General features: G+C 47.3%; 21 protein-coding genes across 22 annotated transcripts; 13 read left to right on the top strand and 8 right to left on the bottom strand.

Moving 5' to 3' along the window:
• The first annotated feature begins 15058 nt into the window (after nucleotides 1-15058).
• On the top strand, nucleotides 15059-16577 carry LOC128725327 (protein fuzzy homolog). Its single transcript, XM_053819060.1, has 3 exons — nucleotides 15059-15136; nucleotides 15206-16281; nucleotides 16520-16577. Exons 1-3 carry the CDS (start codon nucleotides 15059-15061, stop codon nucleotides 16575-16577), a joined length of 1212 nt encoding a protein of 403 aa, XP_053675035.1.
• A 1397-nt stretch (nucleotides 16578-17974) lies between these two features.
• Nucleotides 17975-24478, bottom strand: LOC128722990 (proton-coupled amino acid transporter-like protein CG1139). Its single transcript, XM_053816692.1, has 4 exons — nucleotides 24446-24478; nucleotides 18985-19741; nucleotides 18604-18913; nucleotides 17975-18531 (listed from the first exon to the last, which is right to left on the bottom strand). The coding sequence occupies exons 1-4, from the start codon at nucleotides 24476-24478 to the stop codon at nucleotides 18114-18116; spliced, it is 1518 nt and encodes a 505-aa protein (XP_053672667.1). The 3' UTR covers nucleotides 17975-18113.
• Nucleotides 24479-25694: 1216 nt separating this feature from the next.
• Nucleotides 25695-26440, top strand: LOC128725159 (dolichyl-diphosphooligosaccharide--protein glycosyltransferase subunit DAD1). The gene is made up of 2 exons (XM_053818883.1): nucleotides 25695-25970; nucleotides 26051-26440. The coding sequence occupies exons 1-2, from the start codon at nucleotides 25763-25765 to the stop codon at nucleotides 26179-26181; spliced, it is 339 nt and encodes a 112-aa protein (XP_053674858.1). The 5' UTR covers nucleotides 25695-25762; the 3' UTR covers nucleotides 26182-26440.
• Nucleotides 26441-26444: 4 nt separating this feature from the next.
• Nucleotides 26445-28385, bottom strand: LOC128725158 (uncharacterized). Its single transcript, XM_053818882.1, has 2 exons — nucleotides 26697-28385; nucleotides 26445-26633 (listed from the first exon to the last, which is right to left on the bottom strand). Exons 1-2 carry the CDS (start codon nucleotides 28383-28385, stop codon nucleotides 26529-26531), a joined length of 1794 nt encoding a protein of 597 aa, XP_053674857.1. The 3' UTR covers nucleotides 26445-26528.
• A 2263-nt stretch (nucleotides 28386-30648) lies between these two features.
• On the bottom strand, nucleotides 30649-31543 carry LOC128725960 (palmitoyltransferase ZDHHC3-A). Its single transcript, XM_053819733.1, has 2 exons — nucleotides 31428-31543; nucleotides 30649-31342 (listed from the first exon to the last, which is right to left on the bottom strand). Exons 1-2 carry the CDS (start codon nucleotides 31541-31543, stop codon nucleotides 30649-30651), a joined length of 810 nt encoding a protein of 269 aa, XP_053675708.1.
• A 1417-nt stretch (nucleotides 31544-32960) lies between these two features.
• LOC128723094 (signal transducing adapter molecule 1) lies at nucleotides 32961-37639 on the top strand. The gene is made up of 6 exons (XM_053816805.1): nucleotides 32961-33003; nucleotides 34387-34547; nucleotides 34617-34733; nucleotides 34809-35081; nucleotides 35148-35210; nucleotides 35290-37639. The coding sequence occupies exons 1-6, from the start codon at nucleotides 32961-32963 to the stop codon at nucleotides 36889-36891; spliced, it is 2259 nt and encodes a 752-aa protein (XP_053672780.1). The 3' UTR covers nucleotides 36892-37639.
• Nucleotides 37640-37867: 228 nt separating this feature from the next.
• LOC128726760 (transcription termination factor 4, mitochondrial) lies at nucleotides 37868-38799 on the top strand. The gene is made up of 2 exons (XM_053820586.1): nucleotides 37868-37930; nucleotides 37993-38799. Exons 1-2 carry the CDS (start codon nucleotides 37868-37870, stop codon nucleotides 38797-38799), a joined length of 870 nt encoding a protein of 289 aa, XP_053676561.1.
• A 148-nt stretch (nucleotides 38800-38947) lies between these two features.
• LOC128725218 (bis(5'-nucleosyl)-tetraphosphatase [asymmetrical]) lies at nucleotides 38948-39849 on the bottom strand. Its single transcript, XM_053818943.1, has 2 exons — nucleotides 39499-39849; nucleotides 38948-39389 (listed from the first exon to the last, which is right to left on the bottom strand). The coding sequence occupies exons 1-2, from the start codon at nucleotides 39669-39671 to the stop codon at nucleotides 39137-39139; spliced, it is 426 nt and encodes a 141-aa protein (XP_053674918.1). The 5' UTR covers nucleotides 39672-39849; the 3' UTR covers nucleotides 38948-39136.
• A 400-nt stretch (nucleotides 39850-40249) lies between these two features.
• LOC128726058 (mediator of RNA polymerase II transcription subunit 30) lies at nucleotides 40250-41308 on the top strand. The gene is made up of 2 exons (XM_053819839.1): nucleotides 40250-40370; nucleotides 40436-41308. The coding sequence occupies exons 1-2, from the start codon at nucleotides 40250-40252 to the stop codon at nucleotides 41236-41238; spliced, it is 924 nt and encodes a 307-aa protein (XP_053675814.1). The 3' UTR covers nucleotides 41239-41308.
• A 384-nt stretch (nucleotides 41309-41692) lies between these two features.
• LOC128722956 (cysteine protease ATG4B) lies at nucleotides 41693-43894 on the top strand. Its single transcript, XM_053816651.1, has 6 exons — nucleotides 41693-41826; nucleotides 41955-42146; nucleotides 42227-42572; nucleotides 42631-42710; nucleotides 42811-43371; nucleotides 43439-43894. The coding sequence occupies exons 2-6, from the start codon at nucleotides 42035-42037 to the stop codon at nucleotides 43501-43503; spliced, it is 1164 nt and encodes a 387-aa protein (XP_053672626.1). The 5' UTR covers nucleotides 41693-41826; nucleotides 41955-42034; the 3' UTR covers nucleotides 43504-43894.
• Nucleotides 43895-44021: 127 nt separating this feature from the next.
• Nucleotides 44022-45209, bottom strand: LOC128726393 (PCI domain-containing protein 2 homolog). Its single transcript, XM_053820199.1, has one exon. It carries the CDS (start codon nucleotides 45207-45209, stop codon nucleotides 44022-44024), a length of 1188 nt encoding a protein of 395 aa, XP_053676174.1.
• Nucleotides 45210-45663: 454 nt separating this feature from the next.
• LOC128723833 (protein asteroid) lies at nucleotides 45664-48294 on the top strand. The gene has a single exon (XM_053817599.1). The coding sequence runs from the start codon at nucleotides 45664-45666 to the stop codon at nucleotides 48292-48294; it is 2631 nt and encodes an 876-aa protein (XP_053673574.1).
• Nucleotides 48295-48622: 328 nt separating this feature from the next.
• Nucleotides 48623-49185, top strand: LOC128723832 (uncharacterized). The gene has a single exon (XM_053817598.1). The coding sequence runs from the start codon at nucleotides 48623-48625 to the stop codon at nucleotides 49160-49162; it is 540 nt and encodes a 179-aa protein (XP_053673573.1). The 3' UTR covers nucleotides 49163-49185.
• Nucleotides 49186-49626: 441 nt separating this feature from the next.
• Nucleotides 49627-50206, top strand: LOC128725923 (uncharacterized). The gene has a single exon (XM_053819697.1). The coding sequence runs from the start codon at nucleotides 49633-49635 to the stop codon at nucleotides 50137-50139; it is 507 nt and encodes a 168-aa protein (XP_053675672.1). The 5' UTR covers nucleotides 49627-49632; the 3' UTR covers nucleotides 50140-50206.
• A 44-nt stretch (nucleotides 50207-50250) lies between these two features.
• On the bottom strand, nucleotides 50251-51039 carry LOC128723831 (uncharacterized). The gene is made up of 2 exons (XM_053817597.1): nucleotides 51027-51039; nucleotides 50251-50954 (listed from the first exon to the last, which is right to left on the bottom strand). Exons 1-2 carry the CDS (start codon nucleotides 51037-51039, stop codon nucleotides 50389-50391), a joined length of 579 nt encoding a protein of 192 aa, XP_053673572.1. The 3' UTR covers nucleotides 50251-50388.
• An 864-nt stretch (nucleotides 51040-51903) lies between these two features.
• On the bottom strand, nucleotides 51904-55938 carry LOC128726926 (uncharacterized). Of its 2 annotated transcripts, none has more exons than XM_053820775.1 (3): nucleotides 55810-55938; nucleotides 52871-53145; nucleotides 51904-52796 (listed from the first exon to the last, which is right to left on the bottom strand). In XM_053820775.1, exons 1-3 carry the CDS (start codon nucleotides 55820-55822, stop codon nucleotides 52191-52193), a joined length of 894 nt encoding a protein of 297 aa, XP_053676750.1. In that variant the 5' UTR covers nucleotides 55823-55938; the 3' UTR covers nucleotides 51904-52190. The 2 variants fall into 2 exon arrangements, with proteins under 2 accessions (XP_053676750.1, XP_053676751.1); XM_053820776.1 differs by lacking the exon at nucleotides 55810-55938 and adding an exon at nucleotides 53499-53597.
• Nucleotides 55939-56807: 869 nt separating this feature from the next.
• LOC128722985 (mitochondrial uncoupling protein 4) lies at nucleotides 56808-59753 on the bottom strand. Its single transcript, XM_053816687.1, has 5 exons — nucleotides 59650-59753; nucleotides 59285-59550; nucleotides 58725-58834; nucleotides 58158-58643; nucleotides 56808-58089 (listed from the first exon to the last, which is right to left on the bottom strand). Exons 2-5 carry the CDS (start codon nucleotides 59483-59485, stop codon nucleotides 57915-57917), a joined length of 972 nt encoding a protein of 323 aa, XP_053672662.1. The 5' UTR covers nucleotides 59486-59550; nucleotides 59650-59753; the 3' UTR covers nucleotides 56808-57914.
• A 4741-nt stretch (nucleotides 59754-64494) lies between these two features.
• LOC128725173 (uncharacterized) lies at nucleotides 64495-65339 on the top strand. Its single transcript, XM_053818895.1, has 3 exons — nucleotides 64495-64804; nucleotides 64893-64994; nucleotides 65130-65339. The coding sequence occupies exons 1-3, from the start codon at nucleotides 64556-64558 to the stop codon at nucleotides 65268-65270; spliced, it is 492 nt and encodes a 163-aa protein (XP_053674870.1). The 5' UTR covers nucleotides 64495-64555; the 3' UTR covers nucleotides 65271-65339.
• A 1235-nt stretch (nucleotides 65340-66574) lies between these two features.
• Nucleotides 66575-74133, top strand: LOC128727860 (zinc finger protein swm). The gene is made up of 2 exons (XM_053821810.1): nucleotides 66575-67329; nucleotides 69362-74133. The coding sequence occupies exons 1-2, from the start codon at nucleotides 66575-66577 to the stop codon at nucleotides 72450-72452; spliced, it is 3846 nt and encodes a 1281-aa protein (XP_053677785.1). The 3' UTR covers nucleotides 72453-74133.
• Nucleotides 74134-75088: 955 nt separating this feature from the next.
• On the top strand, nucleotides 75089-78378 carry LOC128727521 (exosome RNA helicase MTR4). Its single transcript, XM_053821440.1, has 3 exons — nucleotides 75089-75234; nucleotides 75304-75408; nucleotides 75476-78378. Exons 1-3 carry the CDS (start codon nucleotides 75089-75091, stop codon nucleotides 78336-78338), a joined length of 3114 nt encoding a protein of 1037 aa, XP_053677415.1. The 3' UTR covers nucleotides 78339-78378.
• Nucleotides 78379-83085: 4707 nt separating this feature from the next.
• LOC128727520 (voltage-dependent calcium channel subunit alpha-2/delta-4) lies at nucleotides 83086-128898 on the top strand. Its single transcript, XM_053821439.1, has 19 exons — nucleotides 83086-83237; nucleotides 87862-87943; nucleotides 96455-96565; nucleotides 122580-123050; nucleotides 123122-123286; nucleotides 123370-123486; nucleotides 123569-123761; nucleotides 123942-124465; nucleotides 124533-124630; nucleotides 124702-124817; nucleotides 124888-125093; nucleotides 125194-125399; nucleotides 125716-125748; nucleotides 127142-127249; nucleotides 127323-127436; nucleotides 127513-127660; nucleotides 127747-128367; nucleotides 128485-128641; nucleotides 128714-128898. The coding sequence occupies exons 1-19, from the start codon at nucleotides 83086-83088 to the stop codon at nucleotides 128896-128898; spliced, it is 3807 nt and encodes a 1268-aa protein (XP_053677414.1).
• The last annotated feature ends 4497 nt before the right edge of the window (nucleotides 128899-133395 follow it).

Here is a 133395-nt window from a genome sequence, read left to right as displayed (position 1 = left end):
GGCATTCCGTCACTGGAGTAGGGCGGATCGGTTGGTTTGCATTACACCATTATCGTCAGCATCAGCACCGTCAGAGCATCGAGCTATCGAAACCTAACAAAGCGATGAAACAAAGAAAAGCGGCTAGTATGCGCGAAAATAGAGCGCCGCAGTAAAGCACGTTATTGATGGGTTTTGGTAGCTAAATGTCATGAAGAAACATAAGCCGCTTTTGCGATGTTGAGTTTGACGTTTTTAATGCTGATTTTTTTTTTTTCATGCCATCAATAGGATGCCATCAGTTTCGTCAACACCTAAGATCAAATTAAGCCCAACAGGCAAACACAATATTTATTCAAGCGATCGAGCGAGCGACCTAAATAAGCATTTAATCCGATTTTGTACGCTTGTAGCATAATATACGTGAGATTTTTTTTTATTATTCCAGAGAATACACATTTAGCAGAACCAAACATAAATTCGTCCCATTCCAAGACAAACGTATCCATTTGCTAACTTTTCGAATACGTTTGTTAATCCCTTTGGCTTGAAAATCATTTGGACGTGGTCCACAGCACCACCCGAACCATTATTGACATCATCTGGGCACATAACGTCGCGCAAAGGGACGATTTTATCGAACATCGCTCAATGCCCTTTCTGTAGCTTTTCTCAAACGGGCAACTACGAACAGCTGCTAGCCAGTCGAGATCCGTCGAAAAAACCTAACCTCACGTTGTCCCGAGGGCAAATGCAAACAAATACGGGAAGCCTCGGGAAGGCAGACACACAACAGATAAAAGCCCAAAAAGCTGCCCTGCCAGGGACTCGCACCACATTATCGTCGGCTGTCAAAGAGTTAACCTCCTAACCAAACACCACATACCGAGGAAGGGTAAAATTGAAAGTAAATAAAAATGGTACAAATAAATCGGCACTGATAAAGTCGTACCAGGAAGGGCGAACAGGAAATGCATTTTTGCAGAATGCTTCCGGTCGCATGTTGAACCGGGAGCAGCAAGAATGCCGCATGCACATTCATGGGACTGTGTTATCGCTTTTTTTTCTCAGTAGTTTTGGCATTGGCTCTTGAACGAGCAGCCAAAGAGGACAGAAACGTACTCCGCTACTGTTGTTCCGATAAGGAAGGAAGGTTTCGGTTTGAGCAAAAAAATGCAAAAGTTGGATAGAAAAACAAGCTCCACATTCACAGCGGTCACTCTCGGTGGCTAATTGCCGTAAGGCCTAATCGGGGCGCGTCACTAGACGACCGCCTAATCGAGCTGCTGTAATCGGGTGTCTATTGCACGCACTTTAAGCGGTTCAGACCATATCTTGGCTATGCTGCCCACCCAGTAGCGACCCTGCCGTTCGATTACAACGCTTCGAACCGAAACTACGCAGCGAATTGGAGGCCAACGATGGCTCGCGAGAGGCAGGCAGTCTGATGATGAATTGGACCCTTCCCATGGGGGAAATTATGGCCCACCCGCCAGCCATGAGCGCGTTTTATCGCACACCGGTGGACTGGAAGGCTCCATAACGAGAGACGGCTGAGAAGAGACGCCATACCATCGAAGGAAACGCCATTACGAATGCATCTGAGTCGATGGATCGGTGGGCAATCAATTTGCAATTCAACACGAGGCAGATTATTGGCGAATTATCCTTTTGCGTCGATCGAGGTGGCGTCCTTGATCGAGGAAGTTGGTCACGTGAGAGACAGCTCCAACCGATTCTTTCATCTCCACCCAATTGCATCAACGTATTATAGCTTTATTTAAGCCCAAAATTCATCAGATAAAGCGCACAACTCTCCTCGACATCCTCCGTATATATCATGTTTGTAATGACAAGAGACGTTGTATTTATTTGCCAAATAGCACAACAACACCCTAAGCCACCCCCAGGGCAAGCTGTTTATACCCCTCATGGCTGATTAGGTTCTCCCCCGACATTCGAAGGGTGTGCGTGAAAATTATGTTTACTTTTGTGTGCCGTTCTGCATCGTGCAGTTCCATTATTTGCTTCATCAACGATAGCAAAAACATGGCAGATAGCAGAGGATTTGCACCATTTCCGGTTGGCCGCAGGACTCGCCAGAATGAGCGCGGCACGTGCAAGTCTCGTTTCGGCGACCAAGATTTATGGGCGGTAAATTAAACATAGTCCAAAAGTCAATTCCCATCACCATCAAGAAAAAGAGGGACGCACCACACACATCCTGGCTAAATAATTTCATTTGCAACCAATTTTAATACCCACGCCTTCAGTGGCCCTGGAAATTATGCCCCGAGACCATTTAACGACATTCGACGTATTTATCCTTGATTACCCAGCCTCTCCATTTAGGGGGGAGAGAGAGAGAGAAGTCGTTTCCTTGAGCAGTAAACACAAATACGCATCTGGCGTGTCGTGCAATGAACGGAAAACGCATTTTCCGCCCAATTTCCCGATGAAATTCCCACCCACAGAGATTGCGAACAACTTCTCTCTCGAGTTCGTTCCACGTGTAGAAAGGTCTTCTCCCCTTTTTTTCCTTTATCGAAACTTACGCTTACGCATTTTGAGCAACGCATTTGGAGATTTATGGCCCTGAAGGGGAACCTCTGGTACTGCTCCATACACACTCCCTTTATATTGCCCTCACGTCACAAGGCGGAGGTCTTTTTGGATGCAACCTTTAGACGAAAGCGCAACCTTTGCACGATCACCCTTCCTTCTTGACCACTCGTTTTCCGTCTCACCCTCTGGCCCTAACCAAAAATGGCAGATGTTTTCTCTCTTTCATTACCGCGGCGCGCACCTGGCCCGATTAAATGTTTCTTTTCTTCACCAAAGGTGAAAGGAACCGCGGAACTGGAAGACACGCTTTGCCGGGCACGCGGCACTCGAAAAACGTGCGAGAAAATTAACCGACCAAACCCAAAACAAAGCCATAAACCACCACCACCACACGCATATGCCTGTTCGCCGCTCTCGGTGGTTGGCGGAAAACGTTCAATTTTGGGGAAATAAAACCCCGCGAAGGTCGTTCGGAAATTCGGTAAGAAAAACCCATCCCCGGGAAACGGAAAACAACACACGCCTCGGTCCCTGAACCTGCAAGGCAAACAAAACCGAGGCGGGGAGATGCAGCGTGTTTAAAAGTGTGCTTCTTTTTAGCCATCGAACCACAAAAGAAAACACCAAAAATTAAACCCCAAGCCCCAAGTTGGGCGATGCGACCCGAAAAGCAACAGGTTTCGTTTTGGCACAAGCCTGCTTCCAAGACTCTTTCTCCCGTGCAAGGCGCGGTTACTTTCTACTTTTATTTCGACAAGCACCCAAAAGAGAGAGAGAGAAAGAGACACACACAAAGGCAGAAGCACCTTTCCACCGTCTCTTATCATACAACGCCACCGTTCGCGAGCTGCAACTGTGCCCTCCTTGGAAAGGGCTTGTAAGGCGTTGACCATGTTGCTTTTTATTCGCCCGAGGATATTTCATAAACGCTCCCCCGGCGCTTTCGGACCATTCCATATGCTGCTGTGTGTGCACAATTCAAAAGAATGTCAATGTCAGGTGCGAGATTGGGCACACGGCGCCACATTCGTGGAGGGTTCGTCGCTTGTTCCACCGGTTCCGAGTGACTTGACGTGGTGGAGATTTCGACGAGCGCGGATATGCGCGATGTGATACCCCATCGAAAATGGAGAAGAAAACAATACACCCCTAACATAAAAGCCTGCCTTTTTTTGGATGAAAGCGGGTGATTCACAGGGCGTTCATTCGAACGTTCTGCCACACATGACCAAGCACGTGAAAGCGGATTGCAAAACGCACCCAACCAAAAAAATCGAGAGGCTGCGAAATGATAAAAATGTACCATCCACAAAAGGCAGACAGGACCGCGGGTGAGCTTGTCCTGTCGCACGTTACCCTGCGTTGAAATGGTTCCTCTTACTTCATTCACGTGCTTGAGAGCGTACGGCGAATTGGTAAAGAGCGAATGGCGTATCCTTGGTTTTGTGTGAATATTACACAATGCCACGAGCTAACGGGCTCCCGGGTGGAATGTGACGCACAAGGAATCGAATTTCGGGCGCAACGGTTCATTGTACGAAAAAAAAGGCCAGTTTGAAGGGAAAAATAAAGGACCATCCGGTCCTGCGATAGGACGCGCTCTCGAAAAGGGCACTTCTTTCATTCAATCGTTCCCCTGGTTTCATTTGTTCACCTTTCCCGGGGTTAATCGGTGACGGTCTAAATTCCGATTTTAAAAGAAAGAAAAACGTTACAGCGTCTTGCCAGGTAAGAGGCCATCGTCCCGAGCAGGGCACATCTGACGGAACACATTTCAACAATTAAAAGCTTCAACGGTGCGGTGATGATAGAAAACGAACGTCGTTCCGCTTCGGAATAATGGGGTGCAATTTTAAAATTGAAAAAAAAATCTTCCCTCATGCCATCACACATTCGAATTCCGGCTAAGAAATTAGAAATCCCTAAGCGCAAACATCGCACGCGAGCACTCTCCCGATTACCATCTAGAGTTTCTCTAATGTTTTTTTTTTTTCAATTTCCTCTAATGGGAGGACGCGATTTTCATCTCGAAAAGGACACTCTCCATTCTCGTCCTCTACGCCGCCAGGGTTCACCCAATCGAGACCCCAAATTTTATGGGCACCATTCGTCTCGTTTACGACACCCCAACAAAGCATTATGCGCCACTATTCGCACCACATCGCCCCGTCCGGTCCAGTGACGGTGATAGGGTAGTAAAACGAGCTCGGAAAAATGGATGCGACAACGAAGGAACCCAGGACCGATGGCTACGGAAATACGCATTTCAGCCACATTGCATTTCTCAACCGCACGGACGATGCTGCTTTCGAGCATGCCGACATCTGCTAGCAATCGAACCGATAGCCTTCAGTGGAGGGAAGATTTCTACCTAAAAAGGGTTTGCCAAGAGCAAAACGGTTCCCTTGCTGGAAAGAAAACTTGCCGACAGCCGGGCTTGTGCAGAATGATAATGCCACTCTCCTGGTCGACAGTGACACATGTTTCCTTCCATCTCATCCTGTCCCGAAACTGCATGAAAATGATATGACATACCGAGCACAAAACCCCCTGTGCTTGCAATGCTGGCGGACTCTCGGATGGATGCAAAATACTCTCGGAAAGGGCTGGCAAAAGTTAGCAACCGCCTCAAATTGGAACCAGCTGTCGGTCGGATTGAGATGATGACGATTCCGGCGGCAAAACTTCGTCTGTTTCGGGGCCGAATACCACATAAACAGACCCATAAATATTCGCCAACCGTGCCGCCCGGGAGGCTCCCAGACGACGTGACGAGAACGTGACGAGCAGAAAAAAGCCCACCATCCGGTGGCTGCGCATGCTTTTGCCACACAAGTTTACCGACCGTTGCGCTAATCTCGAGAGGAAGAGTAGAAGTAAGAAGCGAGAAAAGATAGCTCTAGCCTTCAGAAAAAGAAATTCCAAATCAACGCCCCACGAAACGTGAAGTTATGGACCCTGAGGCGTACAACGGAAGCTCACCGATTGGAGCTGAACCAAAGCGCGTCGGTTCCGCGCCGGCACAAGCTAAACCAGAGCCTATCGCATGTGTGGCATGTGACACTCATGCGCACGAAAATCACATCACGTATGCGCACGAGGTCCATGTGCGGCATTAATAATCAACAGTGATGTTGTTTCGCTTTTTTTTTGGTAGCTTGGGTTACAACACATATTTTGGGCGTGCTAATATATTTATTTGCGCGTTCCTGCATAATGTATTACTTCATTTTTATACCTCGGTGAAATATTTAATATTTAAGGGCTTAAATAACCCACTACCATCGCATGAAAAATATCGTAGAAGTTTGCTGCAGATAGCAACGACCATAATCCGACCCCAGCCCTTAATCGTACGCAAACAATAAATGCCATAACGGCTGCCGTCGACTGAAGCAAGGCCCAACGAGAAGGGGATAGTGCATTCCCATGACGAGTGCGCACAACTGTTAAATAATCATACGCAAGAAAGCTCCCCGGCTCGGCCTCGGGGGGTTGCACTTTTTCGTCTGGCCGTTTTTCTATGCTGCCGTAGTTGTGTGCGAGCGCAAACATTAACTGAAGCCCTACAGAACGAGTGATTCTCTCTCTCTCTGTCTTGCTCTCTGTTATAACCATTTTTCCATGCCTTCTCTTCAACATATTGTGCTCTGATCGTCGCACGTACACACACACACACCCCAATGGGGGGGTTCGTTATGGCTCACACCGAGACCTCCACTTCCGAGGGAGACTGACTGATTGGAGTACCTCGCTTATGCAAATATCCAGAAATAACCCCAATGGACCCAAGAGGCCCCAAAGATTGCGCACGCCAAAGGAAACGGCACTCGCGCATACCGACGCGCAATGATCTGACCAGCTTTTCCGGTTTCAGTTCGTTCGTGACCTCCTCCCTCCTGTCCAGTTGCTTCAAGGAGATCGATTTGATATCGCGTATAGCCGCGTGGCACGATTGACAATTCTGGTGACGATCGTGGCGTAGATGGAAGGGCTCGCTCAATCTCGTTTAGCATGCGCGCGCAGCGCAGTACTACGCAGACCTTAAGCTAAGGGGGGGCCTATGAAGGCACTGTAAACAGCACCAATACATGGAACGCATGGAGAGACCCACAGCGAGAACGCTCGCGCTTCTTGGGGCTCCATCATTCCATGTAGCACTCCCTGCTATTTGACGTATCGAAGCCATGTTTTTTTTTCTTTCATGGCCATCACAACATGAATTAATGCGTCTCATAGCACGGGGAATACATGTTTTGGTTTTTTTTGTACATCTTAGACGCATAGACGTGTTAAGTTAAAAAACTTAAAACAAACATTGAGATCTGGTTTTTTTTAGATCGTAAAAATCACAACGAATTCATTGTAAATGATATAGTCATTTTTTTTTCTTCCATTTGTTGATTTAACGTTAATATCGTTCCTTGCTGTTAAGCTAACCATTGTAGAGCTTTGCGCTAGTTGTAGATGCAATTATTTCAACCCCTGGGGCAATGCTGATCCTAAAGAACCAGTAAAAAAACCCTCATACAAATTATTTTGCTGAGTTTCCCTTGTTGCCTATATTCCTCTATTAATCAATTCAGGTCCGAGCGTAATCGGTTGAAATTTAATTCACATACCATGGCATTCAATTTCCGCACAGGGGACCTCCTATCGGTACCCTATCCCTGGCAACGCCGCAGTTCATGTTGCGGAATTAGAACCGTATTCCGTTAGTGCGCCCTCTCCCAACTCAAGCCAAGAGAAACGCGAAAAAGGGCATACAAATGCGTTACGCTACCGGGCACCCTACCGATCAGAGAAAAACGTAGCAGAACGCAAACACACACTCACACACACCCTAGCGCCTTTTGCGGCTAATTATGCATCACATATTCGCGCACGAGTTTGTCCCACTCGCTCCTTCACACCCTTTCAGTCGTTCTTGCGTGGTTTGGCCCATGGGCAAAACGTGTAGCGGCTAAAATGAATTCATGTGCATAAATGTGACCCCCGGTCGGTTGGTTCGCTGGGAGGCGCGTGCAATGAAAGGAAATGAAGGGAAAATCGTCTCGTGTGGTGCCGTTCTCGCTGGTAGGTGGGCTGTGGACAATTATTTGCTGCTGTATGGAAATTTCGCTTCTAATCGACGGCTCCCCATATGCATGTGTGGTGTGCACAAGGGCGCGAAGCATATTAACCATAACCCAGTGGCCACATCTGGGAAACACAGCTGTTGGAAATGGTGGAACGCTGGCTAAGAAACATGTACAACAACAACAAAGTCATAAACAATACAACACATACACGTGCAATGGAAAATGGAAAATAATTTCATTACCTTACAAACAAACTAAAAACTATTTACAAGCACAACCCTTTCGACACATTTTGGACGAGCTAAGGCGTACCAGAAACGCAATGGCGATAAGTTTAGGTGCAACAAAACATGAATGAAAACATTAACCAAATCTATTCGTTTTCCACAGGGTCTGTAGGAGCAAAAAGAAAACATAAATCCGTCAAACGCAATGTTTTCGTGGAAACCAAATGTCATAATTAACACACGCACCAACAACAACACCACCCATCGGTGCAAGTGAACAACGTGCAGGATTTCGCATTGCAACATCCGCGGGCTCATCATCAAAAAACAACCACCAACGTGGGTAACGTGCCGATTGCCAAACGTTCGCCCGCCTGCCCTTAAATGCACCATTGTTTTCCTTGAGTGATGCACCACGTGAGGGAACACGTGCTGCAGGAAACACCAGCAAAGCTTTGGCCAATTTTATCACGTTACCACGGCGGAACTGAATAAATCCTTCCGCTTGTGCACGACACCCCGCACAATCGCGATCGATTGCCCGATCCGGACACGTGACTTCTTTAGCGAAAGGAATAAACACATATCACTCACTGTGCGCATGTCCTAAAGCCTTTCGAAAGAGATCCACCGCAAACACCGCGGGCGATAACAATGCCCCATAGAGCAATGAAGCGAGCCTGTAGTTTTCCCAAAGTCAAACCCACGACACACAGCGAGGTGACCCGAGGTTTGCAAACGCCCTGCCGAAAGCAGGTCATTTGCGGAGGTTTGCGTTTCTTTAGTTTTTGCCTACTCGAAGGAAAAACAATCATCCATACAAAGAACATGCCCCCGTGCGCGTTCGTGTGCTCACATCGGTGTGTGCGCTCGGCTCCAGTGACCAATTAGCGTTACATGGTGGCAGCAGGTTGTGGAGTTTTCCGACCCGTGGCTCAACAAATGGCAGCAAATGGTGCGAACGAAGCTGAAGCCACCAGCAATGAGACGGAGAGCCGACGAAAACTGATTGTTCAGAAGGGCCCAAAACAGTTGGAAAACCTTTTGCCGTTTGGAAGTATTTTCCGCTAAGTTATGTCCTTATTTTCGCACAGGAAAATGACACCGTCATCCATATATTGAGTAACGAAACGCACACATGTCATCTGGGTGCTGGGAGATGATTTCAGTATTTAGGTTCTTTTTTTCTGGAACCGTTTACACAAAAGCGTCACTTGCACCGACATGTAATGGGGCAAACGATGGAAATTGTGAAAAGAAAAACCACTTTTCACACTCACCCAGCTGAACAACTTGTGTGGTTATGTTAAACGCATAACTAGGCTGCTAACATCTCAGTTACGTAATCTACACATATATGAAACGGCTCGAAGTCAGAAAATTTCATTCTCTGAACCGTTCAAACACATTCCACGCAACCCCCAAAGCCTACAAAACATTCTAACGGAGCATCCAAATGCATCCTAACGCCAAAACAAAAAAAAAGCTCAACGCGCTGTCAACAAAAATCCATAGTTGGCATAATTTCTACCCACCCAGAACACACTCTAGTGGAGGCAAGTGTGTTGCAAGCGCCCTACCCGTAGAGAGGCTTGGAATGTGAATTCGGAATTGGGTGTTTTCGACGCAACTCGCCCTAAAAAACACCATATACCTACCAAACCCAACCAGACACACGCCAGACGGGCCAAACATGGCAGGGAAAACGAAGCCGAGTGGCACAATTTTGTACCCCAAGCGGGCACAATTGTAAGGGGGGCTTGAAATTCCACACGCAAACCGCTCGATCCGATGGGTGGGCTCCAAAAATGAACGGAACAGGCTCGTTCGAATTTGTTTCGCCCCATCGGAACCGTGGATGATGAGCTCAAAAGCTGCCTCGGATTTGGTATTCGGAACGCTCGATCAAGGGGCTTTTTTCACGCCACGATAAAAACCATCCAAAACCCAACGGCTTATCAAACGCTCTGCACAAGCACACACAATCAGGTCGTGGCGGGAAGGAACATAAAATGGGACGATAAAAAGAAAGGAGCTGAATGAAGTGAGAGTCACCGCGTGTGTTGAAACAATCGGCTGAACAAAAAATCGGTCACCAATCATAAACCGGCAGCCGTCAGCTGATTGTGTGTTTCGCGCGTCTCGTCCCATAAAACGAACGAACAACGCTCAGAAACACTCGCCCTGATACGAGGCTTTATTATATAGTGCACTTTAGTGTCCCGCTGGTCCCTCACGGAATGCAGTTTCTCCTTCGGTGCCTACGGAAGGAAGTAAAATTCCCACTTTCGATCGGCACTTCCCGGCGACATGTGAACGAAAGTTTTTAATGCCCGGAAGAGGAGGGCAGATGTTCGCGCGCATGTCAGTACTGGTCGGAGGTATTCCACGATGCATCTTTGGCGTCACGAGACGTACGGTTCCGACGCATAAATGTCAAAACCGTCGACCGGTAATTGACTGATGAAGTGTCCACCCGTCGCTTGGCTGAGGGTGCGGACAGTTTGTTCACTTTCTCCGACCGAGATGTCGTTCGCTTTGGTGGGCCATAGCCTCAAGTAGACATCTCCGCTGACGTGCAAGTTGCTGGTCATGTCGTGTAGTGCGTGATAGTGAACGATATAAGGGCTAATGGCAGCAATCGGTAGAAAGTTGCGGTCTCATCTCCTCTCGAGGTACTGAGATGTTCCATCGACAAGCTGACTGGCAGGATTGCTTCTAGCAACCGCACGAGAACTCGCGTGACTCCCCAAAGAAGCGCTGATGTAGACAAATTCCCACTGTCTCTAGAGCCCAGTGACACTGGGCAATGTGGGTCCATTTTCGCGGAAAAATCCCCCCATCACACCCATCCACTGTTGGCTTTTCCGCGTTTCGACTATGTCCATCAACCGCACCTTGATTGGGGTTTACTAGGGGGCCACCTTAATGAGCCAAATCCCGAGCGAGCACCAGCGTGTAATGAAGCCATTCCAGTTTGTGACTTCCGCATCCCGTGGCTTTTAATCTTTATTTGCGCCGGGTTCGCGTATTCGCCCGTCTCCGTCCATCATCCAATAAAGCAAGCGATGGATCAGCTGTCCGGGGAAGGGAGTCGTCTTTTTTCCTTTTCTCAATTGAATGATGATGAATTACACCACCAACGCCACGAGAGAGCTATCATCCAGACAACCCTCTCTCTCTCTCTCTAAGAGGAAGAAGGTCCAAAATATAAAACCCTCCCGAAGTTCCCGATGACCCCGTTTCTAATCCGCCGGATGTCAGCACAGCTCGCACGACACAATGCTATCGGGACGGAAATCTTTTTCTTAAAGGCGCTACAACTCCACCACCGTTGCCCTATCCCTTTCCTGAGGCTCAACCCCTCACAGCCCGATATGAAATGACGCGGAGCGCGATAGAGGTTGACAGTTTTAGTTCCCTTTGAGCATTGGATTGCATTGTGCCTGGGGAGGGCGCTTGCACAACCGGATTGCACAAGCAGATGTACCACCACCAACACTGACAAAGCGTCTTGCATACACGCACAAGGGCTGACTTTGGGTCAGTAATTTTCCGTGGCCGTTTCGCTCGGTTAACCGCAGCCTGCCCGGTTGGGTGGTTTGGGTGGCGCGTTAGGGGAAACACATTAATCAAAACTCGCCCGTTTTGTCGTCTGGCCAGAGATCAATTGCCTTGTGACGGATGAGGACGACGGAATAGTGTGATGAAGACGTGAGGCGGAGTTTGTGGTTTATGTTTGTCTTCGAGTCGTCTTTTGTTCACAAAAAGAACGAAAGGGGCTTTCCAATGTTTTTTTTTCTTTCATGATCGTTCATTCACTTTAAATTAAGTGACGGTTAAAGGGAATAATATTGAGAAAAACACGCTTTGAAATTATACGCACCTCACCCTCTTCTAACCCCATCCTGCCCATTACCAACCTTCGCAAGATCGTCCTTTTGTTACGTGTCCGCGCCCGTGAAATCGAAAGCAATAATTCGATCCATTTCACAAAAAACGCATTTATTTTCATTCTTCCATCGCTTAAAACCGACAATCGAATCGGTTTGGGTGTGGAAATCTTCGTCGATCCGGCGATAATCGAGCGTACCGAATTGTGCCGAAAAGACGCCGTTTGGGAGGGAAAAACGCATGAGGCGGTGTGAGTGAAAGCGGAGTGCACCTTCAGAATGGAAAAACCATTTCCCAAACTATGAAATCTGAAATGCACGAATGAAAATTATGATCCAATGAATTTCTACCGGGCTATTCCCAGCATCCAGCCTTGGGGCTCAAGATCCGTGACTAACGTACCAGTATATAAAGAACACAGCAAACGAAGCGAAGGAGTTCTGCGACCCATGTGCGTTCTTATTATCCAAAATTCGGTGCGCCGAAATAGAAAAATGTGCGCCCGTTCGGAATGGGTGGTTCATCATTTTCTTCGAGTAAAATACCGGCATCGTCGTTATGCGTGGAGGTTGCGAAAATAGAGCGAAAATCACCATTACATGGCGAGAGCTACAATAATTACGCACAAATACACAAGCCACCCGGACGAGATAGGGACTAAATCGATCGAGAGGAGGCCTCAAATTAGCGGATGATGAGCAGTACACGCTTCCCCTGCCTCCGGGTGGAGCCGAGTTAAGGAAGAAGTCTAAAAAATATGGTCCCCCCCGAACGGCTCGAAGGCTCTCGCAGGTCTGGGGTTCATTATGCCGCCCCAATGAAGACTATATTCCAACTATTCGGCGGCAAAACCTTCACCATACCACTGTGGGGCCGCCGTTCATTTTCGGCCGCATCGAAATGATGGCGCGATCGCGTCTGCTACCGACTGAATTATGGCTCCATCGGTGCTAATTAATGTGTGACGGCGGCGGATGATGAGGAAAGACGGCGGGAGAGAAAAAAAACAACCGCCAAAGAAACATCCCCGACCCGGTGGTGGTGGCACGTGCGCAAGCGACTCTCTGCTTTACATTTAATGTCCTTCCGCATATTTAGTTCGTCCGGTGCTAAAAGAGAGACCCCATTTTCGTGGCCCATATTTAGGGGGAGCATGTTAATAAAAAGCACGAACATCGACGCCTCCTACACCCTTAGCGAGGAGCTGCGATGATGATGCGATCGCCAGGTGGAATTCCGGCATCACCTCGTACGTCACCGAGTGGCGATTGGCAAAAAAAACATGCAAAGCCCGACGACGACGACGATGATCTCATGGACCAATCATTCGCGATAGCGTTACGATCGCGTCACGGAATTTTTTCAAATTTGCATTCCGCTCCCAATGGGTAAGGGGGGACGATCTTCAAGTCACTGGAACACTGGAAAGCACGTGGCACCCGAGAAACCGATTTCGTGACATTGAATCCACCACAGCAACCTCGATTCGAAAGCAAAAACCTACCGAAGGACGGAAAGGTGCCTCATTAGCGCCTGCTTCGATCGCATATATTATTTTTCATGGTTCATACAGGGCGTGTTCATCGCGGGAAAGTGCACTTTTTTAAGTCGAATGCAACATGCACATTACATTCCCTACTGCAATGGGTTGGCATACTCACATTCACAACATCCGAAGAATCCGACGCTAGCCGTTGCTTGACCGGAACGCAGAACAGAGCCAGATTTGCTGTCCTCTTCTACCTCGCGCACAGAAGCTGACGCCGTTTCCGATTGTAGCGGGGTTTAGGTTTAAGGGCGAATACCTTTTTCCGCTTGCACGTTCACCCACAGCACTCGCAAATCTAATTAAGATCCTGATATGTTTGCACGACGCACCACCTTTGACACGATTTTTCTTCCTTGCTAGCACCACGGTGGCGTAGGCGTTGCTTTTCGCGCTGCACCCGATTTACTGCACTACACACCAATGACTGCTCGCTAGAATCGTCGAGTCGTGTCGTCGTTTGATAGTTGCAAACGGAAGTGAACTCTACGCCAGCGTTCTACTTCACAGTGCCACAATTTTTTCTAGCTTTTACTCTTGCAGGCTGCGCTGCGCAGCGTGCGTGAAACACTTACTCTTCTTGCAGAACCACCTTCACAAAGCGTGTGCGAAAAGGGCGAAAAAGATCGTGTTAATCACCACGCACTCGGAACGGAATTCCACTGTATTTTGTGCGCGCTGCCGAGAACCGCGGGTTCACTTCACTGAATTAACAATCATTCACCATCCGGCAGAACACTGCCACTCGTATTCGTTTGGAAATCGTTTTCCAACAAGCCACCTTCTTTCAGGGTGACAGAAACGTGCTTTCTTCGTTTCGGCACTTTTCTTTCCCGCACAACTTGTTGATTCTTTTTGTTGAAGCCAACAGAAAACCGTCTGCTGCTATTTCCCCAGTGGGTGCGTGTATTTGGATGGTTTACCGAGCACAAAATCACGAATAGCGCCAAATATGGGTTCCTACATTGAATGCCACACACTAAAGAAAACTGTTTTACTGTTCAGCCGCCTCCAAAAGGGACGCTAGCACGATCCGAAACAAAAACCAAGCGCGACAGCGACGCACGTCCGTTCTTCTCAACGCTTTCAACTCGACTTTTTGAGAGTACGAGAATTCGCTTAGAGCCGCCGTTTTGCTTGACAGTACCCCATAACCTGCCCAACGAATTCGAGCAGATACTTTTTGACATTTGATCGAGTTGTGGGAATTTTTATTTACATGCAAGTACGGCTATTATGTGCCTTTTTCGTAATATTTTACATTTACTAACTTTGCTACAAAATTGTGCTTGTTTCCCGTGCATTAAATTTGATCTAATTTTAAAATGGTTCTATCATCGATGAAAGCTGTAACGCTAATGACCTAGGCCTTACAGCAACCCTGTTACTCCCCGCTACATTTGAAGTAACTATGGTACACATAGTGGTTAACATTTCGGAGCAGCATAGCAAAATTATTAAAAAATTTAAATTCACCCAAATTCATTTAAACAACATTTTTACCTACTGTACTACCTGTTTTAAATGGTATTAAGGAATCAAATTAAATTACATGTCGACAGGAAGAACGGGAAAGAATAATGACATTTATACTTTGTTTCTACAGTCTTCTTGTCAAATTGTTCAAAAAGATCGCACCTCTATACATTGATCATCTTCTCCACTGATCATGCGTTTTGTTTGTCAATAAAACAACAAAGAGCTGATGCCCTCACACGAAAACAAACGAACGGTACGAAATTTTACAAAAGTTCACATAAAACAGAATGTCTATTCATCTAATGTGCCTTACCTCTGACGGTGGAGTGCCAATCTATTCGAAGAAGAGAGGCGACAGCGAAAACGTAAGCCAAACGATCGCCACAATGATCGACGATCTCCTCTAAATTAGGTTACTATGATTTGTTCCGTAGCTACCCTTCTCCACGATAGCATCTCTAAATGGCGTTCACATGTTTTGTAAGTCGCAAGGTGTCGATCTTCCTGTCACCTATCTCGAGGATAGCATGATCATGTGGAAGGAGTTCGAGGGTACAATCGTTATGATTGGTATAGCACGAGACATAACAGAGAAAACGCTCCGACAACTGTTGGATTACTGCTACCAGGCGATGGTGTTCTGTGTGGGCATACAATCCATCAAGAAAATCAAGAACATCGATCGCTTCAAACGTGAGCTGAAGAACTATTATCCATTGATCGATCAGTTGCTTGATGTCGTGGAAAGCGATCTGCTTCGATACGTCGATTGCGTTCTCTGTTCCGAAAGCATGGGTATGTTGACCAAGTTGAACGAGTTTAGTGTTCAGATAGGCTCGCCCTTCTGCGCGATACTAGTTCGCCAGCGCATTGCCTGCGGTACAGAGGGTTGGTGGGATTTGGACGTGATCGATCGAAAGCTGCTCATGCTTCTACTGAACGCCTCGAGCACCATCCAGCAGGACGTGCCCGTTTATTTGCCCAAAAAGTCTCCCAGTATTGCGTACCGATTCATAAGCATTCCACTGACACAGGGAGTAAGCATCTGTGCGCTGTGCGGCGCCGAACCCAAGTACGACGTCCTGCAAGGGCTTAGTCAACAATTCTGGATGAGCGAACTCGACATGCTGATCTCAGCCGAACAAAAGTATCCGAAAAACTTCCCCCCAAGCATTGAGCTGGACTCGCATATATTGGGATTTCTATTGCTTAACCGCGAACACGCGAAGTACGTCATATCACGAGGCGTACAACCGTTAAATACCGTGCCAAGCGGAAAATCTCGAACAGGCGCAATTTCTACTGGTGGAAACGCACATCGGTTAGACATTCTTCGGTCATTTTTCCACCAATCAGTCGACGTTATGGAGGATACCCTCCGGGAGGGCGATCGAGTGATAAATCTGGAGCAGTACTGGTGTTCCGATTATCACAAATGCCACGCTCTCATCGAAGGAAGTAATGTTCTCTGCGTGCTGTACACTTCAGCCATTCCAACGCACATTATGAGGTAGGTTTTAACCTAAAATATAAATCAAATTTTTATCAAAACTATGCTGCTAAATATTAAAATAGTTAATTAAAAATGTATACTTTATTATCATCGGTTACACGTTTGCTTGCTAATGTAGTGTCTTTTTTCAGTTGACCATAGTTCGTAAAGATACGAACGCATACGCACGATTTGGTACAATGCATCATTCATACATTCTTTTTTTCCTCTCTCTCGTTCCTTTGGCTAAATATAGGATAGTAACACAAAAAACACTGAACACGTTGATATCGGATAAGGATGTGTGCTGGTAGCTGAATCGTTCGATCAGTGTCTAGTGACTGTGCCGGGTATAATTCGACAGCAGCCTCCAAACTTATCTACGTATTATTTATATTCCACTTTCGCCCACTTGCCTGACTGATTAGACGGATACAAATATGAGGGATATGCGCGAAATGAGCGTATGCATAGTAAGAACAATAAATGTCCTCCTAATGATGATAAGAGAACTGCACAATAATAAGCAATGGTGGTTAATGTGTTTTTGTTTTACTAAATCATATCTACCGTAACTACTCATATTGAATTGGTTTAGGATACGCCGAAGGGAATCTATGAAAGGCAACAAAAAATCTAGCAGAAAGCGTCAACAAGAAAAATGAAAAAAGGACTATTTTGCTCACCGTGGTAGAAGGTTAGTTATTGTCTAGAATAATTGATTTAATCCACAGTAAGAAGGAAGATAAATTGGAAGAAACTAATTAAACCTAGATCATTCAATTCCACTCATCAAGTTGTCGTTGCTAAATTCGTTCTTGTTCCCTTATCAGGATATCCATCTCTCCTATCTTCCAAAATAAACTAATTTCCTACGAACGTAACGACTTTCAAAAATAACAATTCACGTAGAATAGAGCATAGTCAACAACAAAAGTTTAGATAGACTTTCCTTCCCTCCAATGACCACCACACTCCACTGTTAAATATGTTCATCTTATCGTACCTATTTTATGCGCATATTAAATTAGTAATACAGCGCACGTGCGGTCCGGCTACGAACCGTCTATATGTCTTAAGGAAAGAAATCGAACGAGAACAGCCTTTTCGGAGAGTACTATTACTAGTTGCTAACGGCTAAAGAGGAAAAAATTTGAGCCTTTTTTCTGTAGGTGCATTTAGCGACCTAAACGAAATTTCACCTATATGCTAAATGCTACATTATCCGAGAGCCATTGTGTTTTTAGTATAATCATTACTGTACTAATATTTTTTACATTATTATCACCATCGTTTGATGTTTTTTTTTTGCGTTCCACCAACTGCATGAAACATTGAATTATTATTGTTAGTTCCTTTACTTCCACGCACTCTGCAGGGTAAATATTATTGTCATGCGCTAATATTCCATAGTATTTATCGTAATTAAATTCAGCGTTTTTAGATTTGCATGTGCTCTCTATGTTGCGCTTATTATTCATATTCATTGATCAGTTCAGCCTCAATTGCATAGTGGCTGCATGATGGTGTAAACATTGCAAAAAGATACTATCATTTGGCTCTGCTTTGAAGAAAACGAAATAACGCTTCCTTAAAACATTTAACACATACATGGTATTAGGTTTGCTCTCCGGAAAATATATGCAAATCTGCATCCGAATTCATTCGGATCATACACAAAATGCCATCATAACTGGAACACATCACAATTAAATATTGATACGAAGCAGAACAAAAAACATTACAAAAAAACACTAACGAACGCTTACAGTACAATATACCTTAATGTACAATTTCACGTACACGTTGGACCATTGCCCAACGCACCGACGTAACCGACTGCTGTCCGTTTAGACCAGGTCTGGGTTTAGTATTTGTGCAACGCTCGTGTACGTGCCGAAGATGAAACCAAGAATGCCAAACACCATAATTGCAACATCCTTCCACAGGATCCAATAATGCCGGCCGAGTTTATCCGGCCAGAAGGTGACGATTTCGATCAGTGGTGGAAAGATGAGTGCCAACGTCGAGCTGCTGACGGCACCGACAAGTGAAATAACCGCACCCAGATTCGGTACCATGGCAGCCAGGATAAACGTGAAGATGACCAGCGAGACGCGCGTCAGATATTCACCGATCAGCCGGGATTGCTCCGTGTGCAGCCTTCGGCGGATGTGTACGCTCAGTATCGACATCGGTACGAAGAATTGCAGCGAATAAGAGAAGAATATGGCCAGCGCCATCATGATGCGCACGAGCTGGGCGGTTCTATAATGAGAATGAGATGGAAAAGAGCAAGTATTAGCAAGAGTTTATCAACATGCCACGCTGGTTACTTACAACTCTTCCCCGGGCAGGTTCAACGTGATGCTGCCCTTAACGGAATCACCGTACTTCAGATAACCAAAAAACCCGACGGCCGTGTAGAGACAGGCAACGATCACCATGCCGGTGTTAAGTACGCCTGACCATCCGCCAAAGTCTTCCGGCGTTGCCATGTTGTTCTCGAGTGGCAGGACCATCCCGATGCCTTCGAACGCGTAGATTGCAGTACCGAAATAGAGCGGTAGCTGGGCCCACGTCGAGTACGGCTTGACGGTGTGCGTATTTGGAAGGTCTTGCAGCATGTAATAGAAGGTACAGGAGAGTCCTACAAGACAGAAAAGTAAGCGACGATCAACTATGCTTTCTGCTTTCACATCACCAGCTTCCGGTACCCACCTGACACCGTAAGGATCGCGGCAGTCAGCGATATCGGTGTGAGATACTTCAAATTCTTCACCAAATTTAGCAGCACCATCGGAATGAGCAACAGCAACAGGTAGATGCGCGTGGGCAGATCGAAGAAGTAGTGTGCGACGACCTCCCGCAGATTGGCCGCTACAAAGACGAAATACACGCAACAGAAACCAAGCTGCGTGATCACAAGGAACATGTTGATCAGGTTCGTGGCCAGCTTCGAGTAGCGGCGTAACCCAATCGGACCGGATTCAAACGCCCGCTGGCACACGTCGGCGAAGCTCAGCGAGGGCACCTGCAACCGGCGGCACAGTTCGTGCGAACAGTTCACCAGCATGTGCATACAGTGCGTGCAAACTGCACCCATGAAGAGTGTTCCGAACAGGCCAACGTACAGGCCAGCATGCTTGAACGCGTCCGGCATCGCCAGGATACCGGTACCAATATTTCCCTTCAACAGGTGGATCATCGTGTCGAGATTTGTCGTCGGATGTTCGAGTGTCCTGTGCATTGAAGGTTCGTACGGTTCGGTGGAACCGGATGCCCCGTATGTGGACTCCTCCTTCGCCATAAGGCTATCCGTGTCGTTCGGGGCATCCACGATCATGTTCTCCGGTGAGCTGCGGAGATCGGGCCTTGCCAGCAACCGCTGGTGGTCGGCAGCGTCGAGTCCTGACCCATTACTGCCGGTGTCGTGCCCGAGCAGGGGCTCCCGTTCATTTTTCATCTTGCGGGCGCCCTACGTTCAAAAACAAAAGCACAAGAACATGGTTTAGTGACTGTTAAAGCAATCGAATACGGGCACGTTCTCAAGCGGGGATGGAAGGGATCGTTAGTTTTCCCCTTTCGGAATGCCCTTTACTCATTACGGTGGTGACGTAGCAGAACTTGTGTTAGTAGAGGAACGCTCTAATTGGAACGGGTGTTGTGAAGACCCAAAGCAAATGTGCGCACGTGGTTTGAACAAATATCCGACCAACATTGATGCAGTGTGGTGCAGAAGGGATGCAGGAATAATGCAACGAGTGCAGAATTTAATTTATAATTTTCCATTTTCACGTACGTTGATTGCCATATTAATACTTATGTGCATTATTACTAGATCACGATTTAAAGAGACGATTGTATTACAGAGACTTCCGTTCGCATCGAGCCACAGCGGAATACAAAACCCCGTGGCCAGTTTCCACGCAGTTAGCTTTCATGTTTCATTCCCCTGTGACACGCGGTCACTCAAACTCACTTTTCTCGGCCAGTTTATTGATATCGGTGATATCGCTGTCCCTCTTTACCCCCGAAGGAACCATTGTTATCACGAGGGACACAACATCAACCTAACGGCAGTGAAATTACATCCCAAACAAATGACGTTTATCATCCTCCCGCATGGGTCAAGGAATCGCTCCCTATCTACCGGGGTGAACGTTTCCTCTCGCGACATTACATCCACCCACCCGCAGGGGTGGAAAATTTCCACACAGATTGGGCGGTTTGGTCATACATCTCCACCACGCGGGTGTGCGTGGGTGAGAAGCACGAATCGAGCCTTTTTCCTTTATTCGATGCTGCCGCAGCAACCGATTTCCAGCGCGGTGCGGTTCTATTTACCCTACATAAACACCACCCCACGCAGGGCGCAATGCGTCGAACGCACGCACATGTTGCGGAGTGCGATAACACGTTGCGATAGAGGGCTTAGGATGAAGTGAGAGACGAGAAGGAGAGATTTTTCCCCCTTTTCCCTATTGGAGGAATCGCAGCAGCACCCGTAAGCTGCACGACTGATAAGAGGATTTCAGGACAAGGTGCACGAGGTAAACAGTGGCGAAAATGCCATCATAAAATGAGTAAACTCATTTGGAATCATATTTGAATTATTTAAAAAAAAGGATCAAATCTTAAAAATTCTACTCTCAATGCATCTTCACGAATCATCACACAAAGTGAAAGAAAATAAATATTTAAAGAAGTGCTTCATTTTAACGGCTACAAAATCGAGCGCTCTTTAAGTATTAAAGCCAGAGGAATCGGAGGGTGTTTTCCATCCGAAAGGCTTTTTTTCCGACGAGAAGAAGAAAAAAGAAAACCGTTGAGTATGAATGATAAAATTCATTCTACGGCTTCTCCATACCATCCCACAGTAGGCGAGTCCGTGGTTCAGAGAAGGGAAAAATTTCATACAAATTCCTATGCCATCCGTCGGTTGCGAATGCCGGACAGCCCAGAGCAACGGTTGGTTGTCTTGGGAACCGCCTCTTCTTGCAAGGTACACGTTTGTTTGTCGTATTTTTGTAAGTTCACGTAAGTTGTTACGTTTGTAATGCAAAGCAAACTCCTATTAATGAAAACAGGAAAGCCCAAAAACTTTTACAACGAGCTAGTACGGAAAATGCACCATTTTTATTCCATTATCAGTATACGGCGATGGACAGTGGCGTGGCGACCAAATGAAAACCTCTAACCCATGTCATCGCCTGGCTTCGTTTTATGTGCTGCCACTCACCATCATCCCTTGAAAGCCTCTTAGTTTGCAGAAGTTGACATGCTCGCTCGCCCCATTCGGTCTCATCTCGCACGCCTGCAGGCACAGTAACGTCCGATTCACCACCCTCACGTGGCGGTTGCCATGCCGGAAAAGCCGCCTCCTTTGCTAGCTCGTCGGTAACCGATATGCTTGCACTCTACCAGCACACTAGGAGCTTGTGGTGTACATGGTTTGACAGCAAAATGAGCCACTTCATAATTTTTCATCTGCAAATGGGTGACCGGAAGAGCAGCCATCGTGGTCGGTGCTATCAGAAGGTGTTTTCAAGGGTGGAATTTGCGGAGGACACTAAAAACGTGCCTTTTCCGTTCGGAAAGCAATCGGAAGAATTTTCACAATAAGATGAGCCACAGAAGAAAAAAAGAAAAATCATGCTTCTTCAACGGTGCGAATTGGAAGAAAAATTTCACATTCCCTCTATGGAATTGGATCTTTGGTATTTATGGGCCTGAATCATCACCAGCTTCCGTTTTTGGGTAGCAGAAACGTTGCTAATTGCTCACGAAGCGAAGTTTGATTCAATTCTTCATTCGTTTTTCAACTAGCAACAGGAAAAATGTACACAAGGCTACGGAATCGGTACAGTTGATGTTTAAAGGTTCAATTACCACCATTTGCCGTTATCGCCAACGATAGTACACATCAGAAATAAGCAACGCCGAATCGTCTTGAACATGGTGGGCATGCCTTCAATCGTGGTGAGTAATTTATGTTTTTTTTCCTTTCATTATTTGGGACGTTTTTTGCCTCCCAAAAAGGTTCCGGTTTTGGCAGAATTAAGCGCGTGATTAAAGGGCATTATACGCCCTCTTGCGAAGCTGATAAGCGATTTCAGTTTTCTTCTGATGAGCTGCTTTTATTCGGCGCAATGTTTAAATTGTGCCTATTTTTTACTAATATGTTTTTTAATAAATGTAGCGACTGAATCACACTGAGAAACGTTGCAAGCTTACCTATTGAAAGGTAAGCTCTGGAAAACAATAACTAACCTGAACATAAATTTAACACGAATGACTCAACGATGCAAAACAACCCACTTAAAAACATGAATCTGCCCACATTTACTGCTAAACCACCATTTTCTATCCCACACCTAACGAGCAGGATCAAATTACTTCGCAAGTAACGGCACGAGGAAACATCAAATTAGTACGGTTGGTTTGCAAGCAACGCGTTTAGTCTATTCATCACAGCGGCCTCTTCATGCTGCTCATTTGTATTCAAGGCTCGTGACCGTACAACTATGAGAAGGGTTCTCCTTTCATCAAGCTCGACACCCTTAAGAAGGTCCTTTTGCGATAATGCTCTACACTTCCAGCAAAACGCTAGGAGTGCATTACACACTGTTTATATCAGAGCAGAGAAAAAAAATATAGCAAAGGAGTTTAAAGTTCCAGGCGAATTCATTAAACGTTCTCTTTCATTTACGCACCATACTTGATAGAGAAAGAAAATATTTTCAACTATGCCTGCACGCGAATGTTGAACGGAATTCAATCAATACTTTTCAACTTTATCTTTTTTCGAATTAATTCTCGCTGAGGGCAAAGATTTAAACAAATTTCCGCAACGTTCAGTATGTGCCAACAAATGTGCGATGACTTTACTGTTGTGATTATGGCGCCTGGTATAACTAGCTTTACGAAGGCTCTATTAATGGTCTATTATTTTTCAATTTGATGTTCAGTCGAAAAAAATCCCTTATCGCGAGTATATAGCAGTCTCTATCGATAACACAACTGGGAGAACTTCTTACTGGGTACTGGATGCGGGTTGCTGAGCGTAGAAATGAGGGAGCTTACAATAATTTCCGTATGCATGTGCAAGTAAACCCACATCAGCAAGCAACACATCAATATAGTCAATCTATTTCGGTGCTTTAATAATTAAATTAATGTTAATGTGTTTTAGTAGGAGTAACAGGCTTTGGGAGAGATCAAATACACATATCGTGTGAAACAGGATCTAAAATTTTGCTCTCGTTAAAGGGATTTTGCATCGAAAAAAGGAAATCAAATATTACAAGGAAAAGGAACACAATAGAAAGTAAACTGATGCAAGAAATAAAAATAGAACAACATAACTTACAAACAATCAATCCGTCCCTTCCACGGTATTAGGATTAAATGGATTTGTTTTTTTAGTTTTTCTTCCTTTTCTGCCGTGGCGTTTTAGTTTCTTCCGGTGTATGCCGCGTTGCAATTGCACTGGAAATTCTTTGTTTTATCACGCTCCTCCGGTGCCCTTGTGCTGGAGGCTGTCGGGAGATTTTTCTCCCCTTCGTTCTTCCCGTACCACAGCTCGTATGACTCAACAGGCGGCTTTTTGCCGTTTTTATCGTTGAAGAGAGACTAGTAGGGTGGGCGCAAATTATCTGCAATTTTATACTGCACGACGCTCCTATGTTTTTTGTCCTTTTGAATCCACCCACCGTACTGTTTGACGCCAACGACGACGTGTATCACATTGATTTTTTTTCTTGTTTTACTAAATGATCAAAATTCATTGCAAGGAAGGAAATAAAAGAAAAAAAAGGTTTGAAACAATGACGAAAACATAGTCGTCGTTCGTAAGGTTTGCATGCATATTCTGGGAGCGAAACTATACGTGGAAAATATAGCGAGCATATTATATAATGTTGTACGGCTTTTCCCGGTTTTCTTGTTGCTTTCCGTTTTGCTACCGGTTTCGCGTACCTGCGAACGGAAGGGCGATGCCCTTTGGGAGGACTTAGTGAGTTTTATCGGCCACCGGTAGCCGTCGCCGATGGAAAACTGAAAGACCTATAAGAGACAGAAGTATTCGATGTTCTTCAAAGGCGGTGACCCGCCAAAGAAAACGACGTATGGGTATGGTAGATCGCCTATATGAACTGATGAGTTTAAGAGCGTATCCTACCTGTAGATTGATCAGCGGTGTGAAGTCTTCCATCGTTAAATACCACAGGTAGTGAACACCAACTAGCAGCCACACTTTTCACACTACGCTTTACGATAGGCGAAGGTCGCCGTTTATTGGGCAAAAAAACTTTCACAAAAAAACTAGACACCTCGAAACACAGTGAGAGAGAAAGAACAAAAATTACAAGATAACAACACAGCGTAAATTTGATCAAAAACAAAAAACAACACTAGATATTCTGATAAATCAACAAATCACTGCTACGGCACTGAAGTGGTGCGATTGTAGACGAATCGTAAGCAACAGATAACCTGCAACGGGTTTTAACAAAGCGAACGCAGCCCAGATACTGGACAGCTCATTGTACACATGCTTTAACGATGAATTCCAAGCTAGCATACGATGGTCAACCACACGTTATGCCCACTTCATGTAACTGTGGTGGAAAAACTACTTCGCCACTGGAAAACACTCTTGCCCGGGAAAACGTATCGTGTGTTATCTGGCCCGCGTGCTAGTTTACACATACGGGGAACACTCCGCGCGCTCTCAAAGTGAACTAAAGAACTGTTCCGCGGAAAAACAGCACGAGACCCGTTGAATCCCCAGCAACAACGCGCGAATAGGAAATGGAAACAATCACAATCTATGCACTATCGCGAATTTCCACGAGCTCAAAGCAATCGACAAACGTCACATCAAGCGACAACAGTTCAACCATTAAAATTTCGCGGTGTATTAATGTTGTACGTTGATCTTTGATGCCTTTAGTTTCCTTTTTTGTATACAAACGAAATACACTACACTAGAAAGTCTGCAGGACAGAATTAAGTTGAGAAATCCCAAAAATTCTTCATAATCATACCACCCAAAACAATGGCACCCACTCACAAACAACAAATGTGACAGATCCGACTGGTTTTCAAATTTCGAACATCTCACATCGGTGGCCGTATTCAATTCAGTTCTAAGTTTTGAGGCGAACGTACGTCCTAGCAATATTTGATGTGAGTAACTCTTGTTTGCTTTATAATAGCAAAAAACACATAAAGATGTATGATTTATGGTAATCAATTTTATGATACTGCATTAGCCGCCTATTTGCGTGACCTCTAGAACAGCCCTATTCGAAATTCACGATAAACAACACGTGAATTGGCATCTATAATGTCAAGTACCATGTACGGCCTATTGACAATTACACGTCATAGCACGAAAATATTAAATTCTTGTCGATTGTGCTCTCGATTCAGTGAAGATTGTAATCTCATTTTTCTTGAAGTACTAGCATCGTTCCATCATTTCTAATCCACCATGAAGAACCTTACGGAAGTGTTGTGCAAATTCTACGACGAGTACACGCTCAAAACTCCCAAGAAACTGAAAATCGTCGACGCGTACTTGCTGTACATTTTGCTGACCGGCATCACACAGTTTGTTTACTGTTGCCTCGTTGGAACATTCCCATTTAATTCATTTCTGGCTGGCTTTATCAGCACGGTTAGCTGTTTCGTGCTGGGAGGTATGTAATAATTTTCAAGATAATAAATATATATCTGTATTGCTTACTAATTTGTCGGGTGTTTCGGAATGTACTTCTAGTCTGTCTTCGCCTCCAGTCGAACCCTCAGAACAAGGAACAATTTCTGGGTATCTCTCCCGAGCGTGGATTCGCGGACTTCGTGTTTGCTCACATAATTTTGCATTTAGTTGTAATCAATTTCATTGGTTGAAGTGTTCTGCATAAAGCAGAGATAGGTGTTTTAAGATGTAAAAATACGCACGTATGGCTTGGAAATACAACGCGAACGAGCAAGAATGAACAACCTCTAAACAGCGGCTTTTCTATGCGTTTCATCCTACAGCATGCAAATATTCATAAAAGGCACAACTTCATGTTATAAAATTGTCTAACGCTACAGCCGTTTAGCGTTCTAGGTCTATAACACCAAAAGCCCCCAATCATTAATCTTGCATGCACGGTTAGGATAGATGAACAATATTTATTAAATTTGGTTCGCCTGAGTTATTAAAACAACCCAGAAGTTAATCGCTAAGGCCAGGACTTAGCGAACTAGATTTAACTACTTATGCTTAAATTTATCTCCTGTTTTGCCGGTTTCGATAATATTCGTTTCAATTCCAACAACATATCATCCGTCGTGTTCATCTTGGAAATGTTAATCTAAAAAAAGAAATTACTTTTTAAAGGATTCCATCTGCAGTGTACATATTCTTCAATACTTACATATTCTGTGTCTACGGCCTTGTCATTAAGTATTCGTGTTTTGAGCTTCATAAGCCCAACGGGAGTATCCCCATCGGTTAGACAATGTTTATCATCTAGCACGTCCAAATTTTTCATATCCCCGTTGTCCATTTTCACAAGTATGCCAGCAATATTCAGATGCTTTACAGGGAGATTAAAGCTTAGCGATGCAATTGGAATTTCGTCGGCTTTCTTCAGTTTGTGTAAGCATTCGACAATCGTTTTTAAAGCAGGCCTTGTGAGAAATTCCGGAGCCCGTCTTTCTAATACGAATGCATCACCTGGTTTCCTGAGCGATTTCATCATATCGGAAGCTTCTGGCAGATCTATTTCCGCACAACAAAGCAAGAGGTCTTTCCTAGACTCTAATTTTGTACGATTTTTGTTCAAATTTTTCACCAACGCTCGATCCTTAAACAACAGTTGAAACAGTCCGAGAGATTTGCGATCGCAAATCCATAACGAAAGAATGGTATCGACAAGCACGTCCGGTGTGTATTGATATGCTCCCGCTTCCACCTTCAACCGTATCGCTTTTTCAAGCATATTACAATTGACCCCGGTTGCGCTTTCTAATGGGACTCCGAGGGTGGCACAGCTCCAAAGAAACGTTGCGATGTCTTTGGGTCGGCAGACTTGTGAATGCGTTTCGAATCCATTTATTCGAATTTCTCTTTCAAACCTGGTCCAGCAGGCCTCGATCAACAGCTGAGTCAGAGCATCGTCCTTCACTCGATTGTCGGCTACGAAAGCAAACATGTGCGAAAGCCCTCGAAAATCTAGTTCCTGCCGCATAGCATTAGATTGAGTGAATAAGCGAACTTTTTCCAAAATCTTGTTCGACGAAAGTCTATTCATACGAGCGCATTTGAGTAGCGTCACTAGAAGAGCTGGATCATTCTGATTGTCGAAGGTGCTGATTTCTTCTATTAGCCTTTCCTTGAAAGGTTCGGATTCATTCGATATTCGAATGCTTGTTTTATAAGTTGCGTTTGCTAAAATGGCAAAATCCATCGGGGACAGTTCCGGCTTTAGGTACCGATCCAGATATTGGTGCAAGAACTCTTTCATCAGCATTGTTCCTGTTTGGTTCCGTTTCCACATGCCTAGGAAAAATACTATCGAAAGAAAGTCCCTTTCGTTTTCTGACTTGGAAAATAGCTCAATCAGTTTTGACATGACCACCTGGTACGTTCTCAGCTGTGCTATTTTGTTCGGCAACAGGTACATAAATCCGTGTAACATTTCGAGCAATTCATATAGCGATGAATTCGACACACGCCGAGCGCATTCCTCGTCCAGTGCATTTACGACGTCCGTGTACGATCGGAAGTCCGTTTTGCTGCGAAAGTCCGTGGTGAAGGTAATCAACTTGGCTAGGTCTGTGGTGGTGAGGCTCTTTATCTGTTGGCCGTACGTTGTTACATCCGGCAAGGGATAGAAATTGGATACTTTGAATCCATATTTCGTTTTGTCGGTGAAATCACGCTTAGTTAGGGACACGTGCCGGGAGAACCGGTGGATCAGTGTGCCGTTTTCACCGTCGGACGTTTCATATTGAAATTCACGAGGCACAAACGTGCCGTACCAAGCAGAAACGGGGGACAGGTTTGTCCATTTCCTTAGTATTCCACTAGAACTGCCCAATTTGTTCAATATCTGCAGCATTACACAATTAAATAATTTTTTTCGTTTTGCTATACCTTTCTTATTCGCAACACGCTTCGCGGTAAACAATCATGGTATGTGACAGTTGCTGTCAAACAACAATAACTCCAACCCAGGTGGCATAGTAACCAATAACAAAATTTTAAAAAAAACACGTGAGTTTATATTTAAATATTCAAATTATCTACAAATCTATTCATTTTATTTTCGGATAAAAAAGACATTCTGTAACGAGACGTTCTGATTGCACATCATCTGGAACATTTATTTGCAGATCACAAAAATATAATGTTGATGCAAAGTTGTGCTATTCTTGTCTGGCCAAGGCGGTCTAGTTTCATTATGATCATATTTCGTGCACCGTTTTTTTTCTAAAACACAAGGTGTGTTCTTTCATTTAGTTTAAATTGATCGTTTGTTGCCCTCAAATGCCTGTCACGAATGCACATTTTTTGTTTGCTTACATGTTTTTTCGCACAGTAGCTCTGTAAAATAGGTTTGATTGTTTTGTAAAACAAAAATCGTGTTTTACTGTTTTGTTCGTTTGTAAAAAAGCTACACTGACACGTACAAGTTTAGTCTTAGAAGGATGATCTATGTACAGAAACAGGGCGAGCTCTTCTTCAAGCTATGATGATGATTCTACGATATTGATGCTATTGCTCTTCTACGCTACAAACTACGTTTAGGATTTGAAAAAGATCTTGCAACGCGAACAAAGTTATCGACATTCAATGGTTTCGAGACAAATGTAATAAAATATTATCTATAAAGCAAAATACGACCCACACTCCCAATTATCTTACGATGAAGCGTTCAACTCATTTACTTATTGTAATACTTTGAAACTCAATCGAAATCATTTCAATACACGCAAATTAGCTTCTATATGTACACGTTCTACATCCATAAGGAAGGTGTTGGATGAATTGACTACACTTTACTTAAGCAACTAACAAAACAAACATAATATATGAAACAATCAACAAATGTGGGGTGCTTAAGCTCGTTTGGATCGACAGAGCGGGATCGAGACAAGAAAATCTTGTTTGGTATATCAATTGCAAACAGTTTCTTGCATGCTTCGTTTGATCGTTAGACGTATTGCAGTGTATTCAAAATTGGCTGGAAATTCGTCGGATGGATGTTCGTGCGGACATCTCAGACGAAATCTATTGCCGTCACCAAATGCATAGTGTTTTACGTAAATGATTGTGATTAACATGAGGTAAAAGGTTACGTTTGGAAACCACCATCTGGACACTTGTTCGTTATCAATCGCCAAACCCGTAATAAAAACTAGTATCGAAACATAGTAGCATCTACCACAAAAATACGAATCTAAATACTCCAACTTTTGAAAAGAAGTAGCAGCTTGTTGCTTTGAAATGTAATACTACTTGAAAACAGGCCCTCACGTCGTTTCAGAAAAGAAGTCACAGCAAAACATTCCGATACGCTATCTACCCATAATATCAGCTTCACGTGTTCATTGAAGATGGAAATATACTCGTCCTTTCAACTCCTTTAGTAGCCGATTTTACAACCAATCTTAAACAAACCGCTTTCTTTGATAATTTTACCGTCAGAATGTGTTTGTTCATTTTTTGCAGGATCATTTGTTTGATTTGTTCTCGCTCCTGAACTCATGCCAATGTTTCTGCTTAAATTTGTACATGTGGCTTGGAAACCTCCGCACGAAGCCCCAAAACTGATAATGACCCCTTGCTTATTTTAAAACACGTACAGGGACAACGGAAATCATATGAATATGAAAATTCATTAGTAAATAATTTTGAACAAAAAAAAAACGTTTACAAACAAGTTCTAAGGCGGCAATAGTCTTGCTTATAGCCCTCACGTGCACCCTTATCCATTTTTCCAACCCTGTTTTCCCGATTCTTTGGTCACGCGAAGGAATTTACACCATGGGAAAATTGCAGTGTACGGCGCCTTGCACAGACAGACAATGCATTCCCGGGGTAATGAAATAATAATTAGCCAAGGAACAAACGTAAATGCACGATAATGCAAATGAGTGCCAAACAACTTCCGCCAGCACCAACACCTGCTTGGCCCTGGTAGTGAGCCATGGACAAGTATTTGCCTTTCAAGCATGTTCTTGAAACACCCTCCCTGCGTCAATTCCGTTCATCACGACGTTCGTCTCTAAAACTACTGTTATCAGCCTTAATGCAGGAGGTCGTAAGACATAATCAAAATGCGATTTTCAAGTCCCATTGCGCCAAGAAAACAGGAAACCTTACACATCGTGGCTCAGCAAGGGCACATCGTGATGCTTCCGGTTGAGACTCGTGCAGGGAAGCATCCACATCATTGGATGACCCCGGCCACACACCTCCGCCAACAAAGCCATCTTCGGACGATGAATCCGGTACGGGCCCTTTTGCTGCACGGCCTCTACGGCAGTTTCGTCGTAAAGGATGGCGTGCATTTGATCGACCATTATCGCTATCACGAATAACCCAAAGAGAGCTGACTCTAACAGCAGCAAAACGCTGTGCATCATGCGGCTCTGAGCCTGTGAAACGTCTACGTGACAATCTTCGCACGGGTATACCCACGAGATGACGATCAGGAAGACCGAGTACACGGCGAGCGCACATACGTACAGCAGAAACTGCAGGAAATATTTCTGATTCCGCTCACCGACACAGTTGTTGATCCACGGACAGTGGTGGTCCATGCGTCGGATACAGCGCTTGCAGATACGGCAGTGGTGTGCTCGCGGGGGTCTGTACGTTTCGCACCTCGTGCACATGGTCCACTCTTCCCGCTCGTGCTGGTAGTTTTTCTCCGAATGCAGATCGGAAAAGTCGATGCGAATCTGCGGCAGTGGAACCGTACCCGGATCGAGTAGAACCGCTTTCAAGTGGGCCATCGCCAGCAGGAACACGATGGTATTAAACGCCACCACATGGAAAGGAGCCCAAAGGCTGGCGGGGATGTTGCGTGCGGAATGAGCAGATAAGATTAGTTTGTCAATTTTTGGTGAACGTAATCGCAACAATCAGGACATACCTATTGGGCATTGTCTGCAGTATTATCCAATGCGTTACCACATAGTCCGCGTATAGTACGGCCATGTAGGTGACCAGCACGCAGACGATGCCGCAGGGATCTTTGACGAAAGCCATCACGGTTGCAAAGGACCCTACGGGAAGGAATGGTGCGAGGTGGTTGTTGTTGAACGATTGCACCGACGGTATTGATAAACTTTACACAAGCGCTGACTCAAGCGGGCCGACGCTTCACACGATTCACTTTCACAATCACCAAAAACCACAAACTATGCTTCCTCTACGACCTCGTTCTCTACTTTTTACCGTAAACTACACAACAAAACACAACCGCCAGAGACATCTGAAACGGATCACGCATGGCGCTTGTTACTTGGTACCAAGTGACCTGCCAAGGAACGGATTGTATGTCCATAAATCCATGGTTTTAATTGATTCCGACGGACAAATTGAACCCTTTTCACGAACTAATTTTTGACAACTCTTTCAAAGCCGACAAAACAGACCCCCGCTCGGTGCGCAAGAGCACTTCGACTTTTTTCCGATGGATTGCTCCAACACATTAACGCATGTCGTACGTGCATATCAGCTGAACGACAGCTATGCGGGAGAGAGAGAGAGATAATGCTTCATGTGTAAACGAGATGGAGCAAACTGTCAAACAAGACGTACACTGCGAATGAGTTCTGTAAAATTATCACATCTATCCGCCCATTAGAAATTGATTTCTTTCGGAGCAAATTGTATTTAAATAGCAAGAACTGTAGCTCATTAATTAATGACTTATTTTTGAAGGTTTTTTTTCCATAACAATGCTTTTCATAGTCGAATTCTGATTAACAATCGTGCTGTTTTGCATTGTTTACAGTGTAGTCACGGTTTTGTATTATGACAGCTCGTCGCAAAGATTAACAACACTGCCAAGAGGAGTAAAAACGGCAAGAAGCACTTGTCTCGTTCTTCGATTTGATTCATCATCGCGAGAAAAAACGGAGCAATCGTTAACTTTTTGTGGAAGCAAAATCAGGAAGTAGGAGTTTGTTCCCTCAAAATATGCAACTTGCAGCGTTGCGCTTCTAAATCACATTTTTCGCGGTCATATCTCACGAATCACGAAGCGTAGTGTGAAGTTTTCTGTTTCCCAAATCAACAAAATCACTCCGTGTACAATACGTTGAAAACGTCAATCGCAGGAACAAAAGAGGTCGTCAAAAGTAATCTCCAACATCGCTGGCTGCTGTGACGACGAGGTGCTTGTGCATTTTGCGTACGGTGTGCATCGCTGCGGCGAAAGTGGTCCGTGAGTGAGAGTGTTAGTGATTGCAAGGAAAGCTAAACGGGTTTCCTTTCACCCTAGTCCGTCGCCTCGGTCGAGAACGGAACGGGGGCGGTGCCAATAGATACCCCCGGACAGAAGCATTGGGCGGTACGTGGCGCTATTAGGAGTTCGGTGAGCGCTGCGCAGGATTCCTTCGTCGGACAAACCTTTTAAGCGACCCCGGGCCATTGTCGTAATTCTCAACAAGCTAACAAAATGAGTCTATTCGGAACATCAGCATCTCTTAACCAGGATATAGGTACGTATCGCAAACGCCCCGATAAACACACACTATTTATATCAGATGAAACAAGGTAGGGTGCCAAACATTCTCCAAGGACATCAACTTTACGGTGATGTCCCATGTGACGATTGGGGTAAGGCTTTGATCAGTCAACACTTAAAAAATGCTTTCCCAAAACGCTCCAGTTCGCCACGCATTCATGCAATTGATGTTTATTAATTAAATTAGAATGCAGTAAGGTCCAAATGTCCCCGGCAAATGGATTCATGGTAAGCGACAGAAATGCTGTCCTGCTCGTCGGTGGTTACGGAGAAAAGCGGGAGGTCAACCGTGTTAGGTAAAGTGTGACGTGATACACTTGATAACACAACCACACTCAGCATACGATGAGGAGGTTACTTTGTTAACCACTGGAAAATCAATACGCAATGGTTGTTTCAGCGTGAAGACAATAATTTGGAGTAATCAACTAGGGTCTTTCTATCGGAAGCAAACGAAGATTGCAAGTGGAAGGAATATCCGTTCCTGCACGTCCTATTCAGCCGCGGTTCAATGTCCGCCCTTGTTCCGGTTCCAGAACTTCTTTATGCATGCCCTAGAATTGTCCATGCCCAGCAGAAGCTGCACCTTTGTCAGCGTGTTGATCTCATTCGCATGTTTGATGTTTATTTACGCATTGTTGTGCTGCTTCCCTTTGATCCCGCTGTGCCACTTGAGCTGCGGCGAAGGTTAACGTATTTAACCACAGATTATGGAAGTGGTAGGAGTTGAAATTACCAACCAGAGGATCGCCAATAACCCGAATTGCTGACTAATGTGTCAGGGACATATGACTATGCGTGGTCGCTTATCTCTGGCTGATTGTAGCTGCTTTTGAGTATGAACGGAGGAAACCTTACAAGTTCTAATCTAAATTCGTCAGCCATTCCGAACATTCTGACCATATTTTAGTGGATCCCGTTGAAGCACGATGACGCAATACAATTATACAAAAATGCTTAACTCCATCCATGTTACTGGATTTTCAAACGTTAATTTCTTAAATTTATCATTAGAACTAACAATTCAAAATAAAAACATGATTCTCGCGCAACACGTATTGCAAATTCGTATTGCTGAGTTTACCTGGCGTGAGTCATTCATTTGTACGGATTCGTTATGCCACTGCGGTTTGTCGAATGATTCGTCATTACGTTATATTTTGATGATTACGGAGATGATGAACGACATGGACGGTGCACATGTTCGTTCTGAAACTAGATCCTGCAATGCATGAGCCAGTACACTTGCACGTACTCTCAGAATTGTTATTCACGGCAAGATGCTAGTTACTTGCGTCAGTTATTTTCAGTAACTTTTTGTTTGTTTAATCATGATTAATATTTTTTTATTTTTTAGAGAAAACAACAAGCGAAAATAACACATCCGATAACTGGGCTCTAATATTAGACATATGTGATCGTGTTAACACCGGAACCGCCACGCCGAAGGAATGCCTTAAATGCATCATGAAAAGGCTAAATTCGCCCAACCCTCATATTGTAATGAAATCCATCACGGTATGTCGAGACTGTTTATCAAAATGTTCCGAATGAATTTAATAAATGTTTCTTTTTCGTGTATTTTAGCTGCTCGATGCATGTGTTAATAATTGTGGCAAAATGTTTCATCTAGAGGTTGCGTCCCGTGAATTTGAAACGGAATTTAAGAAACTTTTACAGAAAAGTCTACCAAAAGTGACGACGGTATGTCCAGCAGTTGTTTGCACACTTTAAATTGAAACGTTTGTAATATGTGTTTTTCGTTTTCATTCGACGTAGAAATTAAAACTAACACTTAAACGCTGGGCAGAAGAGGTGTTCAAGTCTGATCCGCAGCTCGATCTGATACCTTCGCTGTACAAAAAGCTGCGAGATGAAGGCCACGACTTCAGCGACCCGTCGGCGACTCCAAAGCGCGAAACGACGCTCAGCAAAGACCCAAACGTTGTGTCTAGTCAGCAGGAAGAAGATGACATTGCGAAAGCCATAGAGCTTTCGCTAAAGGAAGTCAAAAACTCGCAATCTCCCAAGATGGTGTCATCGTCAGGAGCAGTAAGGCGGAAGAAAACGTAGGAAGACTGGTCTGGGAAGACTATTAACGCACTTTTTTCGTTTTAGGTTTCCTCATCGTTGTATCCTTCAACTTCATTATCGTCTGCCCCCGTACCTGAACCGAGGAAGGTAAGAAACTATCTGCCATGAACAGTTATGATTAAAAAGGAACATGTGTGCAAGCGAATAATTTGGTTTTTTGTATTAGGTGCGCGCACTGTATGACTTCGAGGCAGCGGAAGATAATGAGCTCACGTTTCAAGCTGGCGAAATCATTATGGTTCTGGACGATTCCGATCCGAATTGGTGGAAGGGACAGAATCAACGTGGCGAGGGACTTTTCCCGTCCAACTTCGTCACTGCAGATCTTTCTGTCGAACCAGAAGCGCTTAATGCAACGAGCCAGTCTGGAAAGAGCGGTACGAAGAAAAGCGTCCAGTTTTCGGATGAACAAAAATTGGATGAGGATAAAGATGCGCAGCAAAAAATGCTCCAATCGGCCACAGTGGAAATTAATGAGGAAAAGATCGATCGTTTACTGCACCTGATACACGAGGCAGACCCGGAAGATCCATCTCAGGATACGGAGGAGATGCTTCAGCTAGAGCAACTGGTCAACCAGATGGGTCCAATGATCGATGCGGAGTTGGAACGGGTAGATCGAAAGCATGCACAGTTGACGCAGCTGAGCAGTGACCTGGTGGATGCTATTAATCTGTACCACAATCTGATGCGGGAACCAGATCGATCGGGGATGATGTCCATGTCGATGGGAACGGCTGCTGGTTATGGCGTTCCTGGAGGTTTCCCTGGTGGTCCAATGCAACCGATGTACGGAATGCCGGCGTTGTACCAGAGCCTTCCAGGCGTAGGAATGTATCCGATGGGGTCTTCCGGTCCATCGCAACCATCGTCGATGAGTGGCCCTGCAATGCCGGGATACAGTATGGCCAATCTTAGGCACGATATGTCCCAGATGAACGTCGGTACGATGCCACAGTTTCCTGCTCCGGCCCAGGTGGCCCAGCAAACAGCGATGTCGCTTCACCATCCGGCGCAAGGTTCCATTCCCATGGTGTCTCAAAACGGACCAACCTCTAACGGAATGATCCAGCAAACTACGACGGCCACATCGATGGCGGGAGTAAGCAGCCATCAGGCACCGCAACCCACCCCGCCGACGGCCACGCCACATACGATGCCAAATATGACTATTCCCCAAATGGTTAGCGGTATGCCGGCGCCACTTGGAACGATACCGCAGGGATACGCTGGGGTTAATCCTACTTCGCCCCCACCGACTGGTCTTTCCGGCCCCACGTCGCATCCACAGTTGCAGCAAGCACCGACGAATCCAAATCAACAGGCGCTTCCCCAGATGCGACCGCCGGGGCATCCTGCAGGCAGTTACCCTGGCTACGTACCTCAGCAAACGCAGCCTCAATCCCAACCAGCAGTGCCGCAGTCTGTACAGCAGCTCCCTCAAGGAGGCGGACCGCTTCCGCACCATCAACAGCACGCGCCCATGCCAGTTGGGGCACCATCTTCGACGGTTCCAACGTCGCAACCGAATATGAGCCAACATCTACCAATGGGGATGCCGTCAGCCCATTTTCCACCCGTATCCGGGACTCCAAACCAACAACATCAACAACAACCACCATTTGTGCCGCAAATGGGACACATGGGCAATTTTGCTCCGATGGGAGGTCCGATGAGCATGTACCCCCCCGGACCTGGTGGGCCATTGTCGATCAATACGAACCATCAGGGACCGCAAAACATTCCCATATACCAACAGCAACGGTAAGCTAGAGTTCGGTTGCTTACAGATTATCCCTCGACCAGCGTTCCACCTGTTTTGTTTTGATTCACTCTGGTCACATAAGAAGAAACCACGTGAGCGCCGGATGGAAACTACAGCCTAATGTTTAAGACACGCTTTAGATCGATGTCATTCTTTAGGGAGGTGGAGGATTGATTGCAGTAACTCGTAGAAACTATCGCGCTGTTTGACTAACTCCATTTCGATGACGGAAGTTGAACCGGTCATACGTTCTTTAAGTTCAATGAGGCTGTTGATGGAAAGGTCGAATTTGATTGGTTCAATGTGGGATTTTTGCTCTATCACTCTATCACGAACGCGCGTTGGCTTATTGATGAACAGAAAAGGCAAAGTTTTTGCTAGCAATAATATAACTATGTATTATGTTTTAGATGGGAAACGAGAAGATTGTAGCCTTGTATGTGGCGGAATGTTTAGCATGCAAAACGATATTTTGGTGGACTTCAGTGGTTGCGGCAAAAACATGCCAGGGCTTATTTTGAACATTCGCAGAATCTACAAATGGCTAGGATGTAGCGTAAAATGGTTATAAGATATGTATTTATACCGTACCATGTTGGTCATGCGGCGGCCTGATCGGCATACTAAAGATAGTAATAAAGAGTTTCATTTCCTGTAAAAGAACCATCGCAAAAAGTACCCTAATCGGAACATACGGATTGTCTTGGACCGAACAACGCTGTATGATAGTTTAGCCACGAATATATTGCATACCTTCGATGAAAAATAAATCATATTACTAAATAAAATTCTGTTTTTGCATACCATGCTGTCCTGAGCAAAATTTTACATTGGTTTCCAGTCACAAGGGTTGATTGTTTTGAGGGTTAATCGTTCTGCAGAACGTGTCTGTCAAAGTATATTTATGTACCGAGATTTTTGTTTTGGCTCGTCTTCTTTATTGAAAGTATCGTTTAGGAAACAACAGCATCGCGATACAATGTTTACTAGAGCTGCTAGGTTTATACGGAGTTTCAGCTCGTCAAATAATGTGAACAAATTGGTAATTATACATCTGCAAATAACAAGACGTAAGTAAGCATAGTTATTTTCTCGCAATTGTAGGCAGAAAACATAGCGACGTCCATCGAAGGCGTGGATAAAAAAGGCATCAGCGTACTGCTGAGTGCTGTTCCCGAGCTAACAAAATACTCGCCGCAACAGTGGCATCAGGTTACCAAATTACTCGCCACAGAAGGAATGGAAACGGAAAAAATACTCGCAATCATCGGAGGACATCCGACTATACTGACGCGCCCCTCGGAAAAGATTGTGGAAAGTTTGCACTGCTGGCGATCGTGCCAGTTCGGTGACGGCAACATGCAGGTGCTCCTGTCAGCGCATCCGTGCTTTCTCGAATACACGAACCACCGGCAACTTGCTCAGCGTGTGGCCTTTCTGCATTCCCATTTCGAGACGCGTAAAAATGTGTATAAACTGTTCTTGAACGCACCGAACTTGCTGGTCGAAGAACAGCACGTGACACAGGAAAAGATCACGTACCTTATGCAGACCATGCGCCATGAGGTGTTGGACGTGGTGAAATCCTACGCCTTTTCGTATGACCTTGAACACCTGCGGTGCCGACACACGTTCCTGGAGCGATTGGGTTTGTTTAAACCGCGATCGCTGAAGGCGGCGAAGACCATACCGACCGGTAACCCGACGCTGTACCAAATATTGGACACCAGCGACAAGAGATTCGCGGTGAAAGTGGCATATGTCACGCTGGAGGAGTATGAAGTGTTTCAAGAGCTGTTCCGTCGAGAAATTGAGCAACGCGATGACTACGAGACGGAAATTGATATATATGATTCAGATGAGACTGAAATCGAACCTAGCCGAGAATCTTATCGAAAGAAGCATAGGTAAGCGAGGCGTGGTTAGCTTATTTGTTATTAGGTTACGCACTTGTGTTGAGCGCTATAAAGTTAGAGCAATAAACAAGTAAGAGACATAGTTGGAAAAAAAATACACGCTTTCGAATTTCATCATAACATGACTCATTTATTGTTTGTTTAAAGTGAACGATTCACTGACATGCATCATACAATCGAGGCTAGTTTCAATAGTAGTAATATAATAATCGATATTTCCTCATTATCCAATTAGAGAAAGCGAATAGGTGGCGTGTGTATATGTAAATCTTTAAAGCGGAAAAACAGTGCAAGGCGATAAATAACTAGTAGGCGAAACACTGTTCCCACTTTCACAGCTCATTGGTCTTAATTTTAGTATCGAACTCGCGTACCATCTTTGCAAAGTCGTCATAGCCTGCAATTTTGATAGCTGCATCACATTCCAACCACTTCATGTCCTGATGTTCATCGGAGAGTTTCACCTCGAGTGACGCATTCCGTAACTCCGCCAGCCAGTAAATAACGACTTTATCATGTCCTTTCACTTTGTACTCAAGCGTGCGGGTCTGATTCCGGTACACATTCAAATCGCCTTCCGTGTAGCTGGAGAGCAGGCAGCAAGCATGAAAAATATAAGCATCGAGTGTTATTAATTGCGGACCAAATCCGTATGTGACCTTGTCAGCAGAAGCAAAGGTTGGTGCATCATTACCCAGCCTCCTCGGTCGTTTCACGCAGGGCCGTGGCGTAATCGTCTTCCCCGGGATCGACGTGACCTTTCGGCGGGGACCAGTGATGCTGACCGTACGATGCCTGTAACATGAGATACTCGATTCGTTCGCACAGTCGACGAAATATGAGAAAGCCGGCCGCCCGTTTTGTCATCTTGCTATCCTTGTGTTCAATGGTTGACGCTTGTTTTAAACCACGAAAAGAAAAGGAACCGATTTGATGCTCGGTTCCCGAATGCAGATGGGTGCAGGGACCGATGCGAGTTGCACTTATTGCTGAACTAAGCGTACTTCCTAGCGCTTAGTGTATGAACTTTGTCCGATGCAACGCGGCGCGTTTGAAAACGAATCGGGAAATAATGCAATGCAGAAAGCAAAACAAAAAGCATCTGACTGTCAACAGGGTGCATCTGCGTTTCTTAACATTCAACCGGTTACAACCGGTTCGGTTTTGTAATGGCTATTGGAAAAAAATGCTTTATTTTAAAATCAAAAGTGCAAAAATGTTTGTCTTTTCAGCTCATAATAATATTTTTCATTGAAAAAAATAAATACCTGGTCGATCAATTTAACAGAAAAATGTAAAATATAGGTTTTTAACTCATTTCAACTAGCTTTTTGACATTTGCTTTGGTTGTTTTGTCTGTCAAAACATCGGCATCAAGCGTTCCGGCGTCGTGAAACGAATTCTGTAAGAAAATAGTTAACTAGCTTTACGTTTGATAAAAAAATATGTCTGGCCAATTTCCCGGAGGGTATCAGAGCCCTAGCGGCCATCGGGGCAATTACAACAGTCCCATGATACAACAGCAACTAAATCAGATGAATGTCCCTAACCAAATGGGGATGATGGGTATGTAGAATGCAGTTCTGGTGTTCCGGTCAAACCATAGCAATGTCTCATCTGTTCCGTGGTAGGGTTCAACCAAAGCAACGTTATGAACAACGCACAAATGCAAGGTCTTCCCGGTCAGGGAAATCAAGAAATGGGTCTCAATCCCAATATGATGCAGCAAAACCAACAACAGCAAGGTGCACAAGGAATGCAATCCAACCCACAGCAACTACCTTCGAACCAACACCAGCAGGGACAAAATCAAATGGTTGGACAAAATCCTGGTCAGGCTGCCACACAAATGGGCATGCAGCAGCCCGGCGGCAACGTGGGCCCCGGAAACGTGATGAACAACCCGCAATCTCAGAGCCAAGCAGTTCCACCAAATCAACCGGGTGGGGTTACCGCTGTTCAGCAGCAACAAAAAGCGGAATTCAACCTGCTTTCGCTGTGCCGAATCGGACAGGAAACCGTGCAGGATATCGTGAGTCGGTTTCAAGAAGTGTTTGGAATATTACGCTCCATACAACCTCCCAACGGCACGAATCAGGGACAGCTATCGAGCAATGACAAAAAAGCAAAGGTTCAGGAGCAATTTCGCACGATTCGATTGCTTTTCAAACGTCTGCGATTGCTGTACGACAAGTGCAACGACAATTGTCAGCAAGGTATGGAATACACGCACGTGGAAAGCTTGATTCCGCTGAAGGGTGAAATCGAACGTACAGAACCGGTGCACACGGAGGAGTACAAGAAAGCACTGCAGGAAAATCGGGAGCTAGTTGCGATGGTTCAGCTGAAGAACAAACAACTGCGCGAAATCATAGACAAAATTCGACTGACCATATGGGAGATTAATACCATGCTCAGCATGAGGCGATGCTAATAGAACTTTTTCATGTATTATAACAATAGTTTAAGATGATACGCTAAATTAATTAACTAAGCAAATATTCCGGTGATTAGTTACTGCAAAAAAAAATAAAACAATTTGTAGCAGGCAAAAGATTGTGGTCTGATTATTAGCCAGGTGCACGAAATAAGATATTTTTGTCATCTCGCATGGTCCGGTTTTTAAAATACATTCTCTTCATAATTACTTGATTCTGTATCTCTTTCCGCGAAGTGCATCTCGCACGATGATGCACTCGCGCTCAGCTGAGCAACAAGCATAAACGCGCATACGTCAAACAGAGGGGATGAAAATAACAACAAACGCGAACAAAAGAAATTTCACTCACTACCCCCTGCGTCGTGGTACGCTTGCTGTTGGTTCGTCTTTGTCATTACGTTTGATTATTACGGAATTTGCTCCGAGATTCAACAAATGTCCCAGCGAACGAACATTTGCTGTTGGTGCATCGTCATGTCCATTTATTCGTAATTGAGTGATATCTACGTATCTTATGCCGTTACCAAGAGTGACGACGTAGTTGGTGTCCTAGATTAAGCCCATCGAAAGTCCCAGGATATGGTAAACAAAAATCACTGACCTTTTTAGCCGTGCGTGTGTAGTTTCCTCTTAAGGCCAGTCTCTATAAGCAGCCATTGTAAATTGCATCCTCTGCGATATCATTCTAAACGGGGCACTTCGTACTGCAGCGCGTCCTGTGCGGAGAGTGCATATTGAATTGGGCAAATGTTATCTCCCCAGAAGGCTCCAAACAAGCGATAACATAAAAATGCTGGACGCATATGTTGGGTACGATCTGAGCAGTGCCTCTGAGCCAGACGATCTCCCGAAGACCAATGAAACCGTGTGGATTCTGGGGAAAGAATATAACGCCACCGATGGTAAGTATATGGGGAACAGTAAAACAATAGCAATTAAATAATATTATTCATTTGTAACACGGCACTCCCTACTTCCATAGATATTGAAACTATACGACAAGATGTGCAATCACGGTTGTGGTGCACCTACCGCAGAGGATTCGTTCCGATCGGGAACACTCAACTAACTACCGACAAAGGATGGGGATGTATGCTACGTTGTGGTCAGATGGTACTGGCCCAAGCCTTGATGCAGCTTCATCTAGGCCGTGACTGGGTGTGGGACTCTGAAACCAGAGACGAGATCTACCTGAACATCGTGAACCGGTTCGAAGACAGCAAACAGGCACCGTTTTCTCTGCACCAGATTGCCCTGATGGGAGATTCTTCGGAGGAGAAACGGATCGGAGAATGGTTCGGACCCAATACCGTCGCCCAAGTGTTGAAGTGAGTGTTACATATGTAGGTAAACACGAATATTATAACAAAAAAAATTATTTGTTAGAAAACTCGTCAAGTTTGATGACTGGTGTAGGCTAGTCATTCATGTAGCCCTGGACAATACTGTAGCAACTGAGGAAATAGGTGAGAAAAGTTGTTACAAACACTACATTCTGCACTATCCATGGCTCAGCCAGGTTTATCTCAGTTTGAACAAAATAATTCACATACTTACAAATTTTAGTGGAATTATGCACTGATAAAAAAGACCCGGATCTGTGGAAACCAGTACTGTTAATTGTACCGCTAAGGCTGGGCTTAAGTGAGGTGAACCCAATATACATCGAGGGACTAAAGAAATGTTTTCAACTGCCCGGTAGCTGTGGCATGATCGGCGGTCGTCCTAATCAAGCCCTCTATTTTATCGGGTACGTCGGTGAGGAAGCACTCTACCTTGATCCTCACACAGTCCAGCGAGTGGGCAGTGTAGGTAACAAGCAAGAACTCACAGAGCAAGAGTTGGATGAGACTTTCCACCAGCGATACGCCAGTCGGATCAACTTCGTCTCGATGGATCCATCTCTAGCCGTCTGCTTTTTGTGCGAGAACCGAGAGCAGTTCGACCAACTGGTTTCAAAGTTCAACGATAGTTTAAACAGTGGCACCACACAGGCATTGTTTGAGGTCACGAAAACTCGCCAGGCTCCATGGACACCTACGACGACTTCATCGGCGTCCTCGCGGAAAAATAGTGGACCAATCGAGGCCTTCAATGTGATATCTGCCGCGGAAATTCCTAACGAAGGTACATGGTCTCGTCTGTTCGTTTAAAATAGAATGTTAAGCAGTTTCGTGTTTATGATTTTTTTCAGAATTCGAAGAAGTGGAAACGCGTACGCTAGATGATTCAGATGATGAGTTTGAAATCATAGCTTAAGAGATGAGATAGAAAAGCGCAGCACGTAAACGCCCATGTGCGTAGGTCTTATTTTGTGGCAATTTGCTTCGAGCTAATGTGTAATGAAATCGCTTGATTGGCTATCCTGCCAACTCTTTTTTATTACACTGTTACCTACGTTAAAACTTTCGCATACGCGGTATTGAGCTTTTCTCCATGCTCCCTTTTTAAAACCTTGTTCTGAGGCAAAAATGATTAAAACAAAATTTTATTGAAAAAAGCAACTATTTTCTACCGTTTGCCGTTTTTTGTCATTTTGTTTTCATGCCGTTTTCTCTCTAAGTGTAACTTGATAAGTGTTAAAAACTATTCGAAACGTTGGAAGTGGTTGGAATGATCAAAAACAAACCCCTTGGGAGAAATTGGAAGAGAACAGTTTAATAAATCTCATAACACTCAAGTCTCGCAATGGAGAAGAATGTGGTCGTTTTATTACGAGCTAAATGCGTTTGGATTTAAAGACAATTTTACACGACAAGATCTGTCGCAGCTTCACATCATGTGGCCACAACATTCGGAAAGGCGTTCTGTTTCGATATAACGAGCTTATTGTGCTGGTAGCTAATATAGCCTTTAATGCGTCCTTCGTAGATCAAATTCGCCACGATGCAGTGTGTCTCGTCCATGGAAACGTCTTCGACGCCGGAAAATTGGAGTGCCGTCTGGAACGCATTCATGTCGATCTGATGTGTTTGTAGCATCTGGTGCACTTTCTTGAACAGATTGCGATAAGTGAGAATTTTCATTTTTTCCACAATCAGGTACACTCCTGCATTGATGAAGAACATCTCATGGCGACGGATGGCCTCATCAAAACGCCGAACGTTGCCCTCCTTTACGGCCGAAGCCAGATCGTGGAACTGAAGGACATTGTACCGCTCAAGCACCTCTTTTCTGGGCATGTATCCGAGCAACATCTTAACTGGGGTGAGGTAGATCAATATCAATCGCTTGTTTTTGGTGAACCGCCTTGGGCAGTTATTGAACGCGAAGCTCAGATACTCCTCGGCGTTTTTAAAGTCTGAATCATACATCGCCTTGCGGCCGGCGAAGTATTTGTAAGTGATACGTTGCGCTAGGCTAAAACTATCCTTAAAATTTGAGCTGTCAATCGCACGGATCAGAGGTTTGCACAGATGCAGCTTATTGATACGGAAGTACACCTTCAGCAGTTGGTTGACCAGATTCAACATTCCGAGCCGCTTGGTATCCTCATCCGATGACCTGGTGTCGCCAGCGCAAACGCGAAAGCAGGACATCAAACTTTCGGCTGCTTTCTCCAGGATTTCCCCACACTTGGAGCTGTTCATCTGCTGCTCGCATTTTGCCGCCAGCAATCGCAAGTCTATCGAAACGACGTACATGATCGGCAGGATCCAGTTTTCTTCCTTCATCTGTTGCAGAAGCTTTACCACGGCCTGTATGCAGCTAGTTTGATGGCGATATGCCTCGGTGTAGTTCGGCGAATCGGATTGCATCAGATGGTACACGGCTTTCAGGTGAGCTGACACAATTTCATCCAAAGGAGCAGGCAACTGCCGGCTAACGGCGCCATCGGGGTTTTCTTTGTACAAATTAGGATCGTTCACGTGAAAGTCCTGAAGCGATAAGAACCGTGCCACAGCTTGCCCCTCGTACGCGTTCCATACACGCATTATTTTGTTTAGATAATCGTGCAGATACATGGTTTTTGTGCAGAATACTGGATATATTTGCCACTAAACGTTCTACTCGTTGTGTATGCGCATCAAACACTGAAGATATTGTGATTTGTCAAAAAGCCGCGTTCTAAACATAAACAAATGTTTGACAGTTCGTATTCTAGTGCGTGATTGTGCGGTAGATGGTTTGTTTTTGGTCCTCTGCGTGGTAATATAGCGTAAGTTTTCGATTTAACTTACTTATTTATCTGGCGCTATATACGCTTAGCCAACTTTGCCGAATGTTTCCATCTCTCTGTCTCATTTCATACCTACCAGGCCTGAAATGCTCTATAGATGCTATGCTGCTCTAAAGAATTATAGCTGCTAGTAAACAAGAGCACGTGCTATGAAGTTTGAAAGTAAACCTTCAGCTAAATAGTTTTCTTTCATCTGTTTTCTAGATTTTGGTTTAAGGTAAGCGATATTTGGCTCCAGAATGGGAGTTCGCGGTCTCACAACGTTTATAGCAGGCAACGCAGAATTGTATTTGAAACCTTACGAGTTGCGTGATACAAATCTCGTCATCGATGGTGATAATCTTTGCTTGCAACTGTACCAAAAATCACAGCTCAAATCAACACCGTTGGGCGGGAACTACGATATTTATTATCGGACCGTGGTAGACTTTTTCGCATTGCTTAAACTAGCGAACGTTGTTCCTTACGTGCTGCTGGATGGTGGGTACGAGCCGCGTAAAATGTCCGTCGTTCGGAATCGTATGTGGAAAAAGATTCAAGTAATTAAGAACTTTAGCACAGCATCAATCATGGTGACGATGCCGCTGATGCTGCGTGAAGTATTCGTTGACGCGTTGCAATCAGAAGGGATTCATTTTATGAGGTGTGCATTCGAGGCAGATGACGAAGTTGCTATCCTAGCGAGGAAACTCAATTGTCCGGTTTTAAGCTATGATTCTGATTTTTACATCTTCGACGTGCAGTACATACCGTACGTAACGTTAACGCACAAGGTCTACCGGAAAGTCACCGATAAAGGTGGAGAAAATTTTAAGATTGGAATTATACAGCGAAACCAATCGAAAAAAACCCAACGTCGCTCTAAGGGAATCAAATTCGTAGCGCAGTGTGGAGACGAGGACATTGTTGAAGGCGCAGAAACTGAAGCTTACTCCTACATAGATTGCTGCATATACACGATCGACAACTTGATTGCACCGTATGATCAGTTAAGCAAGGATATGATTCCTTTATTCGCAGTATTGCTCGGAAATGATTACATTGAGCGATCGGTGCTGGCTCCTTTCTACGAAGTAATTTGTACTGGCCGTGTAAACCGAAAGATTAATCGGTACGAGCGCCGGTTGAAGGTGACGCTTAAATGGCTACAGCATCATACGCTCCAGTCGGCTACGCGAGCGATCATCAAGCACATCAAAGGTGAACATAAGCAGACAGTTTATCGGCGGATCCTGACCGCCATGCGCGGTTATAATTGCGAAAACTGCACATCATTACAATATTTCGGCCTTCAGGATGTCGCCTCGAGTGAAACACTGGAGGATGACGATGTTGAGATTGATTTGCACAATTGCTTGGGAAACGCTGATGGGCCAGACGAGGAGTGTCCCGATTTTAGAGACGTTAGTTTTCTGGATAATGAACAAGCTGTTGGAGATGGAGAGGATGCAACGCAATCCCAGGATGAAGATATCTCTGATGACGGGCTGTCGCAAAAATCTGCCGATTGTTCCGAAAACACGGATGATGATACAGAAGCTCGAAATTCGGAAAAGAATCATTCATCAGGTGAAGAAACCAATGCAGATGATGGAGCGCTGGTTCAGCCAAGTACGTTCAGAAATAAGCACACGGATATGAACTGGCCGACATGGTTCAAGGAGATCTATCGATCAGCGAAAGTTCCCCGGTTTTTAGTTGATTTGCTACATTCGAATTTTTATCTCAACTACCCACAAATAGAGGACATTAACCAGCCGGATAGTAACGCAATTAGCTATCCGATTTTGCGAACTATATTTGCAATCCTCAAAACAAGTTTCAAAACAACGAGGACCGAGTTCACGTACACCACAAGAAGGGTAAAGCGGAGCGGATCGAGAAAGGTTCTGTTTAAAGAAGTACGCTTACCAGAAGGAGTCACTTTCGTGCCAAATGCGGCATCAAACGTTAAGGTGATGCAAAAGCTATTCGAGGAGTGCGGCATCCAGGAATGGCGCGAGCTGTTCCAGTCCGTCGACAAGAATGTCCCGGCCAACTTAAGGCTTTACTTTTTAGCAATAATTTACTGGGTAAAAAACTGTCCCAATGTAAATCTAGCCCATGTGCACGCTGTAATTGTGTGCATGTTGCAGCTGCAAATCATAGACAAGGCATTAAAGAACCAAAACCGAGATGTGCAACTTTTCCGCCAGCAGAACCAGTCATTTCTGGACCAGGAGCGAACAGCGAGTAAAACATCGCTGAAGAAGACTGAAAATCAGCAATCTACAGCAATGTTTGGACGGGCTTTTTACAAACAGCTCAGCTGTAATACCCCACGATCGGAGCTAATGCTCGCCTACGATAGCCTTGTGGAGCATTTTGCTTTGAGCGAGAAAAAGTACGACAAACGAGCGACTTTCGACGTCGCCACCTTGCACACGTTGGCCTGCTTCCAGTCGGTTTGCTACAATCTGTATGCTCTGGTTCCAGTGTTGGGCTATCCGTTCGAAAACCTTCGCATGCATGCGCTGTATAACAGCCTGTTCGCTTACAACGTGTACAACTCGATCAATGCCCGTAAGAATTTGCTCGAGCATGCCCGAACAACCGTCTTCCAATACTCGCCCACGCTTTTCACCGCCCTCCGCGTGATGGTGGAGTTCGTCGAGAAGTATCTACCAGAGCTGGCAAACCGATCACGTGCGCTGAAGACTAGAATCAGGAGCTCGAAGAGCAAATCATCGGAATTTTCCACCCGCTCCGTAAAAAGTGCGCCGGTTCCGTTGGCAAACGACTGGGAAACGAAAGCCGACACGAGCGACAGCGGTGGGGAGGGGTTCATTGACGAGAACAATAAATTTAGTCAACTTTTGTTAGCTATTTGAATAAAAAAAAGGACCGCTACTAAACCAAACGTTCTCTGCCTGATGGATGATTCCGATAATTGCGTTGCTCTGCCAAATTACACACACATAGACGCGCGTGCGTAAATTTTTCGACAACAGTGGGGTTGGGGGGTTGAAATCATAATGAATAGGGGTGAGTAAGAAAAAAAAGCGCGACGTGACGGCACCCCAATCGAGCATTGAGACAGCCTTTTTTCATTCAACAACATTAGTCGGGCGTGCTCGGTGGTTCGTATTCGCGATTAAAGTGTGCCGTTTTCTTTTTACAGAACACGATAAAGCGATCGGCGAGAAATCGATCGGGACAATGTGGAACGGTCAAACGTTCCAGTGGTGCAATCAACAGCCCCAAAAGTACCCCTCGTACGGGTACAACGATTGCTTTCACTGGAGCAATGCCCGGTGGGTGCAGGCGGCCGAGGGTGTCATCCCTCCTGAGGCCGTCGTCGGTGGCTTCGAGGGTGAAACGACGTACATCGGTCGGGCCAAGCATAAGGGTGCGATCATCCCCGGCCGTGTGATACCCTCGCGGAAGGCGTGCGTTATCGGTTACGATTACAACGAGATCGAAAAGCACGACTATCAGGTGCTGTGCGGGTTCGAGGGTAAATTCGAGGTAACCAGCAATGGCTACGTACCGGAGGGTTCCCTGGTCGCCGGAGTGTCCAAGCATGCCAAGCCGCTGTACATCGGACTGGTTCGGATGGGATTGATGCAGATCGTCGGCAGGATACAGCCGGAGGACTTTCGCTGCTACATCACCACCGAGGGATCCGAGAAAACATTCAAAGAGTACGAAATTTTCGTAGGCACTTCAGGACAGAAAGATCCTTTGGATTCGTCCTAACATAGCAAACCGCGTAGTGTGCCTGCACGAGTGGATCCTGTGTAGCTTCATTTTGTTGGACAGTGAAATAAGTTGTTCATGCTTTTGCTATCACAAAAAATGCATCCATGTTTACGCAAAAAAACATAAAATAGCGGGGAAGCATGGCGCATACGAGTGTGCGTTACACAGTGGGGCACATTTTATGAGCGCCCCAAAATTACAGAAAGAACAGAAACAAAAAATACCGGCTGAATTGCCATGTGCGTGTGTGCGTGGAATGAAAACGCGAATTCTTAACACAAAAACCTACCCCTCCTATGCTGGGGGTGAAAAAAAGCATCCATAATCTCGCGACAGAACGGCGACATCGTGTGACTTTGCCTGAAGGGTAGCCGTTGAAGAAAAGATATGTTTTAGATAGGTTCTCAGGAGTAAACAGTGTTCAGGATATAACTTTGCTGCCTTTCGAGTGCTTCGTCGTGTAAGCCATGTATAGCCAACAAGGTTCGGGTGGCGTTACGCATAATTTTCCCTCATACGGATATAAGGAAGAGAATAAGTGGCAAATCGATCGATGGGTGCAAGCAGCCGAAGGTGTAGTACCACATGATGCCGTCATTGGCGGGTATGAAGGCGAAACTACGTTCATCGGACGCGCCAAACACCGGGGATCGATCACGCCCGGCCGGATAGTGCCGTCGAAGAAAGCGTGCCTCGTGGTGTGGGGTGGCGAGGAGCACGAAATCCATGACTACCAAGTGCTGTGCGGGTACGAGGGCAAATTTGTGCCCACCACCAATGGATACATACCCCACGGGGCGCTAAAAGGTGGAGTGAGCGAGAATGGCGCGCCGCTGTACATCGGATTGGTACGGTTCGGGTTATCGACGATCATTGGCAAAGTACAACCTGACCATCGCTGCTGCTACATCTCGATCGATGGAGTGGAGAAATCGTTTAGGGAGTGTGATATTTTAGTTTCCAAATCCGCCTGAAAGCGTGCCTTGAGTGCTTCTTAAAACGCAAAAGTCGAACGAAGAAACTACCTCTTTCTTACTTGAATTACACGACATGTATACTTAAGAAAAATAAGACTGTGTTTGAATTTTATGTATTTTTCTTCAAAAGAAAGAACTTTTACGTTATGTACATTATTTAAGCAACTCCTCGAAAGCTAATCGGGTTCTGTTTTACAGATGCGATTACTTAAGCATATATGTTTAAAAATCAACCCCAACCCAAGCCTAAACTGTTACAGCGCGAGTTAAGTTGTCTGGGAATTTGATGAATATTTCATAATCATTATCAAACTTTTCCTTCCTATCCACCGGTATGTAGCACACTTGGTGCGAACGTTGAACTTTCCCGTACACCAGTTCCGTTTCTTTTTTAACTCTCCCGATGTACAGAGGTTCGCCAAATTCGGAAACCCCTACTGGCGTACCATGCAGCAATATATTCGTAGTAGTACAAGGCACAAACTCGCCCGGTGTGCAAAGGATTTCACATTCCAGCTTTTTATGTGCCAGCCCGCCCCAGGCTATGTAGCATCGTTTTTCGTTTATGCTAAAGAACCCTGGCGTCACAGATCCCGCGTGTCTAGCTCGTGCAATATATATTGCAGCGCCTGCGTTGGTGGAGTACTCAACGGCACGTGTAGGAAGTGCATGGCCTTTTCCAAACGGAATCCATTCCAAGCTATGCAGCCCATCCCATCGCCGTAATTGCCTTTCTCTTGTCCTGGGATGTAACGATTGGCGGTCATAGTCGTCATGCGAATAATACCTTTCATGACGGATTGGGTGGCTTTCTAGAATAGCAAATGGAAAAAAAGTTCGGCATGAATTTGAAAGCGAGATGAGAGAGCAAGCCTTATCCTTACCATAGTTTACCATCTTGATGAATGTTGAAGACCCTACGGGTCCAATTTTTCAAATCTTTTTCGCCTTTGCGAATTGTGCGGAGCAGAATAACTAGCTAAGGACACTTTACATACATAAATAATTGAAAATCGGTAACCTTAACTCATATATCACATTAAACCGAGAGAATCTGTGCCGGTTTCACCAAGCGCTCTTAATCTAAGTAAGGTATGTTGTTACACCTTCAATATTCGTTAGGTTTCGGCGCAATGCAACCGAAACTATGGAGTAGGACTAGCGGCATTGAAACCGCTGTTGCTTGTGCCGGAATGGCAATTTTATATCACAAAATTTAGCTTATCACCAAACGATCATCGTGTTTGAAACAAATGATGGTTACGAAAAGATTATTCACATTTGTTTACGTCTTTTCGAGCACAGTGCAAGGCAGGTAAATCCGTTCAGGCCGATCTACATGGCCGCCATATTGAGTTTTAGTTTGACAGACAAAGAACAAGCTTTTGTCAATTCAAATTATTCACAAAGTATGTTACATTCATTTGGTATTAATTAACAAAAAAACGAACGAATTATGCTGCAAAACACATACTGTCGTTAATTAATAATTAACAAAAACTACTGCAATGCAACAGAAGTTAATGTAACAGATTCTACCTGATTTTTGAATTCTGTAGAGGTCAGCATGTTTCGAGCTCCAACATGTATCCTTGTGAACGTTAAAATGACTGTAATTTTAGCGAATATTACCGGTGCTTACGGTGCTTATTGTTTGTTCTCATTATACGAGTTATTTCTGTATGAAACTTAACACTATGCCCTTAAAAATGTTCTGAAATTGATGTTTTCTGGACAATAAAATACATCGGTTTTTGGTGACGTTATTCGTTAAATACTTTATTTTTCCAACCACATTACAATTATACGGGCTGCTTGATCGCTTTGCTTTGATACTGCATCTTGTTAATATAAATATCTACGGCTACGAGCTTTGTTTAACATTAGCGAGCATGTGCTTTTTCGAAAGGCGCTAAGACAACGGTTGTTGCCGACGCGTTTTTGCGAGTGAGCCGTCAATTGCTTCTGCAGCGTGCGATTTGCCTACGCAAGCGAACAAACGCGTTCGCGGGACGTTCCGTTTGCGCAGCGCGCTCACTTTACGCGCCCTAAGGACTAACAAACACCTCGTAGTCGGCAAAGGCCATCTCCTGGCCACCGTACGGAATGTAGCAGACGCCATGCGACGGCTGTACCTTACCCAGCGTCACCGAACCCTCGTGCGTAACCCGCCCAACGAACAACGGCTCACCGTCCTCAGATTCACCCGCCGGCAACGCGTTCGGTGGGATGTCTCCACCACTGACCGGTACAAACTCGCCATTAAAATCACACAACACCTCGTATTCGGCTTTCGGTGTCTCGGTGCCACCCCACGGCAGATAGCAGACACCGTGCGAGGCGACCACCTTGCCAGGGATGATGCCACCCTCGTGCTGAGCGCGCCCAATGTACAGATCTTCCCCATCCGATCCACCGACGACGGCATTCGGTGGGATTTCACCGTTTGCGGCTGCTACCCAACAAGCGGCCACACCGGCCAGGGCCGATGCCATCGGTGCGGAAGGACTCGCTTGTTCCGAAGCCGGTTCAATCAGCCACGATCCGGACGCACCCCAACCGGTACACACACCGACGCAGTTAATCGGGAACGGTTCCGGGTTTTCATATGACAAAAAGGCAGCCGCCGAACCATCCATACCGACCGTGATGACCTGCGGGAAGAGGACGGCGATTAATGCAACGGTCACGACCACGTGCTCTAAAAGCTCTCACGTGCGCTACTCACATTATCCTGCCAGCGGATCCAGAAACCACGGAACTCGCCCGCATTCAGAATGTCCGGCGTGTCCACCTCGGCGACGTCCGGTTTGGTGCGGTTCTTCCGGATGACGGATTTGGTGTTCTTCCAGCCACCGATAAACACCTCCAGCATCGGGTCGGACTCAACCGGGGACGTCGTAAGCGCCAGATGGGCATCGTTGGCGGCACGTACCTTAAAGTTGACCACCCCATTACCGGCCGGGACGAACCGGTACTCCAGCTTGTCCTCCGTTTCCAGCTCTAGCAGATATCGCAGATCCAAGTGTCGCATCGGGTGGGGTGGAAAAGCGAGAACGCAAAAAAAATGGAAACGATAACATAGCGCACCCACAGTCTTGTTGGCCCTTTGAGCCTACTGGGTGTTTTTTATTTCTTCCGGAACGTTCCCACCATCAATCTTCTACTGGGGGACTGGTTGGTTAGTTACGTCAGCAGGCAATGACGCGGTCATAAAGCCTTCTAAGCACTTCTAAACTTAATGTTTTTCCCGGCCCCTTATTTTCCATCACCAACTGCAGGTCTGGAGGCCGGTCAAACAGGGTCAAACTGACGGAACCGGAAATGTATGACGCTGGCGCACGCGATCTACTTACCGATCGGGTCACGGGCCTTTTCTGGTGCACCGGAAATGGCAACGGCACCAGTGGTGGTAATGCTGTGCGGTTTTTCCTCACCCTCAACCGACTGGCCAGTGTCACCGGCGGCCGTGTCCCGGTTAGTTACAGTTTTTCTCTCCTTGTATCTACGTGGGTGTGCAGACGGATCTGGGGGAGGGTGTGTGGTGGGGGTTAGTGCCCCACGGTGACCGGAGGGCGGACGAATGGGAATGGGAACAAGCACATGAAACAGGCATGAAGAAAAGCAACCAAAACCAATCGAGTGTGATACTTAATGATTAGTTACTTTAAATTTTGTGCAAGCAAGAAATGCACCATGCGAGAGTGTGGGTGATCCATTATTCGAAATCATTTAAAGAATTTTCTAACTCAATTTATGCCTTTCGTACAATTGATCGTATATCCGCTTAACTAGCTAAATGGTGTGTAGGTCGTGTGTTGGCAACTATTCTCCCCTCAGAACTAATGGAAGGTGTTAATAGGTTGTTTTTTTTTTCTCTCCTTTCCATATGCCTGCGGGTATTAGGAGCAAGATTGTCATCATGCTACAGCATGGACCGCTTGTTAGCGACTCTACTTCTCTTTCTCTGACCTCCTTCTCCTCCTGCACCACCCAAACCCCCTACACACGCCAGCACAGACGATTTCACACCTTATGGTGTAACTTTACATAAAAACTATCCAAACGCTGAGTGGACACATTTTCACGTGTTTGTTGTGAAAAAAAATCAGAGGGTGCCTGTTTTTGTTAGAATTTTTCTCAGCGAGAAAACATGCTTGCCGGCGACGGCCCAGGACATGCACCGTTGGGCACAGGCGAAGTAGAACAGATCGTTTTCTTCCACCTCCCTGGCGGCGGTTTGGGATTTATTTTCAAATTTTAATGGGACGCTTGCTTCGCGAAAAAGGCATTCCCGTGTTGTAAGCGCTATTGTTTGCACACTTCCCTTCTCAAAAAAAAAAACAACAAGGAATCTAACCTTGAATTTCACTGCGCACTACTGCGCCAGGGGTGAGAGATGAGATTTCTGTTCCCCTTTTTTACCACGCCGGCCGGTCGGCAATTTCCTCACGAAAAATAAGCAAAAAATCAATACGACAAAATCTCTCTGTGGCGTCACGTTGCATCATCGCCAAGATAAAATTGTGCCCAAAAATCGATCTTACCGGCGGTGCCAGCGGTTCTCAAGCGCTTTTCTTTGCCGGAGGAACGCAAACGTCGCGGTGAAAATGGCGACAAAACTAAAAACATAAAAACAAAGCAAGCTGGGCGATGGAGTTTTGTATGCAGATGTGCCGGTTGAATGGTTCCGTTCCACCTTCCGTTACTGCTCCAAACCGCGCGATGTTGGTGGGCGCGCGATCGAATATAAGCTTTCCGTTGCACTTTCGGAATAACTTAACCAACTTAACGTTGGCTTATGGGGTGGGGTGTCAAGGGAAGCAAAAAATCATGGCGTCCGATCGACAGTTGGCGATGGTAGGCGTCCCCACCTGGCAGGCCCCCACGCCCAGACGACACGTCACCGCTGTTTGGCCTCCACTGCAACACTTCGGCCGTATTTTTATTAGCGAGGGTCATCCGCTTAGTACCTCCAGTAGATCGAGCCACTAGGGAATGACATCATCACACTCACCCTCTACGATGGGATGACTTCGATCGTGATCGCGGGGAATGAATGTTTGCATCCCTCTCTCTCTCTCACACCGGTGCCACATGCCAGCTTGTACCGACGATAAGCGACGAGCCTGGTGTTGTTGAGTTAACCGATGACCTCATCATTAAACAAAAATTTGCCTCAGTGACCTTTCGGAAGGGAGAAGGCAGGGCATACACAATGTAAGACGGCCGCGAGACAACCGGAGGACAGAGTGCGATCGATAGCATCTTCTTTAGCGCGGGTGCATTCCGAAAGCGTCCATGCTGGTTCGCGAGAAGGCGGATTTTTTCCTTCTTTATTTTTAGAACCACACGGGCAACTTTCACCAAACTGTCGCTGTTACACGAGTGTGTAGGTGGATGACCAGAGCGGATGGGGCCCGCTTTGGTGGGAAAATGGAAAATGTTGATGTTTATCCTGCCCCATTAATCCTTACAAAAGAATGCATGCACTTTTCCCACTTAACCGTTCGGTTTGCTTAGTACCGTGTAGAGTAGAAAACTCATTCAACATTCCCTCACCAAACGCTACCCTCAAAAATCCGTTAATAAAGCACCACCACAATTTGCGCCGGCAGATGTTTGCCGGCGTTTTCCCCGGGTGCCGGTTTCGAGTGGTTCACTTACCAATGTTGGCCATGTTGGTTGGATGTGGCTGTTAGTTGCAACAAAAAACGGGCACCGTACGACCAAAAAACGCGAGCACTGTCCTGGCGAGAAGTCAACTAACACCCGGTCCGGTCCGATCGAGGCGGATGAGACTATTAAACGCTGTAGCGAACGACCGCAACGCGCCGTTGGGTTTTGCTTTGCACGGTCTCAGGTTGTATTTCGAGGCAGCCACGAAGCCGGTTCGAACAGTGGTTGTTTCGGTGGCCAGTGGTGGCAAAAATGCATCGCGCGAAACACGTGGGCACTCGAGAAAAGTGTCCATTTTGCTGGAAAACGAGTAGTCTCATTAGAGCGCATGGAAGGAGAAAACAAGGATATGTAATTGAATTGTAATTATTACATTTAGACAAATGAATCAAGTTTCCAGCACACCGTCGGCCAATGTGCATACCGGAGGATTCGTTCAAAAAACACGCAATTCGAACGCGAATCTCATGGGTTTCCTCTTTTTTGTTTTTGGTTCAGCTTCCCAGCTGTAGCGAGTTTCTCTCATGTTCTCTCCATCACTGTTTCTAATGCGTATTTTCTTCGGCTAGAGCTCGGTACCGATTGACTACACAGTGCTGTGCGCAAGATTTGCTTACGATGGGGTTTGCAAAATAACGTTTGATGATTTAGTTTGAAATATTTTAGCTATAAATTACTCATTAACGTTATTTACATTCCTTTGTAAAATATTTCATGAGTTTAAAAAGTGACACCAAAATTTCAAAATTAAAAAATTCTACGACATAAAATAGATGGAAATTTATGAGTTCAATGATTTGTAGAACAAGTTCTTTACAATATATATTGGTTTATGAAACACCAAAATAAGTTCATGATCATGATCATGATGAGAATCTGAAACAACATTCAAAATCAGGCTGTGATATGTTGAGCTACGATCATCATCTACCCAGTGCAACATCATCCACATGTTTGCAATTATTTTTCGTTTATTTATCGTACCTTTTATTGTTGTTCTAGTGCAACCTCCAAAAATTCAAACCCGACCCCATTAGTGATCGCTAACATAACATTACATTATCGCTATCCTACATATGTACACTTTACAATATTTTCGAGAGCTTTCGCGACATTGGCGGCCTAGGAGTTTATTCGTTATGTTGCAGAGTAGTAATTGTTTTTTTGTTGCTAATATACGTGCCTTCTAGTAGTGGCACTCGACGAGTGTCATCAAAAACGGTGGAAAATTTTAACTTTACATCACTACTTACTAACCAAGCGCACCTTAGCCCGGTCTAATATTGCTATTGATAGTACACTAGTAACCTTCTGCAAAGCCGAGTTTTGCCTTCCTTCGCTCTATAATCGTATCCCTTACTATCGTACAAAAGTTTTGGTATTGTCGTCGTTGGCTGAGGGGTTTCTAAGTTTCCAGAAAAAACACTAACCACACGAAGGCGCATGTTTTACATTAGTTTGCTTGGCGTTTGTAAGGAACGTGGCGGAAAAGGAGTGTCGATGAGAAGTAGAACGACAAAGCGTTCCCTCCCGAACCGAAGACAGTCTGACGGGAACGTTCAACGGGGGCTTGCCTCGAAGTAAAATCGTTGGATGATTAAGGAATACACGGGAGTTTAGGCAGCACTAGTCCTCCTTTGCTCTTGCCAGGTGAAAAGGAACATTAATCCAGACGCAATTATTGCACTCTATTTGGGACTAAGTCGCTCACCTCCGCTGGGCCGAATACTTTCCTACTACAACTAACTGGCAGCCATGCTTGAGGGAGACGCGTTCTACCGACTACACTAAATCACAGTTTCAAAAAGAAAACATGAACATTGCTCGCGCGCACAACCCTACGAAGAGCGGCTACCACGCCTGATATGAAGCACGATTTTTGTGAAAGCACTCACTACACGTCAACGGTGGTAATACCGGTATTAGTAAACGATGAAAAGTAACAACGGTGCAAAGAGAATGGCACAGAGAAAGAACTCGAGGAGCAACGTGATGAAACAGACTGTGGGCTGCGGAACCCTCTACGACAAGGGACCGTACACTACACTTTGTGCAATTACAGCGAAACTAATCATAAGTGATCGAGCTAAAGCCTAATATCCACTAGCACCGAGGCTTGCCCGAATCTGCTCGAACGAAAGCCAAAACGTGAGCGACCACGGTGCCATCCGGATCCAAACGGGCAGGAAACCCTTGTACAAAGCAAAGAAACCCTCCTTCCCGATGGTTTGCTGCAGACAATCGATGGATCCTTTGTACAGCAGTCCACTGGAAAATGGAAATCATCGTCATTTGAGTACTGTTTCCGAGACTCCCAAACATCCTGCCCAACTTACCGGCCAGTGGCATCCGTCGGTTGGTTCATGATGCGTGTCTTCACCACGTCCGCGGGTGTGCCCATAATGGCCGCTACCAGCCCAGCACAGATCGACGACATGATGTGCACCAGGTGACAATCTGGTAGGCCGGTTTTGTGCATGATGAAGTGTTTCACCGTGTCGTACGTCGTTAGATCACCCAGGTTGACGAGAGCCGCTCGTTGTACGTTCGGGACGCTACCCTTCCAAAGGCCAAACACACCCCCACGGCTAACGATTTCGCGGAAAGCGTGTGCCGCACTGTGCACCCGTGGTTCCAACCCAAGCAGACGCCGTTTTCCTTCCATCTGGACGTGCACCTTCACCAGATCGGCCGGGGAGGCGAGCCACTGGGCGAGAGCACCGGCTCCGACACCGGACACGGCCGACTGCCAGAGAGAGAAGGTGTCCTTTCCGTTGCGCAGCTTCTTCCGCAGAGAGTCGTAGGTCACGATGCGGACACCGCTGCAAGCAACGAGGGCAGAAGGGACGATCAGAGTTCGGTTGGGCGGGTTTGGGTGCCGCATTCATCGGTTATCATCGTACCTGTACACCAGATGCCGGTAGAGGGCCGGTGTGATTCCTTGCCATAGCTTGAGGGCGCCCTCCTCACGGACGATGCCGGAAGCGGTGGCAAACATTCCGCGGTATTTGAGCTAAAAGAAAAATATCGGTGGGAGTTGGTTAGTGTTCGTTACATTTTCATTACTTTACACGTTTGGTGAATCTCTTTGGCGCAAACAAAGCCCGACGGATATCAGAGGCTGAGCTCAACGCAACAGGAGATATGTTCTCGTTACATTCATGATTATTACTCGGACGCAAATTGGCTAAACAAACAGTATGTTGAACAACACAGATTCGTGTTATCGTTTCTCGGCGTCATCACCAAAAAAGGGTTCATTTTCTTGTGAGAAAAACAGCAATTCCCCCTTGGAAAGGGCACCTAAATCGTGGCCACCAGGCCTTGATTTCCATTGTGTTTGTTGATATGAAAGAATACTAAACGAGAACTTGCTTTGCGGAGTCTCTCCACGAGGAGTACGATTATCGAGGACGATTAGATAAGCGCACGCGACATCTCGGTCAAAATGTACCTTCTTCACACTTCCTCCTTCGGTGGTGGCCGTTACGGCCGCTTCACCCTGTATCTGGAGGCGCGTTTTGGTCAGATCCAGCGGGTAAGTAACCGTCTCGGCGATGCTGGCCGCAAACACCGACACCAGGTAGGTGCACCAGAACGAGTCCGCGTAGTGGTACTTAACCGGTCTCATCTCCGTCCGGCCTGTGGCCGCGGTTTGCTGCATGGTGCTGCTTTCCGTGGCCGGATCCTTCCCTGAGAGTACTTCCGAGGCGGCTGGCGTCACGGGTGCTGTGCGAAAACAATGAGAAATAAAAGAAGGGAGCCGTTAGTACGTGCGTTTTTCACGGATGATCGTAACAAGGCGTTATTTATGCTGCAATTGAATACCTAAGGAACACCTGACAAGCTGTCGGGAGTGAACACAAAACCCGCGTGTGTCAATAACAAAGACGAGCGTGGCGTCGTGGCTAGAGAAAAAACACGGCCACCGCGTTGCGGTTCTCTATCGCAACTGATCCGCGGCTTCGGTTGGAATGACGGCAGCTCGTGAGTGCCTTCCAGAGTTTGCCCAACGTGGAGGCATCGCGCGCGTTGTATAACATCCCCATGAGCACCGGTGATAAGCGCTAAAGTTCTCGGACGCCATCTCGGAGGAACGCGCACCGATAGTGATGAATGTATCAATTGAATTACGGTACGGTTTTCGGTGATACGGCTGGCATTTGCGGATCTTACACACCCAATCACCCTCTCGCGAAAGACACCCACTGCATAAATTTGTAATGGCGCGAATGGGGGCGCCTGATCCTTGCTATGTTTAATGGACAGATGGGGCTTGAGATAATCGTACTATGTAGTATTTCGCAAACTCGCATAATGGCTCACACGTCTGCTGGTATCAACTGAATCAGCTGAGTTTCCAAATGGTGGTGGCCGTGGAGCTGGTGGAAAGCGCGCTATCAATGAAGAAATGCTTTATAAATAACCTCTCCGCGAGTGAAGTAACTTTCCAAAACAATGTTTCTAGCCTTACACCTGCTTATGCTTTTACTTGTTTAATCTGGTTTTTGTTGGGTGCAATTTTGAAATGTTTCTGATATTGCGCTTACTCTTCTGTTAAATGCTGTAAAATGCATAATTGTAGCACTGCAGCGGCCATGTGTGCAATATGTTATTTCAAACGAGCCTGCCAATTTTGTTCCCGATATAATCGATTCCCTTATCACAGCAATATGCAGCCTTTCGTCCCCATTCTTCCCTCTACCTTTGTATCCACACCATGTCCCTTTTTTATCGCTTGTCAGCTGATCCCGCTTGGCACTGTGAATTTGAATTTCATGTTGACCTCTTCCACAGGGTGACCCTCAAACGGCGTAGCGGTGGTTCGCAACGGATGACGCAAAAGCGCACGCTGCTGATTGGAATGATAGACGCAGGCTGAATTTTTTGCTATGTGCTTATTGTGCCACTGCCACCGCTGGCCAAAAATCATAAAAGAGGAACCGAAAGAACCGCCATTCGTTAAACGTGCCATTATCGGCGCGATATTCTTCCACCACCCCCGTAACAAAACGCGATGTCCTTACGGTTGCTTCGCTCGAACGGAGGTGATGGAGGTGTGTTTCATGAGCAGCACGCTTGATAACGCGATTCGGTTGTGTTTGTTCGCTTTTGGGGGGATGGGTTTTGTGGCGGCCAAAAGCATTATCAAAGCATATCGACACGCAGGTCGGGAAGCAACGCGCAAAAGAATAAAAAAAAACCTTCACCACGTTTTTTGCTACTGCCCAAAAATAAACAGCCGACCCACACCGTGGGTAATTTTTTTGTACTCTCTCTTTTCCTCGGCGCCACTTCCGACAGCATTCGAACATCCGCGATGGGTCCCCGCGACAATGACGTTAGGAGTGGCGACGTTTTTTTTTAGTCGTCATTAACGTGACCGATCTTTTCGTTCGATGCAAAGTGTGCTCGTTGAAAGACACTGCGTCAATGGGGCTAATAAATCGATGTGCCAGGTAAGGAAGAGAAGCAACATTCCCTTCCGGTGCAATGCATTGAACTCAACGCTAGCGAACGAGGAGTAAATTAGTTGCGGAACTGGTTCGGCACCTCCACAAGACCGGCTTCGTCGTCCGGTTGTTTCCGGTTCGCGTAAAAACGGCGTGGCGAGATTGTTAAGGGAAATTAACGCGTTCGTTCGATCTTCCTTGAGGTAGATCGGGCTTGAGGTGATGAAGGCATTGCAATGCGAGAGCACAAAAAAACAGACACTCCTTTACAGGTAGCATGTTGATCAGAGAGGAGGTGGAATGATTTGTTTTGGTTTTAAATTTAGCTCGGGTCACTTTAGCTGTTAGGTAAGAAGGCACATCGGGTTTTATCACGAGTGCACGTGCTGCTTTTTCACATCCCTGCAGCTTTGTGCCCTAAAAAAACCGGTAGCAACAATTAGTTGTCCATCTGCGAATGAGATTCACTCAATTGGACCGGTGTTCTGTGCTGAGGATGTTTTCCACTCATCACTTGGCAAGGATCACACTTCATCTATCATTTTAAAATATCCTTCCAACGGTTTGCAGCCCCCTCGGATGAGCTTTTCAATGAAACATTCAATCGTTTTCTTTCGCAAGCCCTACGAACTTGCCCACTCACATTAGCATTATAGTTATTCGGTTTGAATCCACCGTTCGTTTTCCGTATAGCAAAGTACTTTATATCGATTGGTTTCATGAATATTAAAAGCCAAAGGAAAACGGAAGGCCACCTTTTTACGTTTCGCTGGTAGGCGCATGGTCTGCACGCCCGCAAGGTCCTGGATGACCCGTTGGCAGGACAAATTGACGCCAATAGATTGCTCTATTTATTTTCCCTACAAAAAAGTAAACCTAAACTGGCATTGATAACTTACTTCCCTTAGCCACTACACTGGGTGCCATTTTACGCTTCGATCGGAGCTTGGAACACTACACAGGTTGGTTCACTTCGGAAGAAGAAATGAAATTATCTCAAATTCACTTTACATTCGCTCCATTCCCGTCGCTGACAAGGTTCATAGTAAACGCGCGGGTTGACCACGATCGGACTACTGCACTGTTCGTCTCGAGGCAACCGAGAACAAAACTTCGAATAGCAGGGCCTGCTTATCCGAAGCTTGGCTTGGCATGCACTGCTAGTACAAACCCGTCAGCCACAGCGTGGTCGAAAATTGCATCCCATTCGCATAAAAGCAACCGCCGCCTTTCGTGTGCAAAAGGGTCCTGCCCCCTCCTGCTCCCCCCACCCGATGACTGCAATGACTCGTGGCGAACGTAGGTTCCTTCGGGCAGGAACTTGGGAGCGCACACGTTTATAAATAGGCAGCTCGTCGCCAAATGCAGCCGGAAAATGGATAGCCGATACGAAGGCACGCTGCTCGCGACTAAATGGATGCTGCCTCCTTCTGGTCTGGCCCGAATCCGTGCCCGTTGGCCGTCCTGTGACCGAAACGGAAGCCAAGAATCTGTTTCAAAGTGCATATCTAACCGCGTGGGCGTGGGGTTTTTTCGTGTACATGCACTCTTAGAATCATAAAATATGCAATCATAAAATAGATAGCATTTTGATCAATTCCCGGCCCATGCTCTTATGATTCTATTTAGGATGTACTACATAACTTTTATATCTATTGTACTAATACTTACTGTTTGTAACGTGAATATTTCGTTGCGTAGAAATAGGTTTCAACTGGATTGGAAAGAAATATGTTAATCCAAAAAATCACTCCTTGCTATCCAAGATTTCCCAATCGAGCGAATCCTTCAGCTAGCTTATGTCCGTTTCGAAATGGCTATTTTTTCCTGTCCGTTGTCCTTGCTTTGGATGGCTTATTGAGAATCATCTAAATCGCTGGTATGCGCTTCCATCTTCCTCTAGCGCAGCTGGTCCAGTTACGTCGCAGGACCAAGCCATTCATGAGTTTAGTGCTTGTGTTTTTGATGCAGGTGAGATATATACTATGATATATTACACCGAGCCTTGCAACAAGCAATCGGTTCCGAGGGAGCACTGGCCTTTTTTGTTTACGTTTTATCGTCACTCTTCAGGCAAAGAGTCGAGAAATTCGCTTCAAAAATGCATGCAGCTGGTTGTCATGGAGAACGCCACCGATGAATGCAGGTCTTGAGGGTGATAAGATAGCACTACCAAGTAGGAGTAGTAGCAGTACTAGTCACACCAATGAAGTAGAAATTGTGTGGCTTGAATTACATAACATGGAATGCTATGGTTACTTCGCACACACCCGCGGTTGCGTTTTAGGTCAACAACCCCCACCAGATCCGCACGAAGTGTATCCAACGTCGCAGCTGAGCCGTTGTAAAGAAACTGGAAATTAAATAGGGACGGCCATCCGTTGTAGCATGTGGGCGTTGAATAAATTTTAGCACATGCCTCGAAAGGATACGGGACTACCGGGACGGATCTTGCCGATCCTGTCAAGAGGGTGGGTGGAGACAAAATTACGAGAAGTAACTCCGCAAGGCTTATGTAAACACGCGACACCAAAACAGAAAGCTTAACACGCGGGGAGAGATCGTCCCCTTAGCAACGTTCTATCAAAAAACTTTTTCTCAGGTTGATGATCAGCACATACTGTCCGCATGTGGCCATTCTTCCGTCCTGCACCCTTTCGGTTTTAACACAACACGCAATTTTGGGGCTTCGCACTTTTGCTTTGTTTTGAACGCGAAAAAAGCAGAATAGATTTCTTATATTTTCCGATACGGGCGATGAGGAGGGTCTACTTTGTCTGGAGCAGCACAACGGAACGCGAAACTCGTCAGTTCGGTTCGAAACAGAACAGCGACATGTTTACTCGGACGCAATGCAAACGAAAGTGGACCGAATCAGCAGCGGTAGTGTTCTCCATATTTTCTACAGCTGTTTACTTTCACATACAGCTAAACTCTGCCAAACAAACAGCAGATTACCGTTCAGATGCTTCAGCGAATACTTTTTATTGTGCCATATTATTTTTGAGATATTAAAAAATGTTTTAATTCGAAATATAACGAAAATTGTTTAATTTGTGCCAAAATATATCGAATATTATGATTTAGTTTGAGCTACAAAACGACTAGCTCACTAGGAACACGACTTAGTTGACAGTGAGGTGTCGATTTGACGTTTAATAGTGTTTGCTTTTTTTGACCATTTGACAGCTGGTCAATTCGTTTCAGTTTCGTCCGAAGAAAATAATCTTCACGGGTTATTTTGTTCCTGTGCAAGTCGTCACGGTAACTTACGGTAAATAATGGCTTCATCCGATACCGGGGGCGTCAAGCCAATGTCCATCACGGGCCGTATGGTCCGTGAACGGGAGCGGCTGCTTGGAATGAGCCCCGAAGAACGTGCGTGGAGAGCGCAATGGCTTAAGGATCAACATCTCTCTCCGAACGAACCAAAATATGTGCCGGAATATTGGAAGGAAAGATACAACCCAATTCGCCGTTTATACCGCGCCCCGCTTAACATGGTTCAAAATGTTCTTACTCCAGTTATTGTAGGTTTTCACTGAAATATTGGTGTTTTTTTTGCCGGCTAACGTGCGTTATGTAATGATGATTCTTATACATTTGTCTGCATTTCAGGGACTTGAATGGGCGCATGCTATTCGTTTCTGGACAGGCAAAGTAGCGTTGGGAGCCTTTGCTGTCCTTGCGACTGCTTACTACTTCAAATACAACCAGAATGTAAGCATAGAATTGTATTAAAAATGTTCCTGGTGGTGGTTTTAAACATCATATTAGACGATTGTTTACATTGATGTCTGTCTCCCGGAGCCCGTCGATTCGTAATACTCAAGTTGTTTTTTATTCTGTTTGCAGGATTGGACTCGCAAGGGTGGCTGGCGGGTTATTCACTCACGTGAGGCAGTTGTCCCAGGTGATCCAGGATATCCTAACTTCCCGAAACGCAATTCGCCCTCTGACTATGCTGCCAGAGGCTTCAAGGAGTCAGCTATCTAAATGCTTTCGGTTGCATCGGCTGAATGTTAACAAATCGAGAGTTGATTCGTATGTAGATAATAAATAACGAACGGCTTGATGCTATGTCATCTATTTTATGTAGTATATTGATTGGTATCCCTAACTAAATGAAAATATCAACTTTAATGTGTTAAATTATATAATTTAACACGAACGATTTCCCTATGCTTTTGCTATTCTCATGTTAACATGGTAGTGATATTTTACAAGATCAAGTCAAGAGAAGTGATCATATCAAATTCTTAAGCGTTTCTTACAAATGATCGACTAGTACCATGTCTGTCTCGATAATTTAGGTTCTTATGAGTATAATGTACTTTAAGTCTCACAGAACTGGATACTTTGTACCACTTTTTTAACGTTTTGATAAAACAAAAACTGCACTCAAAGTTTTAAGCATAAGAATTACTAGGAAAATATTGTACTTCAGAGCATTATTATTGGTTCCGGAATAATATCAAACTTATAAGTAGCATTAAATTTAAGGATCCAGGCATAAGTTCGTATAAATTCACAAAAGCATGCTGTGTTCGGATATTTGAAACGTACTGGATCGGCTATTGTAAATACGTGGACCCACTGTCAAAGCATGCCTATCGATAATCCGTGGCAAAATCCCGTCAAAAAGAAGCAAAGGAAGAAGAAAGATCCAACTAAGTGCAGCAAAGCATCGCTAAGAATAACGTGATTCTGAGATTATTGCAGGCGATATTGAGTATTTATCACAAACAAAGTGCATTAGCATCGAGAGAGACAACAGCGAAAGTTAAGTTGATACGTGTACACCGTTCCATATAGGTGTTCTCATAGCTGACTTATCTCGTACGGAACGACCCCTGTCATGGCGGCGTATTCGTTGTGAGCAAAAAAGGTTTCCTTCGTTCGCATTCGTATCTCGCACATCGTGTGCATCGTGCTACACAGAAAGTGCGCGGAAGGGCGGAAAGTGAAACAGTAGTCCATTGGCACCTTTTACTGCACGCAGCGATCGCGGTGTACGGAGTGCACGCGGATCAATTTGTTACACAACACATTGAAATCACCAAAGCCAGCGTGCGCGTTGTGTTCAAAGACTAAGGAGCGCTAGTAGATACGTAGTGAAAAAAAAGAACCATAAAAAATAGTCCCTTTCCACTGGTCGTGGCCGTCGACGTGATCGAAAGTGTAGCGAAACTAATCAATCAACATATTCCTTGGTAGAGGAAGCGGGTGTTCGGAGTAGCAGGGGACAACAAGGAAAAAACCCTTTTCCCGCACACGTCCCCCCTTCCCGTCAAAACGTCATGTACATCAACAATACGGATGCGCTGAAGATATGGCTGACGGAGGTGCTGGAGCCACTGTGCGATGCCGATCCGGCCGCCTTGGCTCGGTACGTGTTGGCCCTGCTGAAGAAGGACAAACCGGAGAAGGACCTGATCGTGTCGATGAAGGAGCAGCTGGATGTGTTTTTGTCCGAGGAGACGCAGCCCTTTCTCGACCAGCTGTTCAAGGTGATCAAGAGCGAGGAGTACCTCAAGAGTACGCCCGTCGCCACCAGCAACAACGCCGCGGCTGCATCCTCGACGACTAGCACTCTCCTGCAGGCGACGGGAGCGGGGCCCGTTTCGCAAGCACCATCCTCCACCCCCCATCCCGAAGAAGTCAGCAGCAGTTCCCGTATTCGGTTGAAGCGAGAGTTCACGCCACCCCTGCAAGAACCGGGTGCGGGTAGTACACGGTCCTCGAAAGACAGCATTACCACTAGCGCCACGACGTCGAGTCATTCGGGGCTCTCTGGAAGCAGCAGTACGGCTAGTGGAACAGGAAGTTCCTCCACGGTGGATCGGTCTGCATCTTACCATCATCATCACCACAGCGGTGCAAGCGACCGTGCCGAAAAAGGACGTTCCGATGTAGCTTCCAGTGGTTCCCATAATCAGCCATCGGTTAGCAGCAGCAGTAGCAACAACAACAGCAGCGTTAGTGGTGGTGGTTCCAGTCAAAAATCTTCCTCCCGCCAGCACTCGCCAATCAAGAGCTCCAGCAAGGAAGATCATGTAAGTGCGGGTGGGCCAAAGACGGCAGGGGGAGTTAGGAGGGCTCGAACGATACGCTACCCATTGGCCACTGTCGACCAACGTGGAGCGTAGTCACGATGCGTGAGAGCTTCGCTACACGGCGCATGTAGCTGGGCGTTGGGTCGGTCTCGGATCGACCTGCGCGCTCCCATTGGGTGGTTGGGTGCTAAATTTATCTCGCGCGTTCCGGCCGACTATAAATATTATTAAAAGCAAATGAAATGGTTCCTTCGGCGGTGGTACAACGGGGATGGTTCACGCGGCAACATCGATCGTTTGTGGCAATCTAGGGGACCAATTGTGTAGCGCGATAGCATACACGCATTGTGAACTGTTGCTGTGGGGAATCCACCCGCCGGCGTAGGGGGCAATTGGACGTGTTTTCGTTTTCTTACTTTGTATTGTTCTTTTCTCTATTCCTAAAGAAGCATGCATGGAATATCATAGCTGCTATCCTAATGTCTTTTTGTATAGCTTCTCATCAGACTTTCGTCACATTTGTATTAGGTATGTTGTACCGTCGGCAAAGCGAAACGATTGACATTTTGTGGCAAATTGTTGTTTAAAGCTGCATTAATCAATTGAACGATACGCCAAAGAACTTGCCAACGCCACAATAATACGTGGCTTAAACCTCACTAGAAGACTGTTATTCATTGCGTGCTCTGAGCCTACTTGTTTGTAAGAAAAGGGAATGTATTCATGGTTATCCTTGACCTACTTTTCTACGTTTGACAGTTTTTCGCTCACGCACTGCGTACGTCAACTTTGATAATGATTTTTTGTGTGCATGTTATCTCATAACAATATTATGCATGCTGTTACAATAATACAGCAGAATAGATTGTAATCAAAACATGATTAATCGTCGCGATACAAGTAGGTGGCAGCGACGAAAGAAACACAAAAATATTCCCAAAACACTTCAGATAAAAGTTAGTTCGCTTTTCAAAAACGAAATTTCTGTCGAGTACATTGAAGTGGTGCGGAATTTGTTAGAAGATCACTTCTCAAGGTGAGCAACATACCTCTCCGGTGAACATATGTTACGCGTGAAAGCTACAAAGTTTCTACCCTTCGTTTTGGACGAAAGCTAGACAATTCATTTAGGAAAAGCTCACCGCAATCTTTCGATGGCGAAGGCTAGTAAATATTAAATATTCAATATTACTAATTGATTCCCGCTACGGCCATGCCGAGGCACAAAAACAAGCCAGCTGCATTCATCATCATCACTAACAACAACAAAAGCCACTTTCCATCCAATGCCTAATGCGTGTGTGTGCTTTCGGTGGGAAAGAGCAGGAACGTACGCGAGCTCGGAGGTGAAAAAGAGCAAAAGCGTAATGAGTGTACCAACGCAATCATCTTATTTACGCGCGCGCGCGCCAATGTTCGGTTTGTCGGTCCGTGCAATGTCCGCGATCGTTTCTATTATGGCCTGGCAATGCCAGCGCGGTCATGACTGAACTTGTTCGAACCTGTGCATCATTTCCACGCCAGATATTACACATTTCCCATTTGTTGGGAGTACAGCAATCAGCATGAAGATTAAAGCGCTAGCAGGGGATGAGCAAGAGGGCTTATGTTGATGTGAGGTGGTTCTGGGACATGTTCACTTACGATTCTACCACAGCGTGATTGAAGTTTGGAATGCAAATTAGGGGTCTGGTAGCTGAACTTTGGTTGTTCGGTACGCTTGTTTCACGATCAACTTTTTTGCAAGGATTTTGGAACGTTTTAGGCCAGTCAAGCATCGTTGCGTGTATCGCATAGACGAGATCGAGAGCGGATTTTTGCAATCTCCCACCGAGTTAAAAATAACGCGATATACGTATATATATATATATATATATATATATATATATATATATATATATATATATATATATATATATATATATATATAGAGATTGCCAAATTTATATGTTTTTTCTTCCTGTTTTCGGATGTCATCATCTAGAGCAAAGAAAGCGGTGGTAATGGTAGCATCAATAGCAGCGGAAACAGCAGCAGCAGCAGTAATGCCCGTCGCAGCCGTCGTATGCAGAATCGTTCCCGTAGCCGCTCACGATCTCGTTCTCGATCGTTCGAACGTCCACGGGACACGCGTCGGTCACGTTCACGGGAACTCCAGCAACGTAGCCGCGGAGGTGTTGGCAGCAGTGGTGGTGGAGGTGGAAGCAGCGGAAGTGATTCCAAATCCGGTGGTAGATCGTCATCGTACCGCAACAAGTCACCGCTGAGGGGTACCGATTCGTTCCGAAGGTACGACCGTAAAGGTGGCCACGGTAACAGCGCCATGTACGATAGGCGCACCAGTGGCACAACCAGCAATGGTGGCAGCAACGCCAGCAACAGTGGGACAGGTTCCACCAGCGGTAACCACACGAACAGCAGTGGTGTGAATGCTGGACCTACGGGTGGTAATAGTGGCACAAACAGCAGTAGCCGCTCGCAGCGAATCCGATCGCACTCACCAAGCCGGTCTCCGTCACCGAATTCCGAACGTCGAAAGATCGCTCGGCCTTTGTCGCCGAATCGTGCCAGAACAGCAGCGCCGGCAGGAGCAACAGCATCTGCGGCAACGGCAGTGGTAGCCAGCGGTCCGGTAGTCGATGGGGGCGCGGTGGTGAATCCATTGACCGCCCTGGTGCCCTCTGTCACGGGAGGTGGTGTTCCGATCATCCCCACTGGTGCTGGAACAGTAGTTCCAACGATCGCACCAGTTCCGCCGCCTTCAGCCGCATCGCTTGATCGTGTGATGAATTCTGTCTCGGGCGAAGGAGGACCAGCGTCAGGCGCACCGCTTGTTGGAGGAGCAGCCAAGCGACAGCGATGCAGGGATTTCGACGAGAAAGGTTACTGCTTGCGGGGCGAAACCTGCCCATGGGATCATGGATTCGATCCGGTCGTGCTAGAAAGCATCAACAATCCCGCGATGATGGCGCAGATGCGAGGCCCCATCGTGCCGGAGTACAATCCGGATGCACCCGCTCTGTGGAACAAACATCTGAACCCGATGGCGCTCGGTGGAGTGACGACGCTTCGTCCCGGGATTGCGCAGCGCCTTGGAGGTGGAATAAACTTTGGGCCACGTGGCGGACCAGTTGGTATGGGATCGAACTTCCGCGGTGTTTCTCCCGGCTTCCCGCTGAGTGGTTTCCCGGGCAATCCGATCGGTGCGACACCGTTGCAACGGGAGCTGATCTCCGTGCCAGTGGTGGACGCGAACAAGGGAGGTGATGTGTCCGCGCAGCATATTAATCGCCGTTTCGAGCCGGAAGATGCGGTCGCCATCGCTGATGGGCCGATGCTGATCGGTGGTGTCGGTGGCGGCAAGCGTAAGATGTCGATGAACAATCGCCTCGGACCGCGTGTGTCCGGTGGAGGTGGTCACGGTGGAGTCGGTGGTCCCGGTGGTCCTGGCTCGATGGCCATCAATCCGCAACACAACTGTTCGTTGGAACTGCGCAAGATACCGCGTGGTTTGAATGAAATTTCGCATTTGAACGATCACTTTTCCAAGTTTGGCAAAATCACCAACATACAGATCCGCTACGACAACGATCCGGAGGCGGCGATCGTTACGTTCACGACACACGCGGAAGCCAACGTGGCGTATCGGAGCACGGAGGCGGTGCTGAATAATCGGTTTATCAAGGTGTTCTGGCACACGCCGCCGGCGGGAGGAGAACAACCCGGCATCACGGCACCGGCCAAGACGGAACATTCGCTGCGGAGGTCATACCCGAACCAGTATAGCATTAACAACAACTTGAGCTCAACCGGTGCGACCGGCACGACGCAAACGGGCCCAACCGTTGCGGGTGGCAAGACGCTGCAGACGGCCAACGCAAAGGGACCAGGCGACGTCACCGCGAATGCCGGTTCCGTGGCGAACGGCAACGAGAATCTTGCTCCGCAACAGCAGGCTGCATCGGGAAAGGTGCTCGGAAGCAGCACGAAGTACATCAACCCTGGCACGGGGCAACCCGCAGCGGGCGTTGTCAGTGGAAACAAAATTTCCCGGGCCGCCAACGAGCTCCTGCGCAAGAAGCATGAACAGTTCAACAAGGGCATCAACGAACGCAAGTACAGCCTGCTCGAAGGCTACCTGAAAGAGCAGCGCAAACTGCTGGAGATAATCGTGACGTATGATGCGATTGATCCGCGGCGCACGCAGCTGAAGCTATCGCTTGAAGAGCTGCACGTCAAGGTAAACAATCTGCGAAAAGAGATCGAGCAGGATCAGCAACACATGAACGCCGCCAATTTGGCGAGGACGCTCGGTCAGGGGCCGAAGCACAAGACCAAGGAACAGCACGAGAAGGAGCTGCTCGATGCGGAGCTGGAGCAAATTGCGCAAGAGCAGCGCACGTTCCGCGCTCCAGATGGTGGAGCAGGACCGGGCACCGTCACCGGTCCACTGGCAGCAGTTACGGCGCAAGCTCCGGGCCACAAGCAACCGTTTGGTGCTGGAGCTCGCAAGGGCGCATCCGCCGTCCGGTTGGCTCCTCCCGGATCTACGAGCGTCGATCGTCGACCGACCACGGTTTTGATCACCGGCTTCGTAGCGGAAGATGCGGAAGCTCTGCTTGGACACTTTAAGCACTTCGGTGAGATTACGAAGCATCAACTGGACGCGACAACGCCGTCGTTGACGATCAGCTTCAGCACACGGCAGGTGGCCGAGAAGGCACTAGCACGTGGTAAACAGTTTAAGGACAACACGCTGACGATAGCTTGGTCAACACCATCGGCATTGACTCCGGTCATGCCAGCTGGCGCCCCTGGCGGCAATGAGCCCTCGACTGTGGCGGCGACGCCGGCCGACAGTGGTAAGGATAATGGTAACCCGCTCGTCCATTCTAGCAGCGGTGACGTCGGTGATGGTCTCGCTTCGACGAAGTTGGACAACGACGGTTCACGGGACGGTACGGATATGATGCTGCTGCTCGGAACTGGCGGAGGCGTCACGGATATCATCAACTCGTCCTCGTTGGAAACACTCGCGGATGATCTTGTCGAGATGCCGCTGGTGGTCGAGGAGGAGGAAGAGGAGGATGACATCGAACCTGAGCGATCTTGGCGCCGCTAAACTACTCCCTGCTGATGATCGATGCCTGCCGTTTTAAAGAGGAAGCATCTCTGTGGCTTGATGCTTCTGTTTCGTGCGGACGGGGTGCTGCTGGCAGGTTAAACAGCAAAGCGACGGCGCTAGGTAGAAAATAAGTCTTTGCGTGTGTGAAATTTTGATTTTTGAATGCTGAAATCCACTATTTGAACTATCCTTTCAAACGCAAGCGTTTCTTTGTTGTTGTATTAATTGACGATAAAGCTGTTCTCGGAATGATGCGCTTTCGTGTGTTCCATGAGCAATCGGGCTAGTTACACGTTGAAAATTAGCTACTCTTCGGATTTATAATAATTGTATAATGCTTTATTCGTCAGGTGGATTATTATCGAACAGGCAAAGAGTCGATATATATAGATGTAGTTTAATAGTTTTTTTTTCTTTTCATTGTTTTAATGGACATTCGACGTCAGAAACGACCTATAGCTTGATGTGTTTTCAGGTAGAGCCTAGTATGTCCTGTATGATTTTAGTATCGATGTTGTGTGAAACAAAAAAAAAGTAGCTCTTCAAGCACAGCGCTCACTGTAGTGCTTTTGTTCCAGTCCTTGCCATATGATAAAGTTTCATTGTGCATCTCACTGTTCGGTAAACTTTCTGGCTAGTAATATGAGTTCGATTTGATTCTTTTTTTTAATTATCATTATCATCTCCATGTTCGCTTGAATTGGCATGCGGTTTTAGTTTGGCGAACGAGAACGTAGCATGTACGTGTAGGGAGTAGACACAAAAAGACGTACAAAAGGAGGAAAATCGAATCTAAATTTGTGTAGCCTATTGATACTACGGTGATTCTTGTCTACGAGAGCGAGATAAACGGATAGCAATTCTTTCTTAGCGCAACAGCGGTAGATAGAAATAGGTGTATGTAAAAATACGTTTTGTAATCCGTTTTGCGAAATGGCGAACAAGTTTAACGTGTCTCGTCTGCTGCGTTCTACATTAGTATCCATGCGCGAATTTTAAGCGATTAGTATTGGCAATGTGCTACAACGTAAAGCAATTGTAAGACCAACTGCGCCAGCCTTCTTTCCATCGTTCGAATCACGCAGCAATTTGTGTACGCAACCGGACCAAACGGGACACAGTAGGGCATATCCTGCAAGCCTCGTTCGTCCGATTGTAATGGCGCGTTTGTGTTTAGCGTGATTCGAGCGTGGAAATGAATGATGATATATGGAACGATGAGGCGTGATTGGTCATCGATACGTATACACACGATTTGTAGTAGTCCGTAAGTCGATGCCAAATGGGATACACCAGGCAATCGGTATCAAATGAAAAAAGAACGAAAAGAACGTACTGTGAAAGAGCAATGTGGAAAAAAAGAACCCACAAAAAAGAATCAATCTTGTTCCAAAAAAGAAGCAAAAAAAAAAAAAATAGTCACAGTAACACAAAAGAAAATAATCAAGTGGACAAACAAAAAATCTAGAAAACCAAGCAGATGTTTTTGAATGATAAAAAACAACGTCAAGACAAAAGAAATGATAACAAAGAAGCGGAATGATCCATATACGATGTAAGTCGGCAAATATTGCAACATATTAGCATTATGAGATAAAATAAAACGAATTAAGGAATGATTTCAAAAGAGAAATTGAAAATCCCAACAACTCACATATGCGATGGGAGTTGTAATAGTCATACAAACAAAATGAATGTGTTTTATTTATGGGATGGGGACTGCGGGAAAAACCGGACGTTAGTGTGATGTTTTGGTAGTTTGTATTAAAACTCAAACATGAACATGTGCTTTTACTATTGCATGCTCATATTAAGTGATACTAAATATTAGATAAGACTGATTCGCAATCATACCTCTAATCTTTGTAAGGGTCAGTTTTGAATGTTGTGTAACATGGAACTTTGTTTTATGATGCGTCATATGATTTACCAGATTATACATATTGCGATGTTAAAGTACAATTTATGTAGAGCAATGATTTGTCAGATATAATTTTTTTTTCAAATGGTGATCGAAAACTATGTTGTGCGCGGTGGTTGCACGTGGTCGTCTGGTTGATCAACACGTGGTCGATATGGTTAAAATTGATCAAGCTTCTCCATTTTGAGACACACGATGTGTTTTGTAGATAAACCAACTCGTAAAGTTAGGACATCTGACACCCAAATAATTTGTTGCTGCATTCTTAACTAATTTTCTACACTTATCGTTATGCTAGTGCAGTTGCTGACTACCAATGTACTGGTATTACATTGCTTCGCTGTAGACCTATTTCTCCTAGGTAAGGTTTCTATTTTATTAATCAAATATCAAATATCTTCCCTAGTATTTCGTTCTTTACTAATTCATATTCCGGTATTTCATTGATTTTCAAAATTTTCAAACAATCTATGCCCCGTAAACGTCAAAGCATGATGTTTTCTTCTTTCAGTGTAAATGTCACATTGATCTGCTTGCCCTAACCGCTTGCATGTCAATTAGACCGCATTTCAGAAGCAAGCCCATTCATCAACAACGCACGTGCACGTAAATATCCTGCGGTTTATTAAATGCCGCGGTAAAAACTGTGTTTAATTAAAGCATATACTGAACTCATTACGGTTGCCTGGTACTGCCGTATAGTGCTCGGAAAATGGCAAACGTTGACGACCTGTTCAATGTTTTCGACGATAAGAACGAGGACGATGAAGTCACGATAGTACCAATTGTTTTGCCCGCATCACCATCGGCGGCCACAGGAGGTCCAGCAAAACGCGAAAGAGCCAGCTTAAAAGATGGGTTTGTTGAAGCGCTCGAAAATATATTCCTCCAGGGAAATTTTTATAAATAGGTGTTTTTTTATTACAGTGATGCGGAAATGTTAGGCAAAGTCGATCAGGAAACGGATCTCATGAGCGACGATGAACATCCAACGAAGAAGCCTAGAATTGAATCGATTCTGGACGATATCAAGTAAGTTGATCGTCAGCACCATCTTTTCGTCAACAGAATTTTATATCCTCGGTCTTCATCTCGTTAGCTTGGACAACATTGAAAGCCGCATCAAGGTACACACGATTCAATCACCAGAAGCCTGCACGCACGAGGTCGCTGTGTATCCGGACCAAAAATATACGCCGCTCGTGCCTGCATCAGGCAAACCGGCGAAAGAGTACTCGTTTGTCCTCGATCCTTTCCAAAAAGAGGCGATCCTGTGCATCGAGAATAACCAATCGGTGCTCGTATCCGCTCATACGTCTGCCGGTAAAACGGTAGTGGCCGAGTACGCGATTGCCAAGTCGCTCGCGGATAAGCAGCGCGTTATTTACACAACGCCTATAAAGGCGCTATCGAACCAGAAGTACCGCGAGTTCCACGAGGAGTTCAAGGATGTCGGTTTGGTGACGGGTGACGTGACGATCAACCCGAGTGCCTCCTGTCTGATTATGACCACAGAGATTCTCCGTAACATGCTGTATCGCGGTTCCGAGATCATGCGCGAGGTGGGCTGGGTGGTGTTCGATGAGATCCACTACATGCGCGATAAGGAACGCGGTGTGGTGTGGGAAGAAACGCTTATTCTGCTGCCAGACAATGTGCATTACGTGTTCCTATCGGCGACGATTCCGAACGCACGGCAATTTGCCGAGTGGGTGTGCCACCTACACAAGCAACCGTGCCACGTGGTGTACACGGACTATCGACCAACGCCGCTGCAGCACTATCTCTTCCCCGTCGGTGGTGACGGCATCCATCTGGTGGTTGACGAGCGTGGTCAGTTTAAGGAGGATAACTTCAACACCGCTATGAATGTGTTGCAGAATGCCGGCGACGCGGCTAAGGGCGATCAGAAGGGTCGGAAAGGTGGCCTGAAGGCGTCCAATGCAGGCGAAACGAACATCTTCAAGATCGTGAAGATGATCATGGAGCGCAACTTCGCTCCCGTCATTATATTCTCGTTCAGCAAGAAGGACTGCGAGGTGTACGCGATGCAGATGGCCAAATTGGACTTTAACTCGACGACGGAGAAGAAGCTGGTAGACGAGGTGTTTAACAACGCGATGGACGTACTGACGGAGGAAGATCGGCAGCTGCCACAGGTGGAGAACGTTCTGCCATTGTTGCGTCGTGGTATCGGCATTCACCACGGTGGTTTGCTGCCCATACTGAAGGAAACGATCGAGATTCTGTTCGGTGAGGGCTTGATTAAGGCGCTCTTTGCGACGGAAACGTTCGCGATGGGGCTGAACATGCCCGCCCGTACGGTGCTCTTTACTGGACCACGAAAGTTCGACGGCAAAAGCTTCCGGTGGGTGACTTCTGGCGAGTACATTCAGATGTCGGGCAGAGCCGGCCGACGTGGGCTGGACGATAAGGGTATCGTGATACTGATGATTGACGAGGCCGTCTCACCGACGGTGGGGAAGGAGATTGTACAGGGCAAACCGGATCCGATCAATTCCGCGTTTCATCTCACGTACAATATGGTGTTGAATCTGTTGCGTGTCGAGGAAATCAACCCCGAGTACATGCTGGAGCGTTCGTTCTTCCAGTTCCAGAACCAGTCCTCCATACCGGATATCTACAAGCGCGTGCAGCAAAAGCAGAAGCAGCTGCTGGCGATGAAGATCAACAACGAGGAATCGATCATCTCGTACCATCACATTCGCGAACAACTCGACCGGCTCGGGGCGGACTTCCGAGGGTACATCTCGCGCCCGGTGTACCTGGTACCGTTCCTGCAGCCGGGTCGTATGATCAAGATCCAATCGGAGGCGGGCGAGTTCGAGTGGGGCATCATCGTTAACTTTAAGAAGGAAAATGCCGACGCAAAGCAGAACCCACTCAAGACGGAGCAGAAGGTGATCATCGACGTGCTGCTGCACGTGGCCGATGGCTTTGAGAAGGAGGGAATCCCGAAACCGTGCCCGCCCGGCAAACGCGGTTCGGTTGAGGTTGTGCCGGTGTTACACAAGCTGGTCGCACGCATCAGCTCGCTGCGTGTGTACTATCCGAACGATCTACGACCTGCGGACAACCGCCGGTCGGTGCTGAAAACGATCGAGGAGGTGAAAAAGCGATTCCCGCAGGGTCCACCCTTGCTCAACCCGATCACCGACATGAACATCAAGGAGAAGGAGTTCCAGGGTATCGTCGACCTGATCGATAAGTTCGAGAATCGCCTGTTCGCTCACCCGCTGCACGAATCGGACGGACTCGAGGAACTGTACGCGCAGTACATGAGCAAGCTGGAGGTGGAGAAGGAACTGCGAACGGCGAAGAATGCGTTGCGTGAGGCACGCAGTTTGCTGCAGATGAGCGAGCTAAAACACCGAAAGCGGGTGTTGCGCCGGCTCGGGTACTGCACATCTTCGGATGTGATCGAGTTTAAGGGGCGTGTGGCGTGTGAGTTAAGCTGCGCCGACGAGTTGCTCATCACGGAGATGGTTTTCAACGGAACGTTCACCGAGCTAACACCGTCACAATCGTGCGCCCTGCTGAGCTGCTTCGTGTGTGATGAGAAGAGCAGCGAAATGCCCACAGCCACGGAGGAGCTGTCGGGGCCACTGCGTCAAATGCAGGACCTCGCTCGCCGGATCGCGAAGGTGTCGAACGAGTGCAAGGTTGAAGTGGACGAGGAACGGTACGTCGAGTCGTTCAAGCCATTCCTGATGGATGTCGTGTTGTGCTGGTGCAAGGGCGCCTCCTTCTCGCAGCTGTGCCGGATGACGGACATCTTCGAGGGTTCCATCATCCGGTGCATGCGGCGGCTCGAGGAGTTGCTCCGGCAGATGGTGCAGGCGTCGAAAACGATTGGTAACACGGATCTGGAGAACAAGTTCTCGGAGGCGATTAGGTTACTGAAGCGCGACATCGTGTTTGCGGCGTCGCTGTATCTGTAGGATTGTATATGAATAAACTTTAGGAGATGTTCTGCAATAAAGTGCGGCTGAGAGGAACGTCGTCTGAGCTTACCTTTCTAATGATTTCGCTGGGATGAATTGACGCTGGGAGGTTTGGTTAGGATCGCACCAAGCAACCTACTATTTTAACCTGACCATAGCAGTAATGACCTCGGACGAACCTAACCTTAGTAGTAAGGATTCCCAACAGCCATTTCAAAACAAACGGGATTTGAACCCGCGATAAGGCCTTTTCCGCATGCCACTCGCGTCAAAAGGACATTTTCGGTGCTTCTATCGATCCACGCGAAGTGTCAAATGTGATCCCCCTCTTTCGCAGGCTTGGCAAAGCCCCCCTTCGAAAAAAAGGGCGCTCATGACAGCGGAGTGGCGGCGTTCCCGTATCCTCGGAAGGAGAAATTTTCACGAACGCTTGCGAACGGGTGCGCCAGGAAAAGGGGCTGAGTGGGAAAGCTTTTTCTGCTCCCGCTCAGCAGCGCACCAACCCTTAGCGGGCTGGGTGGCCGTATTCTTTTTTTGTGCTTTTTTTTCCCACCGGAAAGTTCTCTCTCCGCTCTCTCGCGTGCGGCGGGTTCTCTCGCTGAACGCTCTGGGCGCGTGCGCATCCTTTCGGTGACTCGCGCAAAGCGAAGAAACACGGGACCGTTCTACCGCCCGTCCGCGCTCTCCACGTGAGGGTGGCCGGTTTGGGGGTGGGTCGGAAAATTCTCACAACCATTCGGTGGCGGTGGCGGCTACGGAGAAAAACGGCCCCGAGTAATACGCGCGCATCGCACCGCCTCGGTAGTATCGCCCAGCGTACGTACGGTTCGTGTTCGTGGTCCGTTTTTCCTCGACCTCGGGGGCCACGGTTGTTGGTGTCCAGCGCTTTTTTTTCCCGACTCTCCAGAATTCCCCGCAGGTACGGGTCGCGGTTTCGCGGGGTGTAAAGCGACAGAAATCGTGACCGCAGCGTGACCAAGAAGGTGATTTTTTTTGTTTCCTCCGATGAAAAAGGCACCCACAAAAGTGACATATGAAGTGTGAAAATTGTGGAAAACCCGCCGTTTCTGCTTTCTATCTGTTCCCCCCCCCCCGCCCCCCACCGGGTGGGTTTGGAGTACGTGCCCTTCCCCGTCGCACTGGGAAACGCACAATTAACGTTTGCGGACGCAAAATGTCCTCCGCGAGCTGCGGAAGGACGAACCGCGGTAGGTGCTTTTCCGCGAAACATTTTCCGATTTTACACCGTATGCGCTGGCGGGGATGTGTGTGTGCGTGAGTGTGCTTGTGTCTTTATCTGAATTTTGGGCCAGTGCTCGAGTGCAGTGTGGTGTAAATTTATATCCATACCGAAAATGTGGCCTTTTCTTGCCCCCTCCTAGTAAAACAACGGCCAAACCACGCCATGTTCTTAATCGAGCCGAACAAAAAAAAGCAATTCCCGCGGGAAGGAACGCTGAGAAACCTCCTAACAGAAGTTGCGTTCCTTCACCCACCTCACCCGCGACACTATTCGCCTTCTTTCGGGTGTCCCCCCCCCCCTCTCCCTTCTTCTCACTCGCCCTCGTTTCACGCACCCTGCAAGGATAACGCGGGTTCCTTTTGCCGAAGGTAGCTGAACCGAAAAATCGTTTCCATTTCGCTGTGCTCCGATCGGTGGTGATTATACTAACTCGATTAGACGGATGTTCGAGACGGTGGGTGGCGTGTAGTGGGGTGGCACGCGTTTCGTCCTGTTCCAGCGCATCCTTCATTTGGGGGGGTGGGAAAGAGTGAGAGAGCGCGAGAGAGAACACACGCGCGCGAGAGAGAATTGTGGTGCGGTTGGGAAGACGGAATCCTGCCATTCCTGGCTCCCTTTTTGGCCATCCCCGTCTCGTGCGAATCCACCAGTCGGTGGCACGCGTGCGTGCATGCGGCCATGTGCTTGATCCTTGGCGCGCTCACGCTGGTAGGACAGAGACGGCAGGATGGTAACACTTCTTGCCAAACGTTTTGCCGCTCCGTTCGCACACGTTGCGCGCACTTTCCCGACAGCGCGGTGAAGCGAGTGGAGCATTCTCTGCCATCGTGCCGTTCTCTCCCCCCCCACCAAAAAAAAAACGGGAGCCCTTGTCCACCTTCAGGACCTTCCGCTGTCCTTCTGGGCTTCCGACAGCCCTAGCACACACTGTGTGCGATTCCAAGTGCAGCTGCACCGAGAAAAGGAACGCACCACCGCACCCAATGGGAGTTGCATTTCGGGACGTGTGCAGTGTTGCATTTTCCGAGGTGCATATGTAATGCGATTACGGGATGGCTTCCCTTCCCGCTGCAGCCTGCATTTTTCCCATGTCGGTGGGCGCTCGCGGAAGGATTGCATTTTCGCGCGGCTTGACACGAGCCACGAGCGCGCTTTTCCGTGGCCTTGAAGCATGTGACCAGCGAGTTTTTCCCCCCGACGTCTGCAGCACCAGAGGCACTTCCGGGAATGGGAAGCGATGGTGTGTATGTGTGCAACCCGTCGAGTAGTACTATCTGGACGCCTCGGCTACTACGATCTCCGGCGGTGCGTAGAGTAGTAGGCCGTGCTACGAGGTATTATCGGTGCGTGCGTGGTGTGAACGTGTGCGTGCGCTGCTTGCAAGCTAACGGCCAGGGATGCTGCGAGAACCGAGTGTGCAGGTGTATGTGCTTATGCACGTAAGGAATTGCATTTTAATGAAACGATCTAATGGCAACAACAAAAAAATGGACAGTGATGTGCAGTGCATGGCCGATAAAAGGATGATTCTCTCTTGTGGAATTGAACGAGCACGGGAGAGAGAGAGAGAGAGAGAGAACCTAAGAGAGACACGCACACAATAAAGAGCGTTATCCTGTCGATTGAAAATGGAGAACGTCGAAGAGAGCGGGTGCGAGATGTTTGGAGAATATGAGACGGTGGAGGAGTATTAATCAAGCAGGATTCAATTGGAGTGGGGAAATGGACGAAAAAAGAAGAAAATAATGGTTTGTGTGTTTTATTTTAGGTTTTTTGTTGCCTGCCAAACGTTAATGACACTTTTTGGCGTGCGCTTTTTTGCCATTCGCTGTTTGCCCGTGTTTGGTGTGATTTATGTGCTTTTTCTGCCTTCTTCCTTTGCCCTTCTATTATTACTTTTTTGGTTGTTGTGCATTTTTCACGACTTCTTGGCACACCTTTTCGTCGAACTACCATCACGCTACCATTTATTGCGTGCTCGAAAACATCGCCCAAATCGGACTCGTCCATTCTCCCGCAAGCGCTTACGTGCGTGTGTGGGCTCACACACGGTGCACCGGGGGCAAGGAATCGCATCCACCATCACACACGCACACGGAGCCCACCGCAAGGTCATCCCATGTACGGGGGAAGGTTGAACCAAATTGTTTATCAGTGTGCCAGCCTGCCAGCCGAACCCACCCGGATGTCGTCGTTGTGAGCGCGGCGTCGACATTTCCGCCACCCACGCACCACGTGCTCTCGTACGTTGCACTTCCGGTCGTTGCGTGGGTGCATCTGCTGTGCCGTCGTCGTCGTGTGTGTGTATTGTGGGTGTGTGAGAGAGGAAACATGGAAGAACGTAATCCTTTCGATGGTATTAACAAGCGAGTGGGTCGTGCAACCAAAATGGTGCCACATTGAACTTCGAAGCATGCATGTGTGCCTGTGTGCGGGTATGTGTGTGCGGGTGTGTGTGTGATTGCAGTTGCAAAATTGTGTGTACCGAATGGGGCAGCCGCAGATGCTAGCCACCCGGTGGGCGGGGTGGAAAGCCAACAAAAACCCGCAACTTACTACGTAATAAACCCGCCCGTCGTTTGTCAATGGTTGCTAGCGACACACTCACACACACACACACACAAAAAGGCCAACCTCGAGAAGAGGAAACAAGCGTGAAGGATGTATGAAAAATCGGAGAAAAAATGTGGCGAAAAATCTTAAACATTAGCGTGCACCCGAGGAAAAAGTAACCCCGGGCGACGAAGGCCCCTATTTCGGGAAGGTAGAAAGCAACGGTAGGAAGTGGGCGGGGAGGGGGATGTAAATGCGCCATAAAACGTTATGTGCTCCAATTTCACCATCAAACCGCCGGAAGGGGGAGGGGGTTGGTTTTTGCCCGCCGGCCCGAGATGGTGTAATTTATATTTAAATTGAATGTTTTATTGATAAACACCAATCCGTAACGTTGCCGCTTCCCTTGTCTGGTGGTAGATTTCCGCATTTTCCAGAGCCACATCAGTGAGGGTGGACATCATGTGTGCGTGCTTGTGTGAGCTGCTTTAGTGCCGGAGCCTTGCGGTGATCGTGTTCTAGCCGCGCGTGGATCCTTCGCTCGTATGTGCGCGTCGGTGTGCTTCAGTGCGTGCGTATGTGAGCGCGCGGTTGCTGTGTATGTGTGCCGGTGATTCGAGACGCCGCTGGCCTTGGGTCGTAAAGAAAGATAAATAAACCATAAACCAATAGGGTTGGTCTAAAATTGCCACCCACAAAGCCCACCACCCCAAAAAATCTAAACCTCCGTTCGCGCCCAAGTTCCCAGCGGGTGCTGCATCGTTTTTTGAGCCGGGAAAGCCTTCGAGCGCCAGAGGGAAAAGCCCGCGTGTGCAGGTGTGCGCTGAGTGTACGTGTAGGTTCCCGTTGGGCCCTTCGCTGGCTCGTTCGCGTGTCGCCGGACTCGTAAAAGGCGCATCGATCGTACGGGGGATTGCCCCCGGATCGGGAAGGGAAGTGGCCGGAACGATGGAGCCGCCTCAGGGCAGGTGGAGGCGCTGGAGACGGCGCCATTTGTTAACCGGACCGGCGTTGGTAATGCTGCTGTTTGCCTGTCTGCTGGTGGCGTTCGAGCCTGCTTCGGTGCACGCTGATCCTGAAGAGGACATACCGCACAACGAGTAAGTACCAGGGAAGGGAGCGTCATGCAAGAGATACAGAAGAGAGGGGCGGGAAAAGCGGGTGGGGAGGGGGGGAGTATTGGCGAAATATTTGTTCCATTAAAGTAAAACGAAGAATAAAGCAGGTTGCGATTCAATATTGAGCAAAGTTTACGAACGCCTCCCCCGGAGCGAATGCGGCACAATGCCAACATAAAAAGGGAGCGCTTTGTTTGGTTAAAAGTTTTTGGGAGATTTATACACATGCAGAATCGGCTGATGCACGGTTTGATACATTGCGTGTAAGAAAGCCATATTAGGAAACGCCTTTTAGCTAGGAACATCTTTCCCAACGAATGGGCTAAACAAATCTAGATAAAAATAAGTTTTAAACCAACGCAATTTTTTTCTTAACCGGATGCCAGTTGTATTTACATTGCAGTTACATTGAAATACATTTTATATTAGGCTTCAACTCAACATGCAAAGTCGTGTTGAAGGTGGTTGAAGTTTCAATCAATAGTAAACGCCGCAGTTTTGTGTGAACAAATGATAGATTTTCATATTAAAAAAAGTTGTAGTTGCAGTAACTGGAATATTTACTTCAACTGTAACAAGAAAAGCACATAGTTGAGTCCTTTACATAGGTGTCTACTTTAATGTTGCGCTAAATCAACTTCGCATTTCGGATTCTCATCGAGTCATTTTTTGTTTGCTTTTTAGCGAGCCCATAAGGATTGTTTGTTCACTTTTCATACAACTTAATTGGTATGCTTTTTGCTCGCAGTATCTGCCTACGTGCATCTATTTTCATGCAATCCAGTAGCATCCTTCACGAACGCCAGTTTGTTAAGTGTAAACCCTATTGACCTAGTTGAACCGAGGTGAAAGTGCTACGAAATAAGTGCTACTTTTTCTGGCCAGCTGCACGAAATAATTACGTACTTACTGACCCTTCTACCAGCATCGTTCGCCTCCCTTCAAACCGATAGCCAGTGGAAACTGGACGGGGCCAAAAAAGTTCGTTTCCATTGATAGCGGAATGCGAGATGGGTCCCTTGTTCGCACAATGCTTTGCCCAAGCCCGCAAGAACCTCAAAAGAACACATCGATTCAATCCGGCTTGATCCTGTTCGCGTGCTTTCGGTTGTGTTCCTGCTTTTTTTTCTTTTTCTTGTTGCCCCCCTTTGGCTTTACCCATTCCACTGCAGGCCATCTTCTGGCTGTGAATCGATCCGAACGGATGCAGTTTGGTGCGAGTTGGGTGCACATTTGCGGCCGATCTTCATCGTGGAGCGTTTGACTTCACATTTCAACACCCAAACCACAGCCACCACCAGTTCCACACTAACGTCGGTTCCCACAGAAAGCAAAGGACACAGCCTCACAGATTTCTTGTTTGTGCCGACGCGAAAGATGCTCCCAGAGCGGGCTGAGTTGCGTGTTGTTCCTGCGCTCTGCTCGGATCAGCGCTTTCGTTCCGATGCCTTCGAGCGGCGTCGCACCACCGGGAAGGACGGGAATAGTTGGAAAGTTTAAATTGTTTAAATTATCTCGACAAAGCGTGCAAAGCGCCCTGTGGTCCCGAGCCTCCCTCGAGGGTTGCTGGATTGGTTCGGATTGGCTGCAGCTTGCGCCTTCGAGCGCTCAGACGCTAGTGGGACGCGAACGCAAAGATGGCTGGAAGCAGAACTACATAATCACCCCCCCCGGGGGGTGGGGAAAAACCTCTATGGCGATGAAATTTCGGCACTCCTTCTATTTCCACTTCGCGATAGCGCGATGACGCGCGTGACTGTGGTGGAGTTCCGAATTCCGGTGGATTTCGTCGACAAAAGCGTGGAGCTAAGATTTTAGCGCGGTTTTCGCGATGGCCTCCTTGAGTGGGTGAGCACAAGAACTCGCGATGGCAGATGCAACTCGTTTCACCATCATGCCATCGCCCTTTGAAACTCATTACGTGTGCATGTTCATGAGAGGGGGGCTTAAGCGAACGATCATCGTGCAGGACACCGTGGGTGGGCTTTTCCACCCGTTTTGCCAGCCATTTTGGACAGGGGTTCTTTGCTCCCTTAGTGACCTTTTGCTGCTGTCATGCGTGTTCCCTTCAAAAACCCCACGGTATGGGTGTTTAAGGCTTAAGATGGGAGATTAGAATTGCCATCAACGGGAATTGCAACATTTCCACAACTGCACGGTCCCTTTTTCTTGTCTTCTCTCTCTCTCTCTCACTCACATCGAGAATCATGCTCCCGTTCGTGCAGGGCATCGAAGGTTATTACAGGCTTATTGGTCACATTGTGAACTTGCATTATGCTTTTTTTTCTGTTGCGTAATATTTTACGATTGATTTTCCCCCACCGTCATGGAAAATGTCACTTGCATTTCCTTTTTTTTTATGTTGTTTTTGCGTGCTCATTCGTCTCTCTAATTCCGCTTCTCGTTCTCTTCCCGAGTGAGCCCAGCCGTTGTTACGATCGATCGACCATGCAGGCAATAAAAATGGCGGCATGTTCTTATTGTTTTCTCCTTTACATTTCCTTCTCTCCCACTCGCACCCCGGGTTCACAATTGTACGAGGGTAACGATAATAACTCCAGCTCCACGGTACGGCTCAGCATTCTGTGGGCCGGATGGTGCGAAAGCGGCGAAATGAATTTGCACAGTCGTAACGGTCATAACTTTCTGCGAAGCGTTTTATCGCTTTTTAAGGTCGGGTACGAACGATGATTAGAGGAAATCGATCAATCGGCTCCAGCGCGGGCTCGTTGCCGTTGACAGTGCTGAACCATTTTGGGGGGTTGCGTTTCGATGCAGGGGTGGAATTCGTTTGCCACCAGAGGGCGCCACGGGAGGGTTTGAAAACAACGGTCTACGGTGCATACGGAAGTGGAATTAATTTGGGGTAGAGTTTGATTTCACTTTCTTTTTGACGAGTGTTTGTCGGATACGACGCTTTTGAGTTATGAATGTAACATTGCTGTTACGAAAAAATGTATTTGAGATATTCAATGCTGCAATGATATTCACAAATGCTGCTTGAAAGCTTTCAAAGTAGATAGTTTTAAATATAATAATAATAATAGGTATGAAGGTACCATTAAATCATCTTAATAAGAATCGTTCCATAAGAAAAGGATTACATGAGGCCCCAACTCAGGTTGCCTATTTCTCTTGTTTGGAAAAAAAATTAAGCACTTGAAACAGTCTTAAAGTTGTGACGTTGCTTGAACTGTTTTTATGACTCTCTCTCTCTCTCTTATCGCAAAAGAATGGTACTTTATTTGTGCACTTTCAAGCAAATGCGGTAAGCAACGATGCCACGAGATTTTTCAAAAGCTTCCTGTTCCGTGTGGCACGAATATCGGCTTTTGCCTTATCTAAATCACCGCGTGGCGGGCTTAAAGCAACTCGAAAACAGGAAACCTCACAACGACCCGTTTGATCGATGTCCGACCCAATCAATCCCGTCGCTGCCCGATCCGGGTGCGAAATGACTCGACGATGCATTTGAGCCGCAGGCAAGAGTGTGGCAATTGCGAAACCACCGACCGGAACCGCGGAAAACCCACACCCGGCAGCTGCCTACGATGACGAGGAGAAACAGGAGCACGGAGAGAGGTGATGGAGTGTGGACGAGTAAGCGGAAGCCCGGTAGACATTTCCGCTTACTTGCGCCTGACAGTCCGAGGGCCTTGAGTGAAAAGAATTTTCAATAAATCCTTCCACCGAATCGGAATCGGATTGAATGGGAGGGGTGGGCACCAGGCGCGGTGGACCAGGAAACGGTGTGAAATGTTTCCTCTTCCTTGCTCCTTCAACCCCCCCCCCCCTTTTTTTTTAACCACCCCCACCCCACCAGGAGGTTGGATAGGAAGCATCCAGAAGGATTCCGTTTCTCGCCATCGATACATTTTGCACGCCTCCATCTCGATTTCGGCCCCCATCGTACCACCCACCTTCCCTTCATTTCCGATGCGCCATCCGGTGCGACAGAACGGGTCGTGGTTGTGTGCATGATTTGTGTGTGTGCATGCAAAGATCCCTTACCTCTTTACTCATCTCGCCCGTACGCGCGTATCGAATGGCGCGAAAATGCGCTTCCGCAAGTAGTGGAAGAGAGTGGACGGGTGGATCAGGCGGGGGTGTGGGAAATTTATGTAGGAATTTGAATGCAAAGGAATGCCGTCCTTCGTGTGCGAGTATCGCGGTGCCCCACGGCCATGCTGGTGCTGGTGGTGGTAGTGTTTGTCTTTTCGTTGGCGCTCGTCCGCTAGATTGCACCGCAGTATTGACAGATATTACATTGCTTTCCCGAATCCTGGCACCGCACTTTACCACTCCCATCGCTAGGTTGGGTGGAAATGTTTGGCTCCGGAAGCTTCCGTCCCCACCTACACCCCCCCCCCCGGTGTGTGTCCGCGTAATCCCGTAGCACCCGTTCCTTGATTCACTCGCAACGCCTGCAAGGTTTGCAATCATTTTGGCCGATAATGGAGATGATAAATTTCACCTTAACGCCTGTCTTGCTCCTCCCAACCCAGCATCCCCTCCCTCTGTCTGTGGGCCTGATGACACGCCAGCCTGACATTGCCATTCTGACGCTAACGCTAACGGACACCTTTTTGGCTGTTTTCTCTTCCAGGGTGCGGAACTGGGCCATCCGGTTCGGTGTCGATCTGTGGGAGTTTGGCCGCCAGTTTACCAAAGTGAACGACATCAGAAACGTAAGTACGACCGCCTCTTCCCGGGGGCGCACATATATCCTTGGGGTTTTTTTTTGTTGCTTTTTCGCAGTCCCTTAAAAAACCGGTCCAAAAAGGGCGGAAGGATTACGTTGGCACGAGGCTGTTTCTGCTAATTTGAGGGGGCACACATACACCCACACACACGTACATACATACATACGCGGGTTTGAGGCGGGATTAGCGGAGTTGTATTTCCGCTGGTTCGGCGGTGAAAGAGTCAGCCATTCTTAAATGATTCCGCTATGCGGTTTTGCTCTAAGCCAACAAAGCATTTCGAACATTTACCTGAAGACCCAATAACGTCTAGAGGCTCTTTCTCTTGCTCACTCTCGCTCTCTCTCTCTCTCTTTCTCTCTCTCGCTCGTTCAACCGACGAAAGGATAAACTCGGAGTGCCGTGTGGCGGGAATTTTGGGTTGCGTACAAGTTCCGGGGGAGCAGGTAAAATGGTCAAGATTAGTCTTGTGCGATAAAGCGCGTCGGTGGGTCGGTAAAAAGGGGTGTGAGCACGCGCGCACGTGTGCGTGTACGTGTGTGTGTGTGTTAGGGGGGGGGGGCGCAAAAAAGGGTTTCGCCGAGATTGCCGTGGTGTCGAGCTCGAGCCGTTTGTAACAGGCCACGCTTCTGTAGAAACCATCGTGGAAAGCTTCCATTTTCCAGCGCTCTAAATTCTCTGCCCTCACCCACCGTTGCCGCTGCTGGCTCCGGTTTTATCGTGTGGCTGCGATTTCCACCGGTAGGCGAGCACCAACCCCTGTGTGTGTGTGTGGGACCGTGCGCGGTGAGTGTATTTTTGGTCGAACAGGCGCGGCCACCCGAAAGCAACCCCCTTTTCTCCACGGGACTGTGGTAAATTTCAGCCATCGTAGAGATCCCGCCCGATAGAGGGCGCTTCTTCGTTCGATGGGAAAGGATGAAAACGTGCTGGGGAGCTTGTGAAGGGGGCATTGCCATGATGCGAGCGGCAGATATGTGCTGAAAGTTTTTCTTCCCCTCCCTAACACTCTAACCTCTCTCTCTCTCTGTTCTTTCTTTCCTGTGCACCTTTCGGAGCCCGGCTTTGAGCCATCACACCCGCGGGCGGCTGTCCTTCCCACAATGCCGTGTACCGTGGGGTGTGGTGTGGAGTGCAGGAGAACTGGGAAGAAAAATGTGTGCCTGTCAGTGTCGCTACACATTGACAGGGCTGAGCGCAGTCGGTGAAGTGGCCGACCGAGGGGCTGGCTGTGTGTTGCGATTGGGCGAAAGAGGACACGTTACTTGTTTCTCGGCAGCCCTTACCTGAGCTACGCTTGCGGCTAGTGGTGTGTATGTGTGGATGGGTGAGTGTGCACTGCAGCCGAATGTGCCGGATTTTCACGGCTGAAGCATCGATTTTATGTCCACAGGGGCTTTTTGTCGTTTCGTTGGAGGGTTTTTCCTCGATTTTCCTCCCCCGTAAGTCACCCGTGCGTACGTGCCTTGTTCCACTGGAAAGTTGTGTTATGTGGTTGTAAAGATAGAATTTGACGGATTGCATGGGTGAAGGTGCGCGAATGGGACGCCGCTTCGAGGTTTAAAGCGCTGGAAAACCTTGAAGACGTGTGTCATGTGGGTCGACGGGACGACGGCACGCCAAACCGGCTGAGTTGCTTCGGTCGGGCAGTTAGTCGGGAGGCATCTTGGGAGCCATCGTCTCAGGTGCGGTTTCGCGTTGCCCTGTGGCGTGCTAGCGCTGGCTGAAATTAGTTCCATCCAGAAAATGGGTGGGCGGACGTGTGTGTGTGACGTGTGTGCAACGTTTTGAGCCAATTTTCAACCGTACCGTGCTTTCGGTGGCATTGATGCGCTTCTGCGGGCACATGTTCGTTCGTTCGTGCTTGCTGCTTCGTGGCGGATAAACGCACCCGCATCCGTGGGATCGATCTGGTTGCATTTGCGGGTAAGAGGAGGTTGAGAGACCAGCACACACAATGGAAAAGGTGGGTGCTGCTTTGAATATTGTAAAAGAAACTCTTTTTTTTTACAAAACTGCTCGAAACGATGAGAAAAATATCAATTTTACGCTGGATGTGAAAAGCACCATGCGTCTCCATTATGCATCTTCCTGAAATTGCTTGAGTTGTATGCGATGTATACAGTCTAAAATAAAAGAGATCGAATATGATATCGTACTACGGCAGGTATATAAGGCTGGTTATACGTTCCAAAAACATATGATGAGTTTTTTTATCGATTTTTTCAACCTTTTGAGCCAATCTTTGAAAACCACCAGGCGTCTCCATTATGCCTTTTGAAATTGCGTTGGGTGTATGCAACGTGAACAATCTAAAATAAAAGAGATCGAATATGTTATCGTGCAATGATGAATAGATATAGGCTGGTTGTACATTCGACGAGCTTACGACGTGTTTTGGTAGAATATTTTCAACTTTTGAACCAACCGTTGAAAACCACCAGGCGTCTCCATTGCATTATCGGTTATGTTGTAATGTTTTGTTTCATATTGTTTTTTTTTGTACTTAAATCAACAAATAGCATTAAAATTATTATAATGAAGTGATTGAGAAATCACCTTCTAGTGTTCTGTGTTCAGAAATAAGTGTTGGTAGATATGTGATTTAAAAGACTTGCTTTACTTACTCAATACCTCATTCGTACGGGCCAAATTGCAAATTGGCTTGTACTTGCATTTGTATTAATGCAAAAAAAATGACATTTTAATCGTTAGGTTAAATAAAAATCAAGCTTGTTGTTGTCAATGTTCAATTATTGGAATAGTTAGTTCAATTATTGGAAGTTTGGAAGTATGATAAAAAGTTCATGGATATTTGACCAAAATAATAAAAAGTAGGTTGAACGTGTTAAAATAACAATTGGGTTTGCAGTTTTATCACGTGAAAAGATCTCTCCATTGTCATCTCCTTTGCAGCTTCCCTTTTCAAGGAAAATAACAACCGTATGAAAGTAAGGTCAAACGAACAATGATCCTCCGCGTGTTCATGAGGTGTTCGAGTGAAATGTTGATTGCAGTGTAACACTTCACCGTGCAGCAACACGTATCTTTTCCCTTCCATTTCCTTCGCACCGTAGCGGAATCGTCGGGGAAAAGTGCTATCGCTCGTCCGAGAAGCGCAAGGTGCAACAGCGTGTCCAGTGTATTGTTCTGCACACGGAACGCATTTGCATGGGCGAGATTGTACGATGCCGGCGAGACGGTTAATGTATCGCTTCCATGTTTACTTCGACCAACACGTCGCTGATTACAATGGCCATGATGGGAGAGGTTTATTTTTAAGGACACCACCACAGTGGTAACAGGAAGCACAATGGGAAAACTCGGTGACGAAACATAAATGTGAAATGAACTCTTGGTGTTTGTTTTTAAAATATTTCATAGTAGTTAGCTTTTTTATACTTTCCAAATATTTTTCGCTGTTACACACTTCGGCAAATGGGTCACCTTGACCGAAAGCTATTATCGTGACGACCAAATTCGCTTGTCCCATTTCGTCCTTTCGTGATTTATTTTCTTCTCATAAAAAGCGAAATAAAACTGAACGGAAATATCTCCATCAAGTGCTCGGATTAACGACGGAGTAATGGAATACGCTAGAGGAGCCCTCCATTAGCTCTGCCCATCTGCCAGCTCCGAAAGGCTCCATCCGTCAGCATGTGTTGATCGTCGCTGTTGAGCCGCAAAAGGAAAATGAAAAAAAAAATCTCAGCAATCTTTTAGCACCGGGCGGCTTTCCGTTGTATATTTTATTCGCGGTGAAATGGAAGGTTAACAGGTTGTGTGCGCTCTCCGGTGCGGTATAAAGCATTTGCCACGCTCCGGCACTTAACCGAGGAATATATATGCATCTATATCTATTGCATATTTTATCCCTCCCCGTCGAGCAGGGCGTAGATTAATGGTGCCTCGTGCTTGTCGATCGTGTCGTTCCCTTCTGGTGGGTGTTTCTTTTTATCTTCGCATTTTTTTTCCACCACCTTCGAACGTGCGTCGTACGGGACGATAGAGTTAGCCTGAAGTAGCCCAAACCGGGAAAGCTCTAGATGTACGTTGATGTGTGGCGGACGGTTGGAGTAAACTGGTTCGGGACTTCCGGCCAAGTGATCGCCCATTACCGCCCACCGGGAACGACGATTGTCCCGGCGATACGTGATCCGTGTGCGAAAGCGTGAAGTCGGTTCCCTTCGATTCCAGCAAAACTCGCTTCTTCGAGGGGTAAATCACTAAATTAAGTCTCATTGAGCGAATCGCATGCAGTACGGTGGCTCTTAAAGTCGTTACGTCCGAGTGGAACGTGGCAACGGACCGAGTGGATGGGAATCCTTAGGAAGCATTCCTCGTGAGCTGTGGAGTGTTCTATCAACGGTGCTACAATCAGTGCAGTCGAAGGACAGGGCTACAGGGCGAAGAACGTTTCGTGCGGGAATGTTTGCCCGTCGGTTGGATTGCGTTTTCTTAAATCGTATCTCGCCAGTGGACTGTGGCGGGTGAAAAGCACACAAACGGCTGCTGGGGGTGATTTGTTGATGGTTGCAATTTGAACAATTTTATCAATCGCTACCACACCAGCGATCGTGGCGTGGAGCTTCGAATCAGCTCGCTAACGAGCTTTCCTGTCTAAATGTAGCGATGCAGCTCTACTCGTAAGAACAGCTGTACACAAGGAATACTCAACTGCAAGTGATGAGATAAAGAGGTTTAAACGTGATTATTAAAAGCTGTCTCTGCTGTGTCGTTGATTAAGATGTTCAATTTTCAATGGATCTTTTTCTTCATAATGGCGTGATGAAAATAAGGTTATCAAATGAGAATGTGTGCTTTGCGTAGTAAAGAAAGGAAAACTAACGCTATTTGAAACATTTCGTTTTGCTGATGATGAGCCAATTCAGTAATTGTCCAAAGAACTTATCCAACGGTTAGCTTGAATCAAAGAAAAGCGATTAATTTCGCAGGTTGCTAATCCTAACCAACAAATTGAAAAAATACACCGCGATTACTTTGAACTAGCACAGCTTTCGTGGCACTCTTGTTCACTTCAAAGAACTTCCCCGAAAAAAGGACTTCCAAGACCAAGTTTTTCCAATCACCCACCAAAGGCGTGGTACGCTTTAAGTGGCATACTTCACTTCAATCAACGTTCGAAGCTCACATGTCGCCAGCAGCCATGGGCCCAAAATCCATCGGCCAGCCTTTCTCGTGTTCACTTCAATCCAATGGTTGCGCAAATTTGCAGCTTCTTTTGAAAATGCTGCCCCCTTCACCGGCTGCCGCTGAACCGAGCGGAAGGGTTCGTGGAAATAACGCAAAAAGGAATAACAACGTCCTTCCATCTACATCCCAAAGCGTGGGGATCCTTCCACCGAACCGAGTGCTCACCGTAACCGGTGAAACCGAACCGGATGCGCAGGTAAATCGAAAGGAAAATTTCTCAGCGCTTCATTTTCCTTCCGCTTCATCATTGACACCGCGGAATTATCGGTGGCCACCGAAGGGAAGCTTTTAATTGCCTCTCGTGCTCGGTTCCCCCCTCAACCCAACCGGGAGGGAGTGAAGTAGGCCTCCCGAGGATTGCGGGGTTTTTCTCCGGAACGTCCATAAAGCAAAGAGGCCGCACACAAGGCAGCAGCCTGGGAAATGGAGGCGCTGTTGTTTTTCCCAAATTGCCGAGTATTTTCCCACCGCTCGCTTTCACCTTCTCGCTGGTTCACGCCACGGGTTGTGGGTCGGCTTTTTGTTCCGGACCGGATGTGGATGCGGCCCACCGGCAAAGGATGGTTTGCGCAGACGACTCGGACCCACCATCCGGACGAGCTGTCCGTGAAATCATTTCTACGGCATTAAAATTTAAATTGAATGGATAATTGTTATTAGCGTTCGCGTCTTCTCCGGAAGGGCGAACGGCCCTTCTCCGAACCATCACTTGGTCGGTTTCTTCGTCCGTGTCTCCTTCTTCCATCGCGGCTTTTCCAGCGCCAGAGTGAAGGATATTTTTCACTCGCGCATACACAATGGCAAACGCGCGTAAATATGCGCTGGTTCGGGGAATTTTTTCTTGCAAAGCGCAAGAGGATGGATGGTGGGTGGTGTAGGGAGGGGGGGGGGGGACACGCAAAAGGGACAGGAGCCAGTGGGTGGTGGTGTTGTTGTTGGGATTGAAATGTTGGGATTAATTTGCTGAAGCCGACGGTTTATTGGCAGGTGTCAGCGTTAATCGTGCCCGTCACACGATGATGACGGATGATGACGGGCAGGTGGCGAGGGAGGGGGGGGGGAGGTGATGGGAGTGGGCGATGGGTGGGAGGTAGAGAGGGGTCACTGACGAACGATGACGGATCGAAAAGTATGCAACCAATTTGCGCCTTCTCTGGGCGCAAGGATTTAATTAAACCGGGTTGGTGATCCACCACCTTCACCGTTGTTCTTGCCGCGCGCGTGTCGATATCGATTATTTGGAGCGCTTGGATAAAGCTTTTCCTCTGGGGAGGGAAAAGTGCCGGGAAAATGTCACGAATCGCAAGTCATAGTTGGTTGGGAAGGAATGGTGCAAGCATTACGGTTTTGACACGCGTCTTGGAATGAACAATGTTACGAAAATGCTTAAGCTTAAATTCACGTTTTTAAAGAACATAGCCAGCTGCATTTTTTGTACACAAACTTGTATAACATTTCAATGCGTTTGATTATAAGAAGAGGAATTGAATTAATAAAATCTATTTGTCTTAAATTAATTAAAGAGAGCCCAAGAGGCCAAGAACATTAATTTGAAATAAAGAATCACTCCAAATGAAACTAATTAGCAACGCGAATGTTTTGTTAAATTAGTCACAAAATGAAAGGCTTCATACGGTAGCCGTACATGCTATTTCCTCTGCTTGCGACAACAACATTGCGGTTTTGTGAATCAATAACAACTCTACACCATACCGACTGAAATAGCTACGAGAGCTAAAGCCTACTCATAACGCTAGCGCGACGAAGAAGCAACTCATTAGCTCAAAACTCACCGCTCTCGATGCCTTATAAATAATTTCCGCCGATCAAACCTCATCCCCAGGACACGTCGCGCTGGAAACAATTAGCAATATGATCGCTCATTAGCGCGACCACTGTTCCCTGGGCTTTTGGGCCTGGGCAAGCAAAGGGAAACAAAGCACGACACCGGCAGTAACTTGACATAATAACACAATTTCCAGACGCTCACCAACGGTCGCGATCTTCCGCCAACGGTTCGACCTCCTTCCCGGGTTCACGTCCTTCACACTCCACTTGACGGGACCAATAACCGCTCGGTTCTCGGGGTTCGAACCCCGGTGAAATTCATCCCCATTCAAGCTTCCTGGCGGGACAAGCCCCGGACTGGGTCCATCGGAATCGGAGCACTGTCGCTGGTCGCAGATTAACGTAGTCGATGTACGCGGCATGTCCTTTTGCGGTGGTGGTGTTGTGGTGGTGTAATGAGTTTCCCTAACGCGTAGAGACGAGGGGGCTGATTTTGTGTTAGAACAAATCCACCCATTCGTTTGCTGTTTGCCGATGGACCATCGTCATCGGCAGTTGTGTCCTGTCGCCGGTTTCCACTCGGTTGTGTGTGTGTGTGTGTATGTTGCGTTGGCGAGTGGGACAAAAGCTGTGGGTGATGGGGTGGTGGGTGGAAAACGGTCACGCTTCGGCGATCGCATCGAAACATGATTTCCGAATTACCTTGATTGATAACGGATAAGCGATAAAATATGATTGATAATCAGATTAATATGTCATTCGGCACTAATTCGTTTTACAATTCATTCTCGTGCCTTCGCTTGCTGGTGATGGTTGAGTAGAAAGGATGGAGAGGACGAGTTGCAGGGGTTCCCAATTGCGCATGTATTATGCTGTCACGATGCCGTAGCCGGGTCTGGCCCTCGGTCGTGGGGGTTTTGAATGGTTTCAATCGATGCGAATGAGTGTTGAAGCGTACCAGGAGTTTCATGCGCAACCAATCGGTTTCTGTACGTGGTTTTGTGAAAGGAGGTGATTTAAATTAATGTACCACAATTAAATTTCGAGTAGTTTTAAGATAAGTTGTTTAAGATATCTAAAATTCAATTTTTAAATATTTTCTTTAATAGTTTATTACTCCAAATCTTCCGTATTGCTTGTATAATATTCATAAATGCAGTGTTTAAAGTGTCATATTCCAATGGTAACTAGATCATTTAACGCACTCTCCAACACCTTCGAAACGTCAGTGCTCCTCTGAGGACACCGATCAATTATGTATCCATTTTTCCAAGCCCCAAATGATCCCCTCCAGGTGTGCTAAGCTCCGAACAAAACCGATGCGCCGTTGCAGCCGTGGCGTGAATTCGAACACGAAGACGTGCCTCCAATCGTCTTGCGCTTGGCTTCGATGGCGTAGAGAAAACCATTGCTTATAACCTCTCGAACACTAACCAACGTACTGATAATCGTTATTTTTGTTTTTGTTTCTGCTCGCTCACGTTTCACTTGCAGCGCTTCAAGGACTCGGACGTGGAGGTGACCCGGAAGGATGGCATCCTGCTGCTGCGCGAGCTGGCACTGGAAGTGAAGAACTTTATGGAATTCAAAATGAACGCCGTAATGGTGAGTAGCGCAATGCGTCCCTGCCGATTGTCGATGCGTTGCTCGGTCTCGAGTGGAACGTGTACCGAATTTTTCCTAACCAACGGCCGGGGGCTCGCTTCTAAGAACACCGTTCTAGTGGGGATAAATTTTGCTTGCACCTTTTTGCTTGAGAATGGCGAAGAAACAACTACACGCTAGCACTACTGCTGTGTACCTGAGTAAGGCACAACGGAAAAAGAGCAAGAAAAGAAAAAAAACAAACACCAAAAAGAACTACATCGACCTTCTTTCATCGTTCACCACCCTGCAGGTGAAAGTAGGCACCGGGCGGCAGGACCGATCTCGATCGCTGATTTGGTAGTGGCTTTCTTCTCCGTTTTCAGCGTCAGATTAACGTTTGATTACCTTTCGAACGGAAATTTCTCCGTAAATTGGATTTGGCCTTGCGGCCCAACCTGCCACGAGCGAGGCGAGCGATTTGCTATCAACGCAGCGTTATCGGCGAGAGAGGGTTTTGTGAGTTCGAGGCCTTGCGAAAATAGCGAAAGCACGGCAAACCGGAAGGAACCGGTACGGGTTCCTGAAACCCGGCCTCCAGGCTGCAAGGGCTGCTCGTAAGGGTGCCTTTCCGCACAGCGAACCGATGATAAATGATGCCCTGGCGGTGGAATGGTGCTTGTATTTTCCGTAGCCACCGGTCTGTTGTTGGCTCGTTCGCCCAAAAACCTAATCGCCCCCTCGGGGTGGGCGCAAGGACTCTCCCTACCTGGGATCGATTGTAAATGGGGAAGCTTGGGTTTTTTTCGGTGGTGTTCCATTCTTTTTTTATTCGCTTCTAGCACTAGCACGAGAAACATTCGTGGTTCATTTCTTCGTCTGCAACCAATTCGCCTTCGATCGGGCTTATTTGATTACCGAGCAGACGAGCTTCAGGGGTGAACGATGATGCTGAGAGTGCAATTAAATTATTGCAACCAGTCGAAGACGCTTCAGAGGGCTCCAAAGATGGGCTCAAGTTGGAATGAAAATCGATAAATGAATCCGATGGACAATGCTTTTTTTGATGTTCGTAAACTGCACAAAAATCTCATTCGATCGCAAGTTTATTTCACACGGCATCGCTTCATTCTTGAACTATTTGCAGTAGTTTTTTCTGCAAACTTCTTCCCATGCATCGTAATCCCAGTAGCACGGAAAGTTCGCACACTTTTCGGGCTTTAAAAAGAACGCTTAAAAAGACCCGGTGGCATTGTCCGGTGTGGGAAATGAAACATTTTTGTTGCGCGGTGTATAAAACGGGAATTGTGCAAAAAAAAAACAACAGCAAAATAATAATAAATGAATAAAAATGGTTTCCTCCAACGCCGGAGTGAATTTTCCTGCGTGCAGGCAGCCCGAAAAGCTTCCGCAAGCTAACGCAAAATGCGAGCGAAGCAAAACCAGAAATGAACAAAAAATGTAAAAAATAAAAACCAAATACATTGTAATGAACTTTTTGCCCCCTGTCCAGGGGTAATCTCTTTTTTTCTGTATTAAATACCTCACTCAAAAATACAACAAAGAGCGAGGCGAAAACAAAAAAATAAGCCGCGTAACGAGTGCCAAAGGCTTCCCGAGTTAGCCCGAAACTGGACGGATGCTTTATGGACAACCCGTAAAGAGTTTGTCCGCCTCATTCTTGCTTTCTTTCTCGCACTCTCTCCCTTTATTTTTCTCTATCTCCCTCGCGGATATGGCTTCCGACGCTGCATTTCCGGTCAGCCTCGAGATTTTCACCAACAAGCGGGTGATGCTGCGCCGGGGCGGATTTGTTCCATCTTAAAGGACACACTTTTTTAATACTACCGTGCAACCTAACAAGCGCACACTTTCGCACCAGTTCTAGAAGCTTTGACTTTATGGTTCCTTTCCCAGCAGCTCGTGTGCTTGCTTGCCTTTTACTGCCCACGTTTGCCAGGTGTTGGTGCGATAGATTTTCCGCCTGAGCGGTGCCCGTGTGTATGTGTATTGTACCCGGCAAAAGGGTCTCGTTAAAAAATTGACCATCCCCGGTGTGGATACCGGCTTCGAAATGCCAAGAATAAAACTGAACCCCCTGCGGAACCGATGCAAAACATCAAAAGTAAATCGCTTACTCGGGAAATAACTCGGGGGGCTTGTGTTTTTTTTTGTGTGCGTGTTTGTCTCTCGGCGAGAGTTCAACTGTGTGGGAGTGCCCTTTTTTAGCCTCTGTTCTATGCGGGTGTTTTTGTGCGTGTTTTTTTTGTTTTATTTTCAACAAACCCACAAGATGGATTGCGCCGAACCACAGCCGAGATAGAACGGGTCCCGAATCTCCCTCCAAAGCCACCAAAGAGCAGAGTCCAAAGAGCAGGGATCTGTGACGTGTGCGGAGCCACGGTATAGACGCGAAAGGACATTTTGGGGTTGTTTGGAGGGCCACTCGGCCCACCCACCCGAGCCACGCTTTCGTGCCACCGACACTGGCTGAACGAGGAAGTATATTTGAAATATGTGTACGTAACCTAGCAACCGCAGTCGCGGAACGCGCGCGCTGAGAATGGTCCGCTTTTCACCCGGGATGAACTTGGCACACATTCCAGCGCGGAACCTGCCTGGCATTAGTGGCGTTGTTTGCTGGCCCGGTCAGTTTCTGGTACAGGGTTGGGGGTGGGGGAGAGGGAGAGGTCCTTTTTGCTCCCTTTTTTTCTCATAATGGTGCGATAGCGTCCGGAGCTGCGAGAGCTAATAAATTTTCCATAACCGAGCCCGCCACCCACGCCATCTTTCTCGCTGTCTCTCTTTCACTCTTTTGCTCTCTCTCTCTCTCACACTTTCTCGCTTTCTCATCCATCGCTGCTATTTTGAGAGCGGCGCGTGGCGGAAAATCGAAACAGAACCTGTCACGGCCGGGAATGGCAAATAGCATCTTTTCGGCGAAATTGACACTGTTTTGTGCGCCTTTCGTATTCGGGTGAATTTTAGCTCGAACGGGAGGGAAGGAAAGAGGGAGTGAGAAGGGAGGCCTGTTATGCGAGGGCACAAGAGCGGGTTCTAAATTTTTGCTTCAAAACTTGGGCGGTGAATTCCACACAATGGGTGCTGTTGGTTGCTGTTGTCCTTATGCAAGAATTTAAAGACTTTAAGGGGATTTCCGCAAGTGACGTAGGACTTACGACAGGATTTTATGATAATTGTGCTTGTTGGTTTGTTTAAAATACATTACGCTTCATGAACAATTTCCACTTATGAGTGACGAATGCTAATTCACAGTTAGGACACAATTTTTAAACCATGGTTATTTTCATGTTTTCAGGAATAGATAGTGGATAAAAAAATATAGATTACTTTATATCGTGCTGTTCATGAGTTGTAATTGCCTGAGGCACTAATTTTAATTGCTTATTTGTTGCTTTCATAGCATGCTTTCAACCAATTTTGATAGCTATACAATTAACAAGAAATTAGAAGCAACAGACGTAGCTTCTCGAAGCGAAAAGCGAAAGCTCCTTCAGCACGCTTCCCCACGGTCGCCGCCACGATTGATGGGAAATAATTCACAACCGTAATTTAATTGCACAAAATACGCTCATGAATTTTGTATCGATTTCGGAAGAAGCTCAAAAATCTCCTCCTTCCTCGGTCGCACTCTCGCACTTAATTGCTTGCTGCATAATAAAGCGCATTTTAGGACCCAACTCGCGCGGCCACCCTCCCGGTAGCTTTCGGCGGACACTAATGGGCCATTATTATTCAACGAACCGCGGGAAAAGGCTTGGGTGAGTGAAAACGGCGCACACAGGGTGGGTGGGTTTTCCCGCCCGTCTCGTGATGTTCTTTTAAGCCCGCGCGCGATCCCCAACAATCAATTTCCTACCACCCGACCGAGGGCGCAGTGCGGTCAATTTATCGAAATATCGCGCTCATAATAATTAACAACCCCCACCCTGTGGGAAATGTTGGCTTGGAGGATAGCAAAATGGTCGCCAATAGTTGGGTGGGCGCTCGCTCGGTGGAACACCGGAAGCACGTTGGCAGCGATCGACTCTCACATCAGCTCAAATCCCACCTAAAACCCACGACAATGGCAATAATAATCATTCAGCGAATGATGAATTCGTAAATTGGCATCATAAACCAGTACCGCCTTCTCTCTCTCTCGCTCTCTTTCTCTCTCTCTCTCTTTCTCTTTCTGTTCCGCTACTGAGCTGCAAAGGCACTAGAGCGTAATATGCCGCGTGTCATGATGAGCATATAAAATCAATTCGTGCGCTCGTGCGTTTTCCGCAACCGGTTCAAGCCGGTTTTCACCGTGCGGCTTTATTTTCGGTAAGCTCTGAAGATGACGGGGTCAGATTCCTATGAATGTCAGCCACAAGGACTCGCGGGTACTGCACGTGGCCTTGAAGAGAAATACTTCTTTCGCGTAGAAAGCGCTCTCAAAAGCGACGAGCTCCGGAAAAAGCGAAAGCTTCGTCCGGTGGCGCTGAAATGGTCGGGTTGGTTATGCTAGTTGAGAATTTTGCTGCGTGCTAGTGTGGTATTGTGGGTGTTTTTTTGCATTTAAATTCCACCCCAAACCCGCGTCCCTCCCCCTCCATCATTCCCACACCTCGGTCGCTTTCGACGACAGCGGGATACGGCACGTTTGGAAATTCAATTAAAAATTCCTTCCCACATCGGGGCTGGTCGTTGTGTAAAAATTTCCTCCCAAACCAGCCGTCGTAAAAGCCACGCTTGGCACACGTCGGCTTGTGTGGGTTGGTGGGCGAGCTGAAGCAGGACGAGAAGTGCGGAGGTTAAGAGACCATCGTTGGGTGTCCTTCGGCTCGGGAGTGGGTGGAGAGTAGTGTTTTTAATATCGCGCCCACAGGGTACACCGCCTGAAGAGCGGTGCGTTTTGCGTTTCTGGTTTGGTTTTTCGCGTGGATGGGTGTCGTGGGGGTGGGGGGGGGGGAGGGGGAGGGGTGAGTAAACGGGGTGCTTCCGGTTCGCTCCCCAGGGGGTGGCTGGCGCAAAAACGCACCCCACAAAACATGACGGAACGTGGCGCGCGTACGCTCATTAAGGGCTGTCCATCTGCTTGCGTACCCCGCCATTAGGGTGCCGATTTCGTTGTTGGCACATTTAACGACCCACTTCACCCGCTGGGAAAGTGTCGCGTAGCCTAGGGGGGGGGGGGGTTTTCCGTAGGGGTACCCGAAACGTTGGGTGAAACGGAAAATGTTGTGCGTCACCAAACCGTTTTGAGCGAGCCGTTTTGCGATGTAAATACAGGGGTTTCGAGGGCTTTAAACCCATAAAGGATGACGTGATGCTATTGGCGGGTTGAACCGGTCGATTGGATTTATGTAAGAACTTACGCTGAATGGTTTTGTGAAACACTTTAAAAGATAATGGTGGAGGTGATGCAGATTGTTTGATAAGTATTTTGAATTATCGAAAAACCTTTCGATCATCTATTTTCATTTATCGCTTCAGATTCAAGCAACAAAATTGGGAGAGTGTTACTTTAATTGCTTATTTAAATTTACTTTTGTTGAATAAATTCGGATACACATCCGGAGCCATGTAATACTACAGTAAACGTATCTGTTAAGTTGATGTGATTTTGATACTCATTGAAGTTACGTATGCAAATTACAAAAGCAAACAAGTTAACAACTGAAACCCGTACGTTCCTTCCATCCATAATTGAATTAAAAATGTGCGTTTAAACGCTCAAACACAAAAAAAAATGGACCTACCCTAAACAAAGCCTCCCAGCATCGTCACGAAACATGGCACAATGGTACGAATGTGAAGTCGCGTGCTTTTTTTTCTTCTTTCCATTCGCATTTCCTCTTGGCGAAATGGCGAATGGCAAAGAAAAGAGGGTCAGCCGTTTTATGTGTGGCAAATATGGACGCGCCGGTGGCACTCGTTCGCAACCACACACACACACGCGTCCCAACACACGCATATGCTCCACGCGTCCTTTGTCGGTCGATGGCGCTCCACCGAGAACACACAGCGAAAGGCAGCATCAAAAAAAGGGCGGGAAAAAAGCCGGAAAAACACGCATCACCAAGCGAACAAGCTGACGAACTCAGCTGATGCGTCTGTCACGCGGCTGGCACAATATGGACAGGAAGATTGAATTTGGGTGCGACGGGCTAAGCTTGTAAAATTTAGCCACGTTAGCTCCGGACGTGTGATGACGTTAAGCGACACCCTAAAGCCTTCTCCCAGCCGGGGATCGCAAACCTGGGCCAAATGGGGATCGGGAGGGGATTTATGCTTTCGTTTCGAAATCGACCGACAGTTTGTTCGGACAAGCCGGCGGAAAGTGTTTTATAGAGCCGGCCCCGAAAGTTTTTCTGTGGGGGGTAGGGGGTAGGGGGGGGGTGAGAGTCTACCCGCCCCCATTCCTTCACCCTCATCCTCATTGGACCCACCCCTTTCGGCACGGGAATTCGTTTGCCACGCTGCCCTGTGCCGCATACCAATGAGCGCGATAATCGATAATTTTGTCGTCTATCTGCTAAACAATGGCTGGGGCTTGATGGTGGGAGGCACGGGGGGGGGGGGGTGTGATGGGCAACTCGCCGCAGTTTCTCACCGACACACACACACACACACACACATACACACACACGCGCGACCACACCGATAAGCTGAGATTGGCGCTGGTGGGTCCGTCGCGTGAAAGGTCCTTGCGGTCCGTTTTCCCTTTTATCTCTGCTTCCCCCCGGGGGTGGAGCAAAGGTAGGTCCTGCGTAATGTGGACGGGGACTTATTTATGGTTTCATATTTTGCACCGAAAATGATGGAACCGAATTTGCGAACCTTTCCTGCGTGCGTGAGCCACCACGAGAGGGGGCGGTGCTTTCACGCCGGATTGAAAAGTTTTGTTTCCCAACCTACACAAGATGGTGAAGAAAAGGGATGGGGGATGGGGCTACACAGTGGGCGGGGGGGTAAGGGAGTTCCAAGGGAGTTTGATTTTTAATAGAATATTTTATGTGACGGTGATTGAGGAAGGTAAATGGAGAAATTTCGAGCACGCTCCACCCTCGTTCTGCTCAATGAGGAAAAACCGGCGTTCGGCGGAGGGCGGCTTTCGAGACCCTTTTTCGGGTTTGACTTATTGATGAAGGGTTTCCGGTTAGGAATTAATGTGCGGACGCTCGCGAGACTCAAAAGCCAGGACCCAAGCGGGTGGGATTCGCAGGAACAGGTCGTACGGAACGGGCGATGTTTGTCCTTTACCTTTCGGTTTCCCCTTAAAGGGCATTGTCTTGGGCAGTGGCACGAATAGCGGCTTGGGCTTGGTAGTCGCGCGTACCCTAATTAAAAAACATACATCGAACTACGGGAAGCCGATGGGGTGGGACTGGGTGACTGAGGGGCATCCATTATTCAGCACGTGACGTGGATCGGTGGTTCGATGGTGAAGTTTATTTGATATCCTTTTTCCAACCCAATGTGACGTCGTTGTTGCTTCATTTTGCCGGTTCTATGTGCGTGCCGAGGCACGAATTGACGTCTTGTTTGCGACTGGGACTGGCGGTCCCTACCGATCATGCATTATTTGAAGAACCGAACCGTTGGACGAGAAAGGAAAGCTACCTCAGTTTCCAAGTTGGGTCGGTGTAAAAATGTCCTTTATTGCGTCACATTTACCCAGCAGACGCATGTTTCGTAGCTGTTAAAGTGATTGCCAACTCATAGATAATTAAAACGTGATGAGAGTGTTTCTATGAGAAATAGATTAGCTATCAGGTGTACTGCCAGGTGGAAGATTTCCTTTTGATTTAAATGAGGTAATTTAAATTCATGCGTTATTAATAATCGAGCGTTCCTTATCGCTAGAAGTAAAACTTTAGATCCGGCACATTTTACAAGAGCTAATCATGGTAGATCTATTATTATTATTGCTTTTTAAAAGGCGCCCTTTTTAATTACGCACATTTATTCTTAAGTCAAAGAATATATATATTCATCCTTAGCAGCTGGCAGTTGATTTTCCCCCGAGTGTATCAAACACGGCTTTAAAAATGGGAAAAATGCCATTCGCCTGCCAGTGTTCTTTAAAGCAAGCTACCAAAATGGTTCCACAATCGGGCAAACGTGAATGGCTAACGAAAGCATGCCGAAACCATCCGTGGTCCATCTATTTTAAATTCCACCCTAAGCCCACCATGACACGGCACGCCGTTTCCTGGGTGGACTCGGTGCGTTGGCCCAATCTCATCGCGGGTAAATGGGCCTGCCGGTAAATATTGCATATCGGTGGCCATTCCCATGCGCCCAAAGGAGCCGTTTGCGTTCGCGAGCAAAGAGGGACACTGAATATTAAGCAACAACTTCTCGTTATTCGTTTCTTCAATTATCCACAAACGGCACTGGCCGGGTGGTTGGATTATTACGGCAACGGCCAGCCGAAATGGGTTCGCGAACTCACGCGAGCGCTCCAAAATGGCGTTCTCATTCGCGAAAAGTACCATCCACTGGCTCACCCATCGTCCCGTTGTGGGCGACTTTTTCTTTGTCTGTTTCACGGGGAAAGATAAAACGGATGAGCGAGAGAGAGAGAGAGAGAGTGTGAGAAAGATGGTATGCGAAGAAAAAAAAAATATGGCCACCCTTCCCGGTGGCATTAGCGTGGCGTGAGACAGTAATATTTATTGTTTATTGCGAGTCTATTGCGAGGCGATAGGGTGGCAGCTCCGTCACACACGCGTATCGGCGTAGAATTTCGCGTGTGAGTGTCACTTGCGCGTACTCGGTGACTCGCGCAACCACCCTTCTCTCCACCGGGTGTTCTTTCGATCGCGCGCGAAAATGGCTCAGCCGGAAAATGGGAACCGTTTGCCAGATAAAAGCAAACACTAAAAGCCCCTCCGGCTTCGGTTGGTGTGGGCGATGTTTGGGGGGAGGTGGCAGGTGGCTGGGTGGTGGGAGTGGAAAACACAGAAAAAGGCAGCACCACGAACGCCACGTCACTGGAACCGGATCGGGTTCGAGCGGGCTTGCGAATGGAAATCAGCCCCGGAGTGTATTTACTGCACCGAAGCCAAACGCGCCAGAGAACGGAAAGACGTTGAGAAGGGGGCTGAGAAGGGGGTGCTGGGGAGGAGGAGGAGCAAAAAAAAAAGGAAAATGACAAGTACCGAGTGGGCCTGGCTGAAGGCAGCCGTACCCAGAGCCACCGATCGGGGAAGGATAAGAAAGTGTGCAAGTTAAAGGCGAGTGTTAAAAGGCGGCCAAGTCAAAGCATCTGCCGCTTTTCTGCCGATGTCGCCGCCGCCATCGTCGTCGTTGGTGTCGTTGTTCTGCCAATGTGTGTGTATGTGTGGGTGTGTGTGGTGAAAAAAGGACCCTTTCTCCTTCCCCAGGCCCAGATCCATGAGCCTTGTTGTAATAATGGCAGGCGCATGCAGATCGGTTCGGGGACAGGAAGAAACGAAAAAAAGGCCCCGGAACTCGGATGGTGTGTCGTTGTTTTGTGGCGAAAATGCGCCCGTGGAAACGAACGGCAAGAAGCAGCCGCATGCAAGGGGCAAAGGGCGGGCGATGGGAAAAGTGAAAAACATTTCACTTCCGGAGCGGAAAACATAAGGAAAATGGCGAGATAAACTTCGCGATTGTTTGACTCGGCTCGCTCAGTATCCTCTCGCCATGAAGGTTTGTATATGGGTGTGCCAGTGTGTGTGTGCATGTGTAGGCGGAGGGCAGCAGGAAAGTAACACGTCTTACACGACGCGAGTAAGTAACGCGCGTGCCGACACGTTTTGCTTGGGCCGAGGTCCTGCCGATTTGCTTTCGCTTAGCGATGGCAGCCATTACGATGGTTCGGCAACACGGTGCAGTGGGAAAAGCGCGCTGAATGAATAATTATCCTGTGCTGGTGCGATTATGATGGCGACCATATATACCGACCGTTGACACATGCGACCGGACAGGATGTGACAGGAAGTGGGTGGGTGAGAAACAAAAGAAAAAGCGAGTGAACGCGCGCGCAAGCGAGTGGGAAAATCATAAAACGCAAAGCGTCGAAACGCATGGGGGATTCATAATTTGCTGGCCGGATATTCATTAAGGATCGATTAATACGTCGGTTCATTGTTTTCGTGATAATCGTTGCGCGATAAAGGTAATGGCGTTTTTTTACGACCTTTCCTGTGTGATGTTAAACACACGCCCGAGCGTGGGGAAATGGACTTTCGGACATGGCGAAGAGCACAACCCGAAAATTGGGGTGTTTCCGTGGTGGTGGAGGATTTATTTTTATCGATTGCTAACGTACTTCGGGTCGTGTAAGCTCGGTGCCTTTCGGACGGAAATGGTTTTCTGTTTCAGATATTGCACTGGTAAGGAATAATGGAGAGAATTTGATCATAAAAGCACAACTCAATGATAACTAGATTGGGAATATGACTCGGAAATGTGAGTGTGATTGCTTTACCACAAAAAGCAGAAAAGGAAGACTTCAACAATTGCATGAAACAGTTTCCTGCCTTTTCTTTAGAAAAGTATATTTGAAAAAACATACAAGCAAGTTATATTGAAGTAAGAGAGACTTGTCATACAAAAGATTCTTCTCACATAAAAGCAGAATAAATGTTTGAGCTAGTAGATATGTAGCCAACGGCAACAATGCTACGACAATTTCCCGAATACATAGAAAAGCTTCCAACTTCTGCTTCATTCAAACCGGTTCTTCTTCTACGCTGCGCTTCCAGCAATCAAACTCAAAACTGGCTCTAAATCCACTCCACACCGAATGCATCCGCACCGTTCGCGCAACAGCACAAATAAATCCTGCTTGATTGCAATTCTTTCGCCGTTCCCGCCGACACGTCACGGTGGCACGATTCCGCGGAGGTGACATCACGATTGTGCCTGGCGCAAGTTTTTCCAGCCCTCTAAAGGAGCCACGCCGGAATGAGAATCTTTAAATTACTTCGAACGCAAAATCCGGCCTCGTTAGGTGGAAAACTTCGCTAACGAGAAACACCGAACCGTGGGCCCGTCGCGAACTTTCGTCACCCGCGGCGGGTGGGCGATTTTCCCGTTTGGGACGACTTGGTTGGTTGGGAAATTCGTGCCAAAGTCAGCCATCGGTGCCAGCTCGGATCGATCGACGACGGTGGAAAGTTTCGCTGCCGTTTAGGACCCCCGAAATTACTCATTTAGCGGCGTTTAAAGCCATCGACATGCAGCTCGCAGCGTTTCGCGGGAAAACCGCCCCGTCGGTGGGTGTGAGGATTTTTCCTCACCCAACGGTTCCATGCGGGTTTGTGGAAGCAAGGACCTTCTGCCCGCATGTCGCAGTCCGGGTGGCCTCTGTCAGGGGGAAAACTCTTCTTTTTTTGGCACGCAACCGAACAGGCAACCCGTATTTTCACCGGGTTTTTCCGACACCCAACCCACTCCCACCCGATGGTGCTTGATGACGAATGACGAATGGTGCCATTTCCGAGCCCGACGCCACGATCTCGCCGTTTTCCACGCGCCTCCATCACGGTAGGTAAGCCGGAAAACTGTGTGCAAGCGTGAAATCGCCCTCCCCCACGAGCGCGCGGGTAAAGGGGTCGTAAAATTATCGTCGAATTTATTGTCTACCCCTTTCGGGCGCGTGTGCGGGGGTGGGTTTTTCGCGCGCGCGCTCGATTTGTTTATTTACTTTGGACCGAGCGCGGACGTGGCGTGGCTGCCTTTTTATTTGTTGGCGCCTCGCTTCTGTCTTTTTCCACCCACCCACTCAGTCCCAAGCGTACGGCGGGTGATACGTAAATATGTCCCTGTGACTGTGTACGAGCGAGTGTGTGTGTGTGTGTGTTTGTGTGTGGGAGCGTGTTTAGCGGAAGTGTTGTTACGAAGCACACCGATTTCAGGCTACGCCACGGAAGCAGATTAGATGATTAAGAAGAGAGGTTAATTTATTTGTAGCGTGAACAATTATTTTCCACTTTGCTACGCGCGCGCGGTGGAAAACGGGGCTGCTGTTTTCGCAACACTTTCGTGGAAAGCGTCCCCGATGGCGGGGTGGCACGATGAAAACGGAATGTTTTTACCGATGAGTGCGTTTTGATGGTTCCACTCACTTGCCCACCGGATCGGGGAGTTGTCGGAGTGTGGCATTGTCTTCCTGTTGGTGTTGGTTATTTTATTTTTTCTATTTGTTTTGCTCAACAAGTGGGACGCGAGTGCGACAGTGCGTCACGGGAGGTTAAAGGATGTGGCTCGGGGGCGATTTTAACGGCTCGCATAATTATAATACGCAGCTTAATCGCATTAATCGTCCACAGGAATTGGTTGGGCGCGAAAATACGTCTTTTATGTAAATTAAATTAGTTGTAAATTAAAGAAGACGCGCTCCTGAGCACGGCGTTCCATGCAATGCCTTTATCAGGCGTCGTAAATTTCGTTAATCATAGCCGTGGTGTTGTGTTTATGTTGCATGGTGTCGTGAAGGTCTTCCTTTCTTCATTTGATGCTGTTTTGAACTTCAAAAACCATATTGGAGACGTGATTGTTGACTTTTCAGGAGTTTGTAAACTCAAATACCATGTTAAGAACCCTGACGGTTTTTAGGCAGACGCAGTGAGTTAGTAAAGATAATTCATTTAATCATTACGCTCCTACAGCAATTACCTCAATAGATTTCCTGCAGAGCATTTCCTTACTTCAGCTTACAAAGAAACTTTGTTGGATTTTTCTCTATCAGCAATGGTCATTTTTCTCTTCGGCATGCAGCCTTCGTTAGCAGGTGGTTATATATAGCGATAAACTTCGAAAAGCGTACAAAAACCTGCTTATTCCATACGCTGTCCTGAGCGTTTATCTAGGTTAGTCGTTTAGCCAGGTTGATAGTGAAATTTGCTACAGATTTTCTCTACCCTAGTTTGCCCTAGTTGTTACCGGTTTCTAAAGTTGCGCTCCCTAGCAATGTATTGGTGACCAGATTAATGTGGATTTAATGAGGTCCGGCAAGAAGTAACTTTTACAATTATTTACGAACTTTACCTTGCTTTCTTCATATATAAAAAAAAGAAGCATCCGAAGATGATACACTTCATTATATTCAGTCTATTTTATTTAGTTTCAACTCGTGAACTTTAATTGCACCATCAAATAGTGCTTTTTCTCTTGGAAAATCTTGCTTTAGTTGAGTTGTTCGTTGGAGATGTCAGTTTTGAAATGTCAAACGGTAGAAATTACGGCCTACTAAAGCAAACCAACTAGTGTAACATATGCAACGAGAATAGTAAAATAGAACTGTGAAACAAGTTGCATTCCGTTTTTTTCAACATTTTAAATGTATCTAACAAAAAAACCCCAGGATGGATAAAGTACAAAGCTGCAAAAAAAAAAAATTTTTTTTCCAACCAGTGTGGCTGCATTTCCCCGCACGGCGTATGCGCTTTGGTGGGATTACTTCAATTAATTACAAACGGCGTGCACAAAAGTTTACACATTCTACAACCGTTCACCTCTTGCCTTCATTCGTCTCGTGCCTTTAGCTCTTCCCAGCGCGAAAGGCCAACGCTTTCGCTAATTCATGCAATCTCAAATGCGCACGTGCAAAACTTTCCCAACGTGGCAACGTTGCAACGCGCGCTGCCCTTCTTTGCTCATCGCCTTTGCCCTTGTGTGTGTGCATGAGAGTTGTTGTTTTTTCCTTGTCCTGTGGAGCCGTTGTTTGGTTCTGTTTGGCACCCTTCCTCCATCAGCAACCGTCGTTTGCAACCCACCTTCCGGGCGTCTCTAATTTCCTAATGTTCCCATAAACAGACACGATCCAATTATGACGGCAACTTCCGGTCGTGTGATTTCCTCCCATTATCGGACTCGCGGGGAAAAGCGAACGCGCGGTTCGTACGCGAGGTGGCAAACTTTCGCTATAACTTATCTGTGCATTAAAATCACTTTGACACCAATTTGCTGGCATGCGTCTGTAAAAGTTGGGCGCTTTCTTTTTATGTCCACCACTCCAGGCTTTATCTCGCTCGCGTCGCTATTGGCTCCGGGCGCTCTCTCTCTCTCTCACTCTCTCACTCTCTCTTGTTCATCCTTGAGACGAGGACGAGTGAAAACTCACATCCGGCACAGCTGGGCCGGGCAAAAGGGCCGGCCCATTTCACAGTGCGGGAGGTATTTTGGCTTCCCGATGTGTTTTCCGTTTTTCGGTCCCTTTTTTGTTGCCTCTTTTTCGCTTCATCGCCATGCGCTTCTTGGGCCGGACGTATCGTGCCGAGATTCCTTCTTTCGATCCGCAGCAATTACCAACCCGTCGGTGGGCTCCGACGATGAGATGAAAATCATACCGATCTCGGAATGGTGCCCGACCCATTCGGGAACGAATCGTACGAATTTGGACGCTCGGACGCTCGGAGGGATCTTTTGGGTGAAAACTTTCCACGAGCTGGACCAGGCGAGTCCGCTTGCTGGATGGGAAAGAAAACTAGCCCGAGAAGCCTCGGTCGATGCGTTCTTTCGAGGGACCATTTTGGTGAATGGTGGTTGGGAAAGAATACTTTAGTTTCAACTTTCCATCAAACGTCGGTAGCGTCGAGAGAAGCTCCAGCAGCTAGAGTTCCCGATGGAAACGCCGGAATAGGACTCCAGCTCCGTTGCCGTTGGTTGAATTCGTTACAATTTTGCAGCGGTTCGTTGAACATGGGTTTTCTTTCCCGTAACAGAGAGAGAAGTGACTCGCAAGGAATGGCCCATCCAGGACCGGGATAAACTGCAGCCGGGCATTCCATCCAGACCTGACCAGTGGCTTCTCCAGCGTTCTGCGTGCGTTCCTTTTGCCGTTCCGGTGTCGTTTGCTTATTTGGGTCGATTTTTCCCACCCTGTGCGTTCTCTCTTTTTTCCCAAACGGTTTGCTTAATGATGAAAGTTTTATTATAAGTAATCATCTATAGCAATTAGAGTTTCGTTTGCGGGGATTTGTGTGTGTGTGTGTGTGTGTGTGTGTGCGTGGGTGCGCTACTTTCCTATCCCAGCTGAAGATTTCAACCGTTTTCCAGGACTCTCATCCCATGCAGCGTGAGAGCGCTTTGTAAGCGCTTTGTAAGATCGCCTTTCCATCGTGATTGCAGATGACCGAGGAATCGGGGAATGTTTCACGTTGGATTTGCCGGTGCCGTGCTTTTAACTTTTATTTTGCCATCCCACGGCGGCGCGATGTTGGCGAGCGGGGGTGTTTTATTCTGCTGCATCTTGAAACAAAATGCGCGAGACAAGATAATCTGGTTGGGTGTGAGATCGTTTGCTTTTGCTTTTGCTTGCGAAATGAATTCATTTTAGCGCTGATGCTGACGTGTGATAGCAAGATTATCTTGTTGCATATAACGCGGCGCGTAAAATGAGCGCGGAAACGCAATTATGGAAGTGATATTGCACTCGAGTAGTTCAGCTTTGCGGATGAAAATTAAAAATGCGAATTAACTGAAAGGTTTTGAAATAATAATACCGCAATAAAAAAAACGCCTGCTCGCTGTTTGCATGAGCTGGCTTTAATGCTGTCTCATTTAAAGTGAGTAAAAGTTCGCTTGAATGCAAAAACGAAAACCAGTTCAAGGAGCAGCCGTAGGAAATTATGCGTCCTCAGTCTCAAACGTCGTTCTAGAGCTTTTTTTTTCTCCATCGCTTTTCGCCCACTCTCTTCTCATCGTTATTACACCCGTGAGCGGGCACCGGCGAAGGAAGTAATGAGGCAAGTGTACGCTTCCGGGTTTTTCCATCCTGATTTCATGCCCATCATCATCGGTCCCCTCACACAGCCTCTTCACGCACGGGTGCAATTGGCACCCTTTATACCGTCACCGTCGCCATTTTGCAGAAAGCAAACCCTGCAAAAGGAGCTTCTCTTTTGTATGTTCGACTCCACCCAATTGCACCCGCCTGAGTCCACTGCAAGCCCTTCGGCTGTCGTCCGTGAAATCAGGTTTCTATTTTCGATTTTTGCGATTGTTCTCTCTCCCGGCCGAAGCTCAACCAGCTTTCTTGAGGGTGTTGCTATTTTCTCTCTCTCTCTCTCTCTCTCTCTCTCGCTTTCGCCAGCTCGTTGGTTCATTTTCTTTCCCACTGATGCTGCACGATGAAAAGCACGATGCTGCGCTTCCATCGATCGCACCCGCCATGACGATGATTTGATGATTCGCGACGCTTCCTTTAGGGCGCTTGCTTGCATTTGTGTACCCCTGGAGGGATGTTACGGCCCAAGCAAAGAACTCCTCCACTCACAAAGCGCTTGTAAAGGCGCTTGTACTTCAAAGGGCAGCGTAGTCTTTTTTTGTTTTGTTTGCTTTTGCCATTCGCCCTTTCGCCCTGCTCGCACTGCTTCGGCAGCAAGTGAACGGAAACAAACCGGCACGCAAGATAAGTGGTACAAATTGAATCGAGATGAAGGCTATTGTTTTCCCGGCCGGCTTCGTTTCGATGCCGCTGCCCAGGTCCTTGACCTGGGGCGAAAAACTCTCCTAAGGGTGCGATGAGTTTGAATGGAATAATTTAGAGGCCGGCTTGCGGGTGCGGTCAAGAGGCGTTTCGGGCTTTGACGCCGTCGCAAAAACATCATTCTGGTCGGTGGAAAACTCGAGTTCGAGCACCGGGATGATTTTGCACGAACGCTTGTAATGGTTGATGGAAAAGCCGTACGCTCCCCGGTGAGGTTAGATAAGCGGGACGGTGCTGGTAAATTAATCAATTTTTAAAAGGGATATAAAGCGGGAAGCGCGTCTTCAGCCAAAAATTATCAATCAGTCTCAGTCCGAGCCGCATTTTTGTCGCCACAGGCTTGATCCCTAATGGCGATTATCCACGGCTTGATGGATGCTTTCCGTGGATGAGCCTCGGGTACAAATTCATCACCTTTTTCGTTCTCCAAACGGCGTTTGTTTCTTTCATCAACTCAGCCGAAAGCTTTCCGGATGCTAATTTGATACCTCCGTCGGTCTCCAGTCGCCCCGGAACAGATTGAAACGGGCAAGCCTACCAGCAGCTTCTACACCTTTATCACTCGATAAGCCTAGTAACTTCCCCAGTAGCTGACTTTGTTTTTCGGCCCGATCGAAGTGGATGAGAAAACGTAATGAAAGCAGACGAAATGAGCGAAAAGAGAACTAAACCAAACCAAAAAAAAAATGAATCTCAACACACCCAACCGGAAGGTGGTGAAAGTAGACAAATGTTTCAATTATTATCCGCTCCGGTCCGTGTAGCGGCTACAAATTGGTGCGCATTTGTGACAGGACGAATAAGCCCCCTCTCCTTGGGTCCCCGGGTCGCGCGTCATCTTAACGCTAGCGTGTCTCCGGGAGTGGTTCATCGATTTTGCCAACCAAACGGCGAACCCCCACGAAACGGACGTGCGGGTGGTGCGCGCTGACGCGGAACGAAGAAGCCCTACGGGTGGGATGCCTTTTCGCATTAACATTTCCTTCACCGGCTCTCGCCAGTACCAGGGGGGGGATTGTGATCGGAGTGCGTGAGCTTTCCGTGAGCCTTTCCGTTCCATTTTGCGCGTGGATAGCAGTGACAGGCTTTCCCGACCGCCTATTCAATCGTACAGGGCTGAGGACGACACACACCCTCCGAGAGCGAGAGAGAGAGCGAGAGATGCAAAAAGAAAAAAAGGAAAGCATTCAGGGAACAGCGTCAGCCAGTTCCAGGGCAGTCTGTCTGACGCACGAACCCGACGGAACATGGGACACGGGCGCCACGGGACGGCGACGACGACGGCAAAAACGAAATGGAACGGAACGGCACGGTGGCAATGATTTTCCCAGACATTAGCCCGGAATCTTGACGATTATTCATCATGTCAGCTCTGCCAGCCGTTTCATTTTCTCTCCCAAGTTCCGCGCGGCACAACCGATGGCACCAAGGGTGGTGGTTTCGAGTCCTTTCGCGGGGGAGCGTTTTTTTTCTCTCTCCGTGTGTGTGTGTGTCGTCTGTTTCTGGTTCTGCTCCCCTCCAACTACTCCACCTCGATGAAGGATGATGTGCAGGGAATGGTGCCCCAAAACAGGCGGAAAGGAGACCCCTTGGAGACCCCGGAGGCGCTTCATTGAGGGTGCAGATAAAGTGAAAAGCTAAGGACACGCGGCAGCATCTTTTCGGAGGGCATTTCAGTGAGCTTCCGCCGGTGCCGACGTGGTGCTTGACGAAGGACGAGGATGACATATTTTTCCTGTACCAACCCCCACCCCCACGAGGACGAGTAGGGGATGTAAGGGGGGAAGGGTGAAGGACAAAACATCGCGACCAGACACACCCGACCCAAGCGGTCGGGAAAGGTCCGGGATGGTTGAACGTTCAATGGTAGCCTCGATATGCGTGCGTGTGTTTGTGTGTGTGAGTATCCTTTTAATGGTGAGCCAATAGAGAGACAGCAAGTGTGTGTGTGTGAGAGAGAGTGAGAGAGAGAGAAAGAGAAAGAAAAAGCTTCACCGAGTGGTGAGTGAGAGCCGAAAATTAAAGATTCGCTATTCCGTGTGACAGATTATGATTAATTGATCCTCCCCCGAAAAAGGACGAAGCATAAAAGAAGACGAACAACAACAAAAAAAAAACCCACAGGCATTTGTAGTTGCGGCGGCACTAGTAGTGGACGCTTTGTTCGAGAAGCGTTTCTCTCTTTCTTTTTTTTTTTCTTTGCGTACTGTTGACCGATCCTCTTAACCACGACCATTCGGCTAGGCGCCCCAAAACAGGATCAAGATGGTGACCGTTGATGCCATCAGGCTGGTGGATTTTATTTGTCACCATTCTTCACCTTCTCCACCGTGGATTAAGGTTTTTTTTTGGGAATGGTTTTGCTCGAGTGGCAGATAGAATGACTGATGGCGGACAGGATCGGGTCGTGCTGCGTAGCGCCGCCGGAATTTGACCGCTTAAAGAGCTTTAAACGACACCAGAACGTTTGTGTTTGTGTTTATGGGGGCGTGCATCAGTTCGATCGGGTGCACCACACCGCAACGGGCACGTGATGTACTACACGCGAACCATCAGCGGCGCGGAAGAATTATTATCTGCCAGTAGTAAAAGCCAATATTATATGGCAATAATAAAATATTTGCTGACTTCAGCGGCCGCCAGTGTCGAGCGGAATGCGCGTACGCATTTTCCCGCTTTCCTGGGAGTGAGTGCGCTGTCTGGGCGCCTGGTTTTGGAGTCTATTGATCCAACGTACCCCGAGCGTACGCATGGCGATGGAGGCGCCTGGCCGCGCACGCGAAACCAATGGCGATGGGGAAGATGTTCGGTTGTGGCGAAGCAGAAACTACCCACCCGGATCGATCGGATCGATTTTGAGGGCTACGGGCGCACCCCAAAAACCCACCCGCCCGAACTAACGACGCAATGGCGGGCCGGATATGGCGACCGGATATGGACGTTCTCGAGTGTGTGTGTGTGTGTGTGGGTGTGGGTGTATGTCCCTCGGCGTGAGTTATGATAGTGCGTCAGCGATTTTTATTCGATCCCGGGCCGGGATTTAATGAGGATTTGGTGTCGGCTTGTGTGCTTTAGCGGTTCCGTGCCGGGATGGCTCCACCCGATGATGGATGTGGTTGGCGTGCTGGGTGCGTGTTGCGAGAGGCAACGCGTGGCGTGGGCAGGATGCGTGGGGCACGCGAAGGACGCTTAAGCGAAGCGCTAACAGGAAGCAGCCGCTTTACGCGCGGCTATTATATGGCCCTCGTGCACGGAAGCTCGACCAATTTTTCTTCTAATTTTCCGGGCAACCCATCCCGCTACCCAAGAAAACGCCATTTGTTTCGCGTGTAGTGTGTGACGTACGTGGCGTGAAATTCAGAAGCCACCAGCAGCAGCAGCAGGCGCGAGTGAATTGAAACATGTACCGTGCGCGTTGCTGTGTTTGTGTGTGTTGGTTGCCCGTGGGAGGATGCGCAGGAAATGTAGAGATTTGTTGCGAAAACATTAAACCCGGACAGGCAGTCGTTAAAGCCGCCCGTGAAGCGTTGCAACACATGTTACATGCTGGGGAGTGGATGTGAAATGGTGCTTTCTTTGAAAGTTTTTGGGGCAGAATTTTTCGAGGAAATACACGAAAGAAACAAACCAGTAGGCTATGAAGGTTATTTGACAGATGAACGTGATAGATCCTTTTATTTAATAACATTTAAGCTTTGATAATCTTGTAGTTCAATTAAATTGAAGGCAATGGTTAAAAGTTCAACAGAAACTTCATCCTATTGTAAGTTATTTGAACAATCTACACACAGTATTGTATTAAATCTAATCATACTATAAAGTGGACATACTATAAAGTTAAAAAAAAGCTTTTATGGCGTTTAAAAAATGCCTCAAAAAGGTTTTGCTTTACAAAAAACCTCTCTCCGTTTTCCAACGAACAGCCAACTTCCGAAAGATTATATTGCTATTGCTCAAATGGAGTAGTATTAATTACAAACGGAACAAAGAACTCTCTCACCGAACGGGGCAAACAAACACCACCCGGACAATCGAAACAGGACAAACCCCCCGGTACGCAACACCGACCACGCGTCCCCAAACGAGGGAATTCATAATCCTTCCTCGGCGTGGCCCGGACGACAGTAGATTCGCCTATCTGGCCTATCTTGCCCAAACGGGGACGCCGAACAATTGCCTTTGCCACAGTTCAACTCACACGCGGCCTCAAAACTGGTGGGAAGTGTACGCCGATAGATAAATACATCTGCTCGCAACCCGACCCGAGTTAAGAATGCGCCCTTTACATGGACCTCGAGTGGCACGCCGCCAGGACGTGATGCAGTGCGATATTTGTTCCGGCGGGCCACTCGGGTTGTGGTTTTGCCCGTTGAACCCCGCCAAAAAGGTCAATGGCAGATTGTGTGCTGGCAAGGGGTGTGTCAACTACCCGAAAGGGATTTCGGGTGTGGTCGCCAGCATATTGCAGCGTCCCAAGGCAGCCAGGATGGGGATGCCTTGTTCGTTGCGCCGGAAATGCGCATTCGCCCCGGGGGGAGGGCTGTGAGCATCAGAATGTCAAAATTTACTACCAACACCCACCTTAGGGCTTTGGGCGCGGTTTCTTTTGTGACTGAAGCGTATGTATTATTAAGCTTTCGTTTGGTATGCTAACGTTTTAACTATGCCATTCTTTGGGCGGGTCAACGCTCTCTTGGGGTCATGTTTTCAGTTTAAAATCGATTCCGAGTACTCCAACAGGACGTGTAAATGGCGATGGTGTGTTTTTTTGGGGGGAGCGTAGTTGAGGATTTTTCTTTCTCAGCAAAAGCAAAGCTGGTTCGAAGAATCGATGAGTTTCAGAGCTTTTCATCGCAAAAAACGGCATTTCAGATCGAATGGCTCGATTGACTGATCGTTCATTTGAGCTTTAGCGGGAACTGAGATGAGTTTAAGTGAAAACGATTGATACACAACGATAAGAACCATTTTTCGTTTTGAGCAACAAAATAAGTCGTTTTTGAAGCTATTCTTGAAATTCATGCAACAACGCCTAGTAAAACATGTATACAAATTACTTTATCAAAAATACTTCACAGAAGAAAGAGTTCTAAACTCTCACAACCAAAGCACACCTTTATGCTTAATCCAAACCAATTTGAACCACTCGAGCCGTGAGTCGATTCGGCCTTCTTCACTATTCCCACGACCCAGATAGCGTGCGTTTTGTCGCTCAAACGCTGCACCAACTTTTAGTAAATTTCTGCCGAGCGCTGCAAAAACGAAGAAAAGGGTTTAACGCGAACAGATGCGAAAATGGACACCTGCTTGCGTGCCTCACTCACCCACACGATTGGTGGCGTTTATTTAAAAAAATTCAAATTCCGCCTGTGGTGACGACACAAACGAAAAAAAAAATCTGCAAACAAAACAAAAAACCAGCAAAATAAAACCAGCGAACTTGTGCTAAGTGTTCTCGGGGTGGTTCCTCCCACTGCCACCTGCCACTTGTAGTTTGAAGTGTTTCGTCATCCCTTTTTTCTCTCATTCCCTCCCCATCGCGCACGGTTGCCAGCCCGGTGTGGCACGGTGTTCGAAAATTGTCGTATGTTTTGCTTAAAATTGGCCACCCAATCTACCCCCGGTCTGCTGCACGACCGACTGCAAACAACGAAGACGGCACACGGTTTGGTTGGTGTGTGCAAACTTGCTCGGGTTTTTTATTTTTTATTTTTGCTTCTCATTTCTGTCCCATTTTCTTTCGTGCTCGCAGCTACTTTTTCCCCCCAGCACTACCACGAAGGACGAACGTGGGATCGAAAATGGGTTGGAAAACAGTTTCGAAAACCTTCCTCCCCGGGTTGGTGCTGGTTGTGGTGTCTCGCAGCTGGTTGTTTCGGTTTTGCGCCAAACCGTGTATCGAAATTGCTAATGCTAACAGCGTTTCGAGCCTCGGGCTACAGGATTCCAGGATGGTTGGTGCTTTTATCTGCACCCTCACCCCCTACCGAAGCCGAACTCGCCAAGCTCACCTGCTTGGCTGGTGTTTATTCTTTTCGTGTTCGCGACGAAGGCTTTCCCCGGATTGAACGGGTTGGAAACTATGCTGCAACATAGTATTGCAACGGACGTGAACCTCCGAGCCACATGTGTCCGAGGCGGGTCGGTACGGCTCGTTGATTAATTGCTGCCACGGGACCGGAAATGGGAAATGCTGGCTGTCCCGGGACGGGCTCGTGCTCGGTGGAAGATAAATAGCGCACGGTGGGAGTGGTCCTTTTGGGGTGTCTGATTGAGCCGTGCCGGGGAAGCGTCACTCAAGGCTGATTACTGTTCGGCAGGAGGCTCTTGGTCTTAAGATTGTGTGAAAAGAATGTCGAAAAAAAGGATTATATCAATCTCCATTAAACTTTCTTTTTTATGAGTGATGTGCTGTTTTTATAGAGGAAAAAATACAACCCTTCTATGTTCTAGGTTCGAGCTCATGGTTTCTGTTACCCTTATTTTGGATGTACTGAATATGGTGAAAAACACTATCAGTAAGACAATATCTCGATTCTCCATTTTGTAATCCCTCATGTTTAGTGGGAAATGTACAACAAACTATTAAAAGCAAAGCTAGCATCAGCTCGCTCTATTACACTTCCATTAAAAGGACCCATGCTGGTCGATATAAAAACAAATGTTCCGTTCCACCCCCAGACAATTCTATTGTACCGTCGTCTTGTGTGTGAGTGTGTGTGCACTACCAAGCGCCTCAGCGAACAGAAACAATAGAAACCCGTCTGCGATGGGAAATATGTTTAGAAATTTATTTCCCAGCGAGGCGTAATATCAAAAAACGTCCTTGCCATGTAAGTTATACGCTTTAATTTCGATATTTTTATTGTGCCCCACGTTGGCCGCTCGTTCTCTCTCTCTCTTTGGCGTTCGATCGGTCACGTTTGCCGTGGGCGGAAATGGGCCGCATTCGTGGCATTCGCCGGAAGACGGCCAACCGTAAGAAGCCACCATCCTGGCCTACCGTGGCACGCTTCGCGAGCGTAATATGTCTTATAAAGGCGGTGGCAGTAAGAAACAAAACGTAACGAAACGGAGCGAAATGAATCGGGAAAAAAGAAAAAGAACAACAAGTAGTTTGCCACCAGAAAGCAGAGCACGCGCCTTCAGAAGCCTGCACGTGAAGGCCAATAATGTGGGCTGACTTTTGAGTCCATGGGCCGGACGGCGGTGTCCAGGAAAGCCGGGCCGGAGGCCTGTGCCGGAACCTGGTGGCACATCCCCCGTGTGAGGCTCCGATGGAAACGATGTTCTCTATTAAATTAAAATGGAAAATATAGTTTATATATGTACACATGGCACATCCCCCGGTGGCTCACTGCCACCGTTCGCTGGCGGGAATGGGTGCTTTTGGACCGAAGGACGAACCCCGGAATATAATGGCATCGAAACGAAACCACGGGGGGGGGGGGGGGAAAGAAGCAACAGCGTACGACAACCGTACGTTGCAGACGATCCACCATTGGGCGAGTGCCCGTCGTCGGCCGTACGGCGGGAGAGAATCCTTTTGCGCCATTGTTACCGAAAGTTGCTGCGCCCCGAAAGGGCTGCCGGCAGCACTCCGTCCGGAAAAGCGCCACGAAGCGGGCTCCATCCGGCAAGATGGAAGCATCCAGGGATTCCGGGGCCCTTTGCGGTGCGATACAAACGCACATACACACACACACACACCGTTCACTAGCACACAAGCACAGCCCGCCTGAACAGCGAGCACAAAATGATAATAGTTATTCCGCTCACGTTATCTATTAAGGAGGCGCATGGAAGCGAAATCCGATTGGCGCATATGCAGGAAAGTGCGGAATGGTAATGCCATCCCACCCTCCACCCCCTCCTCCTCCTCCTCCTCCTCCTCCTCCTCCTCCTCCACCCACTCAAGGATGGGGTTTTGTGCAATGGCGGATACAATGGCGGTATGCGCTAGTAAAATTTGCTTAACGCCGATTCGATTAATTTGCACGACTTACAAACAATCTTATTGGCGTTTGCGTTTGTTGCGGGGTTTATTCCTTTTTTTTTCTTCTTCGCTACTTCCTTTCGTGTGTGTGTGTGTGTGTGGGTGGGTGGATGTATGTATGCCTCTTTCGTGTTCGCGGGTTGCATACGAAGAGCGGCATTTCGAAGCGTGCTGCAGCGGCATAGTACGGATGCGTAGCATTTGTGAAAGGATATGCGGTGCGTGGGGTGTGTTGTGCTATTTGAAAACAAATTACTGGGGGTGGAACTGAATTCCAACAAAGTTTTAGGTGGCTGGATTCGCGTGCGGGAGACGAGCTTTATTGAGCAGCAATTACCATTCGACAATTTACTGTACATTTATGCGTGTTTTCAAGAATATTTAAGAGCTCGTGGAACACATTTTTTTTTAGATTGCAGGGAAAAGAACACTTCCAACCTATCAAGAGTTTGCTGTTGAAAACTATTCGACGCAATAGAAGCTTTAGAAAATGAATGCAAATTGCACTGGATCTGCAGTAAAATGCAGCTTCAGTTGCTGTTGCCCCTTTCGAGCCAGAAAAGTAGGGATTTTGTTGAAGTAGGAGCAAAAAAAAAAGGAAACCTCCTTTGCACGTTGCCTTCGTGTGATATAACCACCCGGTAGGATGTGCTATTGAGTGCGCATGAGTGTGTCGGTTGCACCGGAAACGCTACCGGCTGGCATCGGATGCGGTACAGACCGTCCTCGATGGCTTCAAAGCGCTGCTCACGAAATGCTCCTAATCCACAGCTCGTCCGTCAACGAAACCTCCATTAGCAGGCATGGATGGGGGTTGTAAAGTTGGCATCCTACCGTTTTGCCTGTGGTACCATAAAAGGACGCTTCCGCTGTCAAAAACGGGCCCCGTGTGGCCGTTTTTGTGAGCGTAAGTGCGTCCATTGCTCGGTGTCCTCGCTGCACAAGGCGGGAGTGTGCTTATCCATCAGGATCCGTAGAAGGATCTTGCCAGGGGGCTGGGAATCGAGGCAGCAGTGGGAATCGAGAAGCTATCTTTGTAATCGAAGCATCAGAAGCAAACACACATACACAAAAGATGCGCTAAGCCATCCACAAGTGCGTTTAAAACATGCACTGAAAAGAAGGACGGTATGTGGCCGAAAAAGGGGGAGCCAAACACTTTTGATCGGGAAAAATCCCGTCCATTAGAGGGTCTTGCGCGAGGGCTTGGTGATGCCATTTTTCACTCTCCTCCCTCCACCTCCATCTCATCCCTGCCATATCGGTTGTCGAGTGTAACGTCCCGCCATATTGACCGGAGCCAAAAATGAGATGGAGGCGATTAAAGCGTAAAGTGGAATAAGCGCCAGCACTCGATTGGCGAAATGGCGACTCACGGGTGTCCGAGAAACGGATTAGCCGCTACTTAGTGCGCCATTTTGAGCACGATGGCTCTCCAGTGCAGCCGGGGCTTCGTTTGTTTGGGAGGACATTCGGTTAAAGTTTGCTCAGGCTTTTAGCGCACCCTTGAATGGGTGTCTCTTTTTTTTTTACTCTTACCATCACACTCACCGTTCTCTGGTTGCTTTTTTGCCGTACAGCGGATAATGGACTCGGCGGAACAAGCTGCCCTTTCGGAGTCTGATCCGGAGTCAGCCACATCCAAGTCACACCCAAGCGGGTTCTACGATGCACGGCGCATCAACGAGTACCAATCGGATGGACGACTTGCTGAAGGTTCACGGCAGATGTTGCTGCGTCATATGCGCCGATTCGAAGGCTATCCTGTTAACATCAGCCTCAGCTCGGTACTGCTGCCGGTAGGTGTCAGTTTGGACGAACCGGAGACTCAGAGTGCCATCAAGTGGTCATCACACCTGGACCCGCTGTTCGCGAACAACATCGAGCGTGATTCGGCTCTCTCGTGGCAGTACTTTGGTAGTAGTGCTGGCTTTTTGCGACGATTCCCTGGCACAGCTTGGCCACCCGAGACGTCGTACGGTAGCAAGGAGATTAATGATTTCCGAACGGAGGATTGGTTCATACAGGCGGCTTCTTCGCCGAAGGATGTGGTAAGTATCGCTCACCTGGAGGAGGGCTGAAGAGCTAAAGACTAAACGTTACCTTTTGCGCGGGGTTGCAGATCATTTTACTGGATTCTTCCGGTTCGATGAGTGGCAAGGAGTACCAACTGGCGGTGTCTACGGCCTCCGCCATCCTGGACACCCTTGGGGATGACGATTTCTTCAATCTGATCTCGTTCTCCGACCAAGCACGGGTGATTGTGCCCTGTTTCCAGGACAAAATGGTACGTACGCTGGAAAATGTGTTTAATCAGTTCAAAACCCTAATGGAAACTGCTTAATGTTACCGTTTTTTCACTTTGAACAGGTACGCGCCACACCTGACAACGTGAAGGAGGTGAAGACGGCCATCAACGCGGTGGAGTGCGAAAACACGGCCAACTTTTCGGCTGCCCTGGAAACGGCATTCGAGCTGTTACGCAAGGTAAGTGTTTAGCAGAATCTTCCATTCAAGAGAAGTGGGAGAAAGTTTCATCTTATACTCTCGATTGTTATCTCTTCTACAGTACAATCAAAGCTCGCAGGGCAGTCAGTGCAATCAGGCTATTATGCTGATCACGGACGGTCCGAGCGACACGTTCATGGAAGTGATCAAGCACTATAACCATCCGCACATGCCGGTTCGCATCTTCACCTACCTGATCGGGACGGACAAGAGCGGTGGCAAGAACCTGTACCGGATGGCTTGTGAGAATAAAGGTAGGGAATAGCTCTTAAAGACCAATAACCAATTATTAATTTACCTGTACCTTAGAGACCAAATTATGCACCAATAAGAAATTTTTTACAATGTCATGAGGTCACTACAAATAGATCATCAGTAAAGACGTCTATTCTAGCGCATATAGCTCTAAAAATATAACTCCAATTTCCTGGTAGGCTTTTTCGTGCAGATAAACAGCGCCGAAGAGGCACGCAAGAAGGTGATCGAGTACGCGCTGGTGATGGCCCGCCCTATGGTCCTGTACCAAGCGGATCATCCAGTACACTGGAGTCCAGTGTTCATGGGCGGTCGTAGTGGTGTTCTCGGACGTGAAAGTGAAAACCGTCGCAAGCTGGTGACGACCGTTTCGACACCGGTGTTCGATCGACGCAACCACTCAGCTCGAGCTGCCAATCTTCTGGGTGTCGTTGGAACGGACGTCCCGATCGAGGAGATCCAGAAGATGATCCCACAGCACAAGCTGGGCGTGAACGGGTACGCGTTCATCGTGGACAATAACGGTCGGGTGCTGTACCATCCTGATCTGCGACCTCTGAGTGACAACGACCAGTACAGTGCGACTCTGAAGCACAAGTACAACTCGGTTGATTTGACTGAGGTCGAGTTGCCGGAGGTGGACAATCCTAGTAACACGATCAACGAACGGCATGATCAGCGTTACGCCAACACGCTTCAGGAGGTATTTCTCGGCGGACCATAGGTGATGAACAGGAAAGGTGAACATTAACGCTTGGTTCTTGTTTCAGCTCCGCAATGAGATGGTCATGCAGAAGGAAGGCGAGAACGAACTCACCGTACTGACGCATCTGGACGACATGAAGCGTGTGTCGTTGCGTTTCCAAAAGTACGCCCCACGATAAAGCACGCTCGGTTGAGGTTATGTTCACTCATCTGCGATCGTTTCCTTCGTTGCAGGTACTTCTACGGTGGGATCGATGGTACACCTTTCTCGCTGGGAATTGCCCTGCCTGATTCGTATGGCGTGCACGAGTTGAACGCTCAGCAGGAGATCAGGCATTCCCACATCAACGGTGAGTGCGTTTGATACGCTTATCGATTGTTCAAGGGTCGGCAAGTAAAAACGTTGCTGTTTTCCCACAGTGACGGAACATTTCAAGGGTAGCAACTGGAAGGTGCACCCAGACTGGGTGTACTGCGAGTACAACAGCCTCAAGGATGCGGACGGCACTGGCGAGGGTACGGAGGAGTCCACCTACCGGGACAAGGACGAAAGCTTCGACACGCCTGAAGAACAGGTGTTGCACTTCTTGGCCCGCGTCGGCAGGCCCGGCTGGAAGTGGATGTCGGTAAGCGACGGAGCGGCGTCGGATCGGAACTTATGGCCATGTCACTACTAACCGGGAAATTCGGAAACTTTGTCCTTTCACTTTCTTCGCTATCCTGCAGGTTCGTCCTCGATCACCTCAACCACACCACGGTCATGGTGGCATCCCGGTGGGCCATTACGCCCAACATCACTTTAATTCGCAGGGTTCACGCAAAGCAGAACCGTACTACTGCGATCGTACCCTCGTGCAGAGCCTCGTCCGGGACGCTGTCGTGACAGATGGACTCGAGCGGCCTCCGAGCCACCCTCGCAAGGAAGACCAAAGGTAGGTCGCGTGTTGGGGTAACATATTACACCTGCCTGTGTGCGTGTGGTGGCGTAGTATTTAGCTGCATCGCCTCATCTCATTGTAACGCACGCATATCACCCAAAAACAAAAATTATTCGTCAAAGCAAGCGCACGGCAATCCTTGGAAAACGCCAACTACTAACCAAATGCACTCTTCTTCTTCTGCACCGCCACCATTGCGCGTCTGGGTTTGTTTGGTTTTTTTTTCTTCTCTTTCTCCATTTTCTTTCACCCTGCACTACGGAAAACACACACACACACACAATATGCATTTTTATTCACCTTTCTCTAGCCCCATTGCCACGCTGATGGCATTACTGCACAGGTAATCTTGAGTGTCCGAAATGTTGTATCTTCTTTTTTCTTCTTCCTCACTGCTTCACATTTTCGCGGCAAGTTGTGGTGTTTGCATTTTTTGCGGGCGTTGTTTTATTCGATTTTCATTCGTTTTGGGGGCTGTAAAATGTGCTGTAGCGTTCTAACGATGGTAACAGGATAAGTACACCCGAACCGTCAAATCCTTCCGGTTTGCATTCCATCAACGTGCACTGTAAACGGATCGTCCACCCTTCGGTACCTGTACGGCTGCGGAATCGGAGTGACGCAAAAGAAAAAGGTTGTACAATAATCCCAAATTAATGCGCTTACGCATTGTGGCCGGAAGTGAGCGTGTTGGGTGGCGCATGACGAGAGGACACGAAACAAAAAAAAATAGCCCCTCGGTGATCAGCTCACTGCGTGTAATGACGTGCCGGAAATCCCTTACACGGGGCTCGGGTGCCATAATGGAAAAGGCGCGACGCTCCCAAACACCGCTCCCCATTACCGGCTTTTTGGATGTGGGGCTCCGATGGATATAGGGGGAGGCGGGAAGGATTCTCTCCTCCCCGAAGCACACACGAACAGTACGCACCGTAATGAAGCGCATCCTGTCCCCGCTTTGTTCGGGGTTGATGGTTACTAATCATGATCATTATGAGCGCACCGGGCCAAATGAAGTGGTGTGGCGGGCAAATTAATTTAAATTTTTCACCCATTAAACTAACCCCCGTCTCGTCGGCATCCCTTGAGGACGAGGGGACGAAGCGGTTCTCTTCCGGTTCGGCTCACCAACGAGGAACCAACCGGCCTCGGGAGATGTATCCTTGCGATTGGCCGTGGCCAGCCGGACCGTAATCATTAGTCAAGCCGGACGGGATAATGAATTGGCAAGGGGGCAGGCAGGCGGATGGGTGGGCGAGTGGACGAGCTTTCGCTTTTTTACGACCATTCCGGGGTAGGGAATCCTATTTTTTGGGGCAACACCCGAACCGGGTAGGACCGTTGGGATGAGAACGGTCGAACGCATGCATATTTAATTGGGTTGTGGTCCGAAAATGGGACACGGTTTCTGGGAGAACGAGAGGGTGTCTCGCGGGGGAACGGACACGGAAGGAGTCACAGGACGCAACCCAAAGTGAATCAGAAGCCCCAAACCGGCGATGAGATTGGCGTCGAAAGATAATCCACCCTCTCTTGGAAAGGGGTTGGATTGGGAACCACCCGGTTGCGTGTTCAACAAGTACTTTAACCGATGTTTCTTTGGTTTCTGTTCTTTCTTCCTTTTTTCGTCCTTTTTTTTTATTCGCTTCTTCGCGTGCCTGGATGACTGCCAAACGACGACACGCACCCGGTGTCGCGGTGCTGCTTTCGTACACCTACTTCCGGTCACCGGTCAGACGGCTCGGATTCAGCATGTTCAGCGTGAAGACAACGTTTGTGGCCACGCGATCGGGCCTGTTGCGCTGGATCGATCATCTTCCCCACGCGGAGGACTCAAACGAACCGTAAGTGATTGGAACGCAACCTAGGGCAGGTGTAGAAGTACTTTTCTCACGCCGAGTTCTCAACTTTGTGCAGACATTTCAGTGAAACAAACGCCCGTGCGATGGATATGAGCTGGTACAAGCGAGCTGTCGATCTGTATGCCACCGAACCGGAGGGATTCGTGTTTAGCGTGCCGTTTAATTCGGGGTATGTACGTCCGTCTGTCTGCACGTGATGCCATGCTGAACCACCGTATCTCTCTCTCTCTCTCTCTCGCTTACAGATACTCGGGCAAGAACAGCACCACGCTGGTGACTGCAAGTCACGCCATCTTCATCGATCACCGCGGCCATAAGGCGCCAGCTGCCGTGGTAGGGTTGCAGTTTTTGCACGAGTCACTGTTCAAGCACTTCATCAACATCACGTCAAAGGTAACACCTTCGGGGTTTTTTTGTGGGTTTTGTGAATTCGTTCCGCTGACGGTGAAGGTCCTGCTGCTTGTAATTCATCCTTCCAGTGTACCGCCTCGACAACCTGCAAGAAGAACTGCGCCTCGGACGAGCTCGATTGCTATCTGCTGGATGATAACGGGTTCGTGATACTGTCCGAGCGGAGTGAGCACACGGGCAAGTTCTTTGGACAGATTGATGGCACCATCATGGACTCGTTGGTGCAGGATCGCATTTATCGCCGGGTGCCGTTGATGGATTACCAGGGAATTTGTTCGGATCGGGACAACCCATACACGGGGGCTGGTGAGCCGTTGCAGCCGGTTAGACCGATGTCGTGGTTGCTGAAGTACTTCGTGTCGTTCGCGACCTACTGGTTGTCGGTGTTGCCGACTCCGATTGGGGCGTGGCAGAACTCGAACTATAATTATGAGGGTACGGATGATTTGGAGGAGGACGATACGTACGACTACGAGCAGCCTGATTATGAGTTGCCATCGGAGCATGGTGATGTGACTACGCCGGATTATGACCAGCGATCGACGCCAACTCCGCAGAGGTCCCACATGCAGTCTGGACCACGGGTTGTACCGGATCCGGCGCATGCGAGACCGTGCGATCTTAAGACGGACTTGTACGTGCTGCAACCGGAGCGTTTGAACTCGAGTGGACAGAACAACCCACTGAAGGTAGGGAACATTTGTTTTTGAACAGGTTTTAGTACAACACGTTATGAGTACTAATTGTACTAAGTGCACCGCGAGTACATGTTCTATATTTGAATACTTCTTCGTTATCCTTTGCAGGGAAAATTAACCAACTGTCACTCGTCAGGCTGCGAGCGTCCTTTCAGCGTGCAGAAAATACCGAACAGCAATCTCATCCTGCTGGTGGTGGATGTGCTGTGTCCTTGCGGCTCCAAGCAGCTGGACATTGAACCCCAGGAGGTCGTTGGTGGAGCAGGTAAGCCATTTCGCACAGAAGGATCAATCGGGTATGTTTTGGCAGACTTACTAACGCTTCTTTCCCAAACAGGAGCATGTGGAGTGCGTCGCATGGCCAAAGAAAAGATGAACCGAAAGCGCCCGGGCAAATGCATCAGCTACCATCCGGAGGAGATCGAGATCAAACAGTGCGGTACCGCCACGACACTGTTCCGGGCGTCCCTCTACTCGACGATAGCGACGTTTATTGTGATATGGGTGTTGGCCAGCGCGTGATAGGAAGCGTGCTTGTTCCGGACATTTTAAAGCACGCGGCGTTACATTCTTTTGAGTGGCGCGCGCTGTTACGATGAAGCGAAGAGGCTGACGTGTTGTGGCTCGGAAAACCGTACGCCAAACCGAAGTCAGCGCAAAGGATTTACGTTGCAGCACATTCTGTTTCCGTTTCGGTACGATTTATGTTTTCGTGTTGCAAGCGCCAGGATCTGCAGGCGTTGGCAGCATTTCACGCATCCCGGAATGGTTCTTGGCCTCGACGGTGCTCTCGAGGAGTGCTCGACGGTGTGCTTGGATGTTATGAAACACAACCTAACTACTACTCTACGCTAAGCGACACGTTATAAATGTATACAGTTCAGAGCTAATGTGGCAAATGGAAGACGAAATCCCAGTTCCAAAAGTACCAAGCATATGATCGCGACACGTGTGTCAAAGCGTTACTCCTATTTCCGGGTCAGCAAACGGGATGCTCTGGAGGGCATCGTACAGAATCCAATCACCTACATTAAGCACATAACATGCCGCAAACGATTTCCTACCGGATGCATCGACCGGGTTCGGCGAGCACGGGTGCATCGGGTGTGTATAATTGATGAAAGGGCAACCTCCGTCATGCGTTTCAGTGAGTAAAAGTAAGGCATTAGCAAACAAATTGGAAGCAAATGACGGATGACTGCAGTAAGGATTAGACGTTTCTTTTGTTTTCCCATAAGTGGGGCAGCTTTTAGCTTTGGTTTGGGTGTTTGTTAACGTCTAAGTTAATGGCTTGACTGACGTAGGAGTAATCTAGGACATAATGTTGATTACGTTGATTTGATCTCGCATTTCAGTGGTTTATCGTAGCGTTTTGACCAAACCCAGCAAAAATCAATACGGCCAAAAATCTGTAAGATAATTTTCCAATGTTTCCTGTACATACCAGTAATAACTTACGCAAGGTAAGTTAAGTATCACGCACCATCGTCACGGGTGGAACAGGTGGCTGGGTGCCCGATGTGATTGTGAATCGTGAGGTTATTTATTTAAACATAAAAAAAAGCTCTGATCGGCATACTGCAAACGAGGGTTTTACCATCGGGGGCATGTTGAAGGCTGCTGCACGTTGCAAGCAAAAATCTGGACAATACGAAGCTACACAAAATTAGGATCGAGTTAATAGTGCGGCGAAGTCACGCAAAGCCAAGCTACACCGGGTTAGGGGAGAAAAAAAGGGGGTCGTTTATTGCAATCCATTACCTTTATTCGTCTTTAGGCAAATTATTAGACTAATCTTTCCACATCCGTCACGAGCGGAAGCGGACGCTCTCGGGCTTGGGGAGCATAGACGAGGATCATCCAATGCGTTTCATGTCACGTACACGTTCGATTGACACACCGTAACCGGGAAAAAAACACCGTTTTGGCATATTAAACACATTAAATCAAACCAAGTTATAGGCGCTGGAGCTCATAGATGTAACAATAAACGGCAGGCCGCCGAAAGGCGAATATTAGTTTCGTTACATCGATGCGTACCGCCTTGTTAAGGGGGTCGCATGCCGTCTGATTTCGTAGCTAATGTAGCTAAATGTAAATGCACAGTTGACACAATAGATTTGATCGGAAGCAGTAGTGGCACCCTCGTACGATTAGTGTTAGTCATTCGTCATTCATCATTGTCGCGAATAGGCAGGGGAGTGTATAAAAGCAGTGTTTGTTGGGGAAGGGCTTAGCTCAAATTGTTTGGTTAGGGCACCTCCAACGGTTTGCAGCCGCCGGATTAGGCTTGTGGGGTTTAGTTGTAGTGAATGAACACGAATGAAATGATCGCTTAATCTGTCCTGCTTTCGATCGCGTTCTTTTCCCGCCAAGCATTATTTGGGCTCTGTGAGTAAAGGGGCACAACCAAACAGAAGATACATGCCTAGAAAAATTATGTACATCTCGGTTACGCTGAGATAACCGTATGACTCCGTTCCATTGCAGTCGGCTGCACTCCGATTGACGGGGGTATTAGAAAATTACGTTCATTACGTATGTTGGCTTGCGCTAGTTGAATAATTCTATGACCTGAACGATGTGAAATGAACGAGCTTAGTTTGGGCATCGGTTTGCGTTTGCTATTCACATGCGTATTGATGGGAACAGCATCTATTGAACTTTGATCTGCAATTTGAGAGAAGCTTTGTTTGTGGGTAAAATAAGTTTAAAATGTTGAGATGTAGTTTAACGTTTTAAATATTGAAACAATAAGAATTTACGCAAGTTTTCACAGACGAAAGGTCGTGATCCTGCAGAATTTATGATTTGTGATGTGCCTGTTCGATATCTTTGAATGGTATGAATTGTTTCATGAAATATTTCACTGTACAAAATTTAAATCCGGCAGTACCTTACGTTTACCGCTAAAGAAAAACGTTTCCAATATCAGAATAACAGTTGCCCGTGCGTTTCCGTTATATTGTAGGATGTTTTTTCACGCTGAACGACGAGTATAAATAGTATAATTATTGATTGAAATGGATTTACGGACTAGTTATAGTTTGATGAAAATCATTTTCCGTTCCTCTGGAAGCTATTCAACAGTGTTTGTCGCGGGATTGGGGCCCATTTGTTATTAAGCGAAAGGTAAAAATGAATCAATCGATTCTACACTCTCTCATATGAACACTTTCGAATCGTTAAAATGTATTTATGAAAACTTTAAATACCAAACCGTACGATACAAATGAACGAGCAGCAATAATACAGTAAGATTCGAGCAACGATCGCAAGAAAGATGTACTTGATTTCAGTTCAGGCACGCCGAGGCGTGAAACGATTATAAGAATTACAGATCAGTTCCGTTTGGTGACTCGCAGAGCCGTATTACCGGAAGGCACCGAATTACATAAAGCCGAAGTATCTCTCCACAAAATTCCATTGCCATATACCGCATGCGCCGCAGCTTGTACATTTACACACCTATTTCAACGTTGGCTACGGCTACCCTGGATCTATATATCCGTCGACCGAAGAGATTTCTGGAGCCGGAGAAGCAAAACGTTTAAACAAAAATAAGATAACAAAAAGATTTCCACACCTTCGTACATCTCACCTACATATGCATACCATTTTTCCAAACATCCGGTTCATGCTCATGCTATTTCATAATCTGTTCAAGTGACTATTTCAACGGAATCATCTAGAAGGTAGCGTTAGCGTGTTGGGGCTCACAGACAGCTATAGCTGAATGTCGAGCGTTGGAGTAGACGGATCGGAACGAACAGAACCGAGTTAAATACAATCGAAAGGGACATGGTCTGCAGAATAAAGCAAACAAAAAAAATGATTCAAGAGGAAGCGAGACAATGGAAAGAGAGATAGAGAGAGAGAGCGTGCGAGAAGAAAACGAAGAAGTAATTTTATATAATGTCTTCCATATAGTATTGTAATGTGCAGAGTAAGCAAAAAAAACATAGTTATAAACTACTACGAGTACACCGTTGGGCAGGAGGCCGTGACGATTTCCCAAAATCAACGGCTAGGACCGGCCAGCACAGCGTGCAAGGGGTCCTTGGGCCGGCTTTGGAGCGTGAGACAAGCCGGGACAGCATGGACGTAGGATGAAATCTTATTAGAACTCCAAATGACAAAACAACAGAATGGTGTTTCGTTTATTTGAAGAAATTATATATATACACTCACACACATATATACACACATGAATTATAGAAATCTACTAAAAGAAACCAACAAAAGTAAAAAAAGAAAAGGAAAAGAAAAAACACTCTAGCTAGCTATTAAGGTATCTAAAATATTTTAAACGGAAATCATAGTTGACTCTCTGTACTGTAAAATTGCACGACCGCCCGGGAAGGGGTCCGAGTTTGTGACACGAATCAAAAACCTGTGAAACGGCGAACGTTCGGGATGCAGTTTCCGTTGTCTCTGGTTGTTTTTTCGTTTCCGTGTGCTGTTATCGGTTTGAATTGAGGCGCAGGTGGGTTGGGTTGTCTTGAAAGCCGTTGGCACGCTTGGAAAAGGGGCGCCGAAGCAAACCCTCCTTGCTTTGGTCCCTTGCGACCGCCTGAGAAATGTGTTTCCTTGCGTTGCAAACACCGGACAGAAGAAACGTCTGTCAAAGCGCCACGTGGAATGGAGCAAGCTGTGTGTTGCGCCGTGGCAAGGATGAGCGAATAGAAACGACACGGAAGGTGACGAAACTAAGTGAAAATAATTAGATAGTTCGATATTGTAATTGCACTTTACAGAACAGTAACAAAGCGAAACATCTGACATACACTATACGAAACTTCATGGATATAGACGGCTCCAAATAGAGGCAGCAAATCACAGCAGATATCGCTCACGCATTCGTGAGATGACGCCATTTCCTCCCCACTTTACAAAATTGTTCGATCACTAATCCATCTGTAAATAATTTCAAATGAAACCAAAATGGAAGCAACCATTAGTAGCGCGATGGAGAGAAGCAGTCACATTATCAAATGCACACAAACACACATCATAAAT

Source organism: Anopheles nili, chromosome 3 (genome assembly GCF_943737925.1).
Source record: "Anopheles nili chromosome 3, idAnoNiliSN_F5_01, whole genome shotgun sequence".
NCBI classification, from domain to species: Eukaryota; Metazoa; Arthropoda; class Insecta; order Diptera; family Culicidae; genus Anopheles; species Anopheles nili.
Note: the sequence above shows the minus strand (reverse complement) of the source record. Positions and strands in the feature narration are given on the sequence as shown.

What these genes read in the sequence shown, in the direction of transcription:
- LOC128722956 (XM_053816651.1), top strand. Translation starts at nt 42,035, where the DNA reads ATGCTGGACGCATATGTTGGGTACGATCTGAGCAGTGCCTCTGAGCCA. An exon ending in ACCGTCGCCCAAGTGTTGAA is followed by an intron (nt 42,573 to 42,630) that starts GTGAGTGTTACA and finishes ATTATTTGTTAG; the next exon opens with AAAACTCGTCAAGTTTGATG. An exon ending in TGTAGCAACTGAGGAAATAG is followed by an intron (nt 42,711 to 42,810) that starts GTGAGAAAAGTT and finishes TACAAATTTTAG; the next exon opens with TGGAATTATGCACTGATAAA.
- LOC128725158 (XM_053818882.1), bottom strand. Translation starts at nt 28,385, where the DNA reads ATGCTGCAGATATTGAACAAATTGGGCAGTTCTAGTGGAATACTAAGG. An exon ending in AGGCCGTAGACACAGAATAT is followed by an intron (nt 26,634 to 26,696) that starts GTAAGTATTGAA and finishes TTCTTTTTTTAG; the next exon opens with ATTAACATTTCCAAGATGAA.
- LOC128727520 (XM_053821439.1), top strand. Translation starts at nt 83,086, where the DNA reads ATGGAGCCGCCTCAGGGCAGGTGGAGGCGCTGGAGACGGCGCCATTTG. An exon ending in GATGGCTTGTGAGAATAAAG is followed by an intron (nt 123,762 to 123,941) that starts GTAGGGAATAGC and finishes ATTTCCTGGTAG; the next exon opens with GCTTTTTCGTGCAGATAAAC. An exon ending in CCTCGCAAGGAAGACCAAAG is followed by an intron (nt 125,400 to 125,715) that starts GTAGGTCGCGTG and finishes ACCTTTCTCTAG; the next exon opens with CCCCATTGCCACGCTGATGG.
- LOC128726393 (XM_053820199.1), bottom strand. Translation starts at nt 45,209, where the DNA reads ATGTATCTGCACGATTATCTAAACAAAATAATGCGTGTATGGAACGCG.
- LOC128723094 (XM_053816805.1), top strand. Translation starts at nt 32,961, where the DNA reads ATGAGTCTATTCGGAACATCAGCATCTCTTAACCAGGATATAG. An exon ending in ATCTCTTAACCAGGATATAG is followed by an intron (nt 33,004 to 34,386) that starts GTACGTATCGCA and finishes TTTATTTTTTAG; the next exon opens with AGAAAACAACAAGCGAAAAT. An exon ending in TTGTAATGAAATCCATCACG is followed by an intron (nt 34,548 to 34,616) that starts GTATGTCGAGAC and finishes CGTGTATTTTAG; the next exon opens with CTGCTCGATGCATGTGTTAA.
- LOC128726926 (XM_053820775.1), bottom strand. An exon ending in GGATCCGCTGGCAGGATAAT is followed by an intron (nt 52,797 to 52,870) that starts GTGAGTAGCGCA and finishes CTCTTCCCGCAG; the next exon opens with GTCATCACGGTCGGTATGGA.
- LOC128725159 (XM_053818883.1), top strand. Translation starts at nt 25,763, where the DNA reads ATGAAGAACCTTACGGAAGTGTTGTGCAAATTCTACGACGAGTACACG. An exon ending in TAGCTGTTTCGTGCTGGGAG is followed by an intron (nt 25,971 to 26,050) that starts GTATGTAATAAT and finishes ATGTACTTCTAG; the next exon opens with TCTGTCTTCGCCTCCAGTCG.
- LOC128726058 (XM_053819839.1), top strand. Translation starts at nt 40,250, where the DNA reads ATGTCTGGCCAATTTCCCGGAGGGTATCAGAGCCCTAGCGGCCATCGG. An exon ending in TAACCAAATGGGGATGATGG is followed by an intron (nt 40,371 to 40,435) that starts GTATGTAGAATG and finishes GTTCCGTGGTAG; the next exon opens with GGTTCAACCAAAGCAACGTT.
- LOC128727860 (XM_053821810.1), top strand. Translation starts at nt 66,575, where the DNA reads ATGTACATCAACAATACGGATGCGCTGAAGATATGGCTGACGGAGGTG. An exon ending in AGCTCCAGCAAGGAAGATCA is followed by an intron (nt 67,330 to 69,361) that starts TGTAAGTGCGGG and finishes CAGCGGAAACAG; the next exon opens with CAGCAGCAGCAGTAATGCCC.
- LOC128725923 (XM_053819697.1), top strand. Translation starts at nt 49,633, where the DNA reads ATGTATAGCCAACAAGGTTCGGGTGGCGTTACGCATAATTTTCCCTCA.
- LOC128725960 (XM_053819733.1), bottom strand. Translation starts at nt 31,543, where the DNA reads ATGGCTTTCGTCAAAGATCCCTGCGGCATCGTCTGCGTGCTGGTCACC. An exon ending in CTGCAGACAATGCCCAATAG is followed by an intron (nt 31,343 to 31,427) that starts GTATGTCCTGAT and finishes CATCCCCGCCAG; the next exon opens with CCTTTGGGCTCCTTTCCATG.
- LOC128725173 (XM_053818895.1), top strand. Translation starts at nt 64,556, where the DNA reads ATGGCTTCATCCGATACCGGGGGCGTCAAGCCAATGTCCATCACGGGC. An exon ending in ATGTTCTTACTCCAGTTATT is followed by an intron (nt 64,805 to 64,892) that starts GTAGGTTTTCAC and finishes TCTGCATTTCAG; the next exon opens with GGACTTGAATGGGCGCATGC. An exon ending in ACTTCAAATACAACCAGAAT is followed by an intron (nt 64,995 to 65,129) that starts GTAAGCATAGAA and finishes TTCTGTTTGCAG; the next exon opens with GATTGGACTCGCAAGGGTGG.
- LOC128723832 (XM_053817598.1), top strand. Translation starts at nt 48,623, where the DNA reads ATGTGGAACGGTCAAACGTTCCAGTGGTGCAATCAACAGCCCCAAAAG.
- LOC128723833 (XM_053817599.1), top strand. Translation starts at nt 45,664, where the DNA reads ATGGGAGTTCGCGGTCTCACAACGTTTATAGCAGGCAACGCAGAATTG.
- LOC128722990 (XM_053816692.1), bottom strand. Translation starts at nt 24,478, where the DNA reads ATGGAAGACTTCACACCGCTGATCAATCTACAG. An exon ending in CACCGCTGATCAATCTACAG is followed by an intron (nt 19,742 to 24,445) that starts GTAGGATACGCT and finishes TTTTGAACGTAG; the next exon opens with GGCGCCCGCAAGATGAAAAA. An exon ending in CGCGATCCTTACGGTGTCAG is followed by an intron (nt 18,914 to 18,984) that starts GTGGGTACCGGA and finishes TCTGTCTTGTAG; the next exon opens with GACTCTCCTGTACCTTCTAT.
- LOC128722985 (XM_053816687.1), bottom strand. Translation starts at nt 59,485, where the DNA reads ATGCAGCAAACCGCGGCCACAGGCCGGACGGAGATGAGACCGGTTAAG. An exon ending in TACCGGCATCTGGTGTACAG is followed by an intron (nt 58,644 to 58,724) that starts GTACGATGATAA and finishes CGTTGCTTGCAG; the next exon opens with CGGTGTCCGCATCGTGACCT. An exon ending in CCGACGGATGCCACTGGCCG is followed by an intron (nt 58,090 to 58,157) that starts GTAAGTTGGGCA and finishes TCCATTTTCCAG; the next exon opens with TGGACTGCTGTACAAAGGAT.
- LOC128726760 (XM_053820586.1), top strand. Translation starts at nt 37,868, where the DNA reads ATGTTTACTAGAGCTGCTAGGTTTATACGGAGTTTCAGCTCGTCAAAT. An exon ending in CAAATAATGTGAACAAATTG is followed by an intron (nt 37,931 to 37,992) that starts GTAATTATACAT and finishes TCGCAATTGTAG; the next exon opens with GCAGAAAACATAGCGACGTC.
- LOC128727521 (XM_053821440.1), top strand. Translation starts at nt 75,089, where the DNA reads ATGGCAAACGTTGACGACCTGTTCAATGTTTTCGACGATAAGAACGAG. An exon ending in AGAGCCAGCTTAAAAGATGG is followed by an intron (nt 75,235 to 75,303) that starts GTTTGTTGAAGC and finishes TTTTTATTACAG; the next exon opens with TGATGCGGAAATGTTAGGCA. An exon ending in TCGATTCTGGACGATATCAA is followed by an intron (nt 75,409 to 75,475) that starts GTAAGTTGATCG and finishes TCATCTCGTTAG; the next exon opens with CTTGGACAACATTGAAAGCC.
- LOC128725218 (XM_053818943.1), bottom strand. Translation starts at nt 39,671, where the DNA reads ATGACAAAACGGGCGGCCGGCTTTCTCATATTTCGTCGACTGTGCGAA. An exon ending in GAAACGACCGAGGAGGCTGG is followed by an intron (nt 39,390 to 39,498) that starts GTAATGATGCAC and finishes CCTGCTCTCCAG; the next exon opens with CTACACGGAAGGCGATTTGA.
- LOC128725327 (XM_053819060.1), top strand. Translation starts at nt 15,059, where the DNA reads ATGTCTATTCATCTAATGTGCCTTACCTCTGACGGTGGAGTGCCAATC. An exon ending in AGAGAGGCGACAGCGAAAAC is followed by an intron (nt 15,137 to 15,205) that starts GTAAGCCAAACG and finishes TTTGTTCCGTAG; the next exon opens with CTACCCTTCTCCACGATAGC. An exon ending in ATTCCAACGCACATTATGAG is followed by an intron (nt 16,282 to 16,519) that starts GTAGGTTTTAAC and finishes GGCTAAATATAG; the next exon opens with GATAGTAACACAAAAAACAC.